Source organism: Tachyglossus aculeatus, chromosome 6, assembly GCF_015852505.1.
Source record: "Tachyglossus aculeatus isolate mTacAcu1 chromosome 6, mTacAcu1.pri, whole genome shotgun sequence".
Classification (NCBI taxonomy): Eukaryota; Metazoa; Chordata; class Mammalia; order Monotremata; family Tachyglossidae; genus Tachyglossus; species Tachyglossus aculeatus.
Genome location: NC_052071.1, coordinates 56802330 through 56946508, shown reverse-complemented (window position 1 = coordinate 56946508; position 144179 = coordinate 56802330). Strand labels below are relative to the sequence as shown.

Below are 144179 nucleotides of genomic sequence, written 5' to 3'. Positions count from 1 at the left end.
TAGGTGCTTACTATGTGCAAAGCACTGTTCTAAGCGCTGGGGAGGTTACAAAGTGATAAGGTTGTCCCACAGGGGGCTCACAGTCTTAATCCCCATTTTACAGATGAGGTAACTGAGGCACAGAGAAGTGAAGTGACTTGCCCAAAGTCACACAGCTGACAATCGGCAGAGCCAGGTTTTGAACCCATAACCTTTGACTCCAAAGCCCGGGCTCTTTCCACCGAGCCACACTGCTTCTCCAACTTACTATGTGGAAGGCACTGTACTAAGGACTGGGGTAGATTCAAGCTAGTCAGATTGGACACAGTCCCTGTCCCACAGGTGGGCTCACAGTCTTAATCCCCATTTTACAGATGAGGGAACTGAGGTGAGAGAAGTAAAGTGACCTGACCAAGGTCACAGAGCAGACTAGTGGTCAAGCCGGAATTAGAATCCGGGTCCTTCTCACTCCCAGGCCAGTGCTCTATTCACTATTCATTCATTCAATCGTATTTATTGAGCGCTTACTGTGTGCAGAGCACTGTACTAAGAGCTTGGGAAGTCCAAGTTGGCAACATATAGAGACGGTCCCTACCCAACAGTGGGTTCACAGTCTTGAAAGGCCATGTCATGTTGCAGAGAAGCAGCATGGCTCAGTGGAAAGAGCCCGGGCTTTGGAGTCAGAGGTCATGGGTTCAAATCCCGGCTCCACCACTTGTCAGCTGTGTGACTTTGGGCAAGTTGCTTAACTTCTCTGTGCCTCAGTGACCTCATCTGGAAAATGGGGATGAAGACTGTGAGCCCCCCGTGGGACAACCTGATCACCTTGCTACCTCCCTAGCGCTTAGAACAGTGTTTTGCACATAGTAAGCGCTTAATAAAGGCCATAATTATTATTGTTATTACTACTTTACAAAACTGCATGGCGGAAACCATCCAAATTGTGTTATTGCGTTATATCATGTGTCTCTAAACATCAGGTATTCCCAAGCCAGTCACTGCAAGCACATAAAAAAGACAGGTTTTTAGGGTAGACACTTTGGGCCAGGACTGTGGATCCTCCACTGACCCTTTGGCCACACAAGGTCAGCAATGTCTTCTTTGAATAAATAAATAGATTATGGGCCATTGGAGGCAGAGGGGCCCGGAGTCTAATTCCAGCTCTACCGCTTGTCTGCTCCGTGACCTAGAGAAAGTCCCTTAACTCCTCCTTGTCTCAGTTCCTTCCTCAATAAAATGGGGATTAAAACTCTGAGCCCTGTGTGGATCAGGGACCGTTTCCAACTTGATTAGCTTGTATGTACCCCAGAATTTAGTACAGTGCCTAGCCCATAGAAAGCACATAACAAATACCATGGGAAAAAAAATAAACAGTATAACTATATACCCATAAATACAGATGTATCTCATGGCCTAGTGGCTATAGCCTCTACCTGGGAGTCAGAAGGATCTGTGTCCTAATCTACACTTGGCCACTTTCATTCATTCAATCGTATTTATTGAGCGCTTACTGTGTGCGCTGTGTGCGAATACCTGTAATGTGTTACTACACAACAACGGGCTCACAGTCTAGAAGGGGGAGACAGACAACAAAACAAAACATATGGACAGGTGTCAAGTCACCAGAATAAATAAAAATAAAACTAGATACACATCATTAACAAAATAAATGGAGCATAAATATGTACAAGTACAATAGAGTAATAAATCTGTACAAATATATAAACAGGTGCTGTGGGGAGGGGAAGGAGGTAGGGCAGGGGGGATGGGGATGAGGAGAGGGAAAAGGGGGCTCAGTTTGGGAAGGCCTTGCCTGCCACTTGTCTGCTGTGTGACCTTGGGTTAGTTACTTCACTTCTCTGGGCCTCAATTCCCTCATCTGGAAAATGGGGATTAAGAATGTGAACCCCCGTAGGACAGTGACTGTGTCCAACCAGATTTGTTTATATCTACCCCAGTATTTAGCACAGTGCCTGGCATATAGTAAGTGTATAATAATAATAATAATAATTATCATTATAACAACATTTGTTAAGTGCTTATGTATGGGACTAATATAATAATAATAATAACAATAATAATGGCATTTGTTAAGCGCTTCCTATGTGCACTGTTCTAAGCACTGGGGGAGTTACAAGGTGATCAGATTGTCCCACGTTGGGCTCACAGTCTTAATCCCCATTTTACAGATGAGGTAACTGGGGTCCAGAGAAGTGAAATGACTTGCCCGAAGTCACACAGCTGACAAGTGGCAGAGCTGGGATTAGAACCCATGACCTCTGCCTCCCAAGCCCGGGCTCTTTCCACTGAGCCACGCCGCTGTACTAAGCACTGGAGTGGACATAAGCAAATTGGGTTGGTCACAGTCTCTGTCCCATGTGGGGCTCACAGTTGCAATCCCCATTTTACAGCTGAGGTAACTAGGGCACAGAGAAGTGAAGTGATTTACCCAAGGTCACACAGCTGACAAATAGTAGAGCTGGGTGTAGAAACCATGACCTTCTTCTGATTCCCAGGATGGTGCTCTATCCCCTATGCTATGCATAACAATGTTTTATTATTATTATTATTATTATTATTATTATTATTATCACCTGCACACACCCACACAAGTACCTCCTTAAATCCAACCTATTTTGTGGATTTCTCCTACCTTCTCTCACTCAGCTCCAGACAAGGAAAGGTTAACTTCCATATCATGATCAAAACCCCTGTCTGATTTTTGGCAAACAATGTCCTAATGCCAGGAGGATGCTAATCCCTTTAATAATAATCAATAATAATAGTAATAATAATGATGGTATTTGTTAAGCGCTTACTATGTGTGAAGCACTGTTCTAAGCGCTGGGGGGTTTACCAGATCATCAGGTTGTCCCACGTGGGGCTCACAGGCTTAATCCCCATTTTACAGATGAGGTAACTGAGGCACAGAGAAGTGAAGTGACGTAATAATGATAATGATAGCATTTATTAAGCACTTGCTATGTGGAAAGCACTGTTCTAAGCACTGGGGAGGTGACAAGGTGATCAGATTGTCCCACAGGGTGCTCACGGTCTTAATCCCCATTTTACAGATGAGGTAACTGAACAGATGAGGTAACGGATGAGGTGACTTGCCCAAAGTCACACAGCTGACAAGTGGCAGAACCAGGATTAGAACCCATGACCTCTGACTCCCAAGCCCAGGCTCTTTCCATTGAGCCACGCTGCTTCTCGGAGGGCTATTAGGCCAAACACTGTTGAATGTTACTTTTTCCAACTCTCCTCTCCCCTCCGTTCTGAGTACTTTACAGAATCATTACGGGATGCTATTCTTCTATACAGATCATTAGCATTTTCAAAGATAATCAGAGAAAATCTGCATATCGTAATGTAAATTTCCCCACTTCGATCATGGTGTGGGGATTACGCCAAAAGTTTGTTAAAATCCCTTGTTAAGTAATGCCGTCAACACAAGAAACTCTCTCAACCACAAAAGAGGCATGAGAAAGAGAGGAAAATCTTTCCGGTGCTGCGGAAAGGATTAAAAAAAACAAATTTAGACCATTCTTTCATTCATTCAATCGTATTTGAGCGCTTACTGTGTGTGGAGGACTGTACTAAGCGCTTGGGAAGCACAAATCGGCAACATATAGAGACAGTCCCTATCCAACAACTGGCTCACAGTCTAGAAGGGGGAGACAGACAACAAAACAAAAGAAGTGGACAGGCGTCAATATCATCAGAATAAATAGAATTATACCCGTGAACACATCATTAATAAAATGAATAGAGTAAAAAATACGTACAAATAAAATAAATTTCCCGGATGCTCAAAGGCCTTCTATTGGACTGGGACAGGAAATGATTTTCAAGATCATGCCACATCTTCTACAAAAATCTCACGCAGTCTGAGCGTATTTTAGTTTAGAAATCACCTGTTCTGAAAGAATGTCTTTCAAACCGTGGGTTGTTCCCAAATATCTGTAGAACAGTAAACTTGGAAGTCCCTTATATGGAGGGATGTACTGATCCTAGGAAGCTCCAAAATACCAAGAGAATCCTGGAAAAGCGTGTTCACCATCTATGGCAAAATCCCTGACAGTGTTTGACCTGGATTTGTGGACTTTAGTCTTTAATTTCTACTTCAAACTGAGAGTTCAAAGGAATAATGAGCATGATTGATAACATAATTTTTTAACAGACACAAAGGAATAGGGGTTAGAGAGAATAAACGACCTTTGATTTCTAAATTTGTGTTAGAGATCATTAATAAAAAGATATCTATATTGCTGAAAGATACAAGTTAAAGCAGGGGTTGTTTTTGAGATTTGCTTTGAAACAACCATCCCATCACAAAACATTTAAACAATTGGTACTAATGCATAGCTCATATAACACAAATGTCAACCCTAGAGTCTTTGCAATAGTTTAAGAAATGATAACTGAGTGTGTTTACTTGGAAGCCAGTCAAATCAGAATAAGCCCAAGATGTTTCTGTGCTTGAGTTATAGTCTTTTTCTGTAGTATTTATCACATATTGTTAGCATTGTATTGTTAGCAGGCAAGTTCCCCTTCATACTCAGATAGTGAGCCCCTTGTGTATCATCTACCCCAGCGCTTAGTATTGTGCTTGGCACATAGTAAGCACTTAAATACTATAAATCAGTCAATTAGTCATATTTATTGAGTGCTTACTGTGCAGAGTACATTATAACAGAGTAGGAAGATATGTTCCCTACCCACACTGAGCTCATAGTCTAGAACTATCACTATTATCATTGTTTTTATCTCTTATTCACATGTAAATAATAATAATGGCATTTTTATTAAGCGCTTACTATGTGCAAAGCACTGTTCTAAGCGCTGGGGAGGTTACAAAGTGATCAGGTTGTCCCACGGGGGGCTCACAATCTTAATCCCCATTTTTACAGATGAGGTAACCGAGGCCCAGAGAAGTGAAGTGACTTGCCCAAAGTCACACAGCTGACGATTGACAGAGCCGGGATTTGAACCCATGACCTCTGACTCCAAAGCCCGGGCTCCTTCCACTGAGCCACGCTGCTTCTCTAAGTGTATTATTTTATTTTGTTAATTTGTTTTGTTGTCTGTCTCCCCTTCTAGACTATGAGCCCGCTGTTGGGTAGGGACCGCCTCTATGTGTTGCCCACTTGGACTTCCCAAGCGCTTAGTACAGTGCTTTGCACACAGTAAGCACTCAATAAATACGACTGAATGAATGAATGAATGAAATCCATCATTTGGCATGGGAGACAGAGGACAGAGAAGCAAAATCATCAATTCATTGAGCTTGGGGTGCTGATTTCTGGGGATTATATTAAATGAGAAGATATGCAAGATCTTATGGAAATACTTCAGTTCACATTCCCCATGGAAGAAATGTGTAAGTTCACAGTTGGAGAGTAATCTCTACGTAACCAAGTCTCTTTCTCTGGAGTGTGAAAGGGTAATTGCACATAGTAAGCGCTTAATAAATGCCATTATTATTATAAATTATTTCCTTGAAGAAGTAATGTGGTCTAGTGGGCAGCACATCGGCCCTGGAAATCAGAGAATCTAGATTCTAATCCTGGCTCTGCCATGTGACTGCTGCGTGACCTTGGGTAAGTCACTTCACTTTTCTGTGTCTCGGTCCCCTCGTCTGCGAAATGGGGATTTGAAACCTGTTCTCCCTTCTATTTAGACTGTAAATTCCATGTGGGACCTGATGATCTTGTAACCACCCAGTGCTTAGTACAGTGCTTGGCAACTGTACAAGGACTATTATTATTACTATTTCTAGTAGTGTTATTACTATTATTAATAGCATTATTCCCAACTGGAACTTTACTCTGATTATCCAGATTCTGAAAACTGAAGCGCTTAGTACAGTGCTCTGCACACAGTAAGCACTCAATAAATATGATTGACTGATTGATTGAAACAGTCGTTCATTCTAGATGGCGAAGGCGGTAGCAATAATTCATTCATTCAATTGTAGTTATTGAGCGCTTACTGTGTGCAGAGCACTGTACTAAGTGCTTAATAATAACAGAAATCCTACCCCATTGCTTTGTAAAGTGCCTGGCACATAGTAAGCACATAATGAATACCACAATTATTATTAGTAACAATGATTAACAGGTAATTTTACTTTTAATTTCTCTAGAACATTTTTTCCAGGGGACTGCCCTTGCAGTTATTTCATTTTATCCTTAGAACATTTCAGAGACTAAGAGGTAAACTTCTTCCTCTGAAAACATGTCTCCCAACTCTGTTGTATTGTACTTTCCTAAGCACTTAGTACAGTGTTCTGCACAGTAAGCACTCAATAAACATGACTGAGTGATTGATTGACTGATTAATTGGGGAGGCAGTGTGGTGTAGTGGATAGAACACCACCCTGGGAGTTAGAGATTGTGGGTTCCAGTCCCGGCTCCATCACTTGTTTGCTGTGTGTCTCTGGACAAATCACTTCACTTCTCTGTGCCTCAGTTACCTCATCTGTAAAACCATGTCCATCCTGATTTGCTTGCATCCACCATCATGCTTAGTGTTGCCTGGCATATAATAAGTGCTTAACAAATACCATGATTATTATTATTATCATTATTATTACTAATAATAATCAAATCCACCACATACCCACATCCCAATGAAGGAACTCACTTTTTGATCATTCCTCTGTCTGCTCAAAGCACACAAGACAACTGGATTGGTTTTCATGCAAAATATCTGTTTAATACATTCTGAAATGAAATGCCTGACTCAACTGGTGAAACCAGGAATGATGATGATGATGGTGATGGTATTTGCTAAGTTTTTACTATGTAATAATAATAATAATGGCATTTATTAAGCACTTACTATGTGGAAAGCACTGTTCTAAGTGTTCCAAGTACTGTTCTAAGTGCTGGAATGACAAAGGTTTACCAATACATTTATATTAACATCTGCCTCTCCGTCTAGACTGACTGTTTCTTGTGGACAGGAAAGGTGTCTGTTACATCATATACTCCCAAGCGCTTAATACAGTGCTCTGCACACAGTAATCATGTTGATTGAGGGGACAATGGAGCATCCTCAAGGACACCATCTATCTTTAGACAGTCTAAAATATGAAGAGAACACATAATAGAATACTCCACAAATGGAGAGGCTTTTTTTAAATTAGAAAAATATTTAACATCACTTGGAGAACTTAGGAGCCAACATTTCTAGACTCAGAATGGCAATGGCATCTCATTCCCAGAGAAATTCATTATATGGATATGTTGGGAATGGGAGGTGGGGAGAGGGAAATTTGACTTGCTGGAGAAGTCTGCACAGTGAAGCTAATGATAATTTATTGCAAGGGAGACAATTCAGGGAATCATAATTAAAATGTACTGAATGACCCTGTGCAGAGAGCTGAACTAAGGGTTTGGAAGAGTACTATAAAACACAAGGTCATCCTCCCTGTTCTCAAGGATCTTACAATCTAACGGAGAAAAGAAACCCAAATGATTTACAAAGATTGGAAGATGGAGAGAGAAGAAAGCTTAACCGGTTAGAAAAGCAGCGTGGCTCAGTGGAAAGAATCCAGGCTTTGGAGTCAGAGGTCATGGGTTCAAATCCCAGCTCTGCCAGTTGTCAGCTGTGTGACTTTGGGCAAGTCACTTCACTTCTCTGTGCCTCAGTTTCCTCATCTGTAAAATGGGGATTAAGACTGTGAGCCCCCCATGGGACAAGCTGATCACCTTGTATCCTCCCCAGTGCTTAGTGCTTTGCACATAGTAAGCGCTTAATAAATGCCATTATAAAACAAAACTGGTTATAGCAGGAGCATGGAAAATAAATGAATGAGTGAAAACACCAAGTTGTGCATATAAATCAGCAAACGCAACAGTGTTAGGACTGCTTTAAAAAGTGCTAGCGTGGATGTTATTCAAAAAAATAATAAAAAAAAGCTCTATGGAGCAGCATGGTTTAGTGAAAAGAGCACGGGTTAGGGTGTCAGAGGTCATGCGTTCTAATCTCAGTTTTGCCACTTATCAGCTCTGTGACTTTGGGCAAGTCACTTAACTTTTCTGTGCCTCAGTTACGCATCTGTAAAATGGGGATTAAGACTGGAAACCCCACGTGGGACAACCTGATGACCTTGTATCTCCCCTAATACCTAGTACAGTGCTTGTCACATAGTAAGCACTTAACAAAAACCATCATCATCATCATCATCTTCATCATATACTAATGCCCATATCAAAAGCACAACCCCACAGACCTTCCAAAGAGAAAACCAGTAAAATCTCTGGGAAACCTATGAGTATGTGAAAGCTGTTTTAAATTTAGCCATGCAGCCACCAGTTTTTAAACTACCATCATTTGCAGCATCATTTAGAAACTGAAAAACAACTTTGAATATCTGCATTCCACATGTAGTCTGCTTTGATTCCACACAAACAAAAAAAAATCATTAAGTCTTTTGTAAATCTTCTTATCTTCAAAGATTAATTTGCTTGGGGAGAGATTTAGATTCTGCACTCAAGAATATCAAGAAGAAATTTCACAGTTGCTCCAAGAGGACAGAACACATCAATAGAGTCATTCAGAGGACAGGTTATTCAAAAGTCCTTGCTTTACTTCACTTATTTTCTTTTGTTGGTATCCAACATTTGGTGACTACAGAGCCCTCAAATTGAATTAAATGGCTCTTATGCTGTAAATGTTGTAACATTACCATTCATTCGTTGATTCAATCACATTTATTAAGTGTTTACTATATGCAGAGCACTGTACTAAATGCTTGGGAGAGCACAGTAGAAAATAATTAGCAGACATGTTCCTTGCCCGCAATTAGCTTGCAGTCTAGACTGCTCATCTTGAGAACAATAGTGATGATAGAGGTTATGTGACCTAGTGGAAAGAGTAAAGAATTATGAGTCAAGATATCCAGTTCTACACTTGCCTGGAAACTCATTATAGGCAGGAAATGTGTCTGCTAGTTATGTTACATTGTACTTTCCCAAGTGCTCAGTACAGGGCTGTGCACATAAGTGCTCAATAAATGCCACTGCTTGATTAATTAATAATAATGATGACATTTGCTAAGCGCTCACCATGTGTCAAGCACTGTCCTAAACAATGGGGTGATGCAAGGTCATCAGGTTGCCCCACGTCTCAGTTCCAGTCTTCATCCCTATTTTACAGATGAAGTAACTGAGGCCCAGCCAAGTTAAGTGACTTGCCCAAAGTCACACAGCTGATAAGTGGCGGAGCCAGAATTAGAACCCATGACATCAGACTCCCAAGCCCAGGCTCTTTCCACTAAGCCATGCTCCTTCCCTAATTCTTCTACATTCTCTAACTCTTCCAATTCCACAGTCTAATTCCATTCTCATTCTAATTCCACATTCTCTAATTCTTCCACAGACTTGCTGTGTGACCTTGGGCAAGTCACTTAACCTTTCTGAGCCTCATATCTCCAACTACAAAGTAGCAATAAGCTGGAATGTGAATCCCTGTGGGACGGGAACTAGATCCCATCTGATACCCTTTCATCTACCCTAGCTTAGTACACAATAAGAGCTTAATAAATGAGGTATTTGTTAAGCGCTTCTACGAAGTGCCGGGGTGGATACAAGCAAAACGGGTTGGGCAAAGTCCTGTCCCAGTGGGGCTACCGGGTCACAAGATCACACAGCAGACAAGTGGCGGAGCCGGAATTAGAACCCATGACCTTTTGGCTCCCAAGCCCGTACTCTGTCCACTATAAATACCAGGCTCGCATCTCCTCCTGCCTTCAGGACATCTCCATCTGGATGTCTGCCCGCCACCTAAAATTCAACATGTCCAAGACTGAACTCCTTGTCTTCCCTCCCAAACCCTGCCCTCTCCATGTCTTTCCCATCTCTGTTGACGGCACTACCATCCTACCCGTCTCACAAGCCCGCAACCTTGGTGTCATCCTCGACTCCGCTCTCTCATTCACCCCTCACATCCAAGCCGTCCCCAAAACCTGCCGGTCTCAGCTCCACAACATTGCCAAGATCCGCCCTTTCCTCTCCATGCAAACCGCTACCCTGCTCGTTCAAGCTCTCATCCTATCCCTTCTGGACTACTGTATCAGCCTTCTCTCTGATCTCCCATCCTCGTGTCTCTCCCCACTTCAATCCATACTTCATGCTGCTGCCCGGATTGTCTTTGTCCAGAAACGCTCTGGGCAGGTTACTCCCCTCCTCAAAAATCTCCAGTGGCTACCAATCAATCTGTGCATCAGGCAGAAACTCCTCACCCTGGGCTTCAAGGTTGTCCATCACCTCACCCCCTCCTACCTCACCTCCCTTCTCTCCTTCTCCAGCCCAGTCCGCACCCTCCGCTCCTCTGCCCTATTGTCACCATGCCTCGTTCTCGCCCGTGCTGCCATCGACCCCCGGCCCACTTCTTCCCCCGGGCCTGGAATGCCCTCCCTCTGCCCATCCGCCAAGCTAGCTCTCTTCCTCCCTTCAAGACCCTACTGAGAGCTCACCTCACCAGGAGGCCTTCCCAGACTGAGCCCCTTCCTTCCTCTCCCCCTCGTCCCCCTCCCCATCCTCCCCATCTTACCTCCTTCCCTTCCCCACAGCACCTGTATATATGTATATATGTTTGTACATATTTATTACTCTATTTATTTATTTATCTTACTTGTACATATCTATTCTATTTATTTTATTTTGTTAGTATGTTTGGTTTTGTTCTCTGTCTCCCCCTTCTAGACTGTGAGCCCGCTGTTGGGTAGGGACTGTCTCTATGTGTTGCCGACTTATACTTCCCAAGCGCTTAGTACAGTGCTCTGCACACAGTAAGCGCTCAATAAATACGATTGATTGATTGATTAGAAGAGAACAGTGCTGATGAGAATTCCTTCTCGTGTGAAGGTCTGGTCAAGAGTGATCAGTGTTGCCTTCCCTTCTCTGTACAGTGGCGAGAGATAGCACTCAAAAATTCTGGCCACTCCTTTTACCCAATTATCAGTAAATCAAAAAACTGATACCCTCGTGGGAATGACTACTATTGGCACAGCTGTCCATTTCTGGAATAACACACAAATTGTAGGAGTGTTTTGGAACCAGTTTCCCTTCTATCCATCCCTCTATTCTCCCGCTTCTCCCTTCATGGTCATCAGTGGTATCTGTTTGGTGGGCAGCACTCTAGTGCTTGGGGAAGTAAAAAAAGACGCCAGTCCAATGATCTCTGACCAATCAATCAAACAGTTGCATTTATTGAGCATATCCTATGTGCGGAGGACTGTACTAAGTGGTTGGGAGTGGCTTGGTAGACATGTTTCCTGCCCACAAGAAGCTTATAGTCTAGAGAGGGAGGCAGACATTAAAATAAATTACAGATACGTACATAAGTGGGGTGGGGGGGCGGTAAATAACAAGTATTTAAAGGTACAAATCCAAGTGCCAGGGAGAAGCAGAAAGGAGAGGAGTTGGGAAAATGAGGGCTTAGTTGGAAAAGTTAGAGAAGCAGCATGGCTCACTGGAAAGAGCCCGGGCTTTGGAGTCAGAGGTCATGGGTTCGAATGCCGACTCCGCCACATGTCTGCTGTGTGACCTTGGGCAGTCACTTAACTTCTCTGAGCCTCAGTTACCTCATCTGTAAAATGGGGATTAAGATTGTGAGCCCCACATGGGGCAACCTGATCACCTTGTATCCCCCCAGTGCTTAGAACAGTGCTTTGCACATAGTAAGCGCTTACTAAATGCCATCATTATTATTTCATTATTTAAAAGGCCACTTGGAAGAGATGTGATTTTAATGAGGCTTTGAAGGTAGGGAGATTGATGGTCTGTTGGACATGTAGGGGAAAGGAGATCAAGGCCAGAGGTAGGATGGGGGCAAAGAGTTGGGGGTGAGATAGATGACATCAAGTTACAGTGAGTAGGTTGTTTTTAGAGGTGCGAAGGTTAAAATTGCAGGAAGTCAGTGCTCAGTTGCTTTAGGTTCTGGTTGTACGCAAGACTGGCCAATTCAGAATTTCAACAACTGTCCTTCGTCTTTACTCTGAGTACGTCTAGATTTCCCAAGATGACTGCATTTTACGGAAACCAGGCCTCTTCACCAAGAGGCAGCACTGCCAAACTGACAGTGTTCTGAAAGATTAGAAATGTGCCACTTATTTAAGCAGGGAATAAAAAGTAGGATTTCTTAACACATCTCTCTCCTATATCCAACTCCCCAGTACCCACTTTCTTAGACTACTTTGTTTTAACTTAGAATAGGTGCGAGGAGACGGTCAGAAGCAAGAATGAAATGAGGCCAGTGTTTTTTGAAAGGGTTCAGAATCCACATATTTTTCTTACGTTTCTCATTCTACTTTTCATTTGAACGATGTGAAGACATTTTGAGAATGCTGCCATCTGCAACAAAAGTCTAAGAGATGTGCTTACAAAGCATAGTTCTAATATCGCTCTGGCGATGGCCATGCACCATATAAATGGAATAAAGAAGTGTTTTCTTATAGGAGAGTCTCATTAAAATATAACATGGACAGGATGTACCAATTTTAAAAGGTTGGCAATTCTTATTTCACAAGAAATTTACTACTTCACCCTAAAGCTTATTGATCTCATGGCTTAAAGTGTCTTCTGCTGTTTCCTGAGTAAATAACCATCCAAACAGAGGGCAGATGTCTGTATTATGTACCAGAGGAACACAAAGAATGATTTCCAGGAAATCATTGTGATGACCAGATAGTTGTCAGAGCAGGTCAAAGCTTTTCTGTGTTAATCAAATTTTCTGTAGGTGGGTCTTGCTTGCATTTTCCAGCATCCACTTCTCAGGCTAAATTCATTTTACAACTCCCAATGACTGTTTCACTTTCATTTTAGCTGATTCATTCATTCAACCTTATTTATTGAGTGCTCACTGTGTGCAGAGCACTGTACTAAGCGCTTGGAAAGTACAATTCAGCAACAAAGAGAGACAATCCCTGGCCAAACCAAGCTTACAGTCTAGAAAGGGGGGAGACAGACATCAAAAAAAGTAAACAGGCAGCAATATAAATAAATAGAATTACAGAATTATATACACATCAGGGGCTGGCAGTGAGACAGGTGAGGTGGAGGCACAGGGAGAAGGTTAGCACTACAGATAGGAGTGAAGTATGTGGGCTGGCTTGCAGAAGGAGAGAAGTGAGATGAGGTAGGAGTGGCCATGATGATGGAGTGCTTAGTACAGTGCCTGGCACATAGTAAGGGCTTAACAAATACTGCAATTATTATTATTATCATTACTGTTACTGTAAATGACATCCACTGACTCCCCCGCCATTATTTTCTCCCCCATCTGTTCTTACCAACTTTGATAGTTCTTGAGTCAATCTTCATCTTCTATCAATGACTGGCATTGAACACGTCTTGTCCTTCCTGCTTCATGCGATGCCAACTGACCTCTATCAACCCTGCATTCATTCAATCGTATTTATTGAGCACTTACTGTGTGCAGAGCACTGGACTAAGCGCTTGGGAAGTCCAAGTTGGCAAGCGCTTCATCGTGCTTGAGCAGTAACATTTTGAAGCACGGACATGGGAGTTAGAGGACATGCATTATAATCCCGGCTCTGCTACCTGTCTGCTGTGTGACCTTGGGGAAGCCACTTCACTTCTCTGTGCCTCAGTTACCTCTTCTGTCAAATGGGGAATAAGACTATGAGACCCACATGGGACAACCTGATTACCTTACATCTACTGCAGTGCTTAGAACAGTGCTTGGCACATAGTAAGTGCTTAACAAATACCTTTATGATTATTATTATTTATATGATGTAGCACATTGTACTAGCACTTGGAAAGTATAAAACCAACAAGTGATACATTGCCTGCCCATGAGAAGGCTGCATTCCATTTGCGAATATTCTTATATCTTGGATTTGCCCGCTTTTCTCATCCCTCCCTCTGCCCCACAGCACTTTAGTCCATGTTTATAGTTTATTTATATTAATGTCTGTGTCCCCCCACCCCCCACCCTCAAGACTATAAGCTCACTGTGGGCATGAAGCATGTCTATCAACTCTGTTGTACTGCACTCCCAAGTGCTTAGTACAGTATCCTGCACTCAGTAAGCCCTCAATAAATACAATTGCTTGGTGTCTATGTCTCCCAGTAATTAAAGTAAATAATTGCAGGTTTTATCCTCCAGCTTCCCAACACCTCTTTCATTATCCAATTTGGTTTCTCCCTCATTCTTCATCCTAATCAGAATTTCTCCTGGGGGTGTTCACTGAGCACCCACTGGTTGCAGAGTTTTGAACCAAACACTTGGGAGAGAACAATAAGGTTAATTGAAGATATGATTCCTACTTTATGACACAGCTAGATGGGTTTCTCACCTCTTTCTCCCAAAACTTCATCTTATCTGCAACATTGTAAGGTCTTTGAGGACATTTAACTTCTCTGTTAAATGGGGATGATAATCAATCATATTTATTGAGCGCTTACTGTGTGCAGAGCACTGTACTAAGCGCTTGGGAAGTACAAGTTGGCAACGTATAGAGACGGTCCCTACCCAGCAGTGGGCTCACAGTCTAGAAGGACAATAATAAGATAATAAGAAAAGATAATAAGGTAATAATAATGATCTTATCTATAAGATAGGATAATAATAACAATAATAATGATGATGGTATTTGTTAAGTGCTTACTATGTGTGAAGCACTGTTCTAAGTCCTGGGGGGGGGAATACAAAGTAATCAGGTTGTCCCACATGGGGCTCACAGTCTTCATCACCATTTTACAGATGAGGTAACTGAGGCTCAGAGAAGTTAAGTGACTTGCCCAAAGTCACACAGCTGACAAATAGTGTAGTGGAATTAGAACCCACAACCTCTGACTCCCAAGCATGTGCTCTTTCCACTAAGCCATGCTGCTCTCCTCTTTGACTGTGAGCCTTCAGAGAGACAAGGGGTCTTTTTCAATTCATCCATTCGTTCATTCAATTGTATTTATTGAGTGCTTACTGAGTGCATAGCACTGTACTAAATGCTTGAGACTATATAACAAAAACAGACACATTCCTGCCCACAGTTAGCTCACAGTCTAGAGGGGGAGACATCTGTATTCTTTCCCGGCGATTGATACAGGGCTCTGCACACTAAGCACTTAATAAATACAATTACTACTACTAAAACAGATTTCCTGTGCTGCTCCATGCCTGCTCTTCTGCCCAAGATATCATTCTGCTTCAGACGAGGGGTGAACAGATATAAATGTAGCATATGTAGCATTAATTGGGGCTTTATTAAATTTTAATGAGTGACTCACAGAAAATTCAGAGAGGACTGCTAATAAGGAGGCACACACCACAAAATAAACTGGTGCCAGCAAAATAAAGAACATGAACTGAAGGAGGAGAGCATTTTAATGGAAGTAATGAAAATATCAAATGTCAAATGAAATCCAGCTTCCTCCTAATTGTAATTTTCTTGGCTTGATCTACATAGCATCCGTTTGCATAATGTATGTTTCCTAGTTTACCCGAAAGTACAATCCTGAGCATTATTTATTGTTTAACTTTACATCTATTTTTTTCCTTTCCCTCTCTCCTCCTCAGTTCCACTTCCCTCTTTGAAGAGAGAGTTCACCTCAAGTCACAGTTTTCAGCTTTTATTTTGCCCTTTGAGGTACAACACATCATTTAAAACTAAAGCTTATTTCTAAAAAATACCGTTCAGACCCATAAAGCACAGGGATAAGGTGTAGTTTTCATGGAAGGACTTTATCTTAACAACATCACTGACTTTGACTTTTATCCTCCATCACCTCACACAGCATTCCTCGGGGAATCGTCAACAGTCTTATGCTTCCAGTGTGGATAATCAAAGACTCTGACAAAAGTCTCGTCTTGTCTTATGCCGTTTAGTCATCCATTGGATGCATCTCTCTCAGAACACCCCACCTCTATCGGCAATCATTCTGGTGGTGTTTCCATAGAGTTTTTTTAGTAAAAATGCAGAAGTGCTTTACCACTTCCACCTTCCACGCAGTAAACTTGTGTCTCCACCCTCGACTCTCTCGCATGTCGCTGCTGCCCAGCACAGATGAGTTTTGACCTGTAGCAGATTTCCTTCCACTCGCTAGCCCAAGCCAGGAATGGAACGGGTAATCCATCAATCAATTAATCAATCGTATTTATTGAGCATTTACTGTGTGCAGAGCACTGTACTAAGCGCTTGGGAAGTACAAGTCGGCAACATATAGAGACAGTCCCTACCCAACAGTGGGCTCACAGTCTAAAAGGGGGAGACGGAGAACAAAACCAAACATACTGGTAGAGGACTGGAAACTCTCCAGGTGCCATCCCGAGAGGGATGTGAACAAAATAATCATCTAAATATATTCCATTTTTCTAATGAACATCTGCTAGAGAAGTTTCCCATCTAAAGGAGTAATATGCCAGTTCCATTTAAAACGGTGGAAATTAGGATCGATTTGACCACTGCAATCGTTTAGATTATTAATCCCGCGATCACATTTTTTAAAGCACTTTGTTTTGTTTCAACTCCCAGAATCATATCCTTACCCTAATTAGTTTATAGTTTCTAGATGCTTGTTACAAATATAATCCTGTTTACAAAGACAGTTTGTTCCCTGATGAACTGGTTTTCTCCCTTGAGTTATGCATATTGGGTTGTATAAACTCCTGCCAAATGTGTTATTTTACACACTGCTGCCAATACCCCTTTTGCAAAATCTTTTCTGTCAGCTTCATGTATTGTGAAGGTGCCTTCCAAACATTTTATTGGCATCCAGTCTAGTAATTATTTTCTCAGGGGGAACAAACTCTGGATTATTATGAAGATGAGATTCCACATTTAACCATGATGCTGATATATATTTAAAACTACAGGCTCAGTTGAAAAATTAAAATTTCACTCCAAATGCTACTCTTTGGATGTCACAAAGCCTATATACAAAAGATGATCCCTGCATCTCCCCGCTCCATCCCATTTTCCTGGGAAAAATCTTTGTAGGAGAACTGCATGGATTCTTAAATTTGGTAAGAAAAGCAAATTTATCTGTAGGAACATAGGCTGGGGAAAGCAGATAGTAATTGATATCTGCCTATGATCTTCTAGATCATCTACAGAAAAGTCACCTGAAAGTGAGTTTAGTAGAAATGAAGGAAACAGAGAAGCAGCGTGGCTCAACAGGAAAGAGCACGGTCTTGGGAGCCGGAGGTCATGGGTTCTAATCCTGGCTCCGCCACTTGTCAGCTGTGTGACTTTGGGCAAGCACCTAACTTCTCTGTGCCTCAGTTCCCTCATCTGCAAAATGGGGATGAAGACTGTGAGCCCCACGTGGGACAACCTGATTACCTTGCCTCTCCTCCAACACTTAGAACAGTGCTTGGCACATAGTAAGTTTTTAACAAATACCATTATTATTATTATTATTATTATTATTATTATTATTATTATTATTATTTGCACAGTACCATTATAAAGGCAAGTGATTGCAGACTCTCCAGAGTGAAATTTTCCCTGAGGTAAAAAATACAGAAAAGTTCACTCATTTACTAAAAAAGGTTGAAAAACTACACAACCCTGGGTTATTTTTCCCTGAAAAAGGAAGCCCATATCCAAAGAATAGAAGCTACTGAAATGCCTTTGTGCAGTTTTCTCCACCCTCATACCAGACAGAGAATAATTGTGTGTGTGCGCGTTTGTGTGTGCAATTGAAGAGAACACCACTGATAGTGGTCACATCACTGTGCCTCAGTTTCCTCATCTGTAGATTGTGGATTGAATAGTGGTTCTCCCTTTTGGGTAAACTGTGCGCCTTTGTAGGATAGGTACTATGTTGATTATCTCATACCTATTCAGTTCTTACTCACAGTAGTTGGCACATCACTGTGCCTCAGTTTCCTCATCTGTAAATTGTGCATTGAATAGCGGTTCTCCCTTCTGAGTAAACTGTGAGCCTTTGTAGGATAGGCACTATGATGATTATCTCGTACTATTCAGTTCTTACTCACAGTACTTGGCAAATAGAACATGCTTAGCTTAATTCTGCAGTTAAGCATATGTTTATATCTATATGCATATGTATGCATGTGTATTCACATAAATATTGAGAAAGAGAACAGGGAGAGAAAGATAAAGAGAGAGCAAGACAAACTGAGGCAGATATTAGAACACATAAATCTAATCTTTCCATTTTTTGAAACATGGATACTCACTGCTTTGCCCACACCAAGTAAATCAAGATCAAACAAGACACTGTGCAAACTGGTGCTGCTATTTGAAGCAGATAAACATGTTTCATGAGACAGACAAGATTCCTATTCCAGTTGGCTTCTGTTTCTTCCACACTTAAAAGTGAGTACTCCACAAGGCAGAGAGTCAGAGGCCTGCGAGACACTGTGAGACTCAGCTGACACTTCCTCTCCTCCAATTCTCTCCTTGACCCCCTCCAATCTGGCTTCCATCCCCTTCAAACCACAGAAACTGCACTTTAAAGTTGACTAATAATCTCCTTCTTGCCAAATCCAACGACCATTCTACTTTTCCTCTACCTCTCACCTACCTTCAACTGTGTCGACCCAAACCTTCCCCTGGAAACGTTGCCCAAACTCAGGCTTCACTGACAATTTCCTCTCCTGGTTCTCCTATCTGTCTGGCAGCATATCCTCAGTCTCTTTTACGTACTCCTCTTCTGACTCCCATCTTCTAACTGTGGGAGTCCGTCAAGGCTCAGATGGGTCCACTTCTTCATTCAAGCATATTTTTTTAGTGCTTACTGTGTGCAGAGCACCATACTAAGCACTTGGGAGAGTACAATACAATATAAACAGTCACACTCCCTTCCCACAATGAGCTTACAGCCTAAAGGGAGCAAGACAGACACTAATATAAATAAATTACAGATATGTACAGAAGTGTTGTGGGACTGGGAGAGGGGAAGAACAAAGGAAGCAAGTTGGGGTGACAGGGAAGGGAGTGGGAGAAGAAGAAAGCGGGGGCTTTGTCACAGTAGGAGGGCATTCCAATCCAGAGGTGGCATGTGGGGAAGGGGTCAGCAGTGAGAAAAGTGAGATCAAGGCATAGTGAGAAGGTTTGCATTAGAGGAGCGAAGTGTGAGGGCTGGGTTATATTAGCAGAGGAGGTAGCGGAGTTGGGAGGGAGCAAGGTGATGGACTGCTTTAAAGCCAATGGTGAGGAGTTTTTCTATGACACAGAGGTGGATGGGTAACCATTGGAGTTTTTTGAGGAGTGAGGTGACATGTCCTGAATGTTTTTGTAGAAAAATGATCAGGGCAGCAGGGTGAAGCATGGACTGGAGTGGGGAGAGTCAGGAAGCTGGGAGTTCAGCAGGGAGACTGATGCAGTAATCCAAGTGGGATAGGATGAGTGATTGGATTAACGAGGTAGAAGTTTGGATGGAGACGAGTGGGTGGATTGTAGTAATGTTGTGAAGTTGGCACCGACAGGATTTAGTGATGGATTGATTCTATTCTCCATCTACACCCATTCCCTTGGAGAACTCATTTGTGCTCATGGCTTCAACTACTACCTCTATTCGGATGATTCCCAATCTAATTCTCCAGCCCTGATCACTCTCCTCTGAAGCCTACTTTCTCCTACCTTCAGAACATCTTTACTTGGATGTCTTGCTGACACATCAAACTTCACGTCTGAAACAGAACTCCTCATATTTGTACCCGTGTCCTATCGGTCCCCTGACTTTCCCATCACTGTAGACAGTACCACTATCCTCCAGCTCATAAACCCACAACTTTGGCATTATCCTTACTCATCTGTCTCATTTACCTTGTCACCAAATCCTGTCAGTTCAACCTTCATATCGCTGTGTACCCGTTGTTGGGTAGGGACCGTCTCTATACGTTGCCAATTTGTACTTCCCAAGTGCTTAGTACACTGCTCTGCACACAGTAAGGCACTCAATAAATAATGATTGAATGAATGAATGAAATCTGCCCTTTCCTCTCCATCTAAACTGCTACTACAATAATCCAAGCACTTATCCCATTTTGCCTTGATTGCTGAATCAGCTTCCTTTGTGACTTTCCCGCCTCCTGTCCATACTTCATAATAATAATAATAGCAATAATAATAATGGCATTTGTTAAGTGCTTACTATGTGCAAAGCACTGTTCTAAGCACTGGGGAGGATATGAGGTGATCAGGTTGTCCCACGTGGGGCTCACAGTCTTAATCCCCATTTTACAGGTGAGGTAACTGAAGCACAGAGAAGCAAATTGACTTGTCCGAGATCACACAGCTGACAAGTGGCAGAGACGGGATTAGAATCCATAATCTCTGATTCCCAAGCCTGGGCTCTTTCCATTGAGCCACGCTGCTTCTCTGCTGCCCGGATCATTTTTCTACAAAATCTTTCAGTCATTGCTTCCCCACTCCTCAACAACCTACAGTGATTTTCCATGCACCCTGCATCAAACAGAAGCTCCATACAACAGGCTTTAAAACAATCACCTTGCTCCCTCAATCAATCATATTTATTGAGCACTTACTGTGTGCAGAGCACTGTACTAAGCGCTTAACCCTCCTACTTTACCTCCCAGATTTCCTATTATAACTCAGCTCCTACACTCTAATGTCAACCTACTCATTGTAACTCAATCTCACCTCTTTCTCTGCTGACCCATCATGTGGGCCCTAACTCTAGCTTGGAATGCCCTCACTCTTCATATCCAATAGACGATATTCTCCCCACCTTCAAAGCCTTACTAAAAGTATATCTCCTCCAACAGGCCTTCTCTAATAAAGCTCTCATTTCCTCTTTCCTAGCTTTCTTCTGCATTACCCTTTCACTTGGATTTGTACCCTTTATTCACTCCTCCCTCAGCCCCATAGCACTTACATACATAGCCTTCATTTATTTGATACTAATGTTTGCCCCTCCCCAGACTGTAGATCTTTGTGGGCAGGGAACATGTACACCAATTCTATTGCATTGTACTCTACCAAGCGCTTAGTACAGTACTCTGCACATGGTAATCACTCAATTAATACAACTATTGAAAGATTCAGAATGACCTCGGCTGGAGTTTCATTCATTCAATCATGTTTACTGAGAACTTACTGTTTGCAGAACACTGTACTAAGTGCTTGGGAGAGAACAAGATAACAATAACTGTTATTGAAAATCAACTTTGTATATGTCATTTTACAGTCTCGTTAGCTCTCATTCCCTCTTTTCTAACTTTCTTCTGCATTACCCTTTCACTTGGATTTGTACCTTTTATTCACTCCTCCCTCAGCCCCATAGCACTTATATACATAGCTTTCATTTATTTGATACTAATGTTTGCCCCTCCCCAGACTGTAGATCTTTAACATGTACACCAATTCTATTGCATTGTACTCTACCAAGCGCTTAGTACAGTACTCTGCACACGGTAATCATTCAATTAATACAACTACTGAAAGATTCAGAATGAGCTCTGCTGGAGTTTCATTCATTCAAACATGTTTACTGAGAACTTACTGTGTGCAGAACACGAGAAGCAGCGTGGCTCAGTGGAAAGAGCCCGGGCTTTGGAGTCAGAGGTCATGGGCTCGAGTCCCGGCTCCACCACATGTCTGCTGTGTGACCTTGGGCAAGTCACTTAACTTCTCTGAGCCTCAGTTACCTCATCTGTAAAATGGGGATTGACTGTGAGCCCCACGTGGGACAACCTGATCATCTTGTATCCCCTCCAGCGCTTAGAACAGTGCTTTGCACATAGTAAGCGCTTAACAAATGCCATTATTATTATTATTATTACTAAGTGCTTGGGAGAGAACAAGATAGCAATAATTGTTATTTAGAGTCAACTTTATATATGTCATTCTACAGTCTCGATCTCCTCCTCTAGACTATAGGCTCCTCCTCTAGACTGTAAGTTCCTTGTGGGCACCTTGTGGAAAGGTGTTTACCCACCCTGTTGTATTTAACTCTATCAAGCACTTAGGACAAAGATCCGCACACAGTAAGAGCTTAATAAAATCAATCAATCAGTGGTATTTATTGAGCACTTACTATGTGCTGAGCACTGTACTAAGCACTTGGGAGACTACAATGCAACAGAGTTTGCAGCTACATACCACTAAAAGATCTTCTTATAGAGAAGCAGCATGGTTTGTTGGAAAAAGCCCGGGCTTGGGAGTCAGAGGTTGTGGGTTCTAATCCCGGCTCTGCCACTTGTCAGCTGTGTGACCTTGGGCAAGTCACTTAACTTCTCTGTCCCTCAGTTACCTCATCTGAAAATGGGGATGAAGACTGTAAGCCCCGCATGGGACAATCTGATTACCTTGTGTCTACCCCAGCACCTAGAACAGGGCTTGGCACATAGTAAGTGCTTAACAAGTACCATCATCATCATTATTATTATTATTATTATTATTATTGTTGTTATTGTCTGCCTCATTTCCAATGTACCAAGTGGTTTTTCTGGTGACTTTTGACCCCCTACCCCCAGCTGTCCTAGCAATATCGGGTTCCCCCCCAGATACCTGTAAACTTGGGAAACGCTTCTGATTGGGGACGTGTCAGGAGTGTGAGGGCTTATAATAGATACCAGGCATTGAGTCATCCACTACCAAATCTGGTGCTGGAATAGGTGGACCAGCTGAAAAATATATTGCTGATATACATTCATTCAGTCAGTCATATTTATTGAGCACTTACTGTGTGCAGAGCATTGTACTAAGTGCTTGGAAAGTACAAATCAATATAAAAGTGGAGCAACTGGCACCTTTCTGGAGGCCCAAGATGCCATTTTCCCTAATGCGGTCTCCATCGTGCATCTTTGGTGCCCCTGAGCAAGATGCAAATTTCCCAAAAGGAACACCTCTCTGAGTTAAACCAGAATGCTAATGCCTCTGAACAAGGCCATTAGTGAGAAGCTGCTTGGCCTAGTGGAAAGAGCACAGGCTGGGAGTCAGTGGATCTGAGTTCTAATCCTAACTCCACCATGTACTTGCCGTGTCACTCTGGGCAAGTCTCTTAACTTCTAAGGGACTCAATTACCTCATATGCAAAAGGGGGCTCAATGCCTTGTCTCCCCCCTACTTAGAATGTTAGCCCCATGTTGGACTCGATTATGTTATATCTAGCCCTGCGCTTAGTACAGCACTTGACACAAAGTAAGCCCTATAGAAATACCACGGTTATTAGGGGGTGGGAAACAAAGATTAGAATTAGGAATCATAGGAGCCGTGTCAGTTGGGACTTTGCCTCAGCTGAGAAATACTGCCAAAATCTACAATCTAATATTGGTTTATTTCTTACCCTCTCCTATCTAGACTGCGAGCCCTTTTGGGAAAAAGACTGGGTCCACCCTAATTATTTTATATCTACCCCAGCACTTAGTACAGTGCTTGTCACTGACTAAGTATTTAATTCTATAGGTTGCCAACTTGTACTTCCCAAGGGCTTAGTACAGTGCTCTGCACACAGTAAGCACTCAATAAATACAATTGAATGAATGAATGAATAAGCATTATTATTATCATTATCATTGCCATTATCATTTTTATTCCAATTAGGATCTCCCATCCTCATCACTCTGTAGAAGAGGAAGGGAAGGCAACTGTGAGTACCCAAAAAGGAAGAACACACAGATGATTCAAAGGCACTTCTTGGATTACTAGAATTGAGGAAACAGTACTGAAGATTGAAGGTCGGATGTGGACCTCTTTATTGCAGAATATCATACAGGCAAATATAAGTTCAAGAAGGTTTGTCTCTCTACTCCCAAGAGGAAATAGCAAACAAAAAGCAAGGGAGTATTTCATTGGCCACTTGGCTAAACGTGAAAAACTGGGGAAAAAAAGTCAATCATTTTAATCCTTTAAAAATATATATATGTATAAGTATACCTTGCTAAAGCACACCATTTATAGCTTTCTAAAGATAAAAATTTTATTCCTAATCATAAAATAATAAAATGAGAATATGAAAAACAACAGCAATAAGTCCAAGGAAGTCTTTTAGTATCCAGAACCCACATTTAAATGACATTTAATAACTGATAATGATTTGACCCGCTGAATTATTAGACTATTGAGCAGCGTACAATGCAAAAATAGAAAGATATTTTAATTTTAAGGATGATAACCAAAAGAAAAAGCTATATTAAATTGATAACATCTCCATTCACTTAATTTAAATTATTGATAGTATCCCATAACTCAGAACAAAGTATCTTGAATCGACTCCGTCATCATTTTTAAAGATATGTGCTCTCTTTCTGGTGACCCAATGTCATCTGGGTCTTATATTTCTGTATTATCTGTATCTCAATTGAGGATGCCGCCTCTGGGTAAAACAGACTGGTAGAGTATTTTCATTTTAGCTCTTGAAAAATAATTTCCTCAGCAAGATGAAATTAATTATGTTTACATTTAATAAAAATGCATTCCCTGGTAAATCCCCAATGTGCACCCAGATAGAGAGTATACAGGCATCATGCTTTCAATGGGAAACACACAAAAAAAGAGACATGGAGAGGAATTCAACAAGCACTCTTGCCTGAGGCCCTGGTTTTTTATCAGCTCGGATGTGTCTTTTTACAATAGCCAGTTTCCTTATCAATGCTGTACTACTAAAATATGCTCTTGGGTCATTCAACTAGACCAGCTAGTGGGGTAAAATCTAGTCGCTCCAATTAGGACTACTCTGCATATGGCATTTCACAGATAGCTCAAGCCCAACAAGAGCGTTTTAGAGAACGTCAATCTCTAAAATGAAGATGGGAACACAGAACGGAGGCAGTGCGGCCTAGCAGAAAGAGCATGGAAGATGAAATGAGGAGACTTGGGTTCTAATCCACCATTTTCAGTGGCTTTTGAGTAATGATAATAATAATAATGATGATAATAATAATAATAATAATAATGTTAGTATTTGTTAAGCACTTACTATGTGTCAAGCACTGTTCTCAGCACTGGGAAGGATTCAAGGTGATCAGGTTGTCCCACATGGGGCTTACAGTCTTAATCCCCATTTTACAGATGAGGTAATAATAATAATAATAATAAGAAGAAGAAGAATGATAATGGCATTTGTTAAGCACTTACTATGTGCAAAGCACTGTTTTAAGCACTGGGGGGGAATACAAGATGATCAGGTTGTCCAGCGTGGGACTCACAGTCATCATCCCCATCTTACAGATGAGGTAACTGAGGCTCAGAGAAGTTAAGTGACATGCCCAAGGCCACACAGCTGACAAGTGGCAGAGCCGGGATTAGAACCCATGACCTCTGACTCTCCAGCCCTTGCTCTTTCCACTGAGCCAAGCTGCAAGTCACTTTATGTCTCTGGGCCTCAGTTTTCTCCTCTAAACAACTGAGGTTGTATCTAGGACTATTTCAGGGAGAAGTTTCAAGAGGGACAATGAGGATGGATCTGACTGAATTTTTTTCTGAAGCACAGTAACTGAATGTTGATATAGACCAAGTGATCGACTCAACCAGTGCTTTCACCGATGTTTCTTGAGTGAGATACCCGTACAGCCCCAACATGGGTCACACACATGCATGGCAGTAGCCCATCCCTCTGTGATCTGAGGCTATGAGGGCAGGGAGATGGAAGGCATCTTCATCAGACAGTTGGACACCTTCTCCCTCTCGACCGTAAGCTTGTTGTGGGCAGGGAACATGTCCACCAACTCTGTCACAATGTACTCTCCCAAGCACTTAGTACAGCGCTCTGTCCACAGCAAGCACACAATAAATACGATTGATTGATTGACCTTAAGGAACACAAGTAGCCCTGTGGGCCATGGAGTTCCCAGCCAAATCTGCAACTATTATGCCCCATTTGAATGTTGACCCACCTGCAGTTTCTATATTCGATAGATACGAAGAGGAATGGAAGAATGCTTTGTGTTCAAAGAACACAAAACAGTCAATTCATCACTAGCATTTACCTCACTTTAGAAGTAGTATATCAAGGGCTTGGAATTGCCCAGTATGACCCAGAGCCTACCCTCCAAAAGTTTACAATCTCCCAGGGAGACAGGAACAAGTGAAGGACAGAAAGGTATCTCCCTTGGAAGGAAAATAGAGTCTGGTTGGTAATGCAGAGGGTGAAGGGGCCAGATGATTAAGAGAGGGTTGGTGATAAATTCGAAAGCCCAATGGTTGGGAGCTTTTCATTGCTAGGAAAGGACAGAAAAAACATTGGAAGTTTGAGATGAAAGGGAGGAAGGCCTCCAGGAGGCCTTCCCCCTCCTCCAGGAGGCCTTCCCAGACTGAGGCCCTTCCTTCCTCTCCCCCTCGTCCCCCTCTCCATCCCCCCCATCTTGCCTCCTTCCCTTCCCCACAGCACCTGTATATATGTTTGTACATATTTATTACTCTATTTTACTTGTACATATCTATTCTATTTATTTTATTTTGTTAGCATGTTTGGTTTTATTCTCTGTCTCCCCCTTTTAGACTGTGAGCCCACTGTTGGGTAGGGACTGTCTCTATATGTTGCCAACTTGTACTTCTCAAGCGCTTAATACAGTGCTCTGCACACAGTAAGCGCTCAATAAATACGATTGATTGGTTGATTGATTGAAAGCGAGCAGAAGGTTTTGGGAAAATGATTCAGGCTACAGTGGTTGGTGTCTACTGAAGAAGAGACTGGAGACAGGAGAAAAATGAAGAGCCTTAGAGAAGTGTTTCATTGGGACATGAAAGTTTCAAGCAAATCGGTGACCGTTTGGGAGGAAAGGGAGTAGTGGAGCTGAGAAATGCTATGTGCCCTTTAAGCATCTCTTTGTCAAAGGAGCTGATATACTTAATCTCATTTCCAGAGTGCAAAAGGGGTCAATCAATCGATTGATGCTATTAATTCAGAGCTTATTGTTAGCAGAGCATTTTACTAAGGGCTTGGGAGAGTACCATATAACGATATAACTGAGTTGGTAGATACGTTCCTTGCCCACAGGGACCTTACAAATTCAGTGACCTGGGGAGTGTCTATCATCTGACTTAGCATCCTGTCATATTCATTCAATCAATCGTATTTGCTGAGCACTTACTGTGTGCAGAGCACTGTACTAAGCACTTGGAAAGTACAAATAGGAAACATGCTAACTTTGTGCTCAGTATCCATCTTCAAATCTAAGGTGCTTAGATTTGAACCTTGCCTGGAATAGGCCTAAACTAAAAATAAATATTAAATAAAGAAGAGTAAAATGGAAAGGAAGATTCTGGTATTTTCTCAGAGGCTGCCATCAACCAACAGATGGGCCTGAATTCTCAAAGCTTTGGAGACTTTAACAATGGAGGAAGAGAAGATCAAGTAGGCAGAGGCAAGGATATTGTTTTAGAAGTACTGCAGGGGATGAATCTATCCAAACCATCAGACGTATTAATTGAGCGCTTACTGTGGTCAGAGCACTGGATTAAGTGCTTAGAAGAGTTCTATATGACAGACTTGGTAGACATGTTCTCTGTCCACAACGAGCTTACAGACCAGAGGAATTTTAGAGCAGGCCCAGACAAAGTCTTCTCCTGACCAAAAGCCATTGCTTATGCCCCCTCAAATCAAGTTCCATTTTCTCTCTTTCTAGAAAAAAAAATTTTAGTTTTGAGGGGGAATACATCAAATAGTCAATAAGCACTTAAATCAGGTTTTGAGATTCTTCTAATTAATTCTTCTAATTAATTAATCCTCGAGTAATAATGAATTTGTCCAACCAAATCAACAAAAAGTTAGCAACGTGCTGAAATGGGGGTGGTTTGTCTAGTAAATATGGAACTTTTCGATCCCAAAAGTGTTCCCAAGCATGAAACATATTCATGAATATAAAGGCTAAAAACACTCCACTTCTAGGCTCCTATAATCTATCATTTGTATGCCTCTTGGCCATAAGCTTGTCCGCCACATCTGCTGGGTGACCTTGGACAAGTCATTTAACTTCTCTGTGCCTCAGTTAGCTCATCTGTATCATGGGGATTAAGACTATGAGCCCATCGTGGGACAACCTGATTACCTGGTATCTATCCCAGTGCTTAGAACAGTGCTTGACACATAGTGTTGGAAATGTGAAGTCCCGACTAGTCCGTTCACCCCAGTGGGGTATGAGTGACTAATTAGAGGATAGGGGACAGCCTTGTGAGCAAGACCCTGGTAGGGTCAAAGGAAGAAAGACTCGAAAGGGACAAGTCACCAGAGCAGAAAGGCAGGAAAGTGGCTGTCCACCCATTCACCCCAGTGGGGTACGAGTGATGAACAGCCCCGATCCCATCTCCCATTGCAGCCTTTATTACAGCTTCAAACAATCAGACTCACAGGGAATGTAACAGTTTAGCAGCAATGACCTGTTTACTTGTTTGCTCAGTTTGATTGAGCAGGAACTCCTGATCAGACATCTTGTTTACAAGAACTTGCTCAATAATAATAATAATAATAATAATAATGGCATTTATTAAGCGCTTACTATGTGCAAAGCACTGTTCTAAGCGCTGAGGAGGTTACAAGGTGATCAGGTTGTCCCACAGGGGGCTCACAGTCTTCATCCCCATTTTACAGATGAGGTAACTGAGGCACAGAGAAGTGAAGTGACTTGCCCAAAGTCACACAGCTGACAATTGGCGGAGCTGGGATTTGAACCCATGACCTCTGACTCCAAAGCCTGCACTCTTTTCCACTGAGCCACTGCTTCTCTGCTGCTTCTTCAATACTGACAAGAGGCAGTCCTTGGTCAAAATGGAGTCACTTAGGCTAAGTCCTTGAGCAAAATGGAGTCATCCAGGCTAATAGTTCCTAACAATAGTAAGTGCTTAACAAATACCATCATCATCATCATTATTAGTATTATTATTATTATTATCTCATTGTGGACAGGGAATGTGTAGGCTATATTGCACTCTTCCAAGTACTTAGTACAGTGCTCCACATTCATTCATTCATTCAATCATATTTATTGAGCATTTACTGTGTACAGAGCACTGTACTAAGCACTTGGGAAGTACAAGTTGGCAACATATAATAGAGACGGTCCTTACCCAACGACGGGCTTTTAAACATTCAATAAGTATGATTGACTATCAGTGGACAGATGATGAAGATGGAAAATGGCAATGAAAACCCAAAACTCTTTTAGAAACAAAGCTCACATATGCAAGGCAAGCTTAAAACCAGTTGCAACTAGGGAGGTTGAATGATTTAGTGAAGCCCAGATTCTAGTTCCAACTCTGTCAATGGTCTTCTTTGAGTCTCTGACAAATCTACTTAGATTCTCTGGGCCTCAATCAATCAGTGGGATTGGAGCCCTTTCTGAGTGTATAGAAGAGCACAAAAACAATAGAGTTGGAAGGCACAATCCCTGCCCCATTTCCTCACTATGAAATGGAATTAATCCCTACCTTAAATGGCTGTCCAAAGGGAAAAGTGAGAGATGGGATAGTGCAGTTACCTTTGAGGTATACATTCTGAGTTGAAGTTTAACAAATCACATTTTCCTTCTGTCCCTGGATTGCCATGGAATGAAACTCCCTTCCTCCCCAAATAAGACAGAGCACAGTTTCACCTAAACGATTTCCCAGTATCCCGTCTCATAAGCCCATTACATTTCTCAATCATTTAGGATTTTATCTATATCCATGTTCATTAATTTCAAGTTCCAATGAATTGTTTTGACTCCCCTTTAGAGCTGTGAATGTAGACAATGCTGCAAATGAAGATAAAAAAGAGAAAAACGCTAGTCGATTCAGAATCCTACAAAATTAAAGCTGCTTGTGTACTGTGGTTGGACTATTTTCCCATGGTGAGTTTCTGTCCTACCCTGTTTTGCATGTGAAGATTGTCACTGATAGGCAGATTGTATGCCCACAGGAACCACAAGCCTGAACATCCCCCATTTTTGTTTGAGAGCACATCTCTGGTACAGGCCTCGTAATCACCAAATTGTGTGCAGCTTCGCTGAGCAGCCAATTAACACAGATTCACTAATTGGCAATTCAATTAATCATGCACACCAAATTTGAGCCTTCAACTTTGCTCCTGCAAAGGATGCAAAACTGAAATCAACAGGGCATTTGAAGACATTTACCAAATTTCTCCCTTCATTTTCAATAATGGGTTTTGATTACTGCATGTAGAGATTTAATCATCCAGGTCTCCATAACTTGCCCTGGTTTCCACCATTTGTTCATCCTGTGAAATGCTCCAATATCCACATTTTAAGCAGAAGATTTCAAACATCCCCCAAACAAAAGAACTTCAAGGGGACCTCTGCCTCAAAATAGGATTGCTTCATCCAGCTTTCTTTCTGAGTTGCTTAATGTGGCAACCAAAGGGATTGTCATTATACAGAAATTATCTTTAAATATTATCAGAGAAGGGTCAGTAGGCTAGTGGAAAAAGGGATGGAAAGTAAAGGACAATTGGATGGATGAATTTAAGCAGCCGTATTTATTGACCTATTATTCTTGCCAAGCACTACACTATGTCTATTGTAATCTTGCAAAGTACAATAGATGTGATTAAGAATATGTAATTCATATATTTATTTATTTTCATTCAATCGCATTCATTGAGTGCTTACTGTGTGCAGAGCACTGTACTAAGCGCTTGGGAAGTACAAGTTGGCAACATATAGAGACAGTCCCTACCCAACAACGGGCTCACACCAATGTCTGTCTCCCCCTCTAGATTGAAACCTCATTGCCTGCCAACTCTAGGGTCAAGCGCTTAGTACAGTGCTCTGCACACAGTAAGTGCTCAATAAATACCACTGCTGCTGATGATGACAATGAGGATCCCCTCAGAGGGTTTGTGATTTTACGTCTTCCTTCCTACTTCCTCTCACTCTTATTATTTCAATTCATCAATCAACCAAGATCATTTACTGAGTGCCTTCTGGAGGCCAAGAACTGGGTTAAGATCTTTGGGGAGTATACCAGATTTGGTATATGTCATCGATAGGGAAGCAGCGTGGTTTAGTGGAAAGAACACCGGCTTGGGAGACAGAGGACGTGGGTTCTAATCCCAACTCTGCCACTTGTCTGCTGTGTGACCTTGGGCAAGTCACTTAACTTCTCTGTGCCTCAGGTTACCTCATCTGTAAAATGGGGATTAGGACTGTGAGCTCCATGTGGACAACCTGATTACCTTGTAACCTCCCCAGTGCTTAGAACAGTGCCTGGCACATAGTAAGCACTTAGTAAATGCTATAAAAAAAGGAGTTTGCAATCTAAAGGTTTGAGGGTGTATAAGAGACAAAGCCATGTACTTACACAGCAGTATATCCATCATCTCATCAATGATATTCTTTGAATGTTGACTACGTGCAGTGCTGTGCTAAGTACTTGGGTATAATTCCGTCAATTAGGCAGGATCTCTGCTCTCAAGGACCTCAATCTATGCAGGTCTATGTTTGCAAATGCACTGAGAATCTGGGTGTTGTGAGTGTAAATGGGATGAGAGGGTAGCTGAAGGTGGAATTTTAAAACAAAAAACAACATACAGACATACATAAAAAATGCTTAGGTTTGTTGGAGAGCCACTGGAATTTAAATCAATTAAACAATTACTGTAGGGGTCCGAGATATAGCCCATTTACCTTCCCCAAAATGCAGTTTCTGGGGCTATGAATATGAAGTGATGACTGATTTACAAAAACTGAGAGCCTGATTAACTTTGTCCAGCCTGATAAACCTGTATCTAACCCAGCACTTTCCAGACTGAGCCCCCGTTTTCCTCTCCTCCTCCCCATCCCTCCTGCCTTCTTCCCTGCCCCACAGCACTTGAATATATTAGTGCAGATTTATTACTCTATATTACTTGTACATATTTACTATTCTATTTATTCTGTTAATGATGTGCATATAGCTATAATTCTATTTCTTCTGATGATTTTGACACCTGTCTACATGTTTTGTTTTGTTGTCTGTCTTCCCCTTCTAGACTGTGAGCCCGTTGTTGTTGGATATGGACCATCTCTATATGTTGCAGTCTTGTCCTTCTCAAGTGTTTAGTACAGTGCTCTGCACACAGTAAGTGCTCAATAAATACGATTGAATGAATGAACTGCACTTGACATGTAGGAAGCACTTAAATATCACAATAACAGTAATTGCTTTGACTGCCTTTAATTTAACCTGCAGATCAATCACGGAGCCTTTAACAATATGCTGAAAAATCAGTGCTGCCTACGTGGGGACTCTTCTCAGAGAGAAATGTGAGAAAGGCGCATTTCTCAGAAGCTTGTTTAGCAAGCATGAATGTTATTTTCAACATGAAATGCCTGAGTTAAGCTGATTCTGCCATTGCCTAAACTCTGTCCTGATTTTGTTAGCCACTTCAGTGGGCCCCTTGCCTATTTCTCCTCAGTACTGTTCAGTTCTCTGAAGCAAGAAGTATCAGAAACGCACACTAGAGCAAGTTTTTATACCGTGTTCGAAGTGCCTGGTTCAAAGGAGAAGGTTTGGCCTTGGTTAAAGGGAATTTCATGTTTCCCAGGGAAGGGCTTTGTAGCCTGCTCAAAATAGTGGAATCTTAACCACTGAATACCGATGTTTTTGGAATGGAGTCTCTGCCAAGAATTATTGCTGAGTTTCAGACCTCAAACTGTGGGTCTCCGAACCTACCCAGTGGGAGGGATTTATTTTAGTGCTAACAACTGTGACACTGGCAGCCTCGTAGGAAGGCAGGAAATGCATGTGCGGATTTTCCCACGTTAACTGGTCACAACAAAAAATGGGACGAGAACCCAGGTCTCTTGGTTCCGAGAGCAGTGCTCTCTCCCCTGGACTGCAATTGACTAATTGGCCAAAGACAGGGTTAGTCTTTAGGTTTCTGCAGGATCTTATCGGCCATACCTGCAGAAACAGTGCTAAAATCTATCAGTATTAATAGTGGAGTTGAACTTTTTATCCATGATAACTCCTGTAGACTGAGAATCAGGATTAGGTTGGCCAATTATCATACAATAATGACTGTGATATTTGTTAAGCTCTCAGTATGTGCCAGGCACTGTACTCCCCTAAGGGCTTAGTACAGAGAAGCAGCATGTCTTAGTGGGAAGAGCACAGTCTTGGGAGTTGGAGGCCATGGGTTCTAATTCTGACTCTGCCGCTTGTCAGCTGTATGACCTTAGGCAAGTCACTTAACTTCTCTGTGCCTCAGTTACCTCATCTGTAAAATGAGGATGAAGACTGTGAGCCCTATGTGGCTTGTATCTACCCCAGTGCTTAGAACAATTCTTGACACAGAGTAAACTCAACAAATACCAACATTATTATTATTATTACAGTGCTCTACACACAATATGCAATCGAGAAATATCACACACTGATCAAACGGTATGAGTTGGGATCTTTGACGGGGAATCTCTTCCTAAAATAAAGTTATGCATCTTTTCTAGACTCTTGCCATTTGGGTGTGCATTGCTCATCACCGTCACAATACCATCTTTAAACTCAGAGGACAGCTAAATAGATAAACCCTTCATTTCAATTCATTTCCTGGGGAAAAAAAAAACTTCATTAGGGCAGTGAAGTTTTTACTAGCCTTCAATCTCTATTACAAATAGTTTGGTTCCCCAGATATGTTTATTCTGCCTCTATTACATCTGTGGTATATGTCCACATGTCTAAGAATGTTTTCTATAAACAGGAGGCACTCAAATGCCATTGGTGTTACACAGCTAAATTAGGAAGCCACCAATAACAAATCTCATCTCCGTTATTCACTAATCTAGGCTCAGTTTTGGCAATCAAGAAGGATACGACAGGGAATGTTTCTGTTTATTGCTGTATGGTACTCTCCCAAGCCCATCTAAGGGTCACACCTGGAAAGTTCCCGGTACTCTACTAGTCTCAACTTCAGGAGGAAGAGTCAAGCAGGGGCCTAACCATTCCATTCCTAGCTTGGGCAGTGGCTAGCAAGTGGCAGGCAATCTGTTAGAAGTCAAAACTCAACTGTGCTGCGTAACAGCGCAGGGGAGAGAGTTGAGGGCGAAGACTCGAGTTTACCGCATAGAAGGAGGCAATGGTAAACAGCTTTCATATTTTTACAAAGAAAACCCTATGGATCCACTACCAAAACGACTGCAGATGGAGGCGAGGCATTCAGGGAGAGATGAGTTTGTGGCGTCGCTATGGGTCGAGGACGACTCGATGGCATAAGACAAGACTCTCCCAAGCGCTTAGTATACTGCTCTGCACACAATAAATTTGATTGAATGAATGAAATACGACACACAATCAGCATACACCTTCCTATAGTGTTTTCTTAGCCATATTTTTTCTTTTACCTTTCCTACAGTAATTAATCTCCCATTTCCTTAGTAATTAGTTTTATTCCCTTGCCACTCATTTCCTCCCTCCAGGTGATCTATATGTTTCTGATAATGAAGAAAAAGCATAGGCGCAGCAGGATTTTCAAACATTATTATCGTCACTAATTTAAATAAAGATCTGATTATCATGGGAGGTAATCCCCAGAACTAGATGGGGGCTTTGAAGGTCAGGGTGACGGGTCTTGGGTCAGGAGGGTATTGGACAGTGAGCCATATTTTGTCCACCTCTCAATTCTCCCTGCTGCACCCAAAATTGTCAGCCTGCTTCTTTGCTGGCTGGGTTTGAAAGTATTAAACCATGATGGTTTCTGGCCTATGGCAGAAAATAATGACCACAATAACAATGACTATACACCCATCAGGGCTATCATGAGATATCAGAGACTCTGAAGACACCAGGATAGAGTCAAGGGACTCACAGTGAATCCTGAACTAATTAATGATGGTAATGGCAGTAGTTGTGGAATTTGCTAAGTATTTACTAGGGGCCAAACACTCGATTCTAAGCACTGGGGGTAAAAGCCAGACAATCAGGTCAGACAAGTCCTTGTCCCATGTGGGGCACACAGTTTAAGTAGCAGAGAGTACAGGTTTTTTAATCCCCATTTTACAAATGAGAAAACTGAGGCCCAGACAAATTAAGTGACTTGCCCAAATCTCACAGCAGACAGATGGCAGACTCAAGATTATAACCCAGGTCCTCTAAGAATCAGGCCTATGCTTTTTGAATTAGGCCATAGTTACTGTGTGACAAGCAATACACTCAGCACTGGGGTTGATATAAGGAAATCATATTGGACACAGTCTCTGAACCACACTAAACTCAGATAAAGAAAGCAGGTATTTTATCCTCTCTTTACAGAAGAGATAATTGAGGCACAGAATGCTTACGTAACTTAACCAGGAACCCAAAGACCAATGTGAGAACTGGAATTAAAACAAAAAAAATGGGTCTCCTGACATGGCGTCTCATGTTCTTTTCACAAGAACATGCTCTTCCAGACTTTAGTTTCCATTCAAGAACACTGTACATTAATTAGACCTGGAGGTCACAGGCCTCATCTACGGCTGGAGGCCAGAAATTTAACACTTGGCCTAAAATTGAATGGCCTCACAGTCATTGTACAGGGCACTGAATCTCTATCCTCTCCCAGTTGGTGCACAGAAACAGTCCAGTTTTTTCACCTGGAAGATCTGGCAAATTCAAACTTGGTGACTGGGCAGTAAATTCAATACAAGAACAGTCTAAATGTTATTCAGCAAAAGAATGAAAATAATAATAATGGCATTTATTAAGCGCTTACTATGTGCAAAGCACTGTTCTAAGCGCTGGGGAGGTTACAAGGTGATCAGATTGTCCCATGGCGGGCTCACAAGAACATCATTGTCAACACCATAGTGAACTTTCATTTCACCCCAAAATCAAGTTTCTGACTGTGTCAGAGGTAAAATACAGGATGGCAAAAGTGAATTAAAAAATGAATTTAAAAGAAGAATTTTAAAAAATAGAAAAATGAGGGTAAGAAAAAGACCAATATGCTGTGTCTGTAATATACTCTATTGAATGAATTTAAATAGAAGATTGGACAAATAGCAGCAGGTCAAAAATATGAAATATTTCACCGTGTATCGGGCTCCCAGGGTGGTCAAAAATGAAAAGCGTAAAAAAAAAATGTAAGTTCCAAGTTCTGCACAAGCATCCTGAGGTGAGGAAAGACATGACAAGCTGAATCACATTTTCTTAAGCTTCTGGTATGGGTGTCTTACTCAATGCATAATCTGTGTTCCCATTTGAATAATGAAATGTGTTCTTAATAAGGCCAATACCTTTGAGAAAAGGAAAAAAAAAAGGCCACCTCTTTTATGAGGCACTCTCAATGTGGGGCTTAAAGAGATAATTAAAAGTAAACTAGGCTTGAAATTAGATTATACACATTTAGGCAAGAGATTGTATAGTTAGTATGAAAATAATAAATTAATTGCAGAAAATTTAAAACCAGACATGTCTCAACAGTTGCTGAAAGCATGATTTATAGGCTGCAACTTCATTGAAGTCTGAGCTGGAAATGTGAGTCTTTTGTAGCACAAAAAGAGGAGATGAGACATCCTTTTCCACAATACGCTGTTATTGTAGCTAAAGAATTCCCTGTATCTATTCATATTTAACGACTGTTTTCAATAGCAACCACACAATAGATTCCCAGCAATCTCTGAAGGAACCGCTGGTGTGGTAAACACATTCTCGTCAGATATATGCCAGCCTTCTGGAGCGGTTTATCCAACAATATATCTCTCTTAATAGAAACCAAGAAACAACTCTGTTGGATCGTCTGAGGCTGGTAGGGTTGGTGCTGGATAGAATATTAACAACTAACTGCTCTTAAAGCACCCTAATTAATAATGGTCTTTTTTTCCAAGAAACTTTCATTCATTCATTCAATCGTATTGATTGAGCGCTTACTGTGCTCAGAGCACTGTACTAAGCGCTTGGAAAGTACATACATTCGGCAACAGATACAGTCCCTACCCACCAACAGGTTCACAGTTCCCCTTCTCTTCAAAAACTTCCAATAGTTTCCCATCCACCTCCACATCAAAGAGAATGTCCTTACCATCATCTTCAAAGAACTCACTCATCTCCACCCTTCTCTTCTTATTTCACAGATTTCCTATTACACCCAGCCCATCCACTTCACTGCTCCAAGGCCAACCTTCTCACTGTAACTGGATCTTGTCTATCTCACCGTCGATCCTGTGACCACTTTTTCACTCTGGTCTGAAATTCCCTCCTATTTCATCAAATTAGTCAATCAGTCAATGGTATTTAATGGCAGTTGACTGTATACAGAACACTATCATAAGCACGTGGGAAAGTACAAAATAATTAGTAGACTCATCCCCAGCCCACAATGGGTTTACCATCAAAACCCAAATACAACAGATTACCACTCTGCCCAATTCAAAGCTTTAATAAAATCACATCTCCTCCACAAGGCCTTCCCCAAACAGACCCTCATTCCCCGTATTCCCTCTCCCTTCCGAGTCACCTATGCGATTGGATCTGTATGCCTAAGCCCATTATATTCAATCTGTTATTCGCCCCTCAGCTCTTAGGTACACACTGCTGTGAAGCATGTAAAGCAACATGGCCTAGTGGAAAGAGCACAGGCATGAGAGTCAGAGGTCGTGGGTTCTATTCCCAGCTCCGCCACTCATCGGCTGTGTGACTTGGGTCAACACAACAGTTATTATTATTAGGTTCAAAACCCCCACCTGTTTCTGAAGTTTCCTAACAAAACTAGATGCCGAGTTGACTAAGGAACTAAAGGCTGGGAACTTTGGGAATTCTCCTCAGGATGGCTGGGTAACCCACAATTGCATCAATAATAATAATGGCATTTGTTAGGTGCTTACTATGGGCAAAGCACTGTTCTAAGCGCTGGGGAGGTTACAAGGTGATCAGGTTGTCCCACGTGGGGCTCACAGTCTTAATCCCCATTTTACAGATGAGGTAACTGAGGCTCAGAGAAGTTAAGTGACTTGTCCAAGGTCACACAGCAGACATTTGGTGGAGTCAGGATTCGAAACCATGACCTCTGATCCAAGGTCACACAGCAGACATTTGGTGGAGTCGGGATTCGAACCCATGACCTCTGACTCCAAAGCCCATGCTTGGAGACAAGCTGCATATTCTGGGAGACTGATTCCTTTTGGTAAATCATTTTCCCTTTCCTGATCATGGGATCCCATCAGACTCCTTGACACTAATTCACAAACCTATTCATTCACTTGCGTGTACATTTTTTTAATGGCTTACGACTCATTCTTCCTTCATTAAATTCTGAACCCCTCAAGGGCTGGGATTGAGTTGTTTGTCTATTCCCCAAGCTCCTCCTAGAGTTTTTCACACACGGTTGGCATTCAGTCAACATGGTTGATACCAATACCTGTTGCCACTTAAAAGATTAATCCAACAATGGTATTTATGTAGTACTTCATGTGGGCTGAACACTGTAGTAGACACTTGGAAAAGTACTTAGAACAGTGCTTTGCACATAGTAAGTGCTTAAAATTGCCATTATTATCATTATTAGTATTGCAACAGAGTTGAGGACTAAGTCCCTGGCCAAAAGGGGATTACAGTCTAGTGTGGGAGACAGACATTAAAATAGACTAAAGATAAGGGAAATCAATTAATCAATGGTATTTATTGACTGTTTTCTGTGTCCAGAGCAATGGATTGAGAATTTGGATGAGCACAGTAGAAAAGCGTTAATAGAAATGTTCCCTGTTCCCCAGGAGTTTACAGGCTAGATTGTGAGGAAACAGAGTATAAGAATATTTATAAAAATTACATAGGACTGGAGTGAATATCAAGGTGCTTAAAGGGCACACAGCCACGAGCCAGGCAGTGTTGCCTAATGGATACAGCAGGAGCCTGGGAGTAAGACAACATGGGTTCTAATCCCGAGTCTGCCCCTTGCCTGCTGTGACACCTTGGACATGTCACTTAACATCTCTGTGCCTCAGTTACCTGACTTGCAAAATGAGGTTTAAGAGAATGAGCTCATTGTGGGACATGGACTGTGTCCAACCTGATTATCTTGTATCTACCCCACGACGTAGTTCTGTTCTTGGCACAGAGTAAGCACTTCACACCATTAAAATAAAGGAAAAAATAAACCTGCTAAGGTTCTCAGTGTGAATCTTCCTTCTGAGATGGGATCAATCCTGGACTTTATTAGGGAAAGTTGCCTCTTTTCAAACTCCCTGCAGAGCAAGTACCTGTGATCCTAGGAAAATCAAGTAGAATGAAATGGAGCAAAGCATTTATCAAGAGCATTTGCCAAGTTTCCCTACAGATTTTCAATACCTTTGGATGTTGATGAGGCAGCTCCAATCTCCTAGCATGTGGACCCAAGTTGTTTTGAAATAAAACTTTGGTGAACAAAGCTTAAAGGATGCCATGTGACTCCTCACAATCCAAGCCGTGCTCTGAGCAGTAGGAGCAGAGTGCCTTATTCATGCCACTGGATTTTGTCTTCTTTGTCTCTCTGCTGCAAACAAGGCATTTCAATAGGTGCAGCGAGAAGCCTGGAAATTGCCCGCTTCCCTCTCCACCTGTGATCAGGTGACAGGCTGACCTAGCACGGTTTGAGGTTTGGATTTCAAAAGAAAGTTTTAGCTGAATCTTAGTCACAAAGTATGCTGCATTGTTATCCCTGCCCAGAATGAGCAGTCTCCAGTTTATCCTATAGTACTATATAGTTGTGAAAGGGGAAGGTACTTGCAAAAAATATAGGGTCATTATCTTTCTTGGTAATTCAGAACCTGAAGAGATAAAGAATTGCCCTCTTGTCCCATATTCACAGATTAGGATTAATGAAGGAAACAGCTTTGTTGCCAAATCCTCAAAGCTATGCCCACCAAATCTGTGGACTATTCCCTGGAAGATTCAGTTTCCCTGGTACTCATCACTCGAGATGAAGTCCTCCTTTTCCCCCATCAGTGGGGCAAAATAGATCTACTAACACAGAACACATCTATGATGTGCATCTAGCTTTACTTCTATTTATTCTGATTACTTGACTCCTGTCCACATATTTTCTTTTCTTGTCTGTCTACCCCTTCTAGACTGTGAGCCTGTTGTTGGGTAGGACCGTCTCTATATGTTGCCAACTTGTACTTCCCAAGCGCTTAGTACATTGCTGTGCACACAGTAAGTGCTCAATAAATATGTTTGAATGAATGAAATGATTGAGTAGACCATTTTAGCATTTTATGAAATAAAATCTCAAATAGAATGGTGGAAAAAGCAACCCCTCAAGACTAGAGCCTCTTCCTGACTTGGTATTTCATCACCCTGTACTTCAAACCATGTTATGTACCGATCACTTATTCTATGAAATGCACTGTCCTGAGAATTGAGGTACTTTATGCAGAGGAGTGCTGATGAAAGAACGTTAAAGGATCAGATTTAGCTAGCTGGAGTGTTATTTTGTTCGACTATGTTCTGTGAGGAAAACAAATGCTTGATTTTGGGGGGGTTCTCCCAAGTGCTGAGTGCATTGCCTAGCTCTCAGTATACGCCACTGATTGCTCTACAGAAAATGATTCTCCCTCCACTAAAGACTGATTAATGACTCTTACCTTGTCAGAATCCAAACGCAATCTGCTCTGCAGAGCAGAATGGCAAGACGAGGGGAAGAGGGACACAGGCTACTTTGCCAGGTGTTGAATTTATTTCTTTCATATTTACTTTTATTCTAGCTTCCTAGTAAGAAGATCTCCCTCTCGGGGTTGCACCTGGAGAGTTTCTAGTACTTTACCAGTCTCAACTACGGGAGGGAGAGTCAAGCAGAGACCTCCCATTCCATTCCTAGCTTGGGCAGTGGCTAGCGAGTAGCAGACAATCTGCTATAAATCAAAACTCTCCAGTGCTGGGCAGCAGCAGCACGGGAGAGAGTCGAAGACGGAGACTAAAGTTTATTGCACAGAAGGTAAACCACTTCTGTATTTTTACCAAGAAAACTCTCTGGACACACTACCAGAATGATTGCAGATGGAGGTGGGGTGTTCTGGGAGGGATGTGTCCATGGCATCGCTATGGATCGGAGATGACTTGACAATATAAGACAAGTAAGAAGATATCGGTTAGTTACTTTAGGCAGGAAGTAACTAAACTCGATAATGAGTAGGGTGGTGAAGGAGGATGGAAAAGAATCTGCCAATTGACAGTTTCCATTCTCTGTGAATACCTTTGGTAGGAAGGGGGAGGAGAAGAGATGAAATTCAAAGTTTTTTTTACAAATGGTTGGGGTTCTTGAAAGGCTAAGAACATTCATCATATTGGGCTGTCCCTCCTCTGAAATGACTCAGAGTGCACAACACTGCAATGTCAGGATAACAAACCGAACAAGATTTCCAGATGCTTTAACAAAGCTGGTGTCCATTGTTGGTTTTAAATGCTGCACTGAATCAATCAATCAATGTTTTTACTGAACATTTACTGCCCGCAGAGCAATACATTAGGCGCTTGTAAAAATACAGTACCACCTGCTTAACTTATCTATTCAGCTGAGAACAGTGATTGGCACACAGTGAGCACTTTGTAAAAAACCATAAAATACAACAGAGTTGGTATCAAGTACAGTGCCCACAGAGATCTTACAGCCTAGAGGGGGAGAAAGACATTAACATAAATAATTTATAATCTATAATTACCCTATGCAACACATGATGGGAAATTCAACCAGAAGCTACTTACTCCACCTGGTCCTGGAAATGAGTAGATTCTGTTTGAGGTGATGAGGAATAGCTGTCAGCTTCAAGTTTGTTATAATTTTGTCTTGTCTTATGCTGTTGAGTCACCTCTGACCCATAGTGCCATCACGGACACATGGACATATCTCTCCCAGAATGCCCTACCTCCATCTTGGGAAGCAGCATCGCTCAGTGGAAAGAGCCCGGGTTTTGGAGTCAGAGGTCATGGGTTCAAATCCCGGCTCCGCCACTTGTCAGCTGTGTGACTTTGGGCAAGTCACTTAACTTCTCTGGGCCTCAGTTACCTCATCTGTAAAATGGGGATGAAGGTTGTGAGCCCCACGTGGTACAACCTGATCAACTTGTATCCTCCCCAGTGCTCAGACCAGTGCTTTGCACATAGTAAGCGCTTAACAAATGCCATTATTATTATTATTATTAAGTGCTGTGGGGCTACAGAAAGGGTGAATGAAGGGAGAATGGAGTGGAATATATTTATCTCTCACTCTTCAGCTTTACCAGACAATGGCTGCTGTCTAGTCGACCCATGCTTCTGCTTAGATTGGAATTATTTTGAGGGGAGGACTTGTGTTTCAATTGCACTCTCCCAAGTGCTCATTACAGCACTTTTACAGTATTATGGATTGATAATTCCTTCCCTGGTGTAGTCCATGACCTGCTCTAATCCTTTCTGTGAGAACAAACAAACCCACCTCAACCAGGAGGTGTTTTACCCTGCCTGTAAAGGTACATTTCCAGGAGGGCTACACTGCCTTGTCACTGATGCTGACAGTTGACTCCCTTTGTTCTCTAACAATAGTGATGGTGGCTGTTATTTCTTTACTCTTCTCTTTTTTAAGCAGAAAGCAATTTTAAGAGCCACAGAAGCTGCTTGAAAATTGCTTTAGAATATGTACACGTTTGGACCCGGGAGGTTTATCGCTACATACAGAGTGCAACAAGTGAAGAGCCTTTTTTTTTTTGCCTCTGAATAACTGATGTTGCCAAGAGAGAGACTGGAGAGCTCTACTCTGCCTTTGAAGCATACAAAGTGAGGTGTCTTGGCGGGGACTTGATTATCTTGATTAAATGTGAGCCAGCTGGATTAACTACAGCACACTTTGGAGGCAAACCCATCCCCTGTCCCCCTTGGTGAGTTTTTGCATTTCCAAGAGAAACTGAAACAGCAACAGAGAAGTTTCAGTGGCTCGGGGTTTCAGTGCGTGGAGGTGTTTTTCCCTTCTAGAGGTCAGATAGAAGAGGGTTTCCCTGCTGATCCTTCTCCCACAGACTTTTCCTGAAGCCTTGGAACCTTTGCCATCTCTTTCTGAAGTACTCTCTCCCTCACGTCTGGGGAATCGAGCTTGGGTAAGAAGTGCCAATGGCCATGGATAATCAGAAGAAAAAGACATTCCACCGACGTGCCTCTCCTGAAGTAGATTCTCCAGTGCTTGTCAGTCTTTCCCCTGACTGCTCACTCATTTATCTCAGCAAGCATCATTATGTCCTCAGTTTGGGGGGCATGGGGGGCATTAGGAGGGAGGAAGAAGGAAAAGGGATTGAGTAGTGTGACAGAGCACAGAAGAGCTTTGGCATCAATAAAGCCCAGGGCAAGTGGAATTCTGGAATAATCACTATGGCATTTGTTAAGTGCTTACTATGTACAATCAATCAATCGTATTTATTGAGTGCTTACTGTGTGCAGAGCACTGTACTAAGCGCTTGGGAAGTACAAGTCGGCAACACATAGAGACAGTCCCTACCCAACAGCGGGCTCACGGTCTAGAAGAACAGTCTAGAAGAACAAAGCACTGTTCTAAGTGCTGGGGAGGATACAAGGTGATCAGGTTGTCCCACGGGGGGCTCACAGATTTAATCCCCGTTTTACAGATGAGGTAACTGAGGCCCAGAGAAGTGAAGTGACTTGCCCAAAGTCACACAGCTGACAAGCGGCAGAGCCGGGGGTAGCCATGACCTCTGGCTACCAAGCCCGTGCTCTTTCCACTGAGCCACACTGCTTCTGCCACAACTGAGACAACTTTTATTAATCAATGGTATTTTTCGAGTCCTTACTCGGTGCAGAACGCTGTACTGAGCACTTGGGAGAGTACTGTAGACATGATCCCTGCCCCCAAGGAACTCACAGTCTTTATCTGATAGCACTGGACCAGATCATTTGAGAAGCAGGATGGCCTAATGGAGAGAGCTCAGGCCTGGGAGCCAGGAGGACCTGAGTGCTAATCCCACTCCCCCACTTACTTACTTTGTGACCTTGGGTAAGTCACATAACGTCTCTGGGCCTTAGTTACCTCATGTGTAAAATAGGGACCAAGTCCTACCCTCTCCTACTTAGACTATCAGTCCCATCAGAGAAGCAGCGTTGCTCAGTGGAAAGAGTACGGGCTTTGGAGTCAGAGGTCGTGAGTTCATATCCCGGTTCCACCACTTGTCAGCAGTGTGATTTTGGGCAAGTCACTTCACTTCTCTGGGCCTCAGGTACATCATCTGTAAAATAGGGATGAAGACTGAGCCCACCGTGGGACAACCTGATCACCTTGTAACCTCCCTAGGGCTTAGAACAGTGTTTGCACATAGTAAGTGCTTAATAAATGCCAACATTATTATTATTATTATTACTACTCTCTCCTACTAAGACTATCACCTGATTAACCTGTATCTATCCCAGTTCTCAGAACAGTGCTTGACACATAGCAAGCACTTAGTAAGTAATATTATTATTATCATTAGAATATAATTATTGAGCTGAAACTCTATCACCAAATTTAGCTTGTCTCAAGAGGATCCCATTTGTCATTATTATAATGCTCTTATTGCTGCTTTAAATAAAAAGAGACATCCATCCCATGAAGTGCTCTACTTCATGATGCTGGGATCTACCTCTCCTTCCACAAAATGGCTCATGAGTGATCGTTTTCCAAGGAGCTGTTGTCATCATTCAAAAGTGTAAAACACTGAAATGTAGAGCCCTAACCTCTTCATGCTTCCACATCCTGTTTTAGTCCTCTTTGGAAGATGCATTATGAATGAAAGATCTGCCCCCTTCCTCTCCTCCCTTATGGCCACCATCTTGATCCAAGCCATTGCTCAGTGTAGCTAGACTACTGCCTAACTAAAGAATTCACATTATTAAAGAATAGAGGGCCTGTCACTTACAAATGTCATCCTTCAAAAACCACAGGTTCTCTAGAAAAAATACTTCAGTTTGTCTGAACATTTCTCCTACCATATCATTCCTTACTTCAATTCAAATCCTAATGAACAGTCTCCTCCCTTCTGGCCACCATCTTGATCCAAGCCATTGCTAAGTCCAGCTGGACTACTGCCTACCTAAAGAATTCACATTATTGAAGTATAGAGGGCCTGTCTTTCACTTACTAATGTCATCATTCAAAAACCACAGGTTCTCTAGAAAAAATACTTCAGTTTGTCTGAACATTTCTCCTATCATGACATTCCTTACTTCAATTCAAACCCTAATGAACAGTCTCTCTATCCTGGGCAAAATTCATAGCGCACAATAAGCCATCCACTTTAGTACTGCTTATTGATATGACTACCTTAGAGAAGCAGCATCGCTCAGTGGAAAGAGCACGGGCTTTGGAGTCAGAGGTCATGGGCTCAAACCCCAGCTCCGCCAATTGTCAGCTGTGTGATTTTGGGCGAGTCACTTCACTTCTCTGGGCCTCAGTTCCCTCATCTGTAAAATGGGGATTAAGACTGTGAGCCCCCCGTGGGACAACCTGATCACCTTTTAACCTCCCCAGTGCTTAGAACAGTGCTTTGCACATAGCAAGTGCTTAATAAATGCCATCATTATCATTATTATTACCTCCTCTAGATACTTTGAAGAACTAGATAGAATACTTCCCTAAGTAGCAAAGGTGAGGGAATTCTTTCTTGGGAATGTCATACCCATAATTAAAACTGTCTATATGGTCTGTTTGAACACAAGGAAAACACGATGGCAAGCCTAATTAAGTTGAATTCACCACTTTGCATCCTGTAGAGGAACACAGAGTTAAAAGAAATGCACTGATTCCTACTTGCCAGGAATACTGAAAATACTGTTGTTCTCAACAATATTGTCGCTTTGATACAACTCAAAGAACCGTTACATGTGCATTGATACTTTGGTTGAAGCTTCAAATGTTATCAACTGAAGTCATCAACTTAGGCCGATGAAGACATCTACTCCTAATTTTATTTCACAGCCTACCGTGGAGCATAAACAGAACTTCAATGACTTCTTTTATGCCCCACAGTCTGGTAGAGCAAAGCTTTGACTCTCCATTCCCAACTAACACCCAGTAAGTGAATTAAAGTTCAGGCTAGATGCCTAGGAGTCAGGAGATCTGTTTTTTTATGGTATTTGTTAAGCGCCTACTATGTGCCAGGCACTGTACTTAGCACTGGGAGAAGATACTCCTATCTGATATCATGTCTGCCCCACATAAGGTTCACAATCTAAGTAGAGGGAGAACAAGTTTTTCATCTCCTCACTAGATGAGAAAACTGAGGCACAGAGAAATAATGTTCCCAGGGTCACACAGCAGGAAAGTGGCAGAACTGGGATAATAATCCAGCTCCCCTGAGTCCCAGGCCTCTGCTCTTTCCACCAGGACACAGTCCATCCTTAATAATGGGAAACAGAGATGATAATTTCCTCTGAGTTCAGTGAGCATCGTAAGTCAGCCTGCGCAAAGGGGAAAAACACACATCAGGTAGAACATACCTTCAGGGGCTTAGAAAACAATAAGCGAGTTTTAATAATTATTACAAAAAAAACAAGATAAATAAAGAAGGGTCTCCCAGGTCGATCTAAGTTAGTTAACATAAATAGAACGAGTGTGATTGTTACACAACTCTGACAATGTCTTGGGAGAAATATGAAGAAATCACACTTTTCAGCCATATGTTCCTTGCCATAATTAAAGTGCTCCAGCTAAGTCCAAACAATCAATCTGAACAGGTCCCTAGTGGCTCCAACTTCAGTAGAACAAATGAGTGTTTGTCAAGTAGACAACACAGGCTCCCACCTTATCGTCTGTTGCTGTCAAACAACTTAGAGACGACAACTTGCGAGACAGCTTACTTTAAAATGGAAACATTTGCTTGTGATATATTTTTCTCCCAAATGAGAGTAAGATTTTGAGAACGGCTCCAAATTGTTTCATTTTGTTAGGGTATTCATCAATCCGATAGGTACGAAGAATACGAATCAGAGAGAGAAATTTTGTACAAGGAGAGCAAACCATTTCTTGTGATTTTACTTTGGGTTTGCCGTGGGGGAAATAGTGGTCCTTTTGTATATTTAGAGTCAGCCAGAAATGGGACTGAGAATCAAGAGAGCTGGGTTTAAGTGCTGGATGACTTTGAGCAGCCCACTCTCCCAAGTGCGTAGTATAGTGCTCTGCACACGGTAAGCACTCAACAAATAGGATTGCTTGATTGATTGCTCCCCCTTCTTACAGATGTTGAAATGGAGGCATAGGTGATTTGAGTTATGTTCTCTCCATTCCTTCTAGGCTGTGAGTCCCGTGTGGGATAGGGAATGTGTCCAATATCCAATCAAGAACTCATATTTTTTGAGCTCTTACCATGTGCTGTACTAAGCAAATTAGGGAGTACAATATAATAGAGTCAAAATAGACATTCCCTGTTCACAAGTAGCTTTCAGTGTAGATAAATACCTTGGATGTAGCCTAGAACCTAATGTGTCACATTTAATTATGATGAAGATAGTCAATTTAATAGGTCATTGAGAAAATATAACTTCTGCAGGGGAGAGAGTAAAATACTGATCAAAATCGAGTTGGCAGCCTCTTTTTTTGCAAAAGAACCAAACATCAAGCCTTCAAGCAGCTGGTACTTGACAGTCATACAGTTTGGACAATGAAAAGCCAATGCTGGTGTGGAATAAAAAAAGTTTAGAAAATTAATGGGTTAGTAGAATATCAAGATTGATTATGGTTGTGAAAAAGGAAAATTGCAACACAAATTCCCAGCCCAGATAACCAGAAGGCAGAACCATTAAATGTCGATGACGAAGCATTATATTAACCATATTAGGCAGTATGTTGCATTCAATGTACTGGCCTAAAACAAAAAAAAAGTTCGAGCGAGAACTTACATATTGAGCATGAATTGGACCAGGGGACTGGGAGTTGAGAATCCAGGCTTCTAATCCCAAATGTGTTGCTGGATTTCTGTGAACAAATCACTTATCCTCTCTGGGTCTCGGTTTCCTCATCTGCGAACACCACCGGCATTCTGTGTGGGCAGGGAATTTGGCTACCAACCTTGTGAAACTGCACTCTCCCAAGTGTGCTCTGCACAGAGTAAGCGTTCAATAAATATGATCGACTGATACAGATCCCTGTGCATTGGTGACACAGAAGTCAGGGAGAATAGGAGAAATGATGGCTTGCGAGATTGAAAGCTTGCTGAGGGCAGACATCATGTCTACTGGCTTCATTGTACTCTGCCCACAGTAGATGTTCAATAATTACTAACCACTGATTGCTCTTTTTTTTTTTTTAGGTATTTTGTGATTCCAAGGAATTCACTGGGTTAAACACAATCAGTTAATTAATCAGTGGTATTTACTGAGCACTCACTAGGTGTAGAACACAGTACTTAGTGTTTGTGAGAGTACAGTAAAGCAGAATTACCAGATATGTTCTCTACCTATACATATACACACATACACAACAGACCATCACTCTCCCCAACATTTATTAAAATAAAATTTCCTGTAAGTGGTCTTCTCCTATTAAGCCCCCATTCCCCCTATTCCTTCTGCCCGCTGCATTGCCTTAGTACATATCAGTAATTTATTTTAATATTTGTCTCCTCTTCTAGACGGTAATAATAGTAATTGCGGTCTTTGCTAGGCACCTACTGTGTGCCAGGCACTGTAGTAAGTGCTGGGGTGGTTACAAGAAAATTGGGTTGGACACAGTCCCTGTCCCACAATGGGGCTCACAGTCTCAATTTCCATTTTACAGATGAGGTAACTGAGGCACAGAGAACTGAAGTGACTTGCCCAAGGTCACACAGCAGACAAGTGGCAGAACTGGGATTAGAACCCACAACTTTCTGATTCCCCATCCTGGGCTCTATCCACTAGCCCATGCTGTAAGGTCCTGGAGGGCAGAGAACATGCCTACTATACTTGTACTTCCCAAGCGTTTAGTACAGTGCTCTGCACACAGTAAGCGCTCAATGAATACAATTGAATGAATTGAATGAATGAATAATGCTGCCACATTGTACTCCCTCAAATGTTTAGTACACTGCTCTATACACAGTAAATACCCAATAAATATGGTTGATGGATTGATTGATTAATGAGAGCTCAGTGGAACTGCTTAACTCTGACATTAAGCAATTACTTTGCTTAATCACTTTATTCTAGTTACTTTAATATAACTAGATAGCTGTGGAATTTTGCTAGTGTGAAAGCAAACATCATGTTGCTTACTTGTAACAATCATTCCTTGTAAAAATCTAATATTATTCAAGTACTTAATTCCACTAAGAAGGAGGGAATTAAAAAGTCATTCCCATGAGCCCCGTTCTGGTCTCTGAGCCTGCTGTGGGCAGAGATTATCTCTATTTGTTGCTGAATTGTACTTTCCAAGCACTTAGTACAGGGCTCTGCACACAGTAAGTGCTCAATAAATACTATTGAATGAATGAATGAGCATTTAGATCCTCACTGTACATAAGTGTCTTCTTGGGTTTGCTAGGCAACTAAATGGAAACTTCCTTTCCATCTATCCATATTCACTCCCACTGCAAAGACAGACTCCCATGCTTGTTTCATAAAATCTTGGTACTCTTCCTGATTTTGTGATGATTCATTTTAAAGTTGTATAAAAGAACAGCAAATCTGAGAGGGTCCTCAGAGACGTGGTTTGTTTTTCCTGTCTCCTCTCTGTGATGGAGAGTGAGAAGTTTGCTCACTGTGATGTGATAGTTGGATCAGATTGGAGAAATCAACTAAGGATAACTTAACAAAATTAAGGTAGTTCTCTATTTAATATGGATTTAAGTACTACTTAAAGAAGTTGCTAAATTGTACTTAGCCCAAGTGAGCTTTTCAGCTTTATAGGTGTTGAAATTTGAGAATTTAAGTCCTTTGATTACATTGTATTATTCAAATATACCCTGGGTGCTCCCACTGATAAGCTGATGCTTTGAGCTCTTTTTCAGCATAAATACATTTGCAAACTAATAATCAGGGAGAACCTGTGAATTGCATTCATTCTTATAAATATATCTCCTAAAGACTTTAATAAATGCTTCTTCTCCCTAATAATCATGATTTATAACTGTAGTATTTGTTAAGGCCTTACTATGTGCCAAGCACTGTACTAAGGTCCTATATGGGGCTCACATTCTAAGTAGGAGGGAGAACAGGTATTGAATCCTCATTTTGCGAATGAGGGAACTGAGATACAGAGAAGTGGGGTGACTTGCCCAAGGACATACGGCAGACAATTGGTAGAGTTGGGATTAAGAGGCAGGTTCTCTGATTCCCAAGCCCATGGTCTTTTCACTGGACAGAGAGGCAGCGTGGCTCAATGGAAAGAGCACAGGCTTGGGAGTCAGATGTCATGGGTTCAAATCCCCACTCCACCAATTATCAGCTGTGCGACTGTGGGCAAGTCACCTAACTTCTCTGTGCCTCAGTTACCTCATCTGGAAAAACGGGGATTAAGACTGTGATCCCCACGTGGGACAACCTGATCACCTTGTATCCTCCCCAGAGCTTAGAACAATGCTTTGCACATAGTAAGCGCTTAACAAATTCCATCATTATTATTATTATACTCTGTTACTTCCCAAAAATAATTGTGTCTAGTGATTCTATAATATCTTTTGCTCTGTATTTCAGCCCTCATATCAATCTACCTCCTTAGTACCAAAGAGAAAATAGGTTAACAGATGTCCATTTTAAGTATTTTGCAAATGTGACTTTTAAAATATAGAATTGTATGTTCATATTTTAAAATAGAGAATCAGAGAAGGAGGGCGGCCTACTGGAAAGAGTGTGGGCCTGGAACTCAGAGGACCCAGGTTCTTATCCCAACTCGGCCACTTACCTGCTATGTGACCTTGGGCAAATCACTTCACATCACTTCCCAGTGGGAGCAGCATGGCTTAGTGGAAAGAGCATGGGCTTGGGAGTTACAGGTCATGGGTTCTAATTCTGGTTCTACCACCTATCAGCTGAGTGACTTTGGGCAAATCACTTAACAGCTCTGCGCCTCAGTTATCTCATCTGTAAAATGGGGATTAAGACTGTGAGCCCCCCACAGAACAACCTGATTGCCTTGTATCTACCCCAGCGCTTAGAACAGTGCTTTACACATAATAAGAACCTAACAAATACCAAATATATATATATATATATATATGCACACACACAACACACACACACACACACACACACATATATATATATATATATATATATACTACATACATATACATATAAGTACATATACATATTTATGTGTTAGAGTTGTCGTTCCTTGTTGACCATGGCACTACTGATGCTACAAGTCCATTCTGTGGTCCAACTGTGATCGAAGAGACCAACATATGACAGACAGTCCTTACTGCCCTTTATCATGAGAAGCACTGCGGCCGATAGAAAGATTTCAAGACCACAAGTCAGAACATCTGGGTTCTCATCCCAATCATACCTTTTTCTTGCTGTGAGACCTCGGGGGAGTTTATTCACTTCTCTTTGCCTCTCTTTCTTCATCTGTAATATGGAAATCAAATACCTGTCCTCCTTAGAGGCTCTTTCAGTGCCTGGCTCTCTTCTCTCTCATCTTTAAATCATTGCTCAGTCATTCATTCATTCAATCGTATTCATTCATTCATTTATTCAATTGTATTTGAGCGCTTACTGTGTGCACAGCACTGTACTAAGTGCTTGGGAAGTACAAGTTGACAACATATAGAGATGGTCCCTACCCAACAGCGGGCTCACAGTCTAGAAGGGGGAGACAGACAACAAAACAAAACAAGTGGACTCAAACATGTGTGCTCTGCACACAGTAAGGGCTCAATAGATACGATTGAAAGAATGAATGAAAGTGGACAGTTGTCAAGTCGTCAGAACAGAAAGAATTAAAGCAAAAAGCACATCATTAGCAAAAGAAATTTGGCACCATATAAACTGGCAACATATAGAGTCTGTCCCTACCCAACAACAGGCTAACAGTCTAGAAGGGGGAGACAGACAACAAAACAAAACAAGTGGACTCAAACATGTGTGCTCTGCACACAGTAAGCGCTCAATAAATACGATTGAAAAAATGAATGAATGTGGACAGTTGTCAAGTCGTCAGAACAAAAAGAATTAAAGCAAAAAGCACATCATTAACAAAATAAATAGAATAGTAAATATGTACAAGTAAAATAAATAGAATAATAAATCTGTACAAACATATATACAGGTGCTGAGGGGAGGTGAAGGAGGTAAGGTCGGGGGGATGGGGAAGAGGAGAGGGAAAAGGGGGCTCAATCTGGGAATAATAAAATGAACCTTGAAGCAGTTGGTGTGTAACGAAACAGAAGAGTTGGAAGGGGGGGTAGGGCAGGTAACGGGAATGCAGAGACAGAGGCCTCAGGATTCAGTCCTGGTTCATTTGGGAAGGGGAGTGCAGGTGCCAGAATGGTGAAATCTGCTGCTGTCCTTTTTCTTTCACTCAACTCCTCCTACTGTGTGGCCGCTACTCCGGACGTGCTCCTGAAGTGAGGAATCTGGCTCAACAGCTCGCGTGGGGCACAGTGTCAAGCCGGACATGGGCTCTTCTTTGTCCCTGCCAGGGTGTGGCTGACTGCTGTGGCTTATTAAGTTCAAAGCCCGGTACTAAGCACTTAAAGCTCTCCTTCCATCCCTCAGAGACTCCCTCAGCCATTACTTCCAGCACACTGTTCCTCTCCCCATTTTCAAAACCCTATTAAAAGCCCATCTCCTCCGGGAAGCCTTTCCTGATTTGTTAAGTGCTTACTACGTGCTAGGCACTGCATTAATTGTTGGTGCAGGCACAAGCTTATCAGATTGGACACAGTCCACGCCCCACGTGGGGCTCACTGCCTTAGTTCCCATTGTACAGATAAGGTAACTGAGGCACAGAAAATTTAACTGACTTGGTCAAAGTCACAACAGGCCAGTAGCAGAGCAGGAAGCCACATCCTTCTGACTACCTGGACAGTGATCTTTCCATTAAGATTCAATTAACTGATTAATTTCTCCTCTTGTATCTGAATTCTCTCTCCCTCCTCTATCCCCTGTGGATTTTCTAAGGACTTATCCACTCCAAAGCATTTACATACTGAGGCTTATACTTGATTACCTGCCTTACCTGTGGTTCATTTTAATGTCTGTTTTCCCCACTGGAATATAAACTGCTTGAGGAGCAGCGTGGCTTAGTGGAAAGAGCATGGGCTTTGGAGTCAGAGGTCTTGGGTTCAAATGCTGGCTTCACCAATTGTCAGCTGTGTGACTTTGGGCAAGTCACTTAACTTCTCTATGCCTCAGTTACCTCATCTGTAAAATGAGGATTAAGACTGTGAGCCCCCTGAGGGACAACTTGGTCACCTTATGACCACCCTAGTGCTTAGAACAGTGCTTTGCAAATAGTAAGCACTTAATAAATGCCATTATTATTATTATGTCTTCTATCGCTAGTGTACTTACCCAAATGCTTAGTACAGTGCTCTGCAAACAGAAAGTGCTCAGTAAATTGCATCGATTGTCTATGAGCCCCATGTGGGACAGGGACTGTGCCAATTGCATTGTATCAATCCCAACAAAACTTAAAAATCACCTATGAGTCAAATCTAGAGAACTACTTGACTTCATTTAGAACACAGTTTCTTTAATTCACACTTGACTTGTAATTAGTTACAATGTGTCAACTGAATTTTCAGAAAATACATTTATAAATCAAAATGTGTCATTCAGTCATTTAAAGACTGCTCTGCATCATGGAATTTTTCACCTCAGGAGAGTCTGCTAGTCAATCCCATTTGAATGGAAATGATGGATTTTTCTCGATGCCTTTTAGTTTTCATCTACCACAACAATAGTATATTGTTAGAACTGTTATAAAGCTGTAGGAAATCAATTCATCTATTCTTTGCTCTTCCCTCCATAGAACCCACAATCCTGACAATATTAAAAAAAACCAAAAACATAAATCTGCACAGTCATGATTTTATGCCAGTGAAGTGAAAGTATCCAGAAATAAAAACTACTTGTACATAACTTCATGCTTTGGGCTGGCCTGAAGATATGACATTCTGAGAAGCAGCGTGGCTCAGTGGAGAGAGCCTGAGCTTTGGAGTCAGAGGTTGTGGGTTCAAATCCCAGCTCCACCACTTGTCAGCTGTGTGACTTTGGGCTAATCACTTAACTTCTCTGGGCCTCAGTCACCTCATCTGTAAAATGGGGATTAAGACTGTGAGGCCCCCGTGGGACAACCTGATCACTCTGTAACCTCCCCAGCACTTAGAACAGTGCTTTGCACATAGTAAGTACTTAATAAATGTTATTATTATTATTATCTTCTCTGGGCCTCAGTTACCTCATCTATAAAATGGGGATTAAGACTGTGAGCCCCCCATGGGACAACCTGATCACCTTGTAACCTCCCCAGAGCTTAGGACAGTGCTTTGCACATAGTAAGCACTTAATAAATGCCATTATTATTATTATTATTATTATTATCACAGATTTAACTCTAGGCTCAAATTAAACCCCTTCATTTAGCATTTTCTGCTTAGTTTCCATGTGGGGTGGACTGGATCCTTTATATATTTGGACAAAAAAAAGCAATGTCCCGGGATCACATTTGCCCAGAGAGTTTCCAATTACTAGCATCCTCCCCCTCCCCTGTCCTCCCTGCCCTAACATCATTTGGGGTGCTTTGATTCCTGCTTTTAGACTGTGAGCCCACTGTTGGGTAGGGACTGTCTCTATATGTTGCCAATTTGTACTTCCCAAGTGCTTAGTACAGTGCTCTGCACATAGTAAGCACTCAATAAATAAGATTGATGATGATGATGATGCATCAGGGAGGAGGCAGTATCCAGACCCCGGACCACCACAACCAAAGAACTTTTCCAGCTCTAGTTGGTAGCACCAACATCATACAGGAATCTTACCTGGCTTGGGGAAGCAGCGTGGCCTAGTGAAAAGAGCAAGGGCTTGGGAATCTTAGGACCTGCTTTCTAATCCCGGATCTGCCACTTGTCTACTCTGTGACTTTGGGCAAATCACTTATCTGAGCTTCAGGTGTAAAATGGGGATTTGACTATGAGCCCCACATGGGGCAGAGACAGTGTCTGATATCTGATTAATTTGTATCTACCCCACTGCTTAGACCAATTCTTGTCACATAACAAATACTTAAAAAGTACCATAATTATTACATGCCAAAACACTTCTCCCAACCAGACAGGGACTCAGAGTTCATGGATCTGCGCTAGTTTCTTTAGGCATGGAAAATCCACTGATTTTCGATTTCTTATAGAAAACTTGCCCAGCAGATCAGAAGATCTGTTTGAGTGCCTTAGCTCATCGCCCATGGATCAATGAATGTGGATTTTCTGGGGAGACAGAGGTGGTTGAGAGGGAGGGGTCAGATCCAATCCACCTGCAGTAGGAAATTGGGTTTCAGGCTGGTTGAAATTCAGAGCTTCAGCAACGTCTGAGCTTTTGGGGGGAAGTGGAGGAATAAATCAAAAACTAAGTGCAGAGTACTGTACCGATCTTTCAGGAGAGTACAATACCATTGATAAACATGATCCCTGCCTTCACCACAGCCTTTGTATGGGTTCATTTGCAAATATGGGCAATTGTCAGGATAACATGTTCCCAATCACAATTAACACGCAGGAAATCAGCATAAGTGCCCATCAACCTGCTCAGTGCAGTTTAGCCCTGCTTTACATTTCCTATAATCTCATTTGAGAAATAAAGATTGTCTCTGAAATTAAACAAATAGAAAGCAGGCAATTCCGTGCGCTATCAACCTAAATTTATGCACTGTGTTATTCTAGATTTTTTGCATTCTAATGACATTTCCCATTTAAAACAAAACAAAGCAAAACAACAACTATCAAGAATGTTTCCCAGACAGTGAACTTGCTCAGAACCAGGCTATTTTATGCCCTAATGGCAGTTCCCATGAATCACTCATGAAGAGCCAGAAGTCAGGGTATTGCCGTTGTCTCTCTGACAGAAGGAAATATTTTCTTTAACCTTATCCACTCATCATCTTGTATTACTAACAAATAAAGAAGCAATTGAAGGTGTCTGTCAAAAGTTAGATACCTCAATTTCTGAACAAGCTTGAATTTACATGTTTAAAAGGACATCAGTAATTTTCTCACATTTACCTAATCTTCCCTGATGGATTCAGGCCACGCTTTTCATTTACTGCAGATGCGATAACCAAACTGTCAGCTCTGTTTCAGCTTTTCCTTTAATCTTTCCCTAGAGCCAATAATAAAAGATTAGTAATTGACAGTGGTTGCTAGGCTAAGGGTAATGCTGATTTAGAACACGGGAAAGTAAGCGCTGTATTCTTTGAAGGGATAATTTGTAGAAGGCCAGAAAATTGGATTACTTTGTTATCTGTTGTGTAAATGACAAAGATATTCAGTGTCCTTAAAATGTCAAGGCAACTTTAATTAAAAATTTACAACTTAAAAATTATTTGAGGTCACTAGTAGAGACAATTTCAGAAACTTGAAATAAAAATAACAGGTTAAGTAACACAAGTTGTCAAAACTAGTTGAAATTGATAAAATGATGTAAACCAAAGACACTGTATCATCTCATGGGAAAATATGCATTCCTTTTAAGCAAAATTGGGTTGATTTTGAGAACTGAAATGAATACTACTTGAAGACTGTAGACCCATTCTCCATTCTATTTATTTTATTTTGTTAGTATGTTTGGTTTAGTTCTCTGTCTCTCCCTTTTAGACTGTGAGCCCGTTGTTGGGCAGGGACTGTCTCCATATGTTGTCAACCGTACTTCCCAAGTGCTTAGTACAGTGCTCTGCACACAGTAAGGGCTCAATAAATACGATTGATCGATTGATTGATTGATTGATTGCTTAATAATAATAATAATGGCATTTGTTAAGTGCTTACTATGTGACAAGCACTGCTCTAAGCGCTGGCATAATAACGATAGTATTTGTGAAGCATTTACTATGTGCCAAGCACCGTTCTAAGCACTGGGATAGACATAAGGTAATCAGGTTGTCCCACATGGGGCTCACAGTCTTAATCCCCATTTTACAGATGAGATAACTGAGGTACAGAGAAGTTAAGTGACTTGCCCAAAGTCACACAGCTGACAAGTGGCGGAGTGGGATCAGAACCCACAGCCTCTGACTACCAAGCCCGGGCTCTTTCCACTCAGCCACACTTTATTGTAAAAATTGGGCACGTTAGGTGCCGAGTCCATTCTTCCTAGCCATCAGGTGTATATGAGCAACATGCTAGATTGTGAATTCCTAGAGGGAAGGACTATGGCTAACTCTATTAACTCTATTATACTATTGATCAAGAAGTGACAGGGAAATTATAATTACAAAGGCAGCATTTAATATTCACCCCAACCTCAGCCAGAGAACACTTGTTTGCCTTTCCTTATACTCATCCATTTCCCCTATCTGTGATTAATTTTAATGCCTGCTTTCCCCTCTAGACTGTAAGCTTGGTGTGGGCAGGGGACATGTCTACCAACTCTGTTATATTGTACTCTCTCAAGCACTTAGCATCATGCTCTGCAAACACTAAGTTCTCGATTCATATAATTGATTGATTTGTTGATTGACAGGAAGCAGCGTGGCTCAGTGGAGAGAACACGGGCTTTGGAGTCAGAGGTCATGGGTTCAAATCCCAGCTCTGCCACTTGTCAGATGTGTGACGTTGGGCAAGTCACTTTACTTCTCTGGGCCTCAGGTCCTTCATTTGTAAAATGGGGATGAAGACTGTGAGCCCCATGTGGGACAACCTTATTACTTTGTATCTACCCCAGCACTTAGAACAGTGCTTGGCACATAGTAAGTGCTTAACAAATACCAACATTATTATTATTATTGATAATATGCTATACCACCATTGGTCAGAAAGCTAAGATATAGCATGGTTTAGTGGAAATATCACAGGCCTATGAGCAAAAGAAATGGGTTCCAATCCTGTAATCAACTGCTTGCTATGTGACCTAGGATACACAACTTAACATCTCTGTGCCTCAGTTTTTACAACTGTAAAATGGGGATTAAATATTTGTTCTCCTTTCCACTTGGGCCATGAGCCCCATATTCATTCATTCATTCAATCATATTTATTGAGCACTTACTGTGTGCAAAGCACTGTACTATATGCTTGGAAAATAAAATACAGCAATAAAGAGCGACAATCCCTGCCCACCATGGGATGTGTTGAAGGGATTGTGTCCAACCTAATCAATATGTATCTACACCAGCTCTTGGAACAGTACTTGACACCTAGTGAGTGCTTAACAAATATGATAAAAATTATAGTGATTATAGTAACTGAGGCACAAATAACTTAAGTGACTTGTCCAAGGTCACGCAGCAGGGTTACACAGCAGGTACATGGTGGAGCTGGGATTAGAACCTCCGTCCTCTGACTCCCAAGTCTGTGCTCCTTCTACTAGGCTACGTTGCCCTTCATAAGCCCAACATCTTCTAGGCCTTACTTCAGAGGGGAAAATCACTGGAGTCTCCAATAAGGAAAAATGGTGATTAAACACAAAATGTTTCCTCTTCCCTCCTCCTCCCCTTCCTGTTCCCCTTTTTCCTCCATTTGTTAAGCTTTTACTACACACAAAATGTTTCCTCTTCCCTCCCCATCCCCTTCCTGTTCCCTTTTTTCTTCCATTTTTTAAGCTTTTACTATGTAGCAAACACTGTTCTAAATGCTGGGGTAGATAGACATTTATCAATCCAATCAACCAATGGCACATACTGAGAACTTACTCTGCACAGAATACGGTACCAAACTATATTGCATTGTAAAGAATGAAACTATGGTCACCTTGTCTTTGTTTGAAAATAAAAGGAGCTGAGGAAGCGCAAACGCGCCCGGCAACTCCAAACTGTGTGGATGAGGGGGTAGTGACAGTTAATGTGAATACTCTGGAGAGCTGGAATGAAATGCCTACTTTGCCTTAAAATTCCTAAGAGAATGAGAAGGTCACTGGCACAAGCCTGGGATAAATTTTCTTAGGGACAGCTAAGTGAAACAGTAAAAGTTTTATGGTAGCGAAAGAGCAGGTAGTTTGGAAATGAGAACACAAAGGTAGATAAAGCACTGGCCCTTGGAAATTTACAGCCCAGAATTCTCCAACTGGAAAGAGAAATGAGAACACTAGAATCATAGATTTTGATAGTGAGAGACCTAGGAAAATTGGTGCTGACTGCCTGATGGATGGTTTATTTCCACCGCTAATAAAAACAACTGAGAGTAACTCACTGGGGCCTAGATTTGAGTATTATCAATGAAAAGTGATCAAATAGAGACATTCCCTACGTAGCAGTATGGAGAATCCAGAGAGTTGGAATAGGAAACTAGTTGGCGATAATACTCAAAGAAAGCATTGCTTCTACACTCATTGCTGAATTACAGAATAAAACAGCATGCTTTGGAGAGCTATTTAAGTTTTATCTGCTTTAGCATCTGTAATGATAATGATGATAATAATAATGACAATGGCAATTACATTTGTTAAGCACTTATGATGTGCCAAATCATCATCATCAATCGTATTTATTGAGCGCTTACTGTGTGCAGAGCACTGTACTAAGCGCGTGGGAAGTACAAGTTGGTGACATATAGCGCTATGCAATAGGGTAATAATAACAGTAATGACTGTGGTATTGGTAAAGTGCTTACTATGTGCCAGTCTCTGTACTAAGCACTGGGGTAGATACGAGGTAAATGGGTTGGATATAGTCCCTGACCCACATTGGGCTCACAGTTTTAATCCCCATTTTTAGACAAAGTAACTGAGAGAAGAGAATTGACTGTCACAGACTTAATAGGAGGTAGATGAGGAAACCGAAGCACAGAGACGTTAACTGAACTGACCAAGGTAACACAGCAGGTAAGTAGTGGAGCTAGGGTTAAAATGCAGGTCCCTGCATTATGAGGCCAGGGGTATTTTAACTAGACCACACCGCTGTAGTAGAACAGCTGAAAACACCTGGGCAAGCAGATCTCAGCAGAGTTATTCATTTACCATTCATTCATTCATTCATTGTCGTATTTATTGAGCGCTTACTGTGTGCAGAGCACTGTACTAAGCGCTTGGGAAGTACAAGTTGGCAACATATAGAGACAGTGCCTACCCAACAGCGGGCTCACAGTCTAGAAGGGGGAGACAGACAACAAAACTAAGCATTTAAACCCAATAAAATAAATAGAATAAATATGTACAAGTAAAATAAATAGAGTAATAAATATGTACAAACATATATACATATATACAGGTGCTGTGGGGAGGGGAAGGAGATAAGGCGGGGGGATCATCATCACCATCATCAATCGTATTTATTGAGCACTTACTATGTGCAGAGCACTGTACTAAGCGCTTGAGCATTTACCAAACAACAACTGTGCCTCATCTTATGCTGTTGAGTCATCTGGGACCCATAGTGACTCCATGGGCGCATTTCTCCCAGGAAGCCCCATCTCCATCTGCAATCGTTCCGGTAGTGTAGCCATAACAGTGCTCTGCACACAGTAAGCGTTCAATAAATACGATTGAATGAATGGAGTTTTCTTGGTCAAAATACAGAAGTGGTTTAGCATCGTCTCCTTCTCTGCTTTAGCTTGAGTCTCCTCCCTCAGCTGCTTCCCGGCACAGGTGAGTTTGATTTATAGCAGATGGCCTTCCACTTTCTAGCTACTGCCCAAGCTAGGAATGGAATGGGTAGGCCTCTGCTTGACTCTCCCCGCTTAGCGGAGACTGGTAGAGGAGTGGAAACTCCCCAGGGGTGATCCTTAGAGGGGCCAAACAGCAATAAGGATACCAAAATAAAGAGTTAGGGAGATAGAAACTATGCAAGATTTAAATCTTTCTCATCCCTGTCTCTTTCGGGGACTGTGGGATAAATAGAGAAGGAAGGAGTAGGGAGGAAAGGGGAGAAAAAAAGGATGGGTGGGCTAGTGATGGAAAGATTTAGTGGGCTTAGGGGAAAGTTAGTGGGGATGGGAAATGTTATCATGGGGCACAGGCTAGAAGAATTTATCCAGGATGAGTGGTTACTTGGTGAACAACTTTGTGTTGATCAGAGTTCAACATTGGCCAACCAAGGGGGTTGCTATGTGGTGAGAAAACTCAAAATTTGACTGCTGTTACTAAGGCATTTCCTTGGCATCCAAAGAATTCTTTCCCTTTTCTCTCCACTTTGAATGATTGCCCAAAATAATGAATTCCATTTACTCCAGCTCTAGGCTTTGTTCACCAGCTATTGTGAGATAAATAAATGGATCCCAGTAGCTTCTCCCATGTAAGGCTTTGTAATGACTGTGCAGCAGAGAGCGGAAGAAAGTCGAAGGGAAAACAGATGCAGTTTTCAAATGAGGAGTTAGCCGATATTTACAGCCAGGAAGAGAATTCTCGGAAGCTGTCAAAAGCTCTCTGATGTAAAAAAGAGAACAATCTGAAGAATTGGGGTTCACAAAGGAACATAAGCAAAGCTGTTTCTAAATTCCAGTTTGGGGAAAGCTGAATGTGAGCCCATGAGGTTTGAGACAATATTTGATTTTGCCTGGTCCAGACAATGTGGCTTTTTAACAATGGATCGCTATTTCTCTGTTTCACAGTGAAACATGAGATGGAGCCGGGAACTTAAACCAGAAAGATAACTGAAAAGAACGGACAACAATGCAGACATAGTCAAAAAAGAGTATTTCTATCTAAAAAGTTTCACTGCATCAGCAGGTAAGCTCTAATTTTTTCTTTGTTTTTGTCTTTCATAATCAGGGAATCTGTTGATTCTCAAGGCCTGTTGATTTTCTAAAAGATATTATCTTTGCTTTATAATAATTACAGTATTTGTTAAGTGCTTACTATGTGCCAGTTACTGAGCTAAATGCTCAATAAAGTGCTTTCGTTCCCAAAGCGCTTTCACAAAACTGTAAGCTAACTGTGGGCAGGGAACGTTTCTACCAATTTTGTTGTACAATTCTCTCCCAAACGCTTAGTACAGTGCTCTGCACACAGTAAACACTCATTAAATGAAATTAGTTGATTTATGCCGGTGAGGTAGGAGAAGGTATTATTATCCCTATTTTAGAGATGAGGGAACTGAGGAGACGAGAGGTTACGTGACTTGCCCAGGGTGACATAGGAGGCCAGTGGCAGACCTGGGACTAATAATAATTAAAATAATAATGATAGTAGCAATGATAGTGGTATCTGTTAAATAATAATTATTTGCCAAGCATCTTAATAAGAGTTGAGGTAGACACAATATTAGCAGATGAGAAATAGCCCCCATACCACAATGTGACTGAAAGTATAAGCGAGAAGGAAAACAGATATTGAATAGCCATTTTACAGATGAAGAAACTGAGGCACAGAGAAGTTAAGAGACTTGCCTGAAGCCTCACAGCAGGCAGGTGGCAGTGCCAGGATTAGAACCCAGGTCCTCTGATTCCCAGGCCTGTGTTATTTTTGCTAGGCCATGGTCTCAAAAAAGCTGATCCCCCTATTGCTATGTCTGTTCTCTTTCCACCAGAGTGAAAAGCAGCATGGCCTAGTGGAAAAAACACAGATCTGGGAATCAGAGGACCTGGGTTCTAGTCCTGGCTCCGGCACTTGTCTATTGTATGCCCTTGGGCAAGTCACTTCACTTCTCTGCGACTCAGTTCCCTCATAACCGGTCCCCTTACTGATGTTCTCGCAAGGAAATCGTCTCTGATTATGCAGGAACTGGATGAGCAGCGTGGCTCAGTGGAAAGATCTCGGGCTTTGGAGTCCGAGGTCATGGGTTCAAATCCCGGCTCCACAAATTGTCAGCTGTGTGACTTTGGGCAAGCCACTTCACTTCTCTGGACCTCAGTTACCTTATCTGTAAAATGGGGATTAAGCCTGTGAGCCCACCGTGAGACAACCTGATCACCTTGTAACCTCCCCAGCGCTTAGTACAGTGCTTTGCACATAGTAAGTGCTTAATAAATGCCATCATTATTATTATTATTATGAGCAGACACTTACTTTCCTCATATTGTTAGGAAAAACCCATACTATAGAAGGCATACCTGCATAGGAGCTGGACTGCATGCACACAAGTCATGCATTCTATAATAATAATAATAATAATGGCATTTCTTAAGCATTTACTATGTGCAAAGCACTGTTCTAAGCACTGGGGAGGTTACAAGGCGATCAGATTGTCTCACGGGGGGCTCACAGTCTTAATCCCCATTTTACGAATGAGGTAACTAAGCATTCTATCATGCTCAATAAATACCATTCACTAAATGATTGATATACATACCAATCAATCATATGTATTGAGCGATTACTATGTGCAAAACACTGTGCTAAATGCTTGAGAGACTAAAACACTACAATTACCAGACACATTACCTGCCCATAGCAAGCTGATCTTCTGGAAGGGGAGATAAATATTTATATGAATGCACAGAAAGATGGCTATTAGAGAAGCAGTGTGGCTCAGTGGAAAGAGCACAGGCTTTGGAGTCAGAGGTCATGGGTTCAAATCCCACTCCACCAATTGTCAGCTGTGTGACTTTGGGCAAGTCACTTCACTTCCCTGTGCTTCAGTTACCTCATCTGTAAAATGGGGATTAAGACTGTGAGCCCCCTGTGGAACAACCTGATCACCTTGCAACCCCCCCAGCACTTAGAACAGTGTTTTGCACATAGCAAGTGCTTAATAAATGCCATCATTATTGTTTTTATAAGTGCACAAGCACATAGTTGATGACAGAGCGAAGAGGTAGTTAAGGGGAATATTAGCTAGGAAGAATGAAAATTAATCAGGGAAGGCTTCCTGGAAGAGATGTGATTCCAGAAGGACTTTGAAGATAGGGAGATCTGTGGTCTTGCAGCTTTGATGGGACGGAGGATATAAATGGTAGGGAACGTGTCTACCAATTCAGTTATACTGTACTTTCCTAAGAGCTTAGTACAGTGCTCTGCACACAGTAAGTGCTCAATAAATACCATTAACTGATTGACCGGTTGAAACAACTGCTTGCCCACATGGATATCAAATAGACCGAGCATGGGATGGGTTTGAATTTCACCACATATCCCTATAGAATATGGCTCAGATGGGAACTTAGGTCACTCTTCAATACGTCCCCAGGAATTACTCTTCCTCTGGATCTTTCAAAGGTCACACCACACATCTGTCAACTGTTGGAGATTCATGGGGTGGAGTCTGCTTATCTTCTCTGTCATCCCTCTAAGAGTAAGTCAATGAGCAGCATTAAAAGTTTCTCTGGGAGTAGGCTCTGACAGACCCATGGTATGGACTTAGTGCAGTGTGGAAGTATTTGAATTAATTGTCCATCATCCACACTGGATTTGTTCACTTCAGTGACTTGCCTTGCCAAGCTACGTGGAAAGAGCAGACTATTTTCCAAGGTGAATGCTACAACTGCTGGAATCTAAGAAAGGATGGAGGAGACAAAGGTCCAAATGAGAGTGAACAGCAGACAATTTCCTTTTTGAAGTTTTTTTTTTTTTTCCCTGGGAGACGTTTGTAGCTATAATGTGTGAGATTTCATTTGTCATTAGGCATTTTAAAGACAAAAGACATAGTAAAGTCTTACTAAAGTTGCCAAAAAGCTAAGAAGGCAACCATTTCTAAAAGTGAAACTTTCTCCAAAATGTTCTCATGTTCAGTGGATTTCTTATTCATGAATTTCGAAAGAACTTTCAAAATTGCACAGTAGCTAAAGGAACACATTGGAGAGATAAAAAAAAGTTCAGTGTGTTCATTTTCAGTGACTGAAAAAGTAGCAATACATGCATAAAACTGATAGAAAGACTGGTAGATTATTTGGATCTTTCCTAAATCTCTGTGATTTTAATGAAACATGAAGACTGCAAATGATTGAAAAAATAAAAGACTGAAATTTCATGTGTTTTCACTATTTGAAGGTGGGTTACTAAATACGAGAGACTTGTTGAAATAATTAAAGGATTGCCATTATTCTTCAGTGGATGGGTCCTACTCATTTGCTCTCCTGACTATATATATATATTTTTTCCCCACTTTGAATCCCAACCCATACTGTGGTATCTAACTTCAGACGTGAGTCTTTATTCAGCCCTATGGAAAGTGTTTTTTATTATTGTTATCATCGCTAATAGTAAAATAAATGCTGCTTACAAGACTGGAAAAGAAGCCCACTGTTGGGTAGGGACTGTCTCTATATGTTGCCAGCTTGTACTTCCCAAGTGCTTAGTACAGTGCTCTGCACACAGTAAGCGCTCAACAAATACGATTGATTGATTGATAAATACTAATAATGCTAATGATGCTATCTTTCAAGCACTTATGTGCCAAGTATTGTACTGAGCTCGGGGACACATGCAGGATAATCAGATGGGACAGAGTCTTTGACTCACATGGGGCTAACAGTCTAAGGGTTGGGAGAATGGATATTTAATTCCCATTTAATCAATGGGGAAGTTAAGGCAGGTAGAATGGAAGTGAATCACCTAAAGTCCCATGGCAGGCAGGTGGTAGTGCAAGCGCTTACTACAGTGCTCTGCACACAGTAAGCACTCAATAAATACGATTGAATGAATGAATGGTATTAGAACCCTGGTCTCCTGAATCCCCCTGACTCCCTCTTCTCCCACTCCCCTCTGCACTGCCCTGATGGCCCCGTCCCGACCCCACAGCACTTCTGTATATATGTGTCATTTATTGATTTATATCAATGTCTATTCTCCCCCCTTTTGACTGTAAGCTCCCTGAGGGCAGGGAATATATCTATTCATTCTTGTACTGTCCTCTCCCAAGTGTTTAGTACAGTGTCCTGCACCCAGTAATCGCTCAATTAACGTGATTGAATGAATGACTCTAGTGGAAAGAGCACAAGGTTGGGAGTCAGAGGTAGTGGGTTCTAATCCTGACTCCGCCACTTATCAGCTGTGTGACCGTGGGCAAGTCACTTAACTTCTCAGTGCCCCGGTTACCACATCTGTAAAATGGGGATGAAAACTGTGAGCTCCATGTGGGACAATCTGATTACCTTGTATCTCCTCCAGAGCTTAGAACAATGCTCGGTACATAGTAAGCACTTAACAAATACCACTATTATTATTATTATTCTCTTCCCCTTAGGCCAGACCGCTTCTTTTTCTTGGAAAATATGGTCCACCAGTCTCGGTCTGTTTCCTCCTCAGCCCTGCCATATTTCAAGGCTTCTCCGCATCACCTGTGGATTCTCTCAATTTTCCAGTAAATCCCTCTGCCCACAAGAAACTCTTCCACTTCTCATTAAGCCCTACTGCAGAAGAGCCTTAGTTCAACAACAGCTCCCTCGAGTAGGAGGGAACAGGAAATAATTAGAACATTGCTTTCCACTCAGTAGGTAGACCTTGAATCTGGAACTAACTTTTTGGTTTTTTTTAGGACTCCTGGCTTTCACCTTCTCCTCTCTTTCTTACAGAACTGGATGCTCAAAGGCTGCTCAGTGAAATTGATGGGAGATGTCAAAAGGGACCAGCATTGTATACTTCCTCCAGTATGACCTATTTTGATCATGATGATAATGACTTTAGGGATGACAACATTTATTAAGGGCTCACTCTCAGTCAAGCACTCTGCTAGGTGTTGGGGTAGATACTAGGTGAGTTGTTCAAATTGAGAAACAGCGTGGCGTAGCAGAGACAAAATGGGCCAGAGAGTCAGAAGGTCATGAGTTCTAGTCCTGGCTCTGCCACCTGTTTGCTGTGTGATCTTGGGAAAGTCATTTAACTTCCTTGCGCCTCAGTCACTTCACCTGTAAAATGGGAATTAAGACTGTGAGCTCCACGGGGGAGAGGGACTGTGTCCAACACGATTTGCATGTATCCACCCCAGCGCTATTAAAGTGCCTGGTACATAGTAAGCACTTAGAAAATACCACAATTATTATTAGTAGGACACGGTCTCTGTCCCACGCAGGGCTCACAGTCTAAGCTGGACGGAAGAATATATATTTTATTTATCCCCATTTCACAGATGGGGAAAATGAGGCACAACAAAATTGTGACTTGTTTAGGGTCACAGAGAGGAATGGGTGCTGGCATTAGAAACCAGATCTTTGTATGCCAAGGCTCATGTTCTATCCACTAAACCCTGCTTCTTTTTGGCTCTCTTAGGTTTCAGCGTTCTAAAAAGAAAATGAGGAAAAGGCACTTAGAGGACTTGAAAAATGCTTTATAGTGTGGCCTAGAGGAAAGAGCATGGGCTTGAGGGGCAGAGGACCTGCGTTCTAATCCTAGTTCTGCCACATGTCTGCTGTGTGACCTTGGGCAAATCATTTCACTTCTCTGTTCCTCAGTTTCCTCATCTATGAAATGGGGATTATGCAGGACACGGATGGTGTCCAACCTGATAACCTTGTATCTATGCCCATGCTTAGAATAATAATTAATACTAATAATTATAATATTTTTTTAGCAGTTACTACATGCCAGGCACTGTACTAAGTGCTGGGGTGGACACAAGCAAATCGGGCTGGACACCTCCCCTGTCCCACATAGGGCTCACAGTCTTACTCTCCATTTTACAGATGAGGTAACTGAGGTAGAGAGAAGTGAAGGGATTAGAACCCATGACCCTCTGACTTCCACTACACCATGCTGCTTCCCTATAATGCTTGGCACATAGTAATCCCTTAAAAAATATCACCATCATCCTTATTATTATTAAGAAAATGGCCATACTGCAGATGGCTTACCTCCATTCAGGACCCATTCTAGGTAGAACTAATGATGGGACAGATGAACAATTAGACATGGGATTTTCCTTCATAAAGGGCATGTAGGGGCAGGGCGAATAGGTGAACAAGGAGGAGAAGGAGAAGAAGGAAGAAGAAGCATTCTAATGGTAATAGTATTCATATGGCTCTACAACGAGTTGTCAAGAAAGGAAGATTTAAATTAAATTTCCAAAGCATAGTTGAATATTTGAGTGAAGAGAATTCAACTTCTCCTACTGTTCTCTCCCCATCTCACTGAACAGCCAGATGGACTGATTCCCCCCTCCTTCCTCTCCCCCTCCTCCCCCTCTCCATCCCACCTGCCTTATCACCTTCCCTTGCCCACAGCACCTGTATATATGTTTGTATGTATTTATTACTCTATTTATTTTACTTGTACATATTCATTCTATTTATTTTATTCTGTTAATATGTTTTGGTTTGTTCTCTGTCTCCCCCTTCTAGACTGTGAGCCCACTGTTGGGTAGGGACCGTCTCTATATGTTGCCAACTTGTACTTCCCAAGCGCTTAGTACAGTGCTCTGCACACAGTAAGCGCTCAATAAATACGACTGAATGAATGAATGAATGAATAAATAAAAAGCCAAAATCTGATTATTCAGGGACTCAATCCATAGATAGTATCTGTTGAGTCTCTCCCATGTGCAAGGATAACCACTGCACTAAGCACTCAATCAATCAGTGATGCTTATTAATCACATACTGTGTGTACAATGTGAACTAAGCACAAGAGAGCAGCATGGCTCAGTGGAAAGAGCCCGGGCTTGGGAGCCAGAGGTCATGAGTTCTAATCCTGGCTCTGCCGCTTGTCAGCTGTGTGACTTTGGGCAAGTCACTTAACGTCTCTGGGCCTCAGTTACCCCATCTGTAAAATGGAGATTAGAACTGTGAGCCCCACGTGGGACAACCCGATCAACTTTTATCCCCCCCAGTGCTTAGAACAGTGCTTCACACATAGTAAGCACTTAACAAATGCCATTATTGTTATTATTATGGGCTTAGCAGTCAGAGGTCGTGGGTTTCAATCCCAGCTACACATCTTGTCTGTTGTGGGACTTTGGGAAAGCCACTTAATGATGATGATGATGATGATAATAATAATAATAATAATAATAATAATAATAATAATAATAATAACTTTTCTGTGCCTCAGTTACCTCATCTGTCAAATTCATTCATTCATTCATTCAATCATATTTATTGAGTGCTTACTGTGTGCAGGGTACTATACTAAGTGCTTGGGAAGTACAAGTCGGCAACATATGGAGACGATCCCTACCCAACAACGGGCTCACAGTCTGGAAGGGGGAGACAGACAACCAAACTAAACATATAGACAGGAGTCAAAAATGAAGATTGAGACTGTGAGCCCCATGTGGGACAGGGACTGTGACCAACCTGATTGCCTCATATCTACCCAGTGCTTAGAACAGTGTTTGGCACATAGTCAGTGATAAACAAATATCACAATTACTATTATTATTACAATACAACAGAGCCAGTAGACACATTTCCTGCCCACAAGGTGCTTATAGTCCAGGGGAGAAAGAAGAAAGAATTGGTACAATGCTAGGCATTCAGTAGATACTCAGTAAATATCACTGATGAATTGATTGTCCCACAGAAATCACTCTCAGGGATCCAGGAAAACTATTTCTATTTGGTGATCAAATCTGGTGAGTTCTCTGAATGCAGGTCTCTCCCACCGTCTGCTGGGTTTTCTGATCCCCAGGCTCACATCATGGCTATGGTGGAAACATCATCCTTAGAAAAGGAAACTCTGCAGCACCTTTACAAACTTAGGTAAATGTGTCTTAACTCTGGAGATCTCAAAAAGACCCACAAACTAAGTTTTCACAATACCTTAAAACTTACATATAGTGGAAAACTGCAAAGATTGTTATTGAAGATTAAATTCCTTGCCTTATGATTTAAAAGAATGCTTCATTATTCCCCAACAGGGGCCTTTGGAGTCCAGAGGTTTGTATTATTTAAATTTTCAATCACTCCTCTTCTGAGTTATATTTATTTAATGAAAGGATGACTCCGAAAAACCTAGGACATGTTTTGTTGTCTTGAAAACATTTCTATATGGAATATGTGCCGGATAGTATTCCTGTGAAAGCTATAAGTGTCAGGGTTCTGGAACCCAACTGCTCTGAAGACTCATAAACAGTTTCTCTACACCTGAGCCTGGATTTTCTAAATTTAAAACCTACTGAAAGGGAAATGAATTGCAAAGCTGATAGCAAATTAATTCAAACCTCTCACTCCTGATGTTAGGAGATATCCCCGATGAGAGACAGAGAGAGTACAGGTCTAAGAGTTAGAGGATCCAAATCCCAGACCCAACTCTGCAACTGGCTTGCTGTGTGACCTCGGGCAAGTGGCTGCATCTCAGTTTACACATCTGTAAAATGGGGGGAAATGATAGCGGTCCTTCCCTACCTTACAGGGATGTTGTGAGGACCGGAGGGAGATAAATAATGTGAAAATGCTGTGAGAATGAAAGGGCTGTGTTTGAAATGCCGGCTAACAGTCAGCGCAATTCAATGGGCCAGGTGGTTTGTGCTCGTTGTCATTCTAACTTTTCAGCTCCAGGTTTCTGGAGGGAAGGAAGATCACTTGGACAGACATTCCAAGTAGGGTAGCCAGATGATGATAGTGTCCACGTCCTCCTGGACAAGTTTCCCATAATTATACTATTAATGTTATTATTAATTTTATTTGTTAGGTGCTTACTATGAGCCAGACACTGAATTAAGTGCTGGGGTAGATACAGCATAACTGGGCCAAACTCAGTCCCTGTCCATGCACTGCTCAGAGTCATAATCTCCACTTTATAGATGAGGTAACTGAGGCCCAGAGAAGTGAAGTTATTTGCCCAAGTTCATACAGCTGACAAGTGGCAGATCATTCATTCATTCGTTCAATTGTATTTATTGAGGGCTTACTGTGTGCAGAGCACTGTACTAAGTGCTTGGGAAGTACAAGTTGGCAACATATAGAGATGGTCCCTACCCAACAGTGGGCTCACAGTCTCGAAGGGGGAGACAGACAACAAAACAAACCATATTAACAAAATCAAATAGAATAGTAAATATGTACAAGTAAAATAGAGTAATAAATCTGTACAAACTAGAACCTTGGTTCTCCGACTCCCAAGCCAATGCTCTTTCCTCTAGGCCATACTACTTCACTAGTACCCCGGTCTCGGCTTTCTACGCATTCACCAGCTGGACACTCCCAGACTACTCCTGAAAGGTAGCAGGGGAAAGCATTCATCCACCAAAGATCCTGTGCTATGACTACCAAGAACTGAAACGTTTCTTTTTCCAGGTTAACAAAACTCACCTGTGCTGGTTAGCAGCAGCATAGGAGAGCGTCGAGGTTGGAGAATCAGGCAGAAACTCCTCACCCTCAGCTTCAAGGCTGTCCATCACCTCGCCCTCACCTACCTCACCTCCCTTCTCTCCTTCTCCAGCCCACCCTGCACCCTCTGCTCCTCTGCTGCTAATCCCCTCACCGGGCCTCGTTCTCCCCTGTCCCGCCGTTGACCCCCGGCCCACGTCATCCCCCTGGCCTGGAGTGCCCTCCCTCTGCACATCCGCCAAGCTAGATCTCTTTCTCCCTTCAATAATAATAATAGTAATAACATTTATTAAGCGCTTACTATGTGCAAAGCACTGTTCTAAGCGCTGGGGAGGTTACAACGTGACCAGGTTGCCCCACTGGGGGGCTCACAGCCTTAATCCCCATTTTACAGATGAGGTAACTGAGGCCCAGAGAAGTGAAGTGACTTGCCCAGAGTCACACAGCAGACAATTGGCAGAGCCGGGATTTGAACCCATGACCTCTGACTCCAAAGCCCGGGCTCTTTCCACTGAGCCACGCTGCTTCAAGGCCCTACTGAGAGCTCACCTCCTCCAGGAGGCCTTCCCAGAATGAGCCCCCTCCTTCCTCTCCCCCTCTTCCCCCTCTCCATCACCCCCATCTTATCTCCTTCCCCTCTCCACAGGAGCTGTATATATGTATATACATTTGTACGTATTTATTACTCCATTTAATTATTATATTTGTATGTACTTATTCTATTTATTTTATTTTGTTAATATGTTTTGTTTTGTTCTCTGTCTCCCCCTTCTAGACTGTGAGCCCACTGTTGGGTAGGGACCGTCTCTATATGTTGCCAACTTGGACTTCCCAAGCGCTTAGTACAGTGCTCTGCACACAGTAAGCGCTCAATAAATATGATTGAATGAATGAGTGATTGAGCGGAAGAGGTAATTGTAAACCCCTTCCATATTTTTACCAAGAAAACTCAATGGTTATACTACCAGAAGGATCTCAGATGAAGGTGGGGTGTTCTGGGAGAGATGTTTCCATGGAGTCCCTATGGGTCGGAGATGACTCGACTGCATAAGACAAGACATAAGAGCAGCTGACACACCATGAGAGTCGATCTTAAAACCGTCCCTGAGACACAATAGTCTGTCGACTGGAAAATCAGCACTGTGTCTCTCTATTGTTCCCCAAAATTGATTTGCTCTGTGCTGAAATTTTTCACTATTTGGAACATGATCCATTCAATTCCATGCATTCAACGACACCATCGGTTCCCGTGATATATGGCGGCTGAGAAAGCAGGCCTTTGTGACTTTTTTTCTTTCACAGACTGCCAGTGGAATTTACAAGCATGCAGCCGGCATTCAAAATAGATTAAAGTTTTCGTTATTTCTTATTCACCTGCTGGTTCTAATGGCTGCCGTTGCATCTCTCATTTGAAATTGCTTCTGGTTAAAAATTATGCAGGCTCACACCCTTTAAGTATGTAGAGCTTAAAGCTATAATGACTCCTTCAAACTGGCACTATTCATTACATACTCCTTCTATTTACAGTAGCGAATCATTTGACGTGGAGGCGAGACGGATAAGACGACGTGACTAAAACGAGCCCATGATGGTGGGGAACTTTGAAATTGAGGTTTAGATGGCGATATTGATCATTTCTTTCTGGCCACCGATCTTTCAGAATTTGCTGACCCTGAAGAACAGTTGGAGGCTTTCTGCAACCTTTAAATAGTAACTTAGCTGGAAAAAGGTCATACACATCACTGATTCCCAACTTTCTCAATCAAAAGAAAACTCAAGGAGTTTCTGTTCTAAAAAAGCCTCCTGAAAAATAACGGTATTATGTCACCTTGACCTGATAATTTTAGGAAGACAGAATGAAGGACCACCATTTTTTGTGCTGAACGTGGCCAACACGGTGAGTCATGTATTGGCCTTTTTAGTTGCATGCACATTCATCGTTGAAATTCACCATCGGTGACATCTTTTTTGATTGCAAATCACAGCCACCTATCAATCTGTCTATAGACATATATATTTAATAGTGTATATTGAAAATATGGCTATCTGTAGTTAATATACTATACTAAGGAATTGTCTCTCAGATGATCCTTTTAGTCACAAAGCAACATGTGGGTCTTTCATCCTTAGAAATAGAATTCATCAACAGTTAACTTCCATTTAGATTTTAGAATCCTCTTGCTGTCCCTATTATAGGCTTGGGTACCTGCAGTAGAATTGTTTTCTAGGCCATTCATTCAGCTGTAGACTTTAAGGCATAGGAAGGCGACTGAAGGCTACATTCACTGAGATGGAGTCATCCAAGTAGGACGGACAAGGCCACTTTCCAAAAAACACTTACACCTCTATCAACTGCAAGTCATTTCAGCTGGTTCAGGTGGAAACATGGCTGGTAAACCTGAAGCAGCGTGGCTCAGTGCAAAGAGCCCGGGCTTGGGAGTCAGAGGTCATGGGTTCTAACCCAGCACTGCCACTTGTCAGCTGTGCAACTGTGGGCAAGTCACTTAACCTCTCTGGGCCTCAGTTAACTCATCTGTAAAATGGAGATTGAGACTGTGAGCCCCAAGTGGGACAACCTGATCTCCTTATATCCCCCCAAGTGCTTAGAACAGTGCTTTGCACATAGTAAGAACTTAACAAATACCATTATTATTATTATTATTATTATTTAAAGCTTAACATTTTCTTGGCTACCTCCATTGTAGTCTTAGGGATTCCCCTAGCAAACAGCTTCACATCAATGACTTCCAGTAAGAATTTAAGCTGATGAATGGAAAGACAAGAATGATAGGAGACAGAGAAATCATAATATAATAATAACAATAATAATAATAATGCCATTTATTAAGTGCTTACTATGTGCAAAACTCTGTTCGAAACTCTGGGGTGGTTGCAAGGTGATCAGGGTGTCCCACAGGGGGCTCTCACAGTCTTAATCCCCATTTTACAGATGAGGAAACTGAGGCCCAGAGAAGTTAAGTGACTTGCCCAAAGTCACCCAGCTGACAATTGGCAGAGCTGGTATTTGAACCCATGACCTCTGACTCCAAAGCCCGGGCTCTTTCCATTGAGCAACGCTGCTTCTCTAATCCATGCTGAATAATGCCCTATGAACGGCACAAAGCAGCCTGCTACAAAGCCCCAAGATAGTCTTATTAAAGCTTCTCCTCTTGTCCATGTTCCCATCATTCACGCTCTGACCTGTGATTCTACGAAATATTGTTTCTGTAAATTTCTGGCATTCCTAAGGGTCTCAACTCTTCTTATCATTCTGGAGTCCTGTATCTTCTACTTCAGGGTGGTGGGATTTTATTTCTTTTTTGAAGTCATGCTGCCCCCCGAAAAGCCAGCAAATTTTTCAAGCACTAGCCTCACCTGCCTTGATCATCATCATCATCATCATCATCATCAATCGTATTTATTGAGCGCTTACTGTGTGCAGAGCACCGTACTAAGCGCTTGGGAAGTACAAGTTGGCAACATATAGAGACAGTCCCTACCCAACAGTGGGCTCACAGTCTAAAAGGGGGAGAGACAGATAGGCATGAGAATGCCTGCTAATGACTCCTTCCATCAGCACCTCGAAAGAGGATTTGAGAAACAAAAGAGAGGGACTATAGATTAGCAAGGGTTCAGAGGAATGCTGCTGGCACCTCATAAACATGGGGCATCAGAAGCTCTATTATTATTATTATTATTATTATTATTATTATTATTATTATTATTGCACTTGCTAAGTGCTTACTCTGTGCCAAGCACTGTTCTAAACACTGGTGATAATACAAGTTAATCAGGTTGGACACAGTCCCTGTCCCACACGGGGCTCACACGCTTAGCCTCATTTTACAGAAAAGGGAACTGAGGCACAGAGAAGTTAAGTGACTCACTCAGGGTCACACGACAGATGTAGCAGAGCTAGGATTAGAACCCGGGTTCTTCTGATTTCCAGGTCTGGCCTCTATCCATTAAGCCATGCTGCTCTCTACTCTTTTGAGGGGATTTATGTCATATGGAAAGGGAGATACTGGTGAGGATGTGGGGTGAAGGAGTGGAAATCACAAAGAAGGAAAGAGCAGAAGGGATTGAGGGGACTGATGAGGCAGTGCGGTCTAGTGGAAAGAACACATGATGGGGAGTTAGGAGATCTGAGTGGTGATCCCAGCTCTGCCACCTGCCTATTCCATGATGTTGGCCAAGTCACTTAACTTTCCTCGACCCCATTTTCTTCATCTCTAAAAATGAGACTAAGTCATTTGTTCCCCCTTACAATGTAAGGCAGGCAGAGAATGTGAATGATCTGATTACTTTGTTTTGACTCCAGGACATAGCGGAGTGATTGGTACATAGCAAGTGCTCGATGAATACTATCCTTTTTATCGAGCTCAGACGGATACCAATTTATGGCAGAAAAGTCCACATGCCTCAAGGCTACCAGTCCCATCACGTTTTAATAGTACTTTCCCTTTTGCCCAACTTCAAAACATGCCATGTTTCTAATCCATTTCCAATCTTGGTGGCAGGAACTATCTGCCTAGTTACCAAAATTCTCTGATTCGGGGAGTTCTTGCTCCTTTGGACAGCCAGCATGACAGTGAATGACTTACCTCCACTGGTACCAGGGTAAATCCCCCCTCAGATGCAGTAATAAAACTCGATTATCCACACAGCTAAGCCATTTACTACCTGACTTGTTATCCTAAACAAACGTGCCCATTCTACTGTGCAGGCCTGCTCTCTCTCGAGTTTGCAAACACTCCTTCCCTGTGCCTGGGGTGTTAACTATATTCTGTCCATTTGCTAGAAAGGAGCCACAGAATATGTGCACACATATTTACCACTAAAGTTTTGACTTCAATTCTCGCTCTGTAGTATCAACCGTAATCATAGGAGGCTGAGATAAAAGGAATGAATCACGGAGATCAGAAAGGAAGTATGTGATGAAAACACCCACCTCCAAAATTAAGGCCAGGAAATGAGCCCGTTGTTGGGTAGGGATTGTCTCTATCTGCTACTGAATTGTACTTTCCAAGCCCTTAGTACAGTGCTCTGCACACAGTAAGTGCTCAATACAATTGAATGAATAAATGAATGAAATAAAAGCATAAATTGGTACCACGGCGAGAGAAGAGTGTCATATTTTCTAAGGGATATTTTTCCAACCTCACTTTTTCTCCCCCGAGGTTAAAATGACCTATGTCTCAGTGTGTCGAGCCCCTTCCCAAAGACTTGGAATTGAACAGATGGCCATCTCGATGGCCCTGTCCATAATAATATTAAGAATAATAATAATGGCGTTTATTAAGCACTTACTATGTGCCAAGCACTGTCCTAAGCGCTGGGGTCGATACAAGGTAATCAGGTTGTCCCATGTGGGGCTCACAGTCTTTAATCCCCATTTTACAGATGAGGTGACTGAGGCACAGAGAAGTTAAGTGACTCGTCCAAAGTCACACAGCTGACAAGTGGCAGAGGTGGGATTAGAACTCACAACCTCTGACTCCCAAAAGCTCGTGCTCTTTCCACTAAGCCACGCCGCTTCTCTATCTGGTCTCATGGACACTCGGCAGCTACGTGCAAATATCCGCGCGACGGAGCTGTGGGCATTAGCTAGAGCGATGTCCCAACTATACTATACAAGCGCTTAGTACAGTGCTCTGCACACAGTAAGCACTCAATAAATACGATTGATGATGATACCCATTAGTTTCCATCTCTCCAGCTTCTTTAGTCTATTTAGGACTAGATTTCTGTCAACCTTGAGACTATGCACGAACATTATTTATGCACATCGAACGTTCATATGTGCTTTTATTCATCTTCTCAGGGATTTTTCAAGTCTCCCGTCTTTCCGCTGCGTCTCAAGGTTGTCAGAATGATGCCTCTTTCATACGTCGCACTCCTTGCCAAGTCGATACCTTCAGAGCAATGATATTTGGGAGATGAGAGACAGAGTCCCTGAAGATTCACTATTGCGTTGTTTGTTCCGCACAAGGCTCATCTTTGTAAGGCTATGATATATTGAGAGTAAGTATCTCCATTTCTACAGACAAGACTGCATCTCTTAATAGTACACACAACCATCTGCTTTACTTTGGGTTTTTAACATTTAATTGTAAATCTGAATGCCATAAGAATATGATTTTCTCTTCCACTCCCCTTGTGAAACTACTTGCTTTCCTCTCTCCCACCCAGTAATAAGGAACTGGAAAATACATTTTGTTCTATTTATCGAAACAATCAGTTGCAGCAGAGGTTGCCCATCTTAAGCTGTGTGACTTTGGGCAAGTCGCTTAACTTCTCTGGGCCGCAGTTAGCTAATCTGTAGAATGGCGATTAAAACTGTGAGCCCATGTGGGACAACCTGATCACCTTGTATCCCCCCAGTGCTTAGAACAGTGCTTTGCACATAGTAAGCACTTAACAAATGCCATCATTATTTTTAAGCAGCGTAGATACAAGGTGGTCTCACATGGAGCTCATAATCTTGATCTCCATTTTCCAGATGAGGCAACTGAGGCACGGAGAAGTTAGGTGACTGACCCAAAGTCACACACCTGACAAGTGGCAGAGCTGGATTAGAACACACAACCTCTAACTCACAAGCCTGCACTCTGTGCCTCAGTTACCTCATCTGGAAAATGGAGATTAAGACTGTAAACCCCATGTGGGATCACCTTGTATCTACCTTTTCGGCCGTGTGACTTTGGGCAAGTCACTTCACTTCTCTGGACCTCAGTTCCCTCATCTGGAAAATGGGGATTAATACTGTGAACCCCCTGTGGGACAACCTGATCACCTTGTAACCTCCCCAGCACTTAGAACAGTGCTTTGCACATAGTAAGTGCTTAATAAATGCCATTATTATTATTATTTACCCCAGTGCTTAGAACAGTGCTTGGCACATAATAAGCGCTTAACAAATATCATTATGATGATTATTATTACTACCCTAAAGTGAAAGCCCCAAATTCCTCTTGGTGACTTCAGATTCCCAGCCATCTATCAGAGCTGGGAGTCCAGAAGAAGGTTAAAGCTGTTTGAGGATGCAGCAGGTCTTGGGAGTCATAGGACCTGAGTTCTAATCCCAGCTCCACCACTTGACCAATGGGTGGCCATAAGAGAGTCATTTCACTTCTCTGTGGCTCAGTTTCCTCATCTGTAAAATGGGACTTTAATGCCTGCTCTCCTTCTTATTCATATTGCAAGTCCCATATGGAATAGGGACCTTATCCAACCTCATTATCTTGCATCTACCTGAGTGTTTGAACAGTAGCTGGCACACAGTAAAAGCTTTACAAATACCACAATTATTACTATTATTATTATTGTTGTTATTAATTATTTTAGATGAATATAATAATAACTGCCCCTCTGTAGTGACTGATCTGGGGATGAGCTCTTTAGGAGGAACTCCAATAAGACTGTAAGTCCCTTCAAGGTAGGAATCGCTAATACACACACCCATGTTAAGTACAGTGCTCTGCACATAGAAGGACAGAGTTAATTCTTTTGCTTGTTTTTTTGTCATTTTTGTTTGTTTGTTTTCATTGGTATCTGTTTAGCGCTTACTACGTTCCAAGTACCATACTAAGCACTGGAGTAGATTCAAGTTAATCAGACTGGACACAGTCTACGTTCCACATTGACTCACAGTCACAGTCCTTGTCTTATAAATGAGATTACCGAGGCTCAGAGAAGTAAAGTCATTTGCCCCAGGTCACACAGCAGGAACATGACAGAGCAGGGATTAGAACCCAGGTCCTCTGAATCCCGGGCCCATGATCCTTCCACTAGGCTAAGCTGATTCTCAGCTGGTTGAGCAACATACTTGAATATTGCTCTGGTGAAAATCGGCCCCCATCCGGGGTCCTGTTCTTCTTTCACACTCAGAGGCAGCTGTCTGCAATTCAGTTTCAAGCCCACTATTGGGTAGGGACTGTCTCTATATGTTGCCAACTTGTACTTCCCAAGCGCTTAGTACAGTGCTCTGCGCACAGTAAGTACTCAATAAATACGATTGATTGATTGATTGATTGATTGAGAAGACTGGATGGCGCTGGATGCTCTCCACGGAATCTGGATTGGACATCCACTGTTTGAGGGAACTATTCCCCTCCACAGCTAAAGGGAAAGACTCATAGGAGAGAGGCAGGATTGGGGTGTGGGGAGTAGAAGGATAGGTTGAAATATGGACAGCTGCAATTGAGATTTAAATAATGACAGTAATAAAAATAGCAATATCATTTTTAAGTGCTTACGATGTGCTATGCACTGTACTAAGTGCTGGGATAGTTTGTTAGCCCGTTGTTGGGTAGTTACCATCTCCATATGTTGCCGACTTGTACTTCCCAAGTGCTTAGTACAGAGCTCTGCACACAGTAAGCACTCAATAAATATGATTGAATGAATGAACGGGGCACGGAGAGTAAGTAGGAAGGAGGAGAGGTACTGAATCCCCATTTTGCAGATGAGGGAACTTAGGCATAAAGAAGTTTAGTTCATTCATTCATTCAATCATATTTATTGAGCGCTTACTGTGTGCAGAGCACTGTACTAAGTGCTTGGAAAGTACAAGTCAGCAACATATAGTAATAATAATGATACTTTTGGTATTTGTTAAGTGCTTACTATGTGCAAAGCACTCTTCTAAGTGCTGGGGAGGATGCAAAGTGATCGGGTTGTCCCATGTGGGGGCTCACAATCTTAATCCCCATTTTAAAGAAGTAACTGAGGCCCAGAGAAATGAAGTGACTTGCCCAAAGTCACACAGCTGACAATCGGCGGAGCCGGGATTGGAACCCATGACCTCGGACTCCAAAGCCCGGGCTCTTTTCCACGGAGCCACGCTGCTTCTCTAGTTGACAGAATCGGCATAGCATGAAGTAGCAATCTCTTCTAAAATCGCATCTCCTACAAGAGGCCTTCCCTTACTAATCCCTCATTTCCCCTACTCGTTCTCCCTTCTGAACCACCTGTGCACTTGGATAAGTACCCTCTATGCACTTGATAATCAGTCCACCCTTAGTCCCACGCCACTTACATTGCAGGGAATGAGAGAGGTCAGGGCTGGAGATGTAGATTTGGGTTTCATCCTCATTCATTCATTCAGTCATATTCATTGAGCTCTTACTGTGTGCAGAGCACTGTACTAACCGCTTGGGAAGATTCCCTGAACATTCTGAAATTAGATTCTTCTGGAAGAGTACTTTCTGATCGATACTTCAGTTCAGATTCCATCCAGAGAGCTATACCTTAGTCCACAGTTGTGGTTGAACTACAAAGATGCTGCCTTTTCTCCACGTTTACTCAGTAACTCCATAGCCTCAAAGATGTGTAGAGCTTAAGGGGGCTTTTGCATTGTGCGAAAAATTGTAGCTGGTAAATTATGCCTTCTGGCACAGTCCTGATATGATTACAATAGCCACCACACACCATCAAGTACAAATTTCAAGGTCTCTAATGAAAAGAAGTCTTTTCAAGGAAATTAACCGGCTTAAGTTGCGGAGGTTTCCTAGTAATAACATCCAAGAAACAGATTAAGCAAAAGAAAACAATCAGTAATAAGCTTCCCCCAAACACAAACCATTTTGTAGTACTGGAATGAGTGATTATAATTCCTAGTTCTTTCTTGTGAAGAGCATCATATTTATTTACTTGCGCTGAGCTCACAATGGGTTTTGAAGACGAGAAACAAAGTGGAAAGGGCATGGGTTTCAGATAGGCTTCTAATCCAGCTCTGCCATTTGTCTCCTGTGTGACTTTGAGCAAGTCGCTTAACTTTCCTGAGCCTCAGTTTCCTCATCTGGATAATGGGGATTAAATCCTACTCGCTCCTGTTTTGACTGTGAAGCCCATGTGGAACGGGGACTCTGTCCAAACTAATTATCTCGTGCCTACCCCAGTGCTTATTACATTGCTGGGTTCATGGTACCTCTTCTAATATTATTATTTTTATTATTATTTCTGCTGTGTTTTTTATGGTATTTCTTAAGCGCTTACTAGGTGTCAGACACTGTACTAAGCACTGGGGTAGATACAAACTGATCAGGTTGGACACAGCCCATGTCCCATTTGGGGCTCACAGTCTTAATCCCCATTTTACAGATGAGGTCACTGAAGCACCGAGAAAGTGAAGTGACTTGTCCAAGGTCACACAGCAGATGAGTGGTGGAACCAGGATTAGAACCCAGGTCCTTCTGACAACCAAGTCTATCCTCTAGGCCACACCGCTTTTCATGTTGTTATCATATGCGCCAACTTGTACTTCCCAAGTGCTTAGTACAGTGCTCTGAACACAGTAAGCGCTCAGTGAATACGATTGAATGAATGAATGAATCTATCCCAATGCTTAGTACAGTACCTGGCATATAATAAGAGTTTAACAAATTCCATATTAAAAAAAAAGACAGAAAACAGAACAAAAACCTTGCCTGCAGAGCACTGACAGTTTTAGCCCAAGTAAAACAAAGTTTGTACTCCTGACTCCTGCCCTCAAGAAGCTTGCAGTCTGGTGAAAACAGACACAGAAATAATTTACAGTTTAGAGAAAGGAGAAACAGGTGTGTAAATGAGTTAGTGATCAAGGATGTGTCAGGAGCGCAGCAGGTGGTCGCGTGTATACGTGGCTCAATGGAAAGAGTTCGGGCTTTGGAGTCAGAGGTCATGGGTTCAAATCCCAGCTCCACCTATTGTCAGCTGTGTGACTTTGGGTAAGTCACTTAACTTCTCTGTGCCTCAGTTACCTCATCTGTAAAATGGGGATTAAGACCGTGAGCCCCGCGTGGGACAACCTGATCAACCTGAATCCCCCGCCCCCCAGCACTTAGAACAGTGCTTTGCACATAATAAGTACTTAACAAATGCCATCATTTAAAAAAAAAATTATCTTTACCAAGACAGAGCTGGTTCAGAAATGCTGAAGCTGTGGCTGGGGGAATTAAACCATAATCAAATTTCCTACATTTACTATCTACATGTCATACTCATCAAGAACTCTCTCTCTAGAATTCTGCAGAGAAGGACAATTGTTTCTATTCTGCTAATTTTGCTCAGCTTCCAGAAACTCCTGACAAAAAACTTACTTTCATACTTTATATGAAAAACAACCAGAGACCCAATCTTCTTACCTTGTGTAATCGCCTGGAGTTTACAGTGTATTTATCATAAATATTGCATTAATAAACTGCTTGGATATGAATTTTCATGAAACGAAATTCACAGTAATATGGCAGAGCTGATTTTCACTCATAACAATCATTCTACCCAGAAATACAAGTAGGTTATCATTTTTTGGCCAGGCACTTATACCATTCAGTATTTGAGACATAAAGTGAGATGTCACATTTCACTACTTTCCCATTTTGTCAACATACAAATAAGATAACACTTTATGGTAAGTGGACATTTATTATTTCCAAATCCCATCAGAATTCCCATCTTCTCCTCTGTGCTCGATGAATCAAAACTAGTTTAAAGGGATTCCAGTTCTGGAGGGAACACAAATTTAGTTTCAGGAACATCAGGAGTCTTCATTTAATACTGAAACCACGTAGCATTTCAGGTGTACATGGCTCAATAAGCGTTTTCATTGAAGTTTCAGAAAACCCAATGGAAAGAGGGTTTTTTTTCCCCATGACTTGAAGTCCATTTTCAGCACGAGAAAATACTCCGTTCTAACACCTATAAAATGACTCTTTGCCTGACACACCTTGAAGAGTTTCTCTGACTTTATTTTAATCCCCAAACTCCGTGATAAATTGTCTTTCTCTTCCAATTCACTATGCACGAATTTTACCAAAAATGCTTATAGGGCTAATAATCTAAATCTTGATTTCTCTTCTTTCCCTTTAAAACAAAAATACCTCAAGGAGCGTTTGATGATTGGCTGTTTATAGTATTCAGAATTCAAGTTCAACCTTTCATGATGTGATTTACGTGAATCTCAAGAATGACAGTTTTCATAAATGACATTTCATCCATGAACATTCATCTTTCCTTTCATTTTCACAAAGCTATCGTAGATACGTTTCCAACATGGCGAGAACAATAACAAAAAACCAAAACAAAACAAAGAAAAATGTGCATGCCTTGTAGAGGAACATGATGAAAAAAAATTATTTGTAGATTTTGCTTTTCCATGATTGAAATTAAGCTAAATTTAAAATTGCCTGATTTTCCATCTTCATATTAAGTTTATTATACAACAAATCAAAACAGTGAACAAATATATCAATTGCATTAGATTAATGAGCAAATACCTCTGCCATTTATAAATGTACCTCTCCATAGGTAAGAAAAATATTCACACCACTCAACATCATATTTTCCCTGCATTCACGACAGACAACATAAAACATTTTGCTTCTCTTTACCGCTACTGAATAATGTTTGCATATTTTCACATTCCTGTGTGTGGCTGAATAACCCTGAAGTCATTCAAACATCTCACTGGATTGTGTCTTCAATTACAACCCTTGAAAACCCACTTCTGACAAGCATGTTTAATATTTATGTGTTTTTTTAAATGAAAGATCTAGTGGTCAATGTACTGTTCTAATTCTACTCATCAGTCAATCTCAAGAACTCACTCAGGGCAGAGCACAGTGCTAACTGCATTCAATCGTATTTATTGAGCTCTGACTGTGTGCAAAGCACCGTACTAAGCGCTTGGCAGAATACAACAAATGGATATGTTTCCTGCCCACAACGAGCTTACAGTCTACAGCATAATCGAGCTCTAGGCCCTGCATTCAAGGAACTCATAATCTAGCTGTGAGGGAGAAAGACAGTAAACTACATTACATTCATAGGGATGCAATGGAGTTAAAAGATAGGTACATCCATCCCGGGGAGCGTGGGGGAAAGAAACAAGCGAGAAGATAATGTGGAATTGCTGAAATGACAGTTGGGATGAGTTAGGGTGGGGAGATGAGTGATTAATTAGGGAAGATCTCTGAGAGGAGATGTGGCTTCAGTTGGATTTTGAAGATGGGGAGAGCAACAGTGACCAGCCAAATGTGAAGGGAAAGGAAGGACTTTCATTCAGTCAATCAAACAATCTTATGTATTGTTTTTATTATTATTATTATGGCACTTAATAATAATATTAATGGTATTTGTTAAGTGCTTACTATGTGCCAAGCCTTGTTCTAAGCGCTGGAGTAAATACAAGATAATCAGGTTGTCCCATGTGGGGCTCACAGTCTTTATCCCCATTTTACAGATGAGGTAACTGAGGAACAGAGAAGTTAACTGACTTAACCCAAGGTCATACAGCAGACAAGTGGCGGAGCGGGGATTAGAGCCCACGACCTCCGACTCCCAAGTGCGGGCTCTTTCCACCTGTATATATGTATATATGGTTGTACATATTTATTACTCTATTTATTTATTTATTTTACTTGTTCATATCTATTCTATTTATTTTATTTTGTTAGTATGTTTGGTTTTGTTCTCTGTCTCCCCCTTTTAGACTGTGAGCCCACTGTTGGGTAGGGACTGTCTCTATATGTTGCCAACTTGTACTTCCCAAGCACTTAGTACAGTGCTCTGCACACAGTAAGTGCTCAATAAATATGATTGATTGATTTCCACTAAGCCACGCTGCTTCTCATTTGTTAAGTGCTTTCTACGTGCTAAGCACTGTTCTAAGTGCTGGAGAACATGCAAGTTAATCAGGTTGGGCACAATCCCTGTCCCACACTGGGCTCACACTTTTAATCCCCATTTCTTATAGATGAGGTAACTGAGGCACAGAGAAGTTAAGTGACTTGCCCACGGTCACATGGCAGACAAGCGGTAGAGCTATGAACTTTTGACTCCGAAGTCTGTGTCCTATCCACTACACCATACTGCTTCTCGGTTGAGTGTTAATTACTTTCAGAGCACTGTACTAAGCGCTTGGGAGACTACAATATAACAGAATAGGTAGACACATCCCCCGCCCACAGCGAGTATTTAGTCTAGAAGAGGAATGAAGAAATTACGGCTACTTACATGAGTGCTATGGGGCTGAGGGAGGGGTGAATAAAGGGAGCAAATCCAAGTGCAACGGAGACACAGAAGGGAGTGGGAGAAGAGGAAATCAGGGTTTACTCAGAGAAGCGTCTTGGAGGAGATGTGCTTTCAGTAAGGATAAGCACTGGGGTAGATTCAGAATAATAAGGTTGGACACAGCCCTTGTCCCATAAAAGGTTCACAGGATAGGTAGGAGAGAGAGCCATTTTTGACTCTCCATTTATAGAGATGAGGAAACTAAACCTCAGAGCAATCAATCAATCAATCAATCGTATTTATTGAGCACTTACTGTGTGCAGAGCACTGTACTAAGCGCTTGGGAAGTACAAGTTGGCAACATATAGAGACAGTCCCTACCCAACAGTGGGCTCACAGTCTAAAAGAGCAGTTAAGTGACTTGCCCAAGGACACACAACAAGCAGGCGATAGAGGTGAGATTGGAACCCACCTGACTTTTAAACTGTGAGCCCACAGTTGGGTAGGGACTGTCTCTATATGTTGCCAGTTTGTACTTCCCAAGCGCTTAGTACAGTGCTCTGCACACAGTAAGCACTCAATAAATACGATTGATGATGATGATGATGATGATGACTCCCAGGGGAATCTTTCCACTAGGCAACACTGCTTCTTAATAATATCAGTAAGACAGGGAAGAAATGACATATACCTCCAAGAAACGTTGCTCTGGGGAGACCCCATAGTGACTGCTGATAACGACAGAGCGGTAAACCTTCCCTTGCCCCTCTTCTGCCCCTGATTTTGGGGGGACGCTTTTACTCCCACATGTTCACAGTGCTGTGTTTCTCAAGTGTCACTACCCCCCACGACCCACTCCGTTCTGAAGTAACTGACAGCCTCCATAAACTTTCTTCTCACCTTCGCAGTCTGTCTTCTTTATCCGAGGTAGTCTACTCCCATGTTGAAGATATATAGCCGCCCTATAATTTAGAGGCAGTGTCTTCCCTTCCTCCAGGAGGGCAGATTTATTGGATAAGCTTTTGAATTTCTGTTGCTATCGAACATTTCCTCATTTCACCATCCAAAATTGAGACTGATGTATTATAGCCTGCTCCCCTCTCTTAAAATTGAAATTCAAAACACAAAACCATACCCCCACACATGGATTTGTGCATAAATGCATGGACCGGAATGCTTCTGTGAACCCGGAGAACAACTTTGAATGGGTATATTTCAACAAAGAATTCCGGAATGTGTTTTGAGTTAATTTCATTCGGGGTGGAATGGAGTTTGTGTGAGTGGGCAGGTGACATGGATGCAGCTCACAAGGGGTCATAGGGGAAAGGGAAACTGAGGCAGCATCAGATGCAGATGTTTGCAGCCACAAACCTGTACCTTCCCAGCTTCTCAGTAAGAAAAAGCTGTAGGAGAATGCTCAATAGCAACAATGATAGTAGTGATAATAGTAATAATAATGCTAATATTGGTTCCTTCATTCATTCATATTATTCATTCAGTCACATCTATTGAGTGCTCACTGTGTGCAAAGCACTGCACTAAGCACTTGGAAAAGTACAATAAAACAAGTAGACACATAACAACAAAGAGACATTCACATTTTCTCCCCCCTCTAGACTGTAAGCTTGTTGTGGGCAGGGAATGTGTCTATTTGTTGGGATATTGCACTCTCCCAAGAGCTTAGTACAGTGCTTTGCACACAGTAAGTGCTCAATGAATACAACTGAATTATGATAATAATAATAATCATAAATTTATTCAGGGTACAAAAATATTTGAGGTACAGCAGCAGTTCAAAAACTTGCTGATTATCCATCTCTCAATAAGGATAAGGACTTGTACTTGTACTCCCCAACTTGTACTTACCAAGCACTTAGTACAGTGCTCTGCACACAGTAAGCGCTCAATAAATACGATTGATGATGATGATGATGATAAGGACAGTAATATTAGCAATCCTCTTAAGCTTTTACAGACTGCTAAGGACAGCCTTAGCACTGAGGTAGACGGAAGACAATACTTATTGTATTTGTTAAGTGCTTTCTTTGTGCCAGAAACTGATAATCATATCAGACCCAGCACCAGTTCTGCATGGAGCTCCCAGCCTGAGGAGGGAGAACAGGTATTAAACCCCCATTTTACAGACGAGAAAACTGAGGCCCAGAGAAGCCAAGTGGTTTCCTCAACCTCACAAAGCAGGTAATTGTCGAAAACCCCTAGGCTATAAGCTCACTGTGGGTAGGGAACTTGTCTGCCAACTCTGTTGTATTGCACTCTCCCAATCACTTCGTATAGTGCTCTCCACGCAGTAAGCACTCAATAAATGCAGTTGGTGATGATAATGAAGTAGTGGAGTTGGGATTAGAACCCAGGACTCCTGACTCACAGCCTTATGTTCTTTCCAATAGGCCTTGCTCTTCTCTAGACCTCTTGTTATAGCTCATTAAGGATGTGTGTCTACATCAATGGGGGGAGAACTAAAGTGGAGTCAATCTCTCTCCCTGTAGAATGTAAGATAATAATAATAATAATAATAATAATAATAATAATAATAATAATGGTATTTGTTAAGCGCTTACTATGTGCATAGCACTGCTCTAATCACTGGGGTAGATACAAGGTGATCAGATTGTCCCACGGGGGGCTCACAATCTTAATCCCCCTTTTACAGATGAGGGAACTGAGGCACAGAGAAGTTAAGTGGCTTGCCCAATTATATGATTATATAGGGATTAAATGAATGAATGAACAGTAGTAGCTAATCTGATAATTACTCTCCCCCATTTAAAGCCTTATTGAAACTACGCCGCCTCCAGGAAGCAGTCCCAAAGCCCTTCTTTCCTCTACGCTTTAGTTTTCAGCGCTGAGCTGATGCAACTCCTCTCTCCTCCCTTCACCCTGACTTGCTCCATTTATTCATTTCCCCACCCACCCTCCCAGTCCCACAGCACTTATGTACATATCTGTAATTTATTTACAGTCTCCCCCTCTAATAATAACGTTGGTATTTGTTAAATGCTTACTATGTGCCAAGCACTGTTCTAAGCACTGGTCTAAGATACAAGGTGATTAGGTTGTCCCAGGTGGGGCTCACAGCCATGATCCCCATTTTACAGATGAGGGAACTGAGGCCCAGAGAAGTGAGGTGACTTGCCCAAAGTCACAGAGCTGACAAATGGTGGAGTCGGGATTAGAACCCATGAGCTCTCACTTCCCAGCCTGGGCTCTTGCCACTGAGCCACACTGTAAGCTCACTGTGGGCAGGGAATGCATCTGTTTATTGTTATACTGTACTCTTCCACGAGCTTAGTGCAGTGCTCTTCACAGAGTAAGCGCTCAATAAATACAACTTAATGAATGAATGGATAATCCTATAATTTTGACCTGAAGCACTGAGATCTTTAGGGTCAAAAGGAGGAGGCCAAGCATGTTGTACAGACAGTGTTTCATTAAGAGGCAGAAGTGAGATAAAAAAAAGCCTATGATTTTTTTTTTCTCTTCTACTCTATGCATTATTCGATTGAGAACTGTCTCCAAATAGAACAACCAAAAGTATCCACTGATCAATCTATTGATGGCATTTACTGAGTGTTTACAGTGCAAGCAGACAGCACTGTTCAAAGTAGTTGGGAAAGTACAATGCAGTAGAGTTGATAGACTCAATCCTTACCCACAAGGAGCTTACAGCTAACAGGAAGAGAAAGACATATAAAAAATAAAAGTAAATATAAGAAATAAAAGTAAATTGCAGATAGGGGAATTAGTACAGTACAGTTATGCAAGCGCTGTGTGGTTGGAGAGAGTATGAAAGTGCTAAAAGAGTCAGGTGGCTAAGTGCATAGGCAATGCAGGTAGGGGGAATGAAGACATTTTTGAACCTGAAAGCACTGAAGCCAATAGAAATGATGATGATGATGGTATTTCTTAAGCACTTACTATGTGCCAAGCACTGTTCTAAGCACTGGGGTAGATGCAATGTTATCAGGCTGTCTCACATGGGGCTCACAGTCTTCATTCCCATTTTACAGATGAGGGAACTGAGGCACAGAGAAGTTAAGCGGCTTGCCCAAGGTCACACAGTTGACAAGAGGCAAAGCCAGGATTAGAACCCATGACCTCTCACTCCCAAGCCCAGGCTCTTGCCACTGAGCCACACTGTAAGCTCACTGTGGGCAGGGAATGCATCTGTTTATTGTTATACTGTACTCTCCCAAGAGCTTAGTGCAGTGCTCTTCACAGAGTAAGCGCTCAATAAACACAACTGAATGAATGAATGGATAATCCTATAATTTTGACCTGAAGCACTGAGATCTTTAGGGTCAAAAGGAGGAGGCCGAGCATGTTGTATAGACATTGTTTCAAAACGAGGCAGAAGTGAGATATAAAAAAGCCTATGATGTTTTTTTCTCTTCTGCTCTGTGCATTATTCAATTGGGAACTGTCTCCAAATAGAACAACCAAAAGTATCCACTGCTCAATCAATTGATGGCATTTACTAAGTGTTTACAGTGTATGCAGACAGCACTGTTTTAAGTACCTGAGAAAGTACAATGCAATAGAGTTGATAGACTCAATCCTTACCCACAAGGAGCTTACAGCTAACAGGAGGAGACATAAAAGTAGATATTTGTTACTCTATTTATTTATTTATTTATTTATTTTACTTGTACATATCCCTTTTATACTGTGAGCCCACTGTTGGGTAGGGACTGTCTCTATGTGTTGCCAATTTGTATTTCCCAAGCGCTTAGTACAGTGCTCTGCACATAGTAAGCGCTCAATAAATACGATTGATGATGATGATTACAGATAGGGGAAATAGTACAGTACAGTTACGCAGGTACTGTGTCGTTGGAGAGAGTATGAAAATGCTAAAAGGGTCAGATGGCTACGTGCATAGGTGATGCAGGGAGGGGGAATGAGGACATTTCTGTACCTCAAAGCACCAAAGACAATAGAAATCATACCTGATACCTCAAACATAGGATGCAAAATACAAAAAGCGATGTAGAACCCATCGCTAAATAAATTCCATGGGAAGACCCAAATACATAATAATAATAATAATAATGACATTTATTAAGCGCTTACTACGTGCAAAGCACTGTTCTAAGTGCTGGGGATGTTACAAGGTGATCAGGTTATCCCACAGGAGGCTCACAGTCTTCATCCCCATTTTAAAGATGAGGGAACTGAGGCACAGAGAAGTGAAGTGACTTGCCCAAAGTCACACAGCTGACAGTTGACGGAGCTGGGATTTGAACCCATGACCTCTGACTCCAAAGCCCGGGCTCTTTCCACTGAGCCACACTGCTTAATATACATATATATTTCCACAGTAGTGAAAAAGGGAAGTTATTTTCCAGATGGGGTAGCATCTGGACTCTGCTCGAAGGGTCAGCAGAATTACCCTTGAGTCCGGACTGACACGGATTCAAAGTCTAGAACTAAAATCTCCGGAGCTAAGGGAATGGCACCAACCAGAACAAACATACATTACTGTCAGTAGCCATTTGACAACGAAATCTTCATGCTGGGCCGCTCTCTCCATACATCCATTTATTCTGCCAGTCACCACAGTTACAAGGCAGGCTCAGACCTACTCCGCTGCTGTCACCCCCATCTGCCAACACAAAAATCAAGATTTTTGGTGTTGTTGTCACTGCTCTTTTTGCCGCATTGCTCAGACTATCCAGGATTGCCATTCGGTGCCATGGAATTGTCAGCTGAATTAAGGGTGGACTTCGGGAAGCCTGGGATATTTATCTGAAATAAATGGTGTGACGGCCCAGAGGGGGAACTCAGCCAGATGGAAAGAGAATGCCACATTCACCACAGAGTGACAGGAGTATGTGGGGAGAGAGAGGGGGGCGTCAGCTTTGGCGCTGAAAACTAAAGCGGCATGGCAAATCCCACAACTTCCAGGTGTCAGCAGTCATTGGTACAAACGCATGCTCGGTAAGATGGGAGACCGAGACACAGATAACTAGAGTCAGGATGTATTTTGTCACAAAGCCTGTCTGTAAATAATAAATGTGAGTTAGGGAGCTTTCTAGGCTGATTTTTTATAGCTGTCAGGTTGTCTAAACAATTTAAGAACTCCAATATACTATTCATTTCATTTTGCATGGACTAATTGCAGATTCTTTTTGTTAGGTTTTTTTTTTTTATAGGAGATTAGTTCGTGTTTACTGTTTTTCTTGGTAAACAGCATGCCCAATGGTTGATAAGAAAAAGAACCTTCAAATAAAAATATTGTAAAACCTAACACAGTAAAAAGCAAAGCGCTGTGTAGAGCAATCGACATCCATGTTCCTCTGTAGAACAAGTCCCTTTCCAAAATACAGAAATGTAAGATGGGATTTGACTTCAAGTAACTTTGATCTATTAGTTTTTCTGCCTTGAGCCTTTCGCTTCAAGTCACCTCCAGCATGGCTGATAGCTCTTGACCTCTGTTAAGGTGACAGAATTCCCATATCTACTGTTGTCCTAATGGCATTTGTTAAGTGCTTACTATGTGCAAAGCACTGTTCTAAGCGCTGGAGGGGGATACAAGGTGATCAGGTTGTCCCGTGTGGGGCTCACCGTCACCATCCCCATTTTACAGATGAGGTAACTGAGGAGCAGAGAAGTTCAGTGACTTGCCCAAGGTCACACAGCAGACATGTGGCAGAGCTGGAATTCGAACCCATGACCTCTGACTCCAAAGCCCGTGCTCTTTCCACTGAGCCACGCTTCTTCTCCTAAAGAGTTTGTCCAGTGAATAACAAGCTTTCATGTCTCCAGCTCAGCCAAACTCTAAGCGATCACTTTAATAGCTGACTTGGCTCTTTTGCTGACTCCCCTCATGTAATAATAATAATAATAATAATAATAATGGCATTTTTAAGTGCTTACTATGTGCAAAGCACTGTTCTAAGCGCTGGGGAGGTTACAAGGTGATCAGGTTGTCCCACGGGGGGCTCATAGTCTTAATCCCCATTTTACAGATGAGGGAACTGAGGCCCAGAGAAGTGAAGTAACTTGCCCAGAGTCACACAGATGACAGCTGGCAGAGCCGGGATTTGAACCCATGACCTCCGATTCCAAAGCCCGGGCTCTTTCCACTGAGCCATACTGCTTCTCTAAGCACATCTCACATCTATATGCTGCCAACTTGTAGTTCCCAAGCGCTTAGTACAGTGCTCTGCACACAGTAAGTGCTCAATAAATACGCTTGATTGATCTCAAAGCACAGACAAGAGGATACAGGATTGTATTATGTAATTCACTGGGAGACCTATGGGAATAATATTCTATATCCCTGGAATGCTTTAAAGGAACTGTCCGCAGGTTTCTGAATCTGTGTCAAACTTCCGCAAATGTCTGCAATACAGAGAGTTAAGGTTGAGGAACCGTAATAGCTCATCCTCTAGGATGTAAGCTCGTTGTGGACAGGGAACGTGTCTGTTTATCGTTGTATTGTACTCTTCCAAACGGTTAGATCAGTGCTTTGCACATAGTAAGCCCTCAAAAAATTCAATTGAACGAGTGAATGAATGAAAGGAGACTCCAACAGGTAAGGGGACTTTTTTGAAGGTCATATTTCAAGCATCTCCATATCTCAGAGAAACCAAAGAGCTAACCAAAGTGGCTTTGCCCTAATTGACACCACCCAAAAGTTATCAGTGAGTCCCACTGACATGCTGCTTTCTCTGTCTCTTTCTTCAAGGATGTACTAGCAAAGAATTAATCAAATAAAAAAAAAAAAGTTGAGCATATTGACAGAGAGATTTGGTGTTCATTCACTACTGAGAAGCAGCGTAGTGTAATCGACAGAGCATGGGCTTGGGAGTCAGAAGGTCATGGGTTCTAATCCCGGCTCCACCACTTCTCTTGCTGTGTGACTTTGGGTAAATCACTTCACTTCTCTGGGCCTCATTTCCCTCATCTGTAAAATGGGGATTAAGACTGTGAGCCCCCCGTGGGGCAACCTGATCACCTTGTATCCTCCCTAGAACTTAGAAAAGCGCTTTGCACATAGTAAGTGCTTAACAAGTGGCATTATTATTATTATTATTATTATTATTATTATTATTCTCGGTGTCTCAGCTACCTCATCTGTAAAAACAACAGGGATTGAGAGTGTGAGCCCAATGTGGGAAAGGGATTCTGTCCAATCTGATTAATTCGTATCTACTCCAGAGCTTAGAGCAGTGCTTTGTGCATAGTAAGCACTTAACAAGTACTATAATTATTATTCTTATAATATAATAATAATGATGGCATTTGCTAAGCACTTACTGTGTGCAAAGCACTGTTCTAAGCGCTGGGGGGATACAAGGTGATCAGGTTGTCCCACGGGGGGCTCACAGTCTTCATCCCCATTTTACAGATGAGGGAGCTGAGGCCCAGAGAAGTTAAGTGACTTGCCCAAAGCCACATCATCATCATCATCAATCGTATTTATTGAGTGCTTACTATGTGCAGAGCCCTGTACTAAGCACTTGGGAAGTACAAATTGGCAACATATAGAGACAGTCCCTACCCAACAGTGGGCTCACAGTCTAAAAGGGGGAGACAGAGAACAAAACCAAACATAACAAAACCAAACACAGCTGACAAGCGGCAGAGCAGGGATTTGAACCCGTGACCAAATATAATTATTCTTTACCAGGCTTGGACTAGTGGGAAGAGCTTGGCTCTGGGAATCAGGAGACCCTGGTTCTAGTTCTGGTTCTGCCAGGAAGGGAACGTGGTCAGAGTTGGTTGAAGATTGAGCCAGGGGCCAACAGGAACCTGTAAAGTAGCCGGATAACATGGCCAGTATGGACTGCAGGGGCTATTAAATCAACAGCCCACTGGAACGATGACAGAGCAGCTTCGTCACTAGGCTGTGGTCGCTTGGGGTGTGTATGGGATTTGTCCAAAAAAAAATATCCATGCATACTTCCCTATCTGCCTATTCATTCGGTGCACTCTATATCCTAGTTAGATCATACCTGGCTCCCGGCATTTTGTTCTTGCTCAGTACTTTGTAATAATAATATTAATAATAATAATAATAATAATGGCATTTATAAAGTGCTTACTATGTGCCAAGCACTGTTCTAAGCATTGGGGGTTTACAAGGTAATCAGATTGTCCCACAGGGGGCTCACAGTCTTCATCCCCATTTTACAGATGAGGTAACTGAGGCCCAGAGAAGGCCTAGAGAAGCAGCGTGGCTCAGTGGAAAGAGCACGGGCCTTGGAGCCAGAGGTCGTGGGTTCTAATCCCGGCTCCACCACTTGTCAGGTGTGTGACCTTGGGCAAGTCACTTCACTTCTCTGGGCCTCAGTTCCCTCATCTGTAAAATGGGGATGAAGACTGTGAGCCCCATGTGGGACAACCTGATTACCTTGTATCTACCCCAGTGCTTAGAACAGTGCTTGGCACATAGTAAGCACTTAACCAATACCAACAACAACAACAACAAAAAAATGTGACTTGCCCAAAGTCACACAGCTGACAAGTGGCGGAGCTGGGATTCAAACCCATGATATCTGACTCCAAAGCCCACACTCTTTCCACTGAGCCACGCTGCTTAGCACAGTGCTCTGCACACAGTAAGCACTTAATGAATGCTATTGCTATTGTTTCTTGGCAGGGAAATGGAGTCTCAGTGGTGCGAACCACTAGAACACCAATCACTTTATTTCTGGACCAGGTTTTGGAGGTCATTCTCAATGGCTTTCTCTATCACCTAATCTACCGTGGCACTAGGCTGACGGTCAACATGATGACCAAAATAGATGACCCGGAGTGATCGTCTAAATTGACCGATGGCTCTCTTTTCGGTCGTGACAAGAATACCCAGCCGAAACCCACCATCGATGGCTTTGTCACTCTCGTTGGAACATGCCACATGTTGCTCCTTGTCTAGGACATTATGTGAAGGGCGTACTTCCTCACCAGCAGAGTTAATGAATCTAAAGGGCTGTTATTCTGGCAACCCAAATCAGTTAAGCGTTGAGATCGTTGCTACGGAAAGAGGTAAATTCCCCAAATCCACCTGCAGTCATGCATAGGAAACAATGATGGGCGAGACCTGCATTCCCCAGAACAGATTTTGAATGGGATCAGACACAGAAGCACCTGATTCACAAATCTTTCACACCCTCTCGGAGAGAGAATCCCAAGAGAAATATACGCTGTCAAACCAAATTCACTTCTTAAAGCAAAACAAAAAGTTTCCATACTAATTACCATACTCAATTCCCTTTTCCATACTTTCATGACATTTTACCTGTTGCTATGACACTGCTACCGTCTCAGTTGCTATGGCAACATCTCTCCTCCCAGCTTTTTATGACCAGCAAGACGTATTTCAATCAATCAATGCTTTTTATTGAGCACTTACTATGTTCTAAGGGCTTGAGTGATTAAAATACAGCAGAGTTGGTAGACAAGTTCCATGCCCACAAAGAGCTTCCAGTCTAAAAATAGTCTGCAGACAATTAGCATGATGCACTCCGGATGCGGGTCACTCTGCAAGGTTCAAAAGTAAATAAGGATTATCTTATTCCACTTCACCTGAAATCGCACTCTGTTTCTCCCAAGCTTCCCGTCTCACCATGTCTCTTTCTTGTCTCTCCATCTTCGGTCTCCAGCTCATTCATTCATTCAATTGTATTTATTGAGCGCTTACTGTGTACAGAGCACTGTACTAAGCACCTTCCCTAGCTCCTGCCTGTAAGCTTCTTGAGGAGAGGGATCATGTCTACCATCTGTATTACACTGCACTGCACTCTCCCGAATGCTTAGTACAGTTCTTACACAGTAAGTGCTCACTAAATGCCACTGATGTTTATTAATTGATTGGTTGGTAGTCACTCTCCCTTCAAATCTACCAGACCACAATTCTCTCTACCTTTAAAGACCCAATTTTTCCAGGAAGATTGTGCCAACTAATCCCTTAAACCCCTAGTTTTGTCAACCCAGCAGACACTCTCAGCATTTATATGTTCATATCCATCTTCAACCGTTGGCTATATTTAGATTTTTATTCACGCATTCATCTATTTCACCTTCAAATATTCCTGCAATTGCCAGATATATCCTTGTTCTTCCTCTGTCTCCCACTCTCTGCAATTAGCTCCACTGTCTCACCCATTAGATTATACAATCTTCAGGGCAGTGTTCGTAATGCTTCCTAATGATGCTTCTTAATGAACCAACCCAAACAATTCAGTACTCTGCATAGAATAGGTACTCAACAAATGCCACTAATTTATGGAGTACCTACTCCATAAATGCCACTAATTCACAGATTGACTTATTATCCCCTTTGGTTATGAGGGGCAGCTTAATATAGCACTCCACACATAGTAAAGTTTCAATGAATACCATTGATTGAGTTAACATTGATTGACTGGTTCACTATCATCAGTCCTAACCATTGTAAAAGTCACATATCAAACCTCAGGCAAATCCATAGTTGATATCATATCTGGGATCCTCACCCCATTTGTCTCCTCATGGCTCATCAGCTCTAAGCATTCTCCATCGTCAATATTATTATTATTACTATTATTATTATTATTATTATTATCATTATGACATTTGTTAAACACTTACTATGCACTGGGCACTGTAAGTTCTGAGATAGAAACAAGTTTAGCAAGTTGGACACAGTCCCTATCCCACTAGGGGCTCACAGTCTCAACCCCCATTTTACAGATGAGGTAACAGAGGCACAGAGAAGTGAAGTGACATGCTCAAGGTCACAAGTGGCGGAGCCAGGATTAGAACCCATGACTTGCCCACTCCCAGGCCCGGTCTCTATCCATTACATCATATACCTTATTGAACTCAAAAGAGAAGATGGCAGTGCTTCTAGCACCTGCTTCAGGGGGCATAAAATAATAAAGGGAAGAATAACAGCAATGAATATTAATAATGGTGGTATTTGTTAAGCACTTATTATGTACCAAACACTGTGCTAGGTGCTGAGGTAGATGCAAGATAATCAGGTTGGGTCACTGTCCCTCTTCAAGCTCACAGTCAGAGCAGGGAGAATGGACATTTTTTTAATGGTAGTTTTTAAGCACTTATTATGTGTCAAGTACTTTTCTAAGTATTGGGGTAGATTCACCTTAATCAGGCCGGACATAGTCCTAGTCCCTTATGGGGATCACAGTCTAAGTAGGAGGAGAACAGTCACTGAAACTGTTATATATATATATATATATATATATATATATATATATATATATGTGTGTGTGTGTGTTTGTACATATCTATTACTCTATTTAATAATTTATTTTACTTGTACATATCTATTCTATTTATTTTATTTTGTTAATATGTTAATGTTATGTTAATTAATATGTTAATATGTTTGGTTTTATTCTCTGTCCCCCCTTCTAGACTGTGAGCCCGCTGTTGGGTAGGGACCGTCTCTATATGTTGCCAACTTGTACTTCCCAAGCACTTAGTACAGTGCTCTGCACACAGTAAGTGCTCAATAAATATGATTGAATGATTGATTGATTGATTGAAACCTCATTTGGAACTACGATAAGTTCAGAACACTGCATCAATTTTCCACTATTCAAAAAAAAAATATCTACATTTCAGGCAACCTACACTGAATGTTCCTTGGTTCAGGTCTGCATCAGACAAGAGTATTTTTAGAGAATATGTGTGAGGTTACAATTTTTTAGTTTGGACTATTCTGCTGCATATTGCATCCTTCCCCGAGGATACAGGACTGAATGTGATTCCCAGTGGATTGCTGGATCTTGATACAGAATAATTCAAATCTGTAAGACCACAAGTCTTCCCCCTCGTCAAAGCATTTCTGTAATCTCACCTCCTCCTAGAGGCCTTCCTCGATTGATTATTTTCTTCTCCCCACGCCCCATTCTCCCCATTATCACCTAAGAACTCACAACAATCGGCAGCACTTCTGATCACTTCGACTCACATACTGAATTATTTAAGCACTCACATTCACAGACCTAACCTACCATGACTTTCTTCTTCCTATCCATAATTAAGTCCATCTCTGTCTCTCTGTTTAGATTGAGCCCACTGTTGGGTAGGGACTGTCTCTATATGTTGCCAACTTGTACTTCTCAAGCGCTTAGTACAGTGCTCTGCACACAGTAAGCGCTCAATAAATGCGATTGATTGATGATTATAAACTTCTTTCTGTATGCTCCCAAATACAGGGACTGTGTCTTCTAACTTTCTGGCACGGTCCCAAGCACTGAGTACAGTAACCAGGGCAAACAGAGGATCAATAAATACTAATGATTGATTGTTTTGTAATTGGGCACCAACAACGCCATCTCCAAGTACACCCCAGTAATGTTAAATACCAGCTAGCATTTTGGGGTTTCCATCAATCACCTCTTGTTCTGGAGAGACTCAGAATTTTCTCTGTCATTCAGCCAGACAGGCAATCTGGTTGTCCATAAATATCTCTGATTGACTACTTGATTATACAATCCTCTTTAGTATTATGATACAATCTGTCCTAAATTTTAGAGTCAGACATACATCATGCATCATACATATCTGTCTTTTGATATTATTTCTGGGATTCTCAATCCCTAAATCCTCTCTCCATTCAGCGTGAATGTACTGGTCCTCCACTGTTATCTTGCAGTCTCCCAAGTTCTTAGAACAGTGCTTTACACACATTAAATGCTTAATAAATGATAATGACGGTATTTGTTAAGCACTTACTATGTGCCAAGCACTGTTCTAAGCCCTAGTGTAGATACAAGGCCATCAGGTTGTCCCACATGGGCTCACAGTCTTAATCCCCATTTTGTAGATGAGGTAACTGAGGCCCAGAGAAGTTAAGTGACTTACCCAAAGTCACACAGCTGACCAGTGGCGGAGCCGGGATTAGAACCCATGACCTCTGACTCCCAAGCCTGTGCTCTTTCCACTGTTACGCTGCTTCCAATAAGTGCATATAATAAATAAATAAATACATAAATAAATACAATAAATACAATTGAATGAATGAATGGACAAGTTACTTAATTTCTCTGTGCCTCAGTTCCCTCTTCTGTAAAATGGGGATTAAGACTGTGAGCCCCTCGTGGCACAGGGACCATGCCCAACCTGATGAGCTTGTATCTACCCCAGCACTTTGTAGAGCACCTGAAACGTAGTGAGTGCTTAATAAATACCATTTTTGAAAAGGGAAGTTGTCATCCAAGGATTTTACAATCAAATGGAAGAGACGGATGAACTTACAGGATTTAGCAATGGTAGAGGCAGGAGGAAAACAATGATTAAAAGCAGGTAATTATCCATCCTCCAAAATACAGCAATTGTTGTCCAGCTTCTTGAGGGGTTTCTGTACCTCTCCTAGGCTATTACTACAGGGATCAACTCATAGAGCTGAAATCATCATCTTCTCCCCACAGTCCTGTCCCCTTCCTAACTTTGCCATCACAGTTCAATCAATCATGTTTATTGAGCACATACTGTGTGCAGACCACTGTACTAAACTCTTATGTGGACACCACCATCATCTACCCCATCTTGCAAAGTCACAATAATAATAATAATAATAATAAATAATAATAATAATAATAATAATAATAATGATGATGATGATGATGGCATTTGTTAAGCGCTTACTATGTGCAAAGCACTGCTCTAGCACTGGGGAGGATGCAAGGTGATCAGGTTGTCCCACGGGGGGCTCCGAGTCTTTATCCCCATTTTACAGATGAGGTAACTGAGGCACAGAGAAGCCAAGTGACTTGCCCAAGGTCACACAGCTGACAGTTGGCAGAGCTGGGATTTGAACCCATGACCTCTGACTCCCAAGCCTGGGCTCTTTCCACTGAGCCATGATCTTGCCATTATCTTTGACTCTGCTCTCTCTTCCAATCCCCATATTCATTCTGGTGCCAAAACCTCATTAGTTTTTCCCTCTTCAAAATTTCCCGAATACCTTCCTTCCTCTCCATCCTATCACCCACTCCCCAGGCCCAGGCACTTGTCATATCCAGATCGATTGCTGCAGCAGCCTCCTCGTTTATCTCCCGACTCCTATGCCTCTCCTCTCCTGTCCACACTTCACTCTCCTGGCCCCAGCCAGGGGACAGAAGCTACTATGATGTTAACCCAATCGCTTATCCTATCCTGCCTTGATTGCTGTATCGGTCTCTTTGCAAACTCCCAGGCTTCTGTCTCTCCCCACTCATGTCCACATTTCATTCTGCTGCCCGGATCGTTTTTCTACAAAACACATTCAGGCCAGGTTTCCCTACTCCTCAAGAAACTCCAGTAGTTGCCCATCCACCTCTGCATCAAACAGAAACTCCTCACTGTTGGACTTAAAGTGATCAATCATCTGGCTCCCTCCTACCTCACCTCATTACTCTCCAATACAATCCGGCCTGCACACTTTGCTCCTCTTGATCTCTTCTATCTCACCGCTGACCACTCGCCCACATCCTGACTCTGACCTGGGATGCCCTCCCTCTTCATTTCCGACACTCTCCCCACCTTCAAAGCCTTACTGAAGGCACATCACCTCCAAGAGGTCTTCCCTGCTAAACCTTCTTTTCCTGTTTTTCAACTCCCTTCTGCTTCATCCGGACTCACTTCCCCCCTCCCAGTCCCATGGAATTTATGTACATGTCTGTCATTTTTTAATTTATATTAACAACTGTCTCCCCCTCTAGACTTTAAGCTCATTGTGAGCTGAGAATGTGTCTGTTTTATTACTATATTGTATTCTCCTCAGCTCTTAGTACAGTGTTTTGCATACCATAAGCACTCAATAAATAGGATTGATTGACTCATTCATTCATTCATTCGTATTTATTGAGCACTTACTGTGTGCAGAGCACTGTACTAAACGCTTGGGAAGTACAAGTAAGCAACATATAGAGATGGTCCCTACCCAACAATGGGCTCACAGTCTACAAGGGGGAGACAGACAACAAAACAAAACATGTCGACACTTGCAGCCAATTCATGATAACCCTCTAGCTCACACTTCTCCCTTGACAACTATTTATCACCTTATCTTTTTCGTGGTCAGAGAACTGACATATATCTCTTACAGCTGTGACATCCAGCTATAGAATCTGGGAGAATCCAGACTTTCACAATAATCAAAAATATTTATTAAGGGCTTTCTGTGTGCAAAGCACTGCACAAAGCACTTGGAAGAATACGCTAGTTTAAATAGACAAGATTCCTGCTCTTAAGGAGCTTACAAGCTACTGGGGAAGAATACACAAGAATACAATAAAGTTCAGGAGCAAGAGTACCATTCCCCCATATACTGTACACATCCAAAAGCCTAGGGTAATTTCCAAAACCTTTTATCTGCACAACGAATTGCTTGTACATTCCTAGAACTTCAATAGTGATACGTGTGGTCAGATGAATTTTAAGAGTCTAGCTCCTGAAGTGGAAAAGTGTTTTCTGAAAGCCAAACTGGCAGAGGATTAAAAAGGAGGAAAAAAAAAAGTGAAAAGTGAATCATCTGGAAAGCAGATTAGATATAAAGGGAAAATCCTACAGCATTGTAAGGGACAGGGTTCCAATTCATTTCTACAGGTTTACTCCAAAGATTCGTTCAGAGAGCTGTAAATTGGGGGTTTATTGAACTATTAGAGAATGAATTCCTTCAGGAAGTAAGCAGTGAAATATATCTAGGATTAGATTATGGCTCAAACTATAATCATTTCTCTTGTTCGAGACTTAATGGGAGCTCTAGTCTTACCTGCTGCCCTTTAAAATGGCAATATGTGTATCTTTATGAAAATGCAAATGGTATACATTTAAAAGTGACTTTCTTATGACTGCTTCTGGGACTCTTTGCTGCTCTGAATCATGACCTGCTACCCAATTTACAGCTCCCTGAAATGCTGTCAGGTCGGCTTTGATAATCCAGGCAGTGACTATTATTCAAACACAATGCAATCATATTGCCCAGTTATTTCTCTATCATTGGCTCTTATCATCAGTGGTTAGGTATTGAATGCTTACTGTGTACAAAGCACTGTAGTCAGTACTTGGGAGAGTACAATGCTCAGAGTAGGTAGACACGTTCCTGCCCGCAACAAACTTGCAGTCTAGACCAGCCTCTTCTATACTCTGGTTCCAAAGGAGCAACAACCTGACTTTGGGCAAGTCACTTAACTTCTCTGAGCCTCAGTTCCCTCATCTGTAAAATGGGGATTAAGACTGTGAACCCCCCGTGGGACAACCTGATCACCTTGTAACCTCTTCAGTGCTTAGAACAGTGCTTTGCACATAATAAGCACTTAATAAATGTCATTATTATTATTAATAAGTCACCCAGCAGGGAAGTGGCAGAGCCAGGATTAGAATCCAGGACCTCCAGCTCCTGGGCCTGTGCTCTTTCCTCTGAGGCCATGCTTGAGGAGGAAGATGACGAGGAGAGCTCTTAACAAAACAGGGCTGAGACAGGGCATGGTGGCCGATAGAAAGGCAGAAATTTTACATGGGAAGCAGCCAGCCAATTTATACGAAACACAGCGAATTAAAACAACATTAAAGCTAATTTCAAAGTGAGATAATGTGATGTCTTCCAGAAGATTCCTTGTCTATCAGAGCATCGACGAGGGGCCAGCATGTTCAGGGCTAAGTCTTCTTCATTCATTCATTCAGTTGTGTGTATTGATCACTTACTGTATGCAGAACACTGTATTATGCACTTGGGAGGGAACAGTATAACAACAGACACGTTACCTGCCCACAGTCTAGAAGGGGAGATAGTCATTAATATAAATAAATACATTACAGCTATGACCACGCGACTTAACATCCCTGGACATACAGAGCCCTTTTTTCATCTTCATCATCATCAGTATCATCAATGGTACTTATTGAGCACTTACTATGTGCGAACACTGTACTATGGGCTTGGGAGAGTACAGTGTAGCACTGAGTTAAGCTTTCAGCCATAGCAGCCACAGTAAAGACATTTGAAAGGGACCTGATAGTGAGATCTAAAAACACCAACTCTTCCTCCTGTTGGCACATTGGAACTCAAGCAAAGAATTGGGCTTATCAGACTGTTCCACCTGGTTGGAACTGAAAAGGTGGATGCTGTGGGAAAGTCTAGTGATCCCGTCAACTGATAACCCTGCAAGAGGAGACAATGTGCCTGGTGGAATTGTTTTCCCTGAAATATCACCGGGAAGGGATCAGGAGAGAGAGGGAGGAATTAGAAAGCAGGGGCTGATTAAAATAAATCAGAACTAGGACGCCATTGATTCCTACCATCGCTGGAAATGAAGAGACTGTCAAATAATATGAATAATAAATTGTGGTATTTGTTAAGCGCTTACCATGTGCCAGGCACTGTACGAAACGCTGGGGTGGATAAAATAAATAGATAAATAATGGCATTTATTAAGCGCTTGCTAATGTGCAGAGCACTGTTCTAAGCGCTGGGGAGGTACAAGGTGATCAGGTTGTCCCACGGGGGGCTCACAGTCTTAATCCCCATTTTACAGATGAGGGAACTGAGGCCCAGAGAAGTGAAGTGACTTGCCCAAAGTCACACAGCTGACAATTGGCGGAGCTGGGATTTGAACCCATGACCTCTGACTCCAAAGCCCATGCTCTTTCCACTGAGCCACGCTGCTTGCTTCTCTGGATACAAGGAAATCGGGTTGGACACAGTCCCTGTCCCACGTGGGACTCACACTCTGAATCCCCATTTTACAGATGAGGTACCTGAGGCACAGAGAAGTGAAGAGACTTGACTAGGGTCACAAAACTGACAAGTTGAAGAGCTGGGATTAGAACTCAGGACCTTCTGATTCCCAGGCCTCATCTCTCCACTACGCCAGGCTGTTTCCCAGGTCGAGATGGTCAAAGATGCTTGAAGCAGGAGGAGACTTAGTTGGTCACTTGTAGAGGGTCTCTCCTGTGCCAAACTCTGTATGAAAGGATGGGCTAGATACAAGTTAATGGGGTTGGACACATATGGAACCCAGAATCTACGACTCACTCTATTTATTTATTTATTTATTTTACTTGTACATATCTATTCTATTTATTTTATTTTGTTAGTATGTTTGGTTTTGTTCTCTGTCTCCCACTTTTAGACTGCGAGCCCACTGTTGGGTAGGGACTGTCTCTATATGTTGCCAACGTGTACTTCCCAAGGGCTTAGTACAGTGCTCTGCACACAGTAAGCGCTCAATAAATACGATTGATTGATTGATTGATTGGAGGTTTCTTATTCCCATTGAGAGAGCAGCGTGACTCAGTGGAAAGAGCACGGGCTTGGGAGTCAGAGGCAATAGATCCTAATCCCGGCTCCACCACATGTCAGCCCTGTGACTTTGGGCAAGTCACTTAACTTTTCTATGCCTCAGTTCCCTCATCTGTAAAATGGGAATGAAGACTGTGAGCCCCACGTGGGACAACCTGATCACCTTGAAACCTCCCCAGCGCTTAGAACAGTGCTTTGCACATAGTAAGCGCTTAACAAATGTCATTATTATTAGTAGTAGTAGTATTTAACAGATGAGGAAACTGATAATCACAGAGATTCAGTGACACACAGAAGCCCAGCAACATATCTCCTCCTGGAGGCCTTCCCAGACTGAGCCCCCTCCTTCCTCTCCCCCTCCTCCCCCTCTCCATCCCCCCCGCCTTACCTCCTTCCCTTCCCCACAGCACCTGTATATATGTATATATGTTTGTACGTATTTATTACTCCATTTATTTATTTTACTTGTACATATTTATTCTACTTATTTTATTTTGTTAATATGTTTTGTTCTCTGTCTCCCCCTTCTAGACAGTGAGCCCACTGTTGGGTAGGGACCGTCTCTACATGTTGCCAACTTGTACTTCCCAAGCACTTAGTACAGTGCTCTGTACACAGTAAGCGCTCAATAAATATGACTGACTGAATGAATGAATATCTGTAATTTTATCATATCTGTAATTTTATTTATTTATATTCATGTCTGTTTACTTGTACTGATGTCTGCCTCCCCACCTCTAAACTGTGAGCTCCTTGTGGGAAGGGGTTATCTCTCTTTATTGCTGTATTGTACTTTCTCAAAAACTTAGAATAGTGCTCTGCAACCAGTAAGTGCTCAATAAATACAACTGAATGAATGAACACTAGGAAAGCAGCTTATGACCTAGTGGAAAAGAGCATGGGCTTGGGAGTCAAAGGGACTGGGTTCTAATCCTGGCTCTGCCACATACCTGTCGTGTGAACTTGGGCAATCACATAACTTTCCCTGTGCTTCAGTTTCTGCATTTGTAAAATGGGGATTAAAGCCTCCTTCCACCTAAATTAGACTGTGATTTCCATGTGTGATTGGGACTGTGTCCAACCTGATAATCTTGTGCTTACCCCAGCGCTTAGTACAGAGTTTGGCAAATAGTAAGTGCTTACTCCCCTAATTATTATGTCATTAAAGAGTTCACACTTAAGCACTCAATAATTACAATTGATTGGGTGACTGACTGAGATTCAAAGAAGCCAATGACCCAGCTGCCCTTGCTAATTCATTCCTGTATTAAATAATCCTTCCAGAAAATTCTTCAGGTCTGAAATAAATCCCTCATGTGGTTGAATTTTTTTTTTTAATATGGTTCTTGTTAAGCACTTCTATGCATCAAACACTATTCTAAGTACTGGGTAGGTACAAGTGAATTAGGTTGGACACAGTCCCTGTCCCACATGGGGCTGGTCACAGCTAAATCAGAGATAAAGGATATTTAATTCCCACTTTACAGTTGAGGAAACTGAGGCACAGAGAAGTGAAGTGACTTGCCCAAGGTCACACAGCAAGCAACTGGCAGAGCAGGGATTAGAACCCAGGTCCTTTGACTCCCATGCTTGTGATATTTCCACTATCATACACTGCTTCTCTAAGCCCACACTTACAAGAAATAGCATGGGTCAGTGGAAAGAACCCGGGCTTGGGAGTCAGAGGTCATGGGTTCTAATCCTGCCTCCGCCACTTGTCAGCTGAGTGACTTTGGGCAAGTCACTTCACTTCTCTGTGCCTCAGTTACCTCATCTGTAAAATGGGGATTAAGGCTGTGAGCTCCACGTGGGATAACCTGATCACCTTGTATCCGCCCAGCGCTTAGAACAGCGCTTTGCACAGAGTAAGCACTTAACAAATACCATCATTATTATAATTATTGTCTGTCTATGGGAAATCCCGTGACCACCTTGCTAAAGAGCCTTCAGTCTTCCCTGATTTGTTTCCTTCCAAAGCCCAAGTCATACAGAGCGCTCTGCATTAGTAAATGCTAAAAAACCCTACGGAGATCCTTATAACAAACACATACATCTATTTGACCTTGTTGAGACAGAAGTGTGGATCAACAGGAAACAAGGAACGCTGAAGATTGATGGTGTTGGCTTACCTTTAATTACCTGAAACACTAACACCGGGTATCCCAGGTGAGCTGCCTCACACGGAAATGCTATTATGCACACGCTAAAGATGGGTTCCTATTTCTCCGTCATTAATTCCTTGGGACAATGTCAGTATTAAATCCATTATTCTGTTCAGCAGCGGTGTGATTTATCTCTCAGATCAAGGTTACTTTTTCGCTTTTATCTTAAATATCAGCCATCTGTCATGGGTGGCCTATAGCATTTTTGACACTTTTTTAATGTCCCCTAACTGCAGCTTTTATTGAATATATATTTTTGTAATCTCAATTTCTATTGCACTGGGGACTGCATTATTTATATCCTGAATGCATTGCTAAGTACTATTAAAGCATATTGATGTATCCTTTTTCATAACCCAAAAAAATGAACTCATCATAACATTCCATTATTTCAAAATATTTAGATGTACCTTGGGTTAAAAATCCACAATAAAAACAAATGTCATTCTGAAGTTTTCACTAATCTATAAAAAATGGTTCCTAGGAAGTAAAAAAAAATTAAGGGGATACAGAATTTTGAACTAATTTAAATAGATGACCCTTTTCCCCCATCATTTTGCCCGGCTCTAGACTGTAAGCTCATTATGGGCAGGAAATATGTCTGTTATATTGCTATGTTGTACTCTCCTAAGCACTTAATACAGTCCTCTGCATGCAAACACCCAATAAACAGCACTGACTGATTGATTGATTGATTCAGATGTGTAGGTTTCAAGTCATCTGTAGTAAATGCCATATTGTATAAACTCCAGCAATTGTGGAATCTTAAATTTAAGTGTGTTTGAGAAAAAAGAAAAAGGAAGGAAGAAAAAAATCACCTGCTTATACTTACACCTCCTACTTACAGAATGATTTGTCAGGAAAACAAGAGCAGAAAAAAAAGTTTGGTTTTTTTTTGTTTGTTTTTTAAATCTTCATGACAGGGAACTGAATAACTTTGGAGGAAAGGGGAGAAAATGTGGAGATAGAATCCATTTTTTCACTAATCCTTGTCTGTCCTGTTTATCTCCTGGCTCAAATAACTCAAGCAATAAGAGTAAATCTTAGTCAAGTTGGTCATTCATAGCTCCTTACTTTTCACAGTTTACTCTTCATGTCACATCCAGCTCTCCCTGAAGGATGATGACAAGAAATGTCTCTTCCATCCAAGGTGTCTGAGCCCCTGGGGCAGACAATGCTGTAGCTGTATTATGCACAGTACTTGGGAGAGTTGTGCTTTGTAAAGGGTAGGCACTTAATAAATTTTGTCACTATTTCTACTACTCTAAGGGTGAAAGACAACCTGCCTTCAATGTACTTAGGATAATATTTAATTGTATTTAATTCAATCATGTTTATTGAGCACTTACTGTGTGCAGACCACTGTACCAAGTGCTTGGGAGAGTACAGTATAACAACAAGCAGTCACATTCCCTGCCACAATGAGCTTACAGTCTAGAGGGGTGATTACAGTCTTGAGGGCTTACTGAATCCCAAGTACAAACCCTGTCCCCCTATTCCACATAGGGTTCACAGTCTAAATAGGAGGGAAAATAACTTAATCCCCATTTTACAGATAAGGGAACTGAGGCACAGAGAAGTTAAGTGACTTGCCCAAGGTCATACTGCAGAAGAGCATGACCTAATGGATTGAGCAGGGGCCTGGGAGTTAGAAAGTCCTGAGTTTTAATTCTGGCTCCACCACGTATCAGCTGTGTGACCTTGGGCAAGTTGCTTTACTTTTCTGGGGCCTCAGTTACCTCAACTATGAAATGGGGATTGAGATTGAGAGTCCCATGTGGGATGGGGGTTGTGTCCAAACCGATTTATTTGTAACCACTACAGCATTTAGTACAGTGCCTCGAACATAGTAAGCACTTAACAAATACCACTATTATTACTATTATCATTATTATTATGTGGTGAAACCGGGATTAGATTTAGTAGTCTGTTCATTTCTTTAAGAGATTGTTACACTGGTGAGAGTAATTTGATATCTATAGCTAAGAGATTGAGAGTAACAGGTGCTGAGAAGCTAACAAAAAGTAGCTCAGTACTTATAGTAAATGAACATGGCATACAAATAATAATAATATAAAACGGTGATAGTAATACTTATTGTGTATGTTTGCCTTTAGCATTCACTGTGTGTCAAGTACTGTACTAAGTACTATAGTAGATACAAGAAAATCAGATTTCTCCCAGTCTCTGGCCCACAGGGAACTCACAATCCAAGTGGGAAAGAGAGCAGGTATTCCAACAACATTTGATAAAAGTGAAAAGGAAGGTATAGAAAAGTCAAGCAATTTGCCCAGATTTCGCAACAGGCAAGTCCAAAAAAAGTTGCCATTAATTTTATGATATGCAATCTGCATTATCCAAATTTAAGATAATTTAACAGAAAAAAATCCATCCATTAAAAGCTGTTGATTGGTTATGGAAACAATCATTCAATATTATTTTTAATGTCCTAATCAGGACTAAAAATTCCTTGGTACATTATTTTCACTTACACTTAACGGATGCAATAAAAACAAAAACTTAATTAAAGGCATAACTAGGTAATTATAAACAACTTCAGTGGCTAGCTGGCTAGCTTAATCATCTACATTGTGCTTACGATTAATTGCGAGGCATATTTAACTACATAAAATGGATTCATGATGAATATATGTTTTGGAAAATTGATTTTAAATTTAGAATACTTGACTCAGCTATCTTAACTCTCCCAAAGGGAATGCAACGTTATACATAACTTACATTGGTAGGTAACCCACAAATTCATATTTTGTGTACATACTGCTTTAATGCATATATTTCTTACATATAAAGCTATATAGTAAATTAACATAATACTTTAAAAAACCTTACATTATGAAGTTTAACATTTGATAAATAGTTTTTCCTAGAGGCAAAATGACACTGATGTCTGGGATAGATTTATTAATAGAAACATAACTTGTTTCATAAAATCATTTTGAATAAATGATTTGTTCCCATGAAAGAATAATTTCCGGAATTACGTCCATAAATCTGAGTTGTTGTTGGTTCTTTTTCAGTGATGTTGCAGTGGCCTTCCTTTCAAGGACATTTTTCTTTTGAAACAATCAGCTTTTAATTAAACCAATGGGTATTACAGATTACTAAAGCCATCAAACCGATGATTATATTTTTTTTTTAGCTAAATCCATCTGTGGATTAAAGTGACAGATAATCAAAATCGGCATAGCCCAAAATGTTGCGATTTTTGTTAAGTATTCGGAGTGAATTTTAAACTAATAACAGACCACGAATTGATGTCACAGTTCAGGTAGAAGATGAATGATTGCCTATGAAACGATTCTGTGATCTGTGTGTGAAAACAGTAAAGGAGAGAAATCAAGCTAGGAAAATAATTACAAAAGGTGAATTTGGTTCTTGACCACAAAAGGGAGATAGTGGAGGGCCCCAGTGAATACCCCACACCCCAGATTTTTTTAACCGAATACACATCCTTAGCACTTATGTATTTGTGTCTGTCCTCAGTATTTACGTATTTCACTTCATCAGTGGCATTTCTTTAGTGCTTAATGTATGCAGAACATTCATTTATTCATTCAATCGTATTTTTTGAGTGCTTACTATGTGCAGAGCACTGTACTGAGTGCTTGGAAAGTACAATTCAGCAACAGATAGAGATAACCCCTACCGAACAACGCTCTGAGCACTTGGGAGAGGAAGACATTGATCTAAATAAACAAATTATTGAGTTGTTACATAAAGTGGTGTGGGGCTGAGGGAGGAGTGAATTTCAAGTGTTCAAAATATAAAAATCCAAGTTCATAAGTGATGAAGAAAGGCGAGGGGATAGGTGAAATGAGGATTAGTCCGGGAATGCCTGGCTAGTCCGGAAAGGCATCTTAGAGGAGAGATGGTGAGCCCACTGTTGGGCAGGGACCGTCTCTATATGTTGCCAACTTGTACTTCCCGAGTGCTTAGTACAGTGCTCTGCACACAGTAAGCACTCAATAAATATGATTGATTGATTGATTGATAGTAAGGGTTGGAAGGTGGGGAGAGTATCAATCAGTTGCATATGAAAGAGAAGGGAGTTTTTGACCAGAGGGAGGATGTTGACAAAGACTTCACACTGAGATTAGACAAGATTGAGGTACAGTCAACGCCTTGGCCCTAGAAGAGTGAAGTGTGTGGGCTGGGCTGTAGTAATAATAATAGTAATGATAATAATGATATTTCATACAAATAATAATCACATTTATTAAGCGCGTACTATGTGCAAAGCACTGTTCTAAGCTCTGGGGAGGTTACAAAGTGATCAGGTTGTCCCATGGGGGACTCACAGTCTTAATCCCCATTTTACAGATGAGGGAACTGAGGCACAGAGAAGTGAAGTGACTTGCCCAAAGTCACTCAGCTGACAATTGGTGGAGCTGGGATTTGAACCCATGACCTCTGACTCCAAAGCCCAGGCTCTTTCCACTGAGCCACGCTGCTTCTCGGCACTCACTATGGGCCAGACACCATACAAAGCACTGGGGTGGATACGAGCAAATCGGGTTGAATACAGTTCCTGTCCCACGTGGAGCTCACAGTCTCAATCCCCGTTTTACAGATGAGGTAACTGAGGTACAGAGAAGTGAAGTGACTTGCTCAAGGTTACGCAGCCAAAAAGTGGGAGAGCCCAGTTAGAACCCATGACCTTGTGACACCCAGGGCGGGCTCTATCCGCTATTCAACACTGCTCCCCTAGTATGAAATCAGTGATATAAGGTAGGTGGGAGGAAGTCGACAGAACTCTTTAAGTCGACGGTAAGGGATTTTTGTTTATTGGTTGAGCTGAATAGGCAACCACTGGAGGTTTACGAGGAGTGGGGATCTGCCAACTGAATTTATTTTCAGAAAAATGATCCAGGAAGCAGAATAAAGTAAGGACTGGAGTGGGGAGAGACAGGCGTCGGGGAGGAAAGCCAGGATGCTGATGCTGCTGATGTCTCAATAATAATAATAATGATAATAATAATAATAATAATAATAATAATAATGGCATTTGTTAAGCACTTACTATGTGCAAAGCACTATTCTAAGCACTGGGGAGGTTACAAGGTGATCAGGTTGGCCCACATGGGACTCACAGTCTAAACCCCATTTTACTGATGAGGTCACTGAGGTCCAGAGAAGTTAAGTCACTCGCCCATAGACACACAGCTGACAAGTGGTGGAGCCGGGATTTGAACCCATGACCTCTGACTCCAAAGCCCAGGCTCTTTCCACTGAGCCTCCCTGCTTCTCCTAAAAGCACTGTTCTAAGCGCTGGTGAGGTTACAAGGTGATCAGGTTGTCTCAAGGGGGCTCACAGTCTTAATCCCCATTTTACAGATGAGGGAACTGAGGTCCAGAGAAGTGAAGTGACTTGCCCAAAGTCACACAGCTGACAAGTGGCAGAGCCGGGATTTGAGCCCATGACCTCTGACCCCAAAGCCCCGGCTCTTTCCATTGAGCCACGCTGCTTCTCTAAGGTCTCAAGTTGGGATATACATGTTTGGAACAGCATAATTATAGTGTGGATGGAGAAAAAAGGGCAGATTTTAATGATTTCAGTGATGCTGTGGAGGCAAAATCAAGAGGATTTGGTGACAGACTGAATGTGTGGGTTGAATGAAAGATCGAGTTTACAGGCTTATGAATAAGGGAGGACAGTGCTATTATCTTCAGTGATGAGAAAGTCATGGGGAAGAAAAGGTTGGGGTGGGAAGACAAGGTGAACTTTTTTGGACACGTTAAGTTACCAGGATTGGCCGGACATCCAAGTGGAGATGTCCTTAAAGCAGGAGGAAACGTGGAACTGCAGAGGTAGATTTGGGATCATCCTCATAGAGATGGTAGTTGAAGCTGTGGGAGCGAATAAGTTCTCCAAGGGAGTGAGTGTAGGTGGAGAATAGGAGGGGACCCAGAACTGAGCATTAAGGGACACCCACAGTTAAAGACTGAGAATGAGAGGCCAGAGAGATAATAATAATAATAATAATAATAATAATAATAATAATAATAATAATAATAATGATAATAGTATTTGTTAAGCGCTTACTATGTGCAAAGCACTGTTCTACGCACTGGGGGGATACAAGGTGATCAGGTTGTCCCGCGCGGGGCTTACAGTCATCATCCCCATTTTACAAATGAGGTAACTGAGGCTCCGAGAAGTTAAGTGACTTGCCCAAGGTCACACAGCAGACATATGGTGGATCCGGGATTCGAACCCATGACCTCTGACTCCAAAGCCCGTGCTCTTTCCACTGAGCCACGCACCAGGAAAGACTTTGACACCAGATTTTGACACCTGTCTACATGTTTTGTTTTGTTGTCTGTCTCCCCATTCTAGACTGTGAGACCGTTGTTGGGCTCTATGTTGTTGACTTGTACTTCCCAAGCACTTAGTTCAGTGCTCTGCACACAGTAAGCACTCAATAAATACGATTGAATGAATGAATGAATGAAAGGACAGTGTCAGTGAAGTCAAGCTTGGATAATGTTTGCAGGAGTAGGGGGTGGCCTGCAGTGTTGAAGACCGATGAGAGGATGAGGGTGAATAGGATACAGTTGAGAACACTGCATTTGGCATGAAGAAGGTCACTGGTGACCTCAGAGAGGACAGTTTCTGTGGAGTGAAGCGGTTGAAAGTCAAATTGGAGAAGGCCAAGGAAACAGCATGACCTACTGGAAATTAATTACCTCCTCCTGGAGCTCACCTCCTCCAGGAGGCCTTCCCAGACTGAGCCCCTTCCTTCCTCTCCCCCTCGTCCCCCTCTCCATCCCCCCATCTTACCTCCTTCCCTTCCCCACAGCACCTGTATATATGTATATATGTTTGTACATATGTATTACTCTATTTATTTATTTATTTTACTTGTACATATCTATTCTATTTATTTTATTTTGTTAGTACATTTGGTTTTGTTCTCTGTCTCCCCCTTTTAGACTGTGAGCCCACTGTTGGGTAGGTACTGTCTCTATATGTTGCCAACTTGTACTTCCCAAGCGCTTAGTACAGTGCTCTGCACACAGTAAGCGCTTAATAAATACGATTGATGATGATTATGATGATAATAATAATGGCATTTATTAAGCGCTTACTACGTGCAAAGCACTGTTCTAAGCACTGGGGAGGTTACAAGGTGATGAGGTTGTCCCACAGGGGGCTCACAGTCTTAATCCCCATTTTACAGATGAGGTAACTGAGGCACAGAGTAGTTAAGTGACTTGCCCAAAGTCACACAGCTGACAAGTAGCGGAGCCGGGATTTGAACCCTTGACAGCTGACTCCAAAGCCCGTGTTCTTTCCACTGAGCCACGCTGCTTCTCGAGAGTATAGGTATGGAAAGAGTATGGACCTGGAATTCAGAGGACTTGGGTTCTGATTCTGGCCCCACCACTTAAACGCTGTGTGACCTTGGGCAAGTCATTTAACTTCTCTGTACCTCAGTTCCCTCATCTGTAAAATGGGGATTAAATCTTCCCTCTGACCTAGTCTGTGAGCCTTATGTGGTAGAAGGACTGTCCAATCAGGACTGCAGAGGTGGATTTGGGATTATCCTCATAGAGATGGTAATTGAAGCCATTCATTCAATCATTCAATTGTATTTATTGAGTGCTTCCTGTGTGCAGAGCACTGTACTAAGCGCTTGGGAAGTCCAAGTTGGCAACATATAGAGACAGTCCCTACCCAACAGTGGGCTCATAGTCTAGAAGACATGGGAGCGAATGGCCTAGTGGTTGCAGCACCAGACTGGTAGTCAGAATGTCATGGGTTCATATCCTGCCTCTGCCACTTTTCTGTTATGTAACCTTGGGCAAGTCACTTTTCATTCATTCAGTCATTCATTCAATTGTATTTATTGAGCACTTACTGCGTGCAGAGCACTGTACTAAGCGCTTGGGAAGTCCAAATTGGCAACATATAGAGAAGGTCCCTACCCAACAGCGGGCTCACAGTCTAGAAGGGGGAGACAGACAACAAAACAAAACATATTAACAAAATAAAATAAATAGAATAGTAAATATGTACAAGTAAAATAAATAGAGTAATAAATCTGTACAAACATATATGCAGGTGCTGTGGGGAGGGGAAGGAGGTAAGGCGGGGGAGATGGGGAGGGGGAGGAAGGAGAGAGGTAAGAAGGGGCTCAGTCTGGGAAGGCCTCCTGGAGGCCTTCAATTCACTTCACTTCCTCTGTGCCTCAGTTCCCTCATTTGTAAAATTGGGATTGAGACTGTGAGCCCCACGTGGGACAGGGACTGTGTCCATTCTGATTTGCCTGTATCCACCCCAGTGTTTAGAATAGTGCCTGGCACAGAGTAAGCACTTAACAAGTGCCATCGCTATTATTATTATTATTATTATCATTTGTTGGGCACTTAGTGTAGATCCTCTCAGGGTCACACCTGGAGAGTTTCCAGTCCTCTACCAGTCTTGGCTAAGGGAGGGAGAGTCAAGCAGAGACGTACCCATTCCATTCCTCGGTTGGCCAGTGGCTAGCGAGTGGAAGGCAATCGCTACAAGTCAAAAATCCCCTGTGCTGGGTGGCAGCGTAATGGTAGAGAGTCGAGGGCAATCAATCAATCAATCAATCGTATTTATTGAGTGCTTACTGTGTGCAGAGCACTGTACTAACCGCTTGGGAAGTACAAGTTGGCAACATATAGAGACAGTCTCTACCCAACAGTGGGCTCACAGTCTAAAAGAGGGAGACAGAGAACAAAACCAAACATACTAACAGAATAAAATAAATAGAATAGGTATGTACAAGTAAAATAAATAAATAAATAGAGTAATAAATATGTACAAACATATATACATATATACAAGGCAGAGACTCAGGCTTACTGCACGGAAGGAGACGATGGTAAACCACTTCCATATTTTTACCAAGAAAACTCTATGTCTCCACTATCAGAATGATTGCAGATGGAGGTGGGGCGTTCGTTAGAGAAGCAGCGTGGCTCAGGGGAAAGAGCACGGGCTTTGGAGTCAGAGGTCAGGGGTTCAAATCCCAGCTCCACCAATTGTCATCTGTGTGACTTTGGGCAAGTCACTTCACTTCTCTGTGCCTCAGTTACCTCATCTGGAAAATGGGGATTAAGACTGTGAGCCCCCCGTAAGACAACCTGATCACCTTGTAACCTCCCCAGCGCTTAGAACAGTGCTTTGCACATAGTAAGTGCTTAATAAATGCCATTATTATTATTATTATTATTATTATTATTATTATTATTATTATTATTATTCCAGGAGAGTTGTGCTATGGGTCGGACACGACTCGACAGCATAAAACAAAAACAACAAGTTCCTCAAGGGCAGAACTCCTGTCTACCAATTCAACTCTTCTCTCTCTGGAGCTGAGTTCAGTGTTCTGCACTAAGTAAAGTGTTCAACTCCTGCCGTTCATTGACTGATAGATGCCTGCAACTCCCCAAGTGCTTAGTACAGTGCTCTGCACACCGTAGGTGCTCAATAAATATGACTGAATGAATACGAATAAATACAAATAAATGAATGAATGAATGGTCCCCTGCTATATTTGGTCATGGGTTCTAATCCCTGCTCGGGTACTTATCTGCTTAGATACAGAGTTATCAGGTTGTCCCACATGGGGATCACAGTCTTCATCCCCATTTTACAGATGAGGTAACTGAGGCACAAAGAAGTTAAGAGAAGCAGCGTGGCTCAGTGGAAAGAGCACGGGCTTTGGAATCAGAGGTCATGGGTTCAAATCCTGGCTGCGCCAATTGTCAGCTGTGTGACTTTGGGCAAGTCACTTCACTTCTCTGTGCCTCCGTTACCTCATCTGTAAAATGAGGATTGAGACTGTGAGCCCCACATGGGACAAGGACTGTGTCCAACCCGATTTGCTTATATCCACCTCAACGCTTAGTACAGTGCCTGGCACATAGTAAGTGCTTAGCAAATACCAGAAATATTATGTTTGCCCCAGGCAGATGAAGCTGAATACAATGCACTTTACTAAGCAGAGAAGAGCTTGTAGAGAAGCAGTGTGGCCCAGTGGAAAGAGCCCGGGCTTTGGAGTCAGAGGTGATGGGTTCAAATCCTGCCTCCAACAGTTGTCAACTGTGTGACTTTGGGCAAGTCACGTCACTTCACTTCTCTAGGCCTCAGTTCCCTCACCTGTAAAATGGGGATTAAGGCTGTGAACCCCCTGTGGGACAACCTGATCACCTTGTAACCTCCCCAGAGTTTAGAACAGTGCTTTGCACATAGTAAGCGCTTCATAAATGCCATCATTATTATTATTATTATTATTATTATTACAGAGCACAGGTCTGGGAGTCAGAAGGACCTGGGCTCTAATATCGGTTCCACCACATCTGCTGTGTGACCTTGGCCAAGTCACTCCACTTCTCTGTGCTTCAGTTACCTCATCTGTAAAATGGTGATTAAGACTGTGAGCCCTATTTGGGACCAGGACTGTGTTCAACCCGATTATTTTCCATCTACCCCCCTGCTTAGAACAGTCCCTGGCACATAGTAAACACTTAACAAATACCATACATAATGATAATAATAACTGTTATTATTATTATTATTCCTAGAGGTGGGGGTAGATTGATGAGACTCAATGTGAGGTTAATTGGGGAAAACTTGTTGGAAGAGGGTTTTTCAAAGTAGGGAGAGCTGTGTTCTGTAAATTAGGTGTGGGTTGGATTTAATAAGAATAATGGTACTTGTTAAGTGCTTATTATGTACCAAGCACTGTTCCAAGCACTTGGGTAGTTACAAATTGACCATGTTGGACACAGTGTTTCTTTGGTGTTTCTTTAGTTCTGATGACTTGACACCTGTCCACATGTTTTGTTTTGTTGTCTGTCTCCCCTTCTAGACCGTGAGCCCATTTTAGGTAGGGACTGTCTCTATATGTTGCCAACTTGTACTTTCCAAGTGCTTAGTACAGTGCTCTGCCCACAGTAAGCGCTCAATAAATACAATTGAATGAATGAATGAATGAATGAATGTCCATTTCCGGGTCTGGGGATATCATCTGCACTGGAGTGAGGTGGAGGAAGAAAATTGGTGCTGGCAACTGCTACAGTATAAGGGTCAGAGAAGAATGAATGGGGGAGTTGATCCTGTAACAACAAGTGAAAGTGACCCCTGGACCCTAAGGACCATATCCTGAAAGTATAGGCCCCGGGTATTCATTTGTATTCAAAATTATAATTCCCTTGCCTTCTGGATCCATTCTACAGTGGTGAAACCTGAATTCAGAATGAAAGACAAGATTCCTGGAGAGGCTGGTCTGCGACTAAAATAAATTGAAATAAGCAAAGACAGAGAACTTCATGAAAGAGGAACTTGTTTGAGCATCGGTATTCTGTGAAATATCAAGTTTTCAGATCCAATAAGCTCCTTCCTGTTCTGATACATTGCCCAAAATAGTTATTTATGTGATTCTAAATCAAACCATGTAGTAGCATTAATGTTACTTATTGAACTTCTACTAAGTACCATATCGCACCAAAAAAAGCCCTTGGGAGAGTAAAACAGAAACAGTGGGAAGAAGTGGGGAAATCCCTGTTACAGAGCAAGCAAGCGATCCATCAATCATCGGTATTTACTGAGCACTTAGTACTGAGCGCTGTACTAGGCTCTTGGATGCAAAGCAGCATTACCTAGTGCATAGAGAATGGGTCTGGGATTCAGATTCCAGCTCCGTCACTTTGCTGCGTGACCTTGGGCAAATCACTTTGCTTCTCTGTTCCTCAGTTGCCTCATCTATTAAATGGGGATTGAGACTGTGAGCTCCATGTGGGACATGGACTGTGTTCAACCTGATTATCTTGTATCTACCCCACTGCTTAGAACAGTGTCTGGCACATAAGAAGTGCTTAACAAATACCATTAAAATACAAAATGCAATAACAGTAAAAACAAACTAACAAAAAAACACAGTGGAGTTGACAGACACATTCCCTGCTCACAAAATCCTCATAGTTTTGAGGGAGGAGGATTTAAATGCACTTGAATGATAGCTGCTGATGTATTATACTTTTTCAGAAGAGGCACATTTTTCACGTATTCCATTTTCAAAATATCACTGCTTCCCTCCGAGGAGCAAGTCCAATCAATCGTATTTATTAAGCAAAACGAACACAGAGTATACCTGTTCTGGGTTTTTCGAGGTACTTGAATACATGCCAATAAAAATGCATTGAGTGCCCATCAGAGGATATAGGGATTATGTCCTAGCAAAAATAACCAATTTGGGAAACAGATCCAAATGACATCACTTGCAAATCTTTATCACATTAAATTGAGCACTGGTTAAATTACCGTCGCATCACAAACTCACAGATCTTTTCTTGGTATTAGGCATCTTTTCTGTGAATTAACGCTGCTAGAACGGTAACATAGATGCCAGGTGCATCCTGAATAATTCATTTCAGGGGCATGTCAATTCCGCTACATGCCAAGAGGAAATGCACCATGGAATATGTACAGTCAGGAGGCTTGACTTGTAATTCCAGATCCATCACTTGCCTGCTGTGTGACCTCGGGCAAGTCACTTACTCAGTGACACTAATTGAGCACTTATGGTGCGCAGAACACTGTACTAAGCACTTGGGAAAGTACAATATAACAGAGTTAGTAGATGCGGTCTGTTCACAAGGAGCACATAACTTCTCTGTGCCTCTATAAAACAGAGGTTCAATATTTATTCTTGAGCCTTGTATGGGACCAGAAATGTGTCTGACCTGATTATCTTTTATCTGCCCCAGAGCGTAGTGAAGTGCTCAGCATATAGTAAGCCCTTAACCCATACGTTTATGATTTTTTTTAATCTAAAACATTAAATTTTACTACCTATTATTAATGAAGTACTACTTAAGTACACATCTATTTCTCATTTATTTAATTTTCTCATTAGTTAGTTTCCAAGGTGTTGGAGTGACGAGCAATGAGTGTCTTATTAAGCTTTTTTTATTAATGTAATGAATGGTTAGCTTGATGGAATTAAGCATTGTAAAAGTGGCAAAATAAGCATTTCAGAATGGTACAACTTGAGCTCACTGGGAGTTGAACCCTCCACTGGGCAATTGGGAGTTCCAAATGGCCTCTGTCTTGGAGGGAGCCTACAGCTCTCTCTTGACTGAAAGCTCCTTGTGAAGCATTCATTGGTTTATTCAATCATATCTACTGAGTGCTTACTATGTGCAGAGCACTGTACTAAGCGCTTAGAAAGTACGATTCAGCAACAAAGAGAGACAATCCCTGCCCATAACGGGCTCACAGTTTAGAATGGGGGGAGACAGGCATCAAAACAAGTAGACAGGCATCAATAGCATCAATATAAATAGATGTGCCGAATCCTGGGGAGGACACCGGGTGATCAGGTGGAGCTCTGGCCCCGTCTAAGGGGGAGGGAGGACCCGTGCCACAGCCCCATTGTACAGAAGGGGAAACTGAGGCCCAGAGAAGGGAAGTGGCCGGCCCAAGCTCACATAGCAGAAGAATTAGAACCCAGCTCCTCCTTATTCTAGAAGGACCTTTCTAGACTGTGAGCCCATTGTCGGGTAGGGACCGTCTCTATATGTTACCGACTTGTATTTCCCAAGCGCTTAGTACAGTGCTCTGCACACTGTAAGCACTCAATAAATACAATTGAAATGAATGAATGAAACAAGGTGGACAAAGAACATGTCCCACATGGGGCTTGCAGTATGAGTAGGGAGGAGTAGGATTTAATCCCCATTTTGCAGATGAGGTAACTGAGGCACAGAGAAGTTAAGTGACTTGCCCAAGGTCACCCAGCAGGCAAGTGGCAGAGCTAGGATTGGAACCCAGGTCGTCTGATTCCCAGGACTGTGCTCTTTTCACTAGGCCACACTGCTTACTATGTCCTAAACATAATAATAATAATAATAATAATAATAATGGCATTTGTTAAGGGCTTACTATGTGCAAAGCACTGTTCTCAGTGCTGGGAGGGATACAAGGTGATCAGGTTGTCCCACGTGGGGCTCACAGTCGTAACCCCCATTTTGCAGATGAGGTAACTGAGGCACAGAGAAGCTAAGTGACTTGCCCCAAGTCACACAGCTGACAATTGGCGGAGCTGGGATTCAAACCCATGACCTCTGACTCCAAAGCCCGGTCTCTTTCCACTGAGCCATGCAGCTTCTCTAAACATGTAACTAAATGGTGATCAGATCTGATCAAGGCAGGTCACTTAAGTTCTCTGTGCCTCAGTTTCCTCATCTGTAAAATGGAGATTGAGATTGTGAGCCCCATGTGGGACATGGACTGTGTCCAACCTGATTAAATTGTATCTACCCCAGTGCTTAATACAGTGCCTGGCACATAGTAAGTACTTAAATACCATTTACAAAAAATAATCCTTTTAAAAGCTAAAAAAAAAATGTTTTATAAGCACAAGTATGACAACTGTCTGAGCAATCGTTAACCGAGGTGTAAAGAAGCAGCGTCTTCTAATGGGAAAAGCAGAGTCCTGGATGTCCAAGGACCTGGGTTCTAATCTTAGCTCCACTATTAGTCTGTCGTATGACCTTGGTCAAATTATGACTTCAGTGTGCCTCAGTTTCCTCATTTATAAAATGGAAGCTCAATACCTGTTTTCCCTCCTACTTAGAAACCATGTGGGACAGGATCAGAGTCCGATCTGATGATCTTCAATCCACCCCTGAACTTGGTAAGGTGCTGGGCACATAATAAGCATTTAACAAATGCCACAATTGATAAATAGAGGCCTATTCTTCTGAAAGAGTTCGTATAGACTTCCAAGGAGCTAAAGGTACTATTCAAGTGCAGTTTTCTGCTCTCGAATACAAATTGGAGCCTGAATTATCCACGTATCCCATTCAAAAGGATCAAATTAAGCACCTTACTGCTGATTCCCCTTTTCCTCGCTGAGGTTAGCATCTGTACTTGCACATTTACAAAGCTCAAAAAAGATTCAAAAGGAAATGCCTTGTTAATCTCAAAGACCCATTTTCACAATGGTGAGTTAGGACTGAAGCATATAACTCTGATTAGCAGTGACATAGAGTGGCTATTTAATTCTTTGTGCACTGTATGATAGCTCTATTCGCCACTCAACAACACCCAGAAACCCTGTCTTCTCAGAGTTACTGTAAATCAAACTTATTCTGTGGCCCCAGTTACTCATATCCACTTCTGCTGCATTTCGTCTGTGTTTCTGCTGTATCTTGAAATCCTGGGCCAAATCAATGAATCTCTGGCAAGAATTCAGGGTGCAGTTCCATTCCATAGACACTCTTGAACACGCTAATGTGATTTTATATAAATAAGAGACACGTTTTAACTTTTCTCTCGGAATTACTTTCCTAGCATATTTCTGCAATTTCCACTTGATGTCTTCCTAAACAAAAATGTGCCGCTCTTAACCCTCAAGGGCTCTTCTATTATCTTCCGATAAGGGCCAATATCTTCAAGATCAGCCAATTCGAACAGTCACCACTCACGGGTGCCTCAGACAAATCATGCCTTCCGCTTCGTTTTGGAAAGACATTTCTTTTGTATTTAGATGTAGTTTCAAGATCCTCTCCAAGGGGCTCTTAACCACTGCCAATTTTACTTTCTACCCGTCTTCTATCTTCATGTCCTTCTAAGGTATCAACAATCTTGCACCCTGCTTTTCTGTCAGTTTATAATGCCTTCAGCCATTTACTTAAACTTTCCAGGCTATTTTCACAATTAACTTGCTATACGGTTTTCTCACATATCCAAGCCTGCATCTACAGACAGAGACTGTAACAGAAATCGGTCATTGTGGAAGGCGAAAAACTAAAAAACAACACAAAAAAAACCCACATATTCAAGGAGCTTTCAATCTAATTGAACAGTGCTTAGTGCTTAGAACAATGTTGGGCCCATACTAAGCACTTAACAAATATCATCATTATTATTATTTATGGAGGAAACTGAAATACTGTAAGTGAACATTGACCTGTGGAAACATTCCTATATGACCCAACAATCAATTAGTGGTAGTATTAAGTATTGTGTGCACAGCAATTAGGAGGGTAACATGTAACATATAATATAAAGTATTCCCTGCTCACCATTCATTCATTCAATCCTATTTATTGAGTGCTTACTGTGTGCAGAGCACTCTACTAAGCACTTGGAGAGTACAGTTCAGCAAATGATAGAGACAATCCCTACCCAACACAGGGCTCACATTCTCCAATTTACAGTCTAATTGGGGAAACAAGAATAGCAGTTTGCTGCTCCTCTAGACTCATTATGGGCAGGAAACATGTCTACCAATTCTTTTGTATTCTATTGAAAGCAGCATGACACCATAATAATAATAATAATAATGATAATAATAATAATAATAATAATGGCATTTGTAAGCACTTACAATGTGCAAAGCACTGTTCTAAGTCCTGGGGGATACAATAATAATAATAATAATGATGGCACTAGTGCATACTATGTGCAAAGCACTGTTCTAAGCGCTGGGGAAGTTACAAGGTGATCAGGTTGTCCCACGTGGGGCTCACAGTCTTAATCCCCATTTTACAGATGAGGGAGCTGAGGCACAGAGAAGTGAAGTGACTTGCCCCAAGTCACACAGCTGACAATTGGCGGAGCTGGGATTTGAACTCATGACCTCTGACTCCAAAGCCCGTGCTCTTTCCACTGAGCCTGCCGCTTCTCAATAGAGCAAAGGCCTAGGATTAAGTAGGTTATGGGTTCTAATCCCGGCTTTGCCACTTGTTTGCTGTGGGACCTTGGGTGAGTCACTTTATTTCTCTGGGCCTCAGTACCCTCATCTGTAAAATGGGGATTGAGACTCTGAGCCCCACATGGGACAGGGACTGTGTCCAACCTGATTTGCTTGTATCTACCCCAGCGCTTAGTACAATGCACAGCACATAGTAAGTGCTTAACAAGTGTCATAATAATAATAATAATAATTACTATTATTATTACTCAGTCAGTATCACTGATGATTGATACCCACACGTCCTAAAAGAACAGATAGGAAAGACATGGGATAGGAGCAAGTTTTCTGGAGTGTTGGAGTTTGGAGAGCTGAATTTGAAAAGACTTTGTGGAGAAGATGGGCTAACAGGAAAATTTTGAAGGCAGGGGGTTTCAAGGTGGAGTGGAAAGAAGTGGGTAGATATTTCAATCAAGGTGTTCATTCATTCATTGAATTGTATTTATTGCGTGATCACTGTGTGCACAGCACTGTACTAAGCACTTGGGAAAGCACATCAATAAACAGTGGCATTCACTGCCCACAGTGAGCTCACAGTCCAGATGTGTAACATAGCATGGGTGGAAAAGAGCAACATGTGGAAAAATACATTTGAAAAATGTCATCTGATTGGGGCAGCAAGAGGAAACCAATATATAATGGGAGATGAGGGGACTTGGTAATTTGGGGAAGAGAGGGAGGAGGAGGAGGAGGAGGATAGAAGGGAATCTTGAAGCCCTTAATTGAGCTTGGGAATATCCTTCAGATCCTGCTAAAGGAATGTAAGAAGACATCAAAGGAATGAACAAGGTAATGGTGTTGAAGATACGGAAAAACTGAGTGATGCTTCTAAAGGCATGTATTTTGAAAATTAAAAATATTCACATTTTTAATCCTATCCCTATTCCATGTTTTTTTTCTTGACCCTCTCATATGAAGCTATCTTGCTTGTGAATAAAATTTTTCTAATGTAGTTGTTGAAAAATCCATCAATCAGTAAAATTTATTGAGCACTTTCTACATATAGAGCACTGTGCTGTTTTTTGTTTGTCTTTTGGGGGTTTTGGGTGGGGGTTTTTTTGTATTTGTTAAGGGCTTACAATGTGCCAGGCCCCGTACAAACACTGGGGTAGGTACAATCTAAGAAGGTTGGACACAACCCATGTCCCACATGGGGTTCAGAGTATGAATCCCCATTTTACAGATGAGGCAACAGAGGCACAACAAAGCTAAGGGACCGGCCCAAATTCACACAGCACACAAGTGGGGGGACCGGGGTTAGAATCCAGCTCCTTTTGACTCGCAGGACTACACTCTTTCCAATAGACTTTGTAGCTTCGCATAATTGTGACAGTACAACACAACTGAGTTTGTAAACACATCTGCTGCCTTCAAGAAGCTTAGAATCTAGTGTCTTACACCATTTTCAGTCCCTTCTAATTCATCTTTCAACAAGTACTTTGTATGCGGCTACCATCCATTCTCCTCAAATGCCCTAGCTAGCAACTGTGTGTTGCTGTGATCATTTCCTCAACAGCCTAGAAGACAGAACAGATGCTATAGAGATAGTCTCACACAAAGAGAAATAGTAGTTTGTTTTAAGACCGCTACAGCAGGACAATCAGCAGACTCAACAGCAGACAGGGGTGGTCTCTGTGAGTAGAGGCATGGCAAAAAGTGAAACACTGAGAGGATCGCCAAAAACAGCTTTTACATTCAGCAAACACCAACTTTACACACAGGTGATATGGAATGGAGGTCACTCTTACATTTTTTTAAAAAAAAATTAGTAGTGATAGTATTTATCAATTGTTTATTGAGTGAAAAGCGCTATCTCAGCCTCACCTGCATTGGTTACACTTTACTATCAAGAGTGTCATCTGTTAAAGTAGAAGAGAGTGGGATATTATCAATATGGTGGATTTCTCACTACAATGTTGATCATTATTTCCACAGTGAGTGTCATCTCATCCTGTAAAAATAGTTGTGAAATGAGAGGTTGCATCTGTAATAATAATAATAATAATTAATAATAATAATAACATTTATTAAGTGCTTACTATGTGCAAAGTACTGTTCTAAGCGCTGGGGAGGTTACAAGGTGATCAGGTTGTCCCACGGTGGGCTCACAGTCTTCATCCCCATTTTACAGATGAGGGAACTGAGGCCCAGAGAAGTGAAGTGACTTGCCCAAGATCACACAGCAGGTTAAGCGGCGGAGCCAAGATTAGAACCCAGGTCCTCTGACTCCGACTGCTTCCCAGACTGCTTCTTAGACCTCGAAGTCTAAGGACTGACAAGACATAGTGCGTCCTTTGTCTTTTCCCACTGGAGAAGTCTCCATTCCCAACTCCTTCCTCCAAGGACATGGGAAAGGCAAGAACCATGCAGGTGATTGGGTTCTCGGGATTTTACCAACTGTAGCAACTTAGTTCTTCATTTTCATATCTTGGCTTTTCCTTGTTTAGCTTTCCCACTCACAATATTATCACCCAGACAGCTTCTTGGAAAATACCCAGTTTGGTATGTTTTTGGAATGAAATCAGCATCTTTACAGCATCCTCCTTCTCAATACGAAGGATTTATCATGTCCGTTGTGTGCTCATTTTGAAAATGGTTTACAAACAAATTGAAATTACTGGCTGTTCTTTCCTTTCCACACTGACAATGTTGGAAGATCTCTTCTGAGATATATTCATTCACATTCCCCTCTATAACTCTTCCTTCCTGTAGAAGCAAGGCTAGCCTTTCTACCTAGTTCCTGAGAGATCTTTCTGATCAACTGACTCACTAAAATGTCCCATGGCTTTGAATCAAACCTTCCCAAAATCGCTCTCAAGGGATCCCTCAATTGTGCCCATCTCTTTACAACTGCAACCACTTTTCACAATCCAATCCACCCAGGAGCCAGGATCATCTTGAACTCAAGAAAAAAAAAAAGAAAGAAAACAACCAAAACTTTAATGTTACTCCCTTGAGTGAATGTTGTCTATTGTAAAAGTTCATGCTAAAATGGTCCAAGAACAATCCAATACATATATTCCCTCCTTTCGTCTAAGCACGACTTCTGAAATGTACTATGCAACTTCAATTTGCCCACATCAAACAAAGCCTTTATGTCTTTACTTTCTAGTAAATATCGCCCAAACTCTGTCCTCTCCCTGATTTCCCCATCACTGCAGACAGCACTACCATCCTTCCTGTCTCACAAGCACGCAAGCTTGGTGTCATCCTCGACTCCGCTCTCTCATTCACCCCTCACATCCAATCCGTCACCAAAACCTGCCGGTCTCACCTCCACAACATCACCAAGGTCCACCCTTTCCTCTCCATCCAAACCGCTACCTTGCTGGTTTAATCTCTCATCCTGTCATGACTGGATGACTGCATCAGCCTCTTCTCCTATCTCCCATCCTCCTGTCTCTCCCCGCTTCAGTCTATACTTCACTCTGCTGTCCGGGTTATCTTTGTACAGAAACGCTCTGGGCATGTCACTCCCCTCCTCAAAAATCTCCAGTGGCTGCCTATCAACCTTTGAATCAAGCAAAAACTCCTCACTCTCGGCATCAACGCTCTATACCACCTCACCCTCTCCTACCTCACCTCCCTTCTTTCCTTCTCCAGCCCAGAACACACCCTCTCCTCCGCCACTAACCTCCTCACTTTACCTCATTCTCACCTGTCCCTCTGTTGACCCCCGGCCCACGTCCTTCCTCCGGCTTGGAATGCCCTCCCTCCACACATCCACCAAACTAGCCCCCTTCCTCCCTTCAAAGCCCTACTGAGAGCTCACCTCCTCCAGGAGGTCTTCCCAGACTGAACCCCAGCTTTTTCTCTCTCCTACTCCTCCCCTCCCATCACCCCCTCCCTCCCTCTGCCCTACCCCCTTCCCCTCCCCACAGCACTTGTATGTATTTGTACATATGTTTTACTCTATTTTATTTGTACATATTTACTATATTTATTTTATTAATGATGTGTATATAGCTATAGCTCTATTTATTCTAATGGTATTGACACCTGTCTATTTGTTTTGTTTTGTTGTATATCTCCCCCTTCTAGACTATGAGCCAGTTGTTGGGTAGCGACCGTCTCTATATGTTGCCGATTTGTACTTCCCAAGTGCTTAGTACAGTGCTCTGCACACGATAAGTGCTCAATAAATACGATTGAATGAATGAATGAATAAATGGGAGAAAAAAGTACTCAAAGAAAGCATCAAATTTAGTTTTTTTGGTTTTTTTCTTCCCCTTTTTCATGATAGCTTCTGTGTTTTTATGTCCAGGGGAGGGGATTGGGGCAGGGGTGGGAGGGAAAATCAATGCTATCAAGTCTATATTTACAATAGTGCTGAATGCATAGCATTGTTTCTGCAATCCACAATCATTCTTACCTTTTCACTTTCTGTGAGGAATCAATTCTAATTCCGCACCACAAAGTTTTTCTACATTGCAGGGTGTCAGAGCATCTACAAGAAGAGTTCCGCTTTTGTTGACTTCGGCATCTGTCAGATTTCCTGCTGGTGTCGACTAATTATGTTTTTATTTGTATTGCAGGCAGAGGAATCTATTCCCACAGTATTTGAACACATCAAAGTTCTGACCTAATCTCATCAACTTGCGTACCAAATTATTGAAACAAAACTTGAAGCATGGATGCCAAAGGGAAAGTAAAACATACAGATGGCAATTTTAGAAGAAATAATTATAGGGCTTTGGGAAATTTGCCAAAGGCACAGTATCTGGAGTCCAAACTTCTTCCTCATGATGTAGTTGCAGGAGAAGTGTGGGGTGTGATGCTTGCAGAAGCATATGATGCTAGAGAAGCAGCGTGGCTCAGCAGAAAGAGCACAGGCTTTGGAGTCAGAGGTCATGGGTTCAAATTCAGGCTCCGCCAGTTGTCAGCTGTGTGACTTTGGGCAAGTCACTTCACTTCTCTGGGCCTCAGTTCCCTCATCTGGAAAATGGGGATGAAGACTGTGAGCCCCCCGTGGGACAATCAATCATTCAATCAATCGTATTTATTGAGCACTTACTGTGTGCAGAGCACTGTACTAAGTACTTGGGAAGTACAAGTTGGCAACATATAGAGACAGTCCCTACCCAACAGTGGGCTCACAGTCTAAAAGGGGGAGACAGAGAACAAAACCAAACATACTAACAAAATAAAATCACCTTGTAACATCCCCAGCACTTAGAGCAGTGCTTTGCACATAGTAAGCGCTTAATAAATGCCATTATTATTATTATTATTATTATTGCAGGCAGAAGACTTGTGGAGGCAGCCACAGGGTGCAACAATTTGGTGTGTGTGGGTGGGGTGGGGGTTAAGAATCATGAGGAGAAATGTTTCTTGCAAAATAGGTTTCACATTTATTCTTATTACTATCACCCAATCAATCATATTTACTGAGCACTTATTGTGTGTGCCAGGCACTACAATAAGCACTTGAGAGAGTAAAATATAACAGACACATTACTACTACTACTACTACTAATAATAATAATGATGGTATTTGTTAAGCACCTACAATGTGCCAGGCACTATACTAATCACTGGGGTGGATATCAGCAAATTGGGGTGGACACAGTCCCTGTCCCACGTGGGACTCACAGTCTCAAACCCCATTTTACAGATGAACAGGCACAGAGCAGTGAAGTGACTTGCTCAAAGTCACACAGCAGGCAAGCGGTGGAGGCAGGATTAGAACCCGTGACCTTCCGATCCCAGGTCCACTGCGCTATCCACTTCTCCATGCCGCTTCTTACTACTACCGCTACTAGTACTAATGATTGTGGAATTTAGTATAAGTATTTACTGTGTGCCAACCACTGTACTGAGTGCTGGGAGAGATATAAGATATACGGGTTGTAAACTTTACCTTCCCCAACCAGGGTTCACATTCTAAGGATCATCATCATCATCAATCGTATTTATTGAGCGCTTACTGTGTGCAGAGCACTGTACTAAGCGCTTGGGAAGTACAAATTGGCAACATATAGAGACAGTCCCTACCCAACAGTGGGCTCACAGTCTAAAAGGGGGAGACAAAACCAAACATACTACAAAATAGAATAGAATAGATATGTACAAGTAAAATAAATAAATAGAGTAATAAATATGTACAAACATATATACATATATACAGGTGCTGCGGGGAAGGGAAGGAGGGATGAGGATGAGGGATGAGGGAGGGATAAGGATGAGGGAAGACAGGTATTGAATCCCCATTTTACAGCCGAGGAAACGGGGGCGCAGAGAAGTTAAGTGTCTTACCCAGGGTCACACAGCAGTCAAGGGTCAGAGCCGAGATTAGAAATTAGGAATTCTGACTTCCAGCCCTGTGCCCATTCTACTAAGCCACGCTGCTTCTAAGGGGCTCTTCTACCTTAAACCCATGAAGACTTTCAACTGTAAGCCTGTTTCTTCTTTTTTGGTGTTACTAACTGAGCACTTACTGTGTGCAGAACACGGTACTATGCCCTTGAGAGAGTACATCAGTGTAGTAGCAGCATGGCACAGTGGAAAGAGCCTGGGCTTTGGAGTCAGAGGTCATGGGTTCAAATCCTGGCTCTGCCAATTGTCAGCTGTGTGACCGTGGGCAAGTCACAACTTCTCTGTGCCTCGGTTACCTCATCTGTAAAATGAGGATTAAGACTGTGAGCCCCCTGTGGGACAACCTGATCACCTTGTAATCTCTCCAGCACTTAGAACAGCGCTTTGCACATAGTAAGCGCTCAATAAATGCCATTATTATTATTATTATTATTATAAGCTAGTGATATCTCAGATTCCGGGTCACTGGAAATAGAAAAGCTTTCTATGGGATTTTTTTTCCAGAGCCTGACCCTTCCCCTTCCTCCCCACTAATATCTTAGCACTTGTTCCTGTTCAATTGTGGGTGGCTGATGACTTAAGGTGGAAGAACAGATATTTAATCCCCATTTTACAGCTAAGGAAACTGAGTCATGACTTGCCTATGGCCCATAGCAAGAAAGTGGCAGAGCCAGGATGACTGCTAAGGCTCGCTCCAACCCTGGTCAGTTCCCTTCTTATTATGCCATGCTGCTTCTCCCAGTTTCTCTTCCCTCCTTTTTTCTTGAGAACATCGATTTCTGTGTTTGACATAGGCAGTGCCGATCATGACCACAATAAAAATTCCAAATTGATGTTCAAAGGCCCAGAAGGAACAGCTTTAGCAATCCATTCACCTGGGTCACACTGCCTCCGAAAATGTGACATTTCTTTCTGTCATTGGGAATTCCTGTGGAAATCCATCAACATTCCCCAAGAAATCTGACCTACAATCGCTAATAGATTAGAAACCTATTAGCAGAAGACATTAAAAATTAACAGGGTTTAAAAGATACATATTCTCAATTCATTTGCCCTGGTATTCCTCCAATTCCCCAGGGAAAGTGATTGCTATCGTGGTAGAAATCATGGTGAAAATTGCTTATACCACGGCAAAAAATGGAGGGATGATAAAATGCACGTTGGAAATGGAAAACAAGGTGGGAGGTGACGTTTGAATCTGAAGTCTCTTTTGGGGCTGTGAAAAAAAAATAGAACAGGATTATCGACAATTTCCAAAGGAGGCCTCGCAGCTGGAACATTGCCGCTAACCTCGTTTTCAATTTCTACCATTCTCCAGATTTCATCAGCCCCTTTTATTTTGTATTTTTGCCGTCCACATACTGACGCGGCACCACCAATTTCCGCAATGTGTGAATCGGGGCAGCCAATGGAAACGCGGGGTTTGCTAGTCAGGATGCTTCAAATAATGCACAAAATTGGGCCAAAATTGCTGCCTTTTAAATGCTTTTGTGCAGAGCCCTTTGAGGTTCTCCTCACAAAGTACTCCAGGCTCCCTTAGGAATTCTCTTCACAACACCAATATTATTACACAAACAACTGGCCAGCACTTCATCAACAAAATGCTGGACTCATTGTTTTGCCATCCACATTTTCACACTGCATGGGGGATGAGTCCAGCTTCCTAGTATCGTCCGTTTAGAAATAAATAAAAATCCCAGGCATTAGGCGTGTGGCCTAGGAGCCAAAGTCCCCAGTGAATGAGGAATGAAATGTAGAGCTGGTCCTTTGACCCCAGCATTTATTCATTCCATCATATTTATTGAGCACTTACTGTGTGCAGAGCACTGTGCTAAGCGCTTGGGAAATACAAGTTGGCAACATATAGAGAAGGTCCCTACCCAACAACGGGCAAACAGTCTAAAAGACAGTCAAGTTGCCTGTGATTTTGCTAACAGCGCTGACTTTGGCCCTCTCCAAGGCAGCGTGCTTGACAGAAGGAACCCAGGAAAAAATGACAGCCCAAATAATGATAATGATGGCATTTATTACGTGCATACTATGTGCAAAGCACTCTTCTAAGCTCTGGGGAGGTTACAAGGTGATCAGGTTGTCCCAAGAGTCTCCTGATTTTTTATTTTTTTTTTGAGGTGAGTGTTATAGCAGTGGGGAAATGGAACGATTTGGCCTGGTTGGGAAAGGAATGACAACTCCAGAGCTTAATTAATCAATCAATCATATTTATTAATAATAATAACTGTGGTATTTGTTAAGCAAGTTACTAAGAGCAGAGGTGGATAACAAGCAAATGGGGTTGGACACAGTCCTTGTCCCAAACAGAGCTCACAAACTCAATCCCCGTTTTACAGACCAGGTAGCTCAGGTACAGAGAAGTGAAGTGACTTGCCTAAGGTCACCCAGCAGATTAGGGGAAGAGGCAGAATTAGAACTCATGATCTCCGAACTCCCAAGTCCATGCTCTATCCACTACACCAATGTGCTTAGGTTAATCAAATCGGACAGTCCATAACCCTCCTCGTATTGTGTTCTAAGGAGTAGTGAGAACAGCTATTTCCTCTCCATTTTAACAGACGAAGAAACCGAGACACAGAAAGGTCAAGTGACCGGTCCAAAGTCACACAGCTGGCCAGTGGCAGAGGTGAGACTGGAATTTGGATCTTCCTGCTTTTATTCCCACCCTTTTCCACTCAGCCACACATTCAAACCACGGTGATCCAAACACTTTGCAGCACCCTATGATGCTGCTTATTGTTGTGTCCCCTCTAAACTGTAGGCTCCTTGTGGGCAGGGAAATGAGCCGACCAACTCTGTTGTAACATACTCTCCCAGGCCTTTAGTACAGTGCTCTGCACACACTTGGCATTCAATAAATACCATTTATTGATTGATTGATTCAACCAGCGCTTAGAACAGTGCTTGGCACATAGCACTTAACAAATGCCATTATTATTATTATTATTATTATTATTATTATTATTATGAATCTTGGCCTCAAAATCATCAGGCCGAGGCTGGTCCCATTAAGATTTCAGAGCTGAGAGGCTACATGAAATAATAACGACAACAACAATAATAATATTAACAATAATTATAGCATTTTTAAGCAGTTACTATGTTCCAAGCACTCTATCAATAGCTGGGGTAGATACAATATAATTAGGAGGGAAGGAACAGAGAACGAGAACAGAGAAAAAGCAGATTAAAGTGCAATATTTATAATTAGATATTTATATAACATTAATCTATTATTTTGAGAAGCAGTGTGGCCCAGTAGAAAGAACCTAGCCGGGGGAGACAGAGCACCTGGGTTTTAACCTCAGCTCTGTCACTTACCAGCTGTGTGACCTTGGACAAGTCACTTCACAGCTCTGTACCTCAGTTTACTCTTCTGTAAAATGGAAAGTAAATCATTGTTCTCCCTTCTACTTAGACTGGAAAACCCAGGTCGGACAGATTCTGTGTCTAACCTGATTATCTTGGCTCCAGCCCAGCAGTTGTTCTGTTGGTTGGCACCATAGTGTTTAACAATTACAAGTTACTTTTGTTTATTATTCAATGCATTCATTTGATATACTCCATTTATAAACTCTATTTCTACCCCCATCTGTAGTTTATTGAAGTGTCCGTCTCCTTTAGCTGTCCGTAAGCACCTTAAGGGAAGGAATCCCATCTTCTACTTATGTTCTCTTCCGAGAGCAATGCTCTGCACAAAAAAAAAGGTACCCAATAAATGCTACTATTTACTGGTGATGATAATCATGGTATATGTTAAGCACTTTCTATGTACCAGGCACTGTACTACATACTGAGATAGGTACAAAATGATCAGTTTGGATACAGCACCTGTCCCACATACAGCTCACATTCGAAGGGGGAGGGAGAACGAGTATTGAATCCCTCTTTTACAGAGGAGGAAACTGGGGCACAGAGAAGTTGAGTGACTTGCCTGAAGTCACACAACACAACTAAAACCCATATCCTCTAGCTCCAGTGTCTGGTATTCATTCCAGGAAGCCACCCTGCTTCTTCTAACAACAATGTTCAAAGTTTTGATTCAAGGCAAAATTAATGTCAAGCGTCCTTGAGGCCTTGGAACCAAAAAAAGCCAACAAACTAAACTGAAAATGGTCATCTCTTTTCAATAACTCTTGACCTCCTTGGGCATCAGAGCCTACTAACCCTGCCCAAAGGTAGAAAGACCTTGCTCTCAACGATTATGTGGAAAGCAAGATCACACCACAAGCAAACCCTAATAAAAAGACGCTAGAGAGAAATTGTTGTTCTCACGGGAGGTAACGTAATCAGTATCCGATTTGATTTTGTTGTCACTGTTTCCTCTGAAACCATAAGTACGTAATTATAGGCTTCACCCCTTTTTCTTACATAAAATGAGTAGAACACCAAATGTTTCAATCAATATTATGAATTGAATAAAGACTCCCAAATTTATATTGATTTTTAGGTGGGAAATGCACCAGCAGGTTTGGCTTCAGACATTTGGCCGCTGTGAGATTGGGAATTTTTCGCAGCCACACTCAAACTTTTATCAAGCGTCATTCTGCCCAGTTGGCTGCCTCCAACTTGAATTTGGTGTTTTTGAACCATTAGATGTTTCTGCCATCCCTACTTAAGGGCCGAAGAACATGCCACTTCTTTATTTGGTGCTTCCCAAGGGCTTCAGACAGTTCGCTATTCCCAGTATGCGGCCTACAGATGTAACTGCCAACTGCATTTCAATAAAATAGGGGACATAGAATGCACGGCATAGACTCCCAACTCCCCCATAGACCAGGTGACCAATCCTGTGGGAAACAGCATGGAGTAGTAGAAATGACCTGGAATGGGGAGTTCTAACCCCACATCCCCACTTGCTTGCTGTGTTACCCTGGGTGAGTCACTTAACTTCTCTGTGCTTCACTTTACTCAGCTGTGTCCTCAGCACATGGTAAGCACTCAATAAATATGATTGACTTGACTGACAACTGTCAAATGGGAATTCAATACCAGTTCTCCCTCCTACTTATATTGGGAGCCCCATCTGGGACAGGGACAGTGTCCTTCTTCATTAACTTGTATCTACCCCAATGCTTAGTACAGTGCTTGATACATAATAAGTGCTGAACAAATAAAATAATAATAGTAACTTTTCTATGCTTCAGTTTCTTCAACTGTGTTTTCGGCACATAGTAAGCTCTTAATATATATGACTGACTTATTGACTGACTGATTCAACTGGAAAATGGAGATTTAATAACTGTTCTCCCTCCTACTTTCACTGAGAGCCCCGTGTGGGACAGGGATTGAGTCCAACCTGATTGACTCATATCTATCCCGGCACTCAGTACAGTGCCTCACACATAGTAAGTGCTTAACACATATTATTATTATATCACCACTGGACCCAATACCTCCTATATGAGTGTCTCAGGAGGAGACATAGTTGGGAGGCATCATTCCGCCCAGTTGGGTGCCTCCAACTTGAATTTGCTGCTTTCGAACCATTCATATAATTGTGATATTTATGCACCAAGGACTGTACTGAAGCCTGAAATGTACTGAAATGCCTAGGGACATATTTCACTGCCAGTATTTTTTTAAAATTAATTTATTTTTACTTATTTAAATGCAATTTGCTAAGCACTTAATAATAATCATAATAGTAATTATCATGAAGGTATTCATTGAGCACTTACAATGTGTCAAGCACTGTTCTAAGTACTGGGGTAGATACAGGCCAATTTGATTGCCCCACTTAATAGTAATAATAATAATAATGATGATGGCATTTGTTAAGTGTTATGTCCCAAACACTGTTCTAAGCTCTGGGGTAGATATAAGGTAATCAGGTTGTCCCACGTGGGGCTCACAGTCTCAATCCCCATTTTACAGATGAGGGAACTGAGGCACAGAGAAGTGAAGTGACCTGCCCAAGTTCACACAACAGACAAGTGGCGGAGCAGGATTAGAACCCATGACCTCTGACTCCCAAGCCCGGGCTGCTCCTTAGAGCCAATCCTTGCCATTGGAGAAGCAGAGCAAAAATTGGAAAATGAAACTGGGCTGTGATGCTGAAACACTAATAGGGAGCGGCAAAATGCTATCTGGAAGCACTTTTTTCCCCACTCAATCAATCAACAGTATTTATTAAGCACTTTCCCGCAGTAAAAGGTAGTGGAACATTTTACATATCTTGAGAAAATGATAATTTTTCCATAAGTCCAGAGGACATTGTTGAGCATGAGCCTTTAAAAATCACTAGTAAAACCATTTTAATTTTAAAGCAGTCTGATGAAATCTGAAGACTGTTTAATAAAGAAGCCTAAATGCTTAATTGACTCTGGATAATAATAATAATAATAATTGTGAGATTTATGCCCCAAGGACTGTACTGAAGCCTGAAATATGTACAAGTTAATCAGGTAAGATACAGTCCTTGTTCGACATGGGGATTGAGGAGAAGAGAGAAGTTTAGAATCCCTATTTGACAGTTGAGGATACTGAGGCACAGAGAAGTTAAGTGACTTGACAAAGATCCGCACAGCAGGTAAGTGGCAGGGCAATATTTAGAACAAAGGTGCCCTGACTCTGAAGCCCATACGTTTTCCACTAGGCCATGTGATCTGTTGAAAAATTTCTTTCACAACTGATATGATATCACAAAAAAAATTACAGAAAAAAGTAACTTACTGTGGGAAAAAAAATGTTCAGTTTCAAGTTTACCGTTGATACAAATCCTTAACTTGTGATCTGGAACAGTCGACGGAAAAGCGGAATTAAGTATTTATTAGATCTAGTTACCAAGGGCACAGAAAGAAACATGATTATTTTAGTTATTTCTGCAACAGAAATCATCTGAATACCTCCAGCAAGATTGTCTGAAATGCAAGTTAAGAAATATATCTTCAGCTCACTTATGGCTGTCATCTCTCCTATGAAATAAGAGATGGATATTGTTTGATGTAACAGGAACCATAAATGGCTGTTCCTATTCATTTTCAGACAAAGTCTATTAAGCTAAGGGAGCTTTCAAAAACCAGGAGAGGGCACACTTTAACCATTTTAAAAGCCTAAATCGCTGATGCTCAAAGAATTATGACAGCTGTATTTCATCGCAAATGCTCATGTCTGATCATGGAGTTTCACATTTGCCTCACAGTTTTTCCCTCTAGTCAGATTGCATAGATAATTTTGTACTCTATAGTTTAGAAGTCTCTTTTAGGCTCATTTTAGTAACAACTGATGACCTTGGAAAAAGCAAAAGAAAACCTTTTGGTAGATACAACTGTGGTTTCCATTTACATATGAAACGCAAAACGTTAAAGCGAAAGCAACGCACGTGGAATTTCAGAATCAGTAAATCTCTATTCAACACCCTAAAAGCAGAAGATCTTTTGAATGATGAACAAAGCACAGATTCTGACAAATAGCTTTTTGCAAATTCTGCATTATAGCACTTACAGAAGATTCCTCCCTATACTATTGACATAGATTAAAATAGCAAATTGCACCATTTGTCCCCAGTTGATTGTACAATAATGAGGTTGAGGCATCTAAATAAACTCAGCTGAGCTTGATGAAAAAGTGAACAGACTTAATCTCCGCACATTACTTCTATAAATCTCAATATTGTGCACAGGTTGATGTGCAATACAGAGTCTTAGATAATAATAATTGTGGTATTTGTTAAGTTCTTACTACATGCCAGGCTCTAGGGTGGAATCAATCAAATCGGTTTGGACACAGTCCCTGGCCTAACTGGGGTTCAAAGCTTCCTACCCCATTTTATGAATGAGGTAACTGAGTCCCAGAGAAGTGAAGTTACTTGTCTAAGGTCACACAGCAGCTCATGGAGACTCATTTTTTGGAGCAGAGGAGAGAGAGCCCTTTGGGGAAATCAGTATTCTCAGCTTCGTCCTGGATTATCCATGAAAACAAGACAAGTCCCAGGCATGGGTTTGGGCTGGGCTCAGATTATTTGGGAAAATCTCTATCTGCCTGACTGCCATCCATAATGGACAGGTCACAAGGTGGACACTATCCCCATTCCCTCATTCAATCATATTTATTGAGCGCTTACTGTGCAGAGCACTGTACTAAATGCTTGGGAGAGTATAATATAAATATACAGAGACAATTTCGCTGGCCACAGATTGAACTCGAAAAAAGAGTTGTTTTCCCTTTCCAACAATACAATTTCACAAGCAAAGGAAGAAGATCTAGCAGAGGGGGGGATAAAAAAATAAACAGCAGCAGCAACGAAACAACTATATATGGATCTCGCTCATTTTCATACTGATTCTGTGATAAACAGATTCCAGTTTCCTTTCTTGGTCGCTGTTCTGACAAAGCTCCAAGCATCTGGTACATGGTTTGGAGGTGGCTTAGAGTATTCCTAGGTTGTTCTGGGGTGGAGGGAGTGGAGTTAAGGAGAATCTGGCTGGATCTTTAAAACACACATGCACAGCTTGGGGGACCGGAACTGTGTTCAAACTATTTAATTTGTTCTTACCCTGGCACTTAGAACAGGGTTTGACACAGAGTAGGTGCTCACCAAATACCCTAAAAAAATAAGTAAATAAAGACGGGGATGGGAAAAACAACTTACCTAGCAGCAAAAACACGGGCCTCAGAACAAGAGGATAATAATAATAATAATAATAATAATAATAATAATAATAATAATAATAATAATAGTATTTGTTAGCACTTACTATGTGCGAAGCACTATTCTAAGTGCTGGGGAGATACAAGGTGATCAGGTTGTCCCACGTGGGGCTCACAGTCTTAATCCCCATTTTACAGATGAGGTAACTGAGGTCCAGAGAAGTGAAGGGACTTGCCCAAAGTCACACAGCTGACAATTGGCGGAGCCAGGATTTGAATCCATGACCTCGGACTCCAAAGCCCAGGCTCTTTCCACTGAGCCACGCTGCTTCTCTGTAGTAGTTTCTAATCCTGGCTCTGCCACTTGTCTGTCGTGTGATCTTGGGCAAGTCAGTTCACATCTCTGTGCCTCAGTTACCTCATCTGTAAAATGGGGAGTAAAGACTGAGCTGTATGTTGGGACAGGGACTGTGTCCAATCCAAATCCCATACTGAGCCCCATTTTTCCTCTCCTCCTCCTCTCCATTCCCCCGGTCCTTCCTCCTTCCCCTCCCCACAGCACTTGTACATATGTTTGTACAGAATTATTACTCTATTTATTTTACTTGTACATATTTACTATTCTATTTATTTGGTTAATGATGTGCATATAGCTTTAATTCTATTTGTTCTGACGATTTTGACACCTGTCTATGCTTTGTTTTGTTGTCTGTCTCCCCCTTCCAGACTTTGAGCCCATTGTTGGGTACGGATCGTCTCTATATGTTGCCGACTTGGACTTCCCAAGCATTTAATACAGTGCTCTGCACTCAGTAAGCACTCAATAAATACGATTGAATGAATGAATGATTAGTTGGTACCTACCCCAGTGCTTAGTACAGTGACGGGTATACAGTAAGCTCTTAAAAAATGCCATTAAAACATGGCAAAACAAAAGAACAACAACAACAAAAACAGAGTTCATTCAGGTATGGCATTGGTGGCATTTTGAAGAGTTTGGATCAAGTAACAGAGGATCGGTACAGCTGGTTGCAGCCCAGAAAAGTGCCACAAACACACACACTTACACACAACTGTGATAATAATAATAATAATAATAATAATAATAATAATAATAATAGCATTTATTAAGTGCTTACTATGTGCAAAGCACTGTTCTAAGTGCTGGGGAGATACAAGATGATCTGGTTGTCCCACAGGGGGCTCACAGTCTTAATCCACATTTTACAGATGAGGTAACTGAGGTCCAGAGAAGTGAAGTGACTTGCCCAAAGTCACACAGCTGACAATTGGTGGAGCCGGGATTTGAACCCATGACCTCTGACTGCAAAGTCCGGACTCTTTCCACTGAGCCACGCTGCTTCTCAGCCATGCTGCTGTGATGAGCTTAATAAAACCAAATTTGTGCTTTCCATCCAAGTGTATGCCTGGCTTGTCCAACTATGGCTTACAAGGATTTATTTATTTATTTTACTTGTACATGTTTATTCTATTTATTTTATTTTGTTAATATGTTTTGTTTTGTTGTCTGTCTCCCCCTTCTAGACTGTGAACCCGATGTTGGGTAGGGACCGTCTCTATTTGTTGCCAACTTATACTTCCCAAGTGCTTAGTACAGTGCTCTGCACACAGTAAGCGCTCAATAAATATGATTGAATGAATGAATGAATGATTCTGGTAGGGTTCTCCTCTGAGTTGAGTCCACTCAAATCCCCTGCAGACAAAATTCTGGTTTCCTTTACAATAGCTCACAGTGAGCCCTGAAACAAACAAACTTTCTTTATGCTGTTGTAAAAATGGGTTTCCTTTCCACTGAGTTACCCTGCATGCCCTCCTCGCAGAAAACAACTAAATTACACCTAAAGGAAAATCTGCTTGCTTTGAAGATCAACGAGGCTATTGTGGGCTGGTGCTTGAAGCCTGACTTTAATGAGTAAGAAACTTTGGTAATGTACACACAGTCATCGTATCAGCTTGGAAAAAAACTTCCGGGGAGAGTACTGATATATTCCAGTAAGTAGGGAAGAGGGTTAATCTCTTTTCAATCTGTTGAGAGAAGAATAGTTGAAGAAAAGAACTGCGCACTGGGAAATCTGCCTAGATTGTCTGCAGTAGGTTTCCGGGCTTATTTTTGTGTTTTTGTGATAATTCATAGAAACCGGAGGAAGCATTGATGTTGTTAGGAAGTACTGAAATTTTCCACCTGCGAATTCTTTCTTTCTCCCTCCCTCTCTCTTCCCACTCATGATTTCTGGATCACCATCAAGCCAAACTGGGGAGACAATACTTGTTCAGTCATTGTGTTCCCCTCCCTCATCATCATCAATCGTATTTATTGAGCACTTACTGTGTGCAGAGCACTGTACTAAGCGCTTTCTCCACTGCCCGGAGAAAATCTGAGCCTCCCAGAAAATTCCCCCAGACATCCTTGGTGTTGTAACACACCAATGAGCCCCACTGTGGCTGATGCAAAACTGACCTTGACGTTGGCGTTCGGTTCTCCATCAGTCAATTCCCAGGATTAATGAATCTTCAGGGAAAGGTGATCGCCCAATGCTCTAGATTCAATCTCTCCCAATCTCGGTGTTCAGCTTCCTCTGTCTAGTCAGAGGGAGACGCGGGTCTTGGCTCGAAAGCAGGAAAGAGCCCATCTTGGGAGTCAGAGGATGTGGATTCCACTCGGAGCTTCGTCACCTGTCTGCTGTGGACCTTGGCAAGTCAGTTATCTGCTCCTCAGTTACCTCATCTGTTAAATGGGGATTAAAACTGTGAGCCCCTTGTGGGACAGGGACTGTGTGGAACCTGATGAGCTTGTATCTACCCCAGCACCTTAATGATAATAATAATAATGATAATATTTTTAATGGCATCTATTAAGCGCTTACTATGTGCAAAGCACTGTTCTAAGCGCTGGGGAGGTTACAAGGTGATCAGGTTGTCCCACGGGGGGCTCGCAATCTTAATCCCCATTTTACAGGTGAGTGAACTGAGGCACAGAGAAGTTAAGTGACTTGCCCAAAGTCACACAGCTGACAATTGGTGGAGTCGGGATTCGAACCCATGAACTCTGACTCCAAAGCCTGGGCTCTTTCCACTGAGCCACGCTGCTTCCCCAATATTTGTTAACTATGTACCAGACACTGTACTAAGTGCTGGGGTGGATACAAGCAAATCGGGTTGGACACAGTCCCTGTCCCATGTGGGGCTCACAGTCTCAATCCCCATTTTATAGATGAGGTAACGGAGCCCCAGAGAAGTGAAGTGACTTGCCCAAGGTCACACAGCAGATGAGCGCCCAAGCCAGAATTAGAACCCATGACCTTCTGACTCACAGGACCATGCTCTAGCATGGCGAACAGCAAGCAGAATGAGTTCGAGTTTTAAAGCCTTGCCTTTTTCCTGATTGATCTGGTTAAACATTTTATCTCTCCCCCTCCCAAATCACTTTTTTTTTAATATCATCTATTAAGTGCTTACTATGTACAAAGCACTGTTCTAAGCGCTGGGGAGATTACAAAGTGATCAGGTTGTCCCACGGGGGGCTCACAGTCTTAATCCCCATTTTACAGATGAGGGAACTGAGGCCCAGAGAAGTTAAGTGACTTGCCCAAAGTCACACAGCTGACAGTTGGCAGAGCTGGGATAAGCACGCTGCTTTCTTGTCCTCCACAGGGAAAGCTGGCTTTTCTTTTATCTATCATTCTGCCCAAATTTGGCAGAAAGACACAGTCCTCTAGACTCTTAAGCTCATTGTGGGCAGGGAATGTGTCTAATAATAATAATAATAATGGCATTTATTAAGCACTTACTACGTGCAAAGCACTGTTCTAAGCGCTGGGGAGGTTCAAGGTGATCAGGTTGTCCCTCATGGGGCTCAGTCTTAATCCCCGTTTTACAGAAGATGTAACTGAGGCACAGAGAAGTGAAGTGACTTGCCCAAAGTCACAAAGCAGACAAGTGGCGGAGCCAGGATTAGAACCCATGACCTATGACTCCCAAGCCTGGCTCTTTCCACTAAGCCACTGCTTCTCATTTGATAGTCATCCCACCCTCAGCCTCACAGCATTTCCGTTCCTATCTGTAATTTATTTTTTACGTCTTCCTCTCCCCCTGGACTGTAAGTTTCTTGTGGGTACAGGCCATGACTACAGTCCTGTCGTATTGTACTACTCCAAGCACTCAGTACAGTGCGCTACGCACAGTAAATGCTCAGTAAAAATGATTTCCTCCCCTTCTCCATCCCCCCACCTTACCTCCTTCCCTTCCCCACAGCACCTTTATATATGTATATATGTTTGTATGTATGTATTACTCTATTTATTTATTTTACTTATACATATATATTCTGTTTATTTTATTTTATTAATATGTTTTATTTTGTTCTCTGTCTCCCCCTTCTAGACTGTGAGCCCGTTGTCGGGTAGGGACCGTCTCCACATGTCTACAAACTCTGCTGTACTGTACTGCTTAGTCCAGTGCTCTGCACACACTAAGAGCTCACTAAATACCATTGATGATGACGTTTGGAGAATCATACCGCAAATGCCCTAATGGCCAGCTCAATTTGGTCCTTCTTTCTACCAATAACGACATTTATTAAGAACTTCGCGTGTGTTATGTGGCTGGATTCATTCATTCAATCATTCAGCCATTTTTATTTAGCGCTTACTGTGTGCAAAGCACTGTACTAAGCGCTTAACTGCATGATTATCTCTATTACTATAGTCACTCTCCCACACTGTCCCACTGTCTCCTGACACCAAATCCTCTGTTCTCTTCTTTATGGTATTTATTAAGTGCTTACTCTGTTTTTAAAGCATTCTAGGTACTGAGGTAGATACAAATTAATTAGGTTGGACAACATCCCTGTCCCACATGGGGCTTACAGTCTAGGTAGGTGGGACCACAGGAGAATTGAGGCAAAGAGAAGCTAAGTGACTTACCTAATCATCATCATCATCATCAATCGTATTTATTGAGCGCTTACTATGTGCAGAGCACTGTACTAAGCGCTTGGGAAGTACAAATTGTCAACATATAGAGACAGTCCCTACCCAACAGTGGGCTCACAGTCTAAAAGAGTGGGATCACAACCTAATGTTGCACAGAAAGCAGCTGGCAGAGCTGGGATTAGAACCCAGATCTGTCCTCTAGATTGTGAGCCCGTTGGGTGCAGGGGATGTGATTACCAACTCTGCCATACTGTAGTCTCCCAAGCGCTTAGTACTTTGCTGTTCACACAGTAAGAACTCAGTAAGATTGCTCTTTCCGCTACTTACACGACACCCCTCGAAGCCTGCAGAGCATACCTCCTCCGGGAGGCATTCCCTGACTGGGCCCTCATTTCCTTTTCCTTCACTCCCTTAGGAATGCCCTGATTTGCTCCCTTTATTCACCCCTCATCATCATCAATCGTATTTATTGAGCGCTTACTATGTGCAGAGCACTGTACTAAGTGCTTGGGAAGCACAAGTTGGCAACATATAGAGACAGTCCCTACCCAACAGTGGGCTCACAGTCTAAGATAATAATGATGATGGTATTTGTTAAGCGCTTACTATGTGCAAAACATTGTTCTAAGCGCTGGGGAGGTTACAAGGTGATCAGGTTGTCCCATGCGGGGCTCACAGTTTTAATCCCCATTTTACAGGTGAGGTAACTGAGGCACTGAGAAGTGAAGTGACTTGCCCAGAGTCACACAGCTGACAGTTGGCGGAGCTGGGATTTGAACCCATGACCTCTGACTCCAAAGCCCGGGCTCTTTCCACTGAGCCACGAAGGTAATCAGGTTGTCCCACATAGGACTCACCCCTCCCTCAGCCCCACAACTCTTATGTACATTAGCACAGTCTTGGGAGTCAGAGGTCATGGGTTCCAATCTTGGCTCCTCCACTTGTCAGCTGTGTGACCTTGGGCAATAATAATAATAATAATAATGATGGCATTTATTAAGCGCTTACTATGTGCAAAGCACTGCTCTAAGCACTGGGGAGATTACAAGGTGATCAGGTTGTCCCACGGGGGGCTCACAATCTTAATCCCCATTTTACAGATGAGGGAACTGAGGCACAGAGAAGCAAAGTGACTTGCCCAAAGTCACACAGCTGACAG

General features: G+C 42.0%; 1 non-coding gene across 1 annotated transcript; it reads left to right on the top strand.

The window, feature by feature from the left end:
* Nucleotides 1-40539: 40539 nt before the first annotated feature.
* On the top strand, nucleotides 40540-40676 carry LOC119930211. Its single transcript, XR_005451699.1, has one exon. It is a non-coding gene; the product is annotated as a small nucleolar RNA SNORA7 (small nucleolar RNA).
* Nucleotides 40677-144179: the final 103503 nt, after the last annotated feature.